Source organism: Bos grunniens, chromosome 23, assembly GCF_055505025.1.
Source record: "Bos grunniens cultivar Pamir isolate PY7600 chromosome 23, Bosgru_T2T1.0, whole genome shotgun sequence".
Lineage (NCBI taxonomy): Eukaryota > Metazoa > Chordata > Mammalia > Artiodactyla > Bovidae > Bos > Bos grunniens.
In genome coordinates, this window is record NC_141187.1 from 30474349 (window position 1) to 30616080 (window position 141732).

Sequence of the window (141732 nt, forward strand, 5' to 3'; positions counted from 1 at the left end):
CTGGCCTGGAGAATTTCATGGACTGTATAGTCCATGGGGTCCCAAAGAGTTGGACATGACTGAGCGACTTTCACTTTCACCTCTCACAAAATTAAAACATTGCCATCTATTTTGCATGGTTGTGTGAAAATTATATTAGATGCCCAGGAAAGCATCTAGAAGATCATCAATTAACTGAGGTACTTTGGAGAACGCAATGGCAGCCCACTCCAGTACTCTTGCCTGGAAAATCCCATGGACGGAGGAGCCTGGTAGGCTTCAGCTATGGGGTCGCGAAGAGTCAGACATGACTGAGCGACTTCGGTTTTACTTTTTACTTTCACATGTTGGAGAAGGAAATGGCAACCCACTCCAGTGTTCTTGCCTGGAGAATCCCAGGGACAGCAGAGCCTGTGGGGGTCTGTGGGGTCGCACAGAGTCAGACACGACTGAAGTGACTTAGCAGCTTGGTTAATATGTTTTTAGGGCTTAGGAGGTGCTAAGTTCTGGGCTTTTTCCTCTCAGGGCTGGACAGAACATGAGGCAGATGAGATGAAAGTAACTGGAAGTATGGGAAATAAAATGAACGTGGAAATTGGTCAGGTAATTGGTCATGGAAATTCTCAGTTAATCTGAGTGGGAATGCCACTGTCTCCATAAAAAAATAGTCCAAAACTGAGAAAACTGCCTTTGGTGTTGCCAAAGGCATAAAGAATACAGGAGCGATGGAAGGATGGAATCAGGTCCGAGGACTTTTCTGGAAGAGACGAGTTCTGAGCTGGATGTGGAAGAAGGAAGTGGATTGACTGTGGGGAGGAGGGGTTAGTATACTCAGCTGTGACTGGGGAAGGACCTCAGCAAATCCCTGAGGAATATGGACCAGGAAGCTGGGAAGCCATATTGGAGAGTACAAAGGTGTGAAAGGAAGACTTGCAGCTACTGGTGGAAAAAGGTGAGTGCTTTGTATAGAGAATATAATTGGAGCCTCTCTCCACACCCTCAGATGCCTCTGCCCATTGAATAACAGATATTGGTAGACTGCTTCAATATGCCTTTGAGGGTTAAAAAAAAAAACAAAAACAAGTATGATAAAGGTAATATTTGTAACATTTGAAAAAAAATTGAACCAATATGACCAAAAAAATGTATCTAATAATTTTATGGCCCGAGAGGTAATCATAGCTAATATGTGGATGTATTTTCTTTTAGCTTTTAAACACATGTATACCACAATTGTACACATTTTGTATTCTGCTTCCACCCCTCAAATTTGCTTATTTTCCCATGTAAATGTCATTAAACACTCTTTTAAACATGTTTTTTATAACTATTCCTTTGAATGAATAATATTCTAGTTTATTGAATCAACATTCTGTGATTTGGACATTAAAGTTATTTCCTTTCTGGGCTAGCATCAGCAGTGTGGTGATAAATATCACCAAGATAATTTTCAATTTCATAGAATCTTAGACTCCTCTTTTCTGAGGGGTGGGGGATTCCGTCCTTCCACCTTCCTCAATTCAGTGTAGTAAAGGACTCAGGACTTCAGGGAAACAGAGACACGTTTCCAGAGTGAGAGATTAGGGAATTCCCCAGTGCTCTCTCATTGTCTAGTTACTGGGCTCGATCCCCAGTCAGAGAACTATGATCCCACAAGCTGTGCATTCGTCAAAAAAGAAAGGGAAGACTAGATGAGGACCTTTTGGGCTTCTGGGAGAGTTCCTACTCAGATGCTCCCCTACAGGAAGGCCCTGCTGGGAGTGGGGAAGGTGTCCTCTGGGCTCTCAACCTTGCCAGGACCAAGAAAGAGCATGGAGACCAGATAGCTGACCTAGCCCATAGACACAGTAGAGTCAGGAAACTCTTCTTTCAAAGCAGTCTAGGAAAATTCTCATCCATACGATTTTTTTTTTTTTTTTTTGCTGCTGCCAATAACTTGACACCCACATTTTTGATTCTGCCTTGCTGAAAAAACAGCACGTCTTTAGAGGAGGGGTCGCTATCATTTTGAGAGGTTAGAAATCCTGCCCCTCTCTTTTCTTCTCTTTTGCCCTTTTTGTAGCTCAGCAGATCTCAACCACTCCCTAAAGGACAGTTTGAAAATTTGTGGGCTTTCTTTTTGTAAGTGATGGAGGGGGTCACCGAGGGCCCTAATGGGTATGGCAGGGGAACAAGACATCCTTCAAAGTATAGCCTGCAGAGTGAAGAGCTGTCCTTCCTCCAGATTCTCAAGTATCCCCTAGGACCTTCATGTAGGTGATAACTTGTATTTAATTATCTGAGCCTAGAATTTAATACAGTTAAAAAAGCGACTTTAATATACAATGAACTTTCTAGGAATGCAATTACAGTTCTGTGTGAATTCAGGGAAGATTGACTTTGCTACCAAGAGTTGTTCAACATTTTGTTAAGTCACTTCATTGATGGCAACACGCTGGAGGTAGTTGAGTCACCAACTCAGCACCTGTATCAACCGGCATTTGTAGCAGTTCCAGCCCTGTGATTCTATGGATAAGTGCTAGCATCTGCCTACTTCGTCATGACTTCAACACTCACACGTTAAAATACTGTTTATGTTCTTTTACTACAAATTACTTTTTTTTTTCTTTCTTATGCTACAGTCAGGGAAGCATTTTTTTTTTAAAGTTCTGTGTGTAGGTAGGTTATTTCCTTTATGAGTTTCAATTCAGCATAGTAAAGGACTTATGACAAGATGTTTGAAGGGCTGAAGGTTGAGAACTTCAGTTCTAATCAGTCTCATAGTATTTAGCTTTTCCCCACCCCTTCCCAGGACAAGTCAGAAAGAAATCCCTCCCCCCCCCCCAACGCGCCCCACAAAAGAGCCTTCTGTCTCCTCTGGCAGCCCAAACTCATCCCCATGAACCATACACACACGTGTGCGTGCACACATGCACATTTCTTCCTCCACCAGACAGACAATAGCTTGGAGCCTCTGGAACTGTCAAAAGGCCTGCACTTGCCCCGTTGTCTCTAGAGCGCCCAGTTTTTCCTTAGTCAAGAAATATTGATTGCTAGGCCCTGCTGGAGCGGAGATAATGCTGGCTTCTGCCCACTTGGAGGTTCTTTATTCTCCGGTCTTTTTTCTGTCTTTCTCCCCCCACCTACTTCAATTTCTCTCCTTGACGTTACCCTCCCCTTCTTTTGCTTCCAGTCCTCCCTCTGCGTTCCCTCCCCCGGCAGGCGAGTAGCCTCGCTGCTGGACCCGCGGAGCCGCTCTGGTCTCCAGCTTCGTCTTCTCTATCCAACAACTCCTGTCGCGCTGAGGTGGCTCCCGGCCTTCACCCCCGCCCCTCCCCGCCCCTCCGCTGTCTGACCCTGGCTTCTCCTTTCTCTCCCACCCGTCTCGTCCTGCCCCCGGTCGTCGGCTTCAGCCTCTTCCGTCTCACCCCAACCAGGGCTGCTTCTCTTTGTGCAGCCGTCTTTCTCCACCTGCATCCCAGGCTCCCTGTCTCAGCGCCAGCTCCTCGGCTTTTGGCTCGGGCCCCCTCGCCCCCTCCTCAGCTCCCAGTGGTCTGGCCCGCGGGTCCCCGCGCGCGTGTGTGTGCGGGTGCACCGGCGCCCCTCTCCCTTACCTCGGAGCCCCGCTCCCCCGCCGCCCGCCCCCCAGCGCTGTGGGCGGTCCAGGGCGGGGCCGGGATCCGGGGCGGCTCCCGGGGTTTGGGTTGTGGGAGGTGCCCTCTCCCCGGTCTCCCCCTCTTCCCCCCGCCCTGTCTCCTCCCGCACCCTCCTTCTTCCCTCCGCCCGGGAGCTTTCCCGGTCCCCGGCGCCGCCTCCTTCCCTCCCGGCTCCCCGCTCCCGCGGCCGCCGCCGCCCCGGGGAAGGAGAGACGGGGGTGGGGTTTGGGGGAGGTGAGACCGGAGGGAGAGACCCTGGCCGGGCTGGAAAGCGGATTCGCGGGGAGGAGGGTAGGGAGGAGGGGAAGGTGGAGCAAGGGAGGAGGGGGGAGCCGGGAGGAGCGGCCGGGCCTGGGGCCTTGAGGCCCGGGAGAGCCGGGGAGCCGGGCCGGCGCGCCAAGGTAAGAGCCAGGGCCCGGGGGAGGCCGGGCTTGCAGAGGGGCGCGCGGGGAGGGAACGAGCCGAGGGCTGGGGGGCCAGAGGAGCGGCGGGGAAGGGAACCGGGAGCCGCGAGGCGGCCGATCCGGGGAGCGCGGGGCAGCCGGGCTCGGGCGAGCCGCCGGGGCCCGGGGAGAGGAGGTGGTGAGAGGTGGAGTCCCGGGAGGGTGGGGGGGCCGAGGGAGGCAGGAGGAGGGTGGGGACAGGCTCTCTCTCCTCCTCTCCCCCCACCCCGCGCCGGGCTCCGCCCCCGCCTCCTCCGCGGGGCGCTCTCCCGGTCCCGGGGCTGAGCCGGGTCGGAGCCCGCGAGGCGACCGGAGGGAGGCCAGGCCGCCTCCCGGGTCCGATCCTCACTGCCGCCTCTCACTCAGATGCTGCTGTTGCTGCTGCTGGCGCCGCTCTTTCTCCGCCCCCCGGGCGCGGGCGGGGCGCAGACCCCCAACGCCACCTCTGAAGGTGCACCCTTCTCCGGCGACCTCGGGCACCCCGCCACCCCACTCCCCCTTTCCTTGCATCCCCCCTACTCTCCCGTCAGCCCTACACGGCATCGGGGCCTGGCAACCCTGTCTGCTCAGCCCCACTTTACTACTCCTGACCTCCTTTCCATCATCCTTCATTATTACCCAGCACCCCCTTTCTCTGCCCCCTATTACTACACTAGGCTACCTTTTGTGACCCGCATTGTCCCCCCTCGCCCCTCTTTCCCGGGCCCACATTGCTACCTCAGTTCCGCTTTTTCCTTGGTCCTACATTGCTGCCCAGGTGGCCTTGGAAGACACCCCTCTCCTCTCATCCTCATTCAACCAGATTCTCCTTTAGTCTTTTCTTACCAAAGTCATTTGCATATCATACCCTTTCATAATTTCTTACTTTTCTCCATTACCCCAACCAGCATCCTTCCCTTCCCACTTGTGGGCTCCCTATAGCCTTAACCCTGGCCCATTCCGCTGTGCCCTTTAGCCCAAGGCTTCCTACTCCTCCCCTCTCCCACCCTCCAGCACCTCATCCCAGCACTGTCCTCCACCTGCCCCCCCTAGACCCCGCCCTACACTCCCCTGCCTCCGGTTCCTGACTCTGCCTTTTCGTCCCCCCCCCCCCCCCCCCCACCATCCTTCTGTTTCTCTCTCCCTGTGGACTCACCCCCCAGGTTGCCAGATCATACACCCGCCCTGGGAAGGGGGCATCAGGTACAGGGGCCTGACTCGGGACCAGGTGAAGGCTATCAACTTCCTGCCTGTGGACTATGAGATTGAGTATGTGTGCCGGGGGGAGCGCGAGGTGGTGGGGCCCAAGGTGCGCAAGTGCCTGGCCAACGGCTCCTGGACAGATATGGACACGCCCAGCCGCTGTGGTGAGTAGCCTCTTAAAGCCCCTCCCCTTTTCGGGCCAATTCTTCCTGCCTCAAACTTGGCATCATTGCTGGCAAGTCAGCACTTTAAATCCAGTGTAACTAAATTCACAAGTACATTTATGGAATGACTACTATGTAAGAGGGACTTTGTTGTGTGCAATTGCAGGCAGTAAAATTAGCAGCCTGCAGGTTTCATTTCATCCTCCCGTCATTAGGCCACTGACCATCTGAGGAAATATCTTGTGAGTTAGTCTCTTTGAGGATTACCAGTGGCAGTTTATGCAAAAACGTTCTGAAATGATTTCATCCCATTTTGGAATTCCTGTCTCCAGTGGAGAGACCAGTACCCACCACCCCCCCCCCCCCCCCGCCTCCCCCCCCCCTCAGTTAAAATCCAGTTTAACTGGAGTATAAGCCAACTATAATAAGGCAAATCTGATTGTGCATCTAAAGTTACATACATCTACACATCTCAAAGCCAGACAACCGCCCACTTTGAAGAGATCCCATTTTATGTGCTTATAGCTCCATCTTGGGTTCCTATGATGGAAATGCTGTTTCTTTTCTTTTTTTTTTGTTTCTTTTCTGAATGTAGATGCTTATAGGGTTAAGGGCGGACTGGAAACTAGAGAAGTTATCTTTTTAATACCTGATTTCCCGCAGAGTAGGATGCTTGTGGACTCAAACTCAAAGCTGAGCCCCCTCCCTCTAAGGGGAAGGAGCCTTCTTCAACTCGCCTCTCTCTTTATTTTCCTGTCTCCACAGTCCGAATCTGCTCCAAGTCTTATTTGACCCTGGAAAATGGGAAGGTTTTCCTGACGGGTGGGGACCTCCCAGCTCTGGACGGAGCCCGGGTGGATTTCCGATGTGACCCCGACTTTCATCTGGTGGGCAGCTCCCGGAGCATCTGTAGTCAGGGCCAGTGGAGCATCCCCAAGCCCCACTGCCAGGGTGAGGGGAACAGCTGCCTGCATGCAGCGGATGAGGACGCTTGTCAGAGGATGGGAGCGGGGTGGGAATGGGTGGTGGGGAGAACAGGGTGCTTTGGGGAGGCAGAGGTGAATGCTCCACTCTTTCCTCCATCCGCTTGCCTCAGACTTCCTCCTGAAGTTCCCCATTTCCACTTTATGCTGAGGGCTTCCTTCTTTTACCTTTCTCTTGTTAATATCTTCCCCATGCTTTCAACCCTTGGGTCTCACATTTTCTTCTTTCCTTTATGAATCTCACCCTCCATCACCCTTCTTAAGATTCAAATACTACAGTTTCCCCCAGCCTCAGTCCCTTTCTGTAAACTTAACATTTCCTATGCATGATCCTCTTCTAGAATTGATCTCTCTCCATTCATTATATGCCTGAATTATTGTAAAGACTCAGCAATAAACCATATGTCATATTTAGAAAAATTAATAAGATTGAAAAGAATATCCAGGGTGGAAAATTATCAGGGTAAAAATTAAAAGACTTCAAAGTGGGGGCAGAATTGTCAGAACATTAAGAACAATCCAGGGATGGGGAAGGAAGAGGACAGTCTTTTTTCTATACTTCCCAGACAACCTCCATCATTCCCCAAGGGAATCTGTCTTGTGTCCATTACCTGTTTCTCCATCTGGTTCTGCAAACTTCCCACTTTCCTGGGCTCCCAGATTCTCCCTCTGCAATCTTCTCTCCTGGGATGCAGGCATACCTCACGCTTCCTCTACCTTTGTAGACCCTCTGCCTCTCGAGATGCTTGGACCTGGCTTTCTTCATTTTAATTATTCTGTTTGTGGTTTACCACTCCATTCTGGGAAGTGGGAGTCCCATCCAGGGATGAATTAACTATGACACTAACAAAATTTAAGCTCCAGGGTTTCTTATGCAGGCCTCTTCTTGTGCTCGAAAAGAAAAACATAGAGGGTTTAATAATGTGTTCACGTGGTCACAGGGTTTTGTAAAAACTGCCAGAGTAAGATATTTTAACAGCAGTAGCTTCAAGTCGATCGCATTTGTAATTTTTTTTCTCTTAAAGAGAGACCCCCAAATTTTATAATATTTAGGCTCCACAAAACCAGGATCTGCCCATGTCTTAGCTGTTGGCACTCCTGTCTCATATTCTGTTGTCCTATGAAAAATAAAAGAAGAAAACCACAAATCATGACCCACAGCCCCACTTGCTCTTATTCCCAGGCACCCTCCCCTCAGAAACGCAGGCTTCTGCTCCCCCCTGGTCTTCTTCGGCATGGACTGGTGTGGGAGGGGGCTGGGGATCAGGCCTGGGAAGCCGGGCGCCACTGGTAACTCTTCTCTGATCCCCGTCTTTCCTGCTGCCAGTGAATCGAACGCCACACTCAGGTGAGATCAGAAACCCTCATCGCGTGCACTGCAATCCTCTTACCCCTCACTCTTCACCCTCCACCTCCAGGGATTCTGCCCCTTAGGTTGTGGGTTCTCATCCTCCCCATCCCTGCCCCACCTTCCCCTACTCACCCCAGTCCCCAGTACGCGGCCGGCCCTTTCTTTCCCTACCTGTTTCCAGCCTCCAGTCCCGGTTTTCTGAGAGGCTGCGGTCCCTCCCATCTCCCTGCCTGGCTGCACCCCCCTCGGCTCCGCCTCCTCCAGACTCCGCTTCTGCCAAATGGCAGAGCCCCAGCAGGGGGCGGCAGAGTGCTGGGAGACCCGGAGCGTCCACCTCGCCTGCCCCGGTGGGGTTCCTTCCGACCTTCTCTGGAACCTTTCCTGCCTGCCCCCTTACTAGGATTTCACCTGCTGACTCCATCAGCCCGGCCCACCCATATCACCCACTGCCAGGCCTCACTCTCCCTTACCTTCAGCGCCTCCCCACATCCTTCCCTTCCCTACGCCCTTTCCCTTCTCTTTCATCTCAGTTCCTTCTCCCACCACCCTTTCTCTGTCCAGACTCTGTCCACCCAGTTCCTTGTTCTCTTGCTCTGTCCACATCATCCGCACCCCCCACTTCCACGCCTTTACCCCAGCCTTCCCCTCCCAGCTCTCTCTTTCTCTCCAAAACCGTTCCCATCGCCCTCTTCCCCACCCCTCAGCCCTTCACCCCATCTATTCACACCCCCATTAAGACGCTCAGGTGCCAGCCCCTTTTCTCTCGCGTCCCTCTCTCGTCCTCGCGTCTCCATCCCTCGCCCCTCAGAGCTTCAGCCACCCGCGGTTCCCTCCGCCCACCCCGCCCTCCTGGCACACCCCTTGCCCTCTTTCCTCCTCCCCGAACGTTCCCTTAGGTTGGGACCCTCCCCTTCCCCGTCCGTCCCTGTCACCCTGGGGGTCGCGGCCGCCCTCTCCTCCCCTCCCCTCAGACTGAGGTTCCCTCAGCCGCTCTCGCCTCGGTCCCCGCCCCCTGCCTCCCTCCCCAACTCGGTCCCCCCCACCCCCTCCCCGCCGCCGCGCGCCGCCCGTGACGTCAGAGCCCCCTCCCAGCCCTGCCTCTCTCTCCGCCTCCTCCCCTCGGTCGGTCAGTCAGTCCGCGAGGAGAGTCCGCGGTGGCGGCGGCGGTGGCGGGAGCCAGAGCCGTGGGGGCCGTAGGAGGCCAACCTTCCCTGCTTTCCCGAGACCCTATCTCCCTCCTCCGCACAAAACCAGGGATGGAGGCGCCTCCCCGAGAGCCCCTCAGCAGCCCTCCCCAGGAAAAGTGTCCCCCCTGAGCTCGTCCCCCTCCGCAAGCAGCTCCCACCCCCTCGCCCGCCCCCTGCCATGGGTCCGGGGGCCCCCTCTCCCGGGGTTGGGTGGCCATTGCTGGTCCTGGTGGTGCTGGCGGTGGGGGTGACTCTGGTGCGGGCCTCCCACTCCCCTCATCTCCCGCGGCCTCACCCGCGGGTCCCCCCGCACCCCTCCTCAGAACGGCGCGCTGTGTACATCGGGGCGCTGTTTCCCATGAGCGGGGGCTGGCCGGGGGGCCAGGCCTGCCAGCCCGCGGTGGAGATGGCGCTGGAGGACGTGAATAGCCGCAGGGACATCCTGCCGGACTATGAGCTCAAGCTCATCCACCACGACAGCAAGGTAGCCCCGGACAGGGGAGTGGGTGGGTGGGGGGGTGGAGGCTGGGTGGGGGCAGGGGGCCTGCTGCACGTGCCTTAGTCTGAGTCGCGTCTGCGATTGCCAGGCAGACCCCTCCTATGTGTGACTAGCTGGAGATAGGCGGGGGTTGTGGGAGCTTGGGGAGAGTGGCAGAGGCTGGAGGTTCAAGATGAGGGTCTAGGGGTTCGAGGTGGTTAATCACGCTGCAAGGCAGACCCTTCTGTTCTCCGAGACCCCTGGAAGTGCCCAAGTCGAGGGTAGCTGGAAAAACTGGTGATGGCTTTAGGGAACAAGCCGATCTGGTTCCTCCCGGGAGTAAACTAACCCTGGGGTGGGTTGGGGGATGGAGGGAATGGAGCTGGATCAGGGGTTTACATTTACCATGGTAACAAGGTAAATCTTGGCAGCAGGTTGGAGCGGAAGGAATAGGGACCCAATCAGGAAAATGTTGAGGGACTTGAGTGCTCTAGTTTATTTATCACAACAAACAGCACGGAAGCTTGGGTCCCCACCTGACTCTTTCTCATCCCTCCGTCTGCAACCCTGTTGTGGATTCCTAGATCGTGGAATTGTTTTGTGGTCTACTGTAGTCAGGAAGGCTAATGGTCAAGAGATGGGCAGAGGCGCTAGGAAAATGAAGGGGATTAGAGGTCTACACAGGAGCCCCCACAAGAGCATGGGGATGGCAAGAAGTCAGAATGCAGGGAGGAGAAAGAACAGGAAAGAATGGCAGTGGGGGAGGGGGGCCAGCAAGAGGAGTGGTGACAGCCTGAGACCCTGGGGTGTCTTGTGGAACTTGGCTCTTGAGTTTGTCTTCCCTGCAGCATTGTGGCCTTTTAAGATGTGAGAAGGGAAATGGAATGTAGGGTTAGGGAGAGGGGGAAGTGGGAGAGGGGAAAAGGTCCAGGGGTAATAGGGGGTAGTTCTGTAAGATTCCTTTCCCACCCCAGTCCCCCCATGAATGACTAGGAGTATGGGGGAGGACGTGGCCCAGGCAAGCAAGGTGATTTGGGAGCGCAAATCTATCATTTCTCCCAGAAGGCCCCAGAGACTTAAGGGTTTGGGGGAGAGTGAAAGAGCACAGGGGTGGGTGAGCATCTGGTGATCTTACACCTGGGGTGGACTGGGCATTTATAGTCGTTCTTTAGAACAGCAGTGTACACCTAGAAATACCTGTGTGAGGGAGGAGGGGGCAGAGGTGGGGCTGAAGATGGGATGCTTGAGTAGGAGAGGGTACAAGGACTCTTCTGGAACTTTGAATCTCTTCTGACACTTTCACAGTGATTTTCAAACTTCAGTGTACCTAAGCCTCACCAGAGAAGTTTGTTAAGAATCCAGATTCTAATTCCTCGGTCAGGGATGAGTCCCAAGGGTCTGCATTTTCACCAATAAAAATCTTATGTGGCTAACCCCAGGATGCCTATAGGAAGGGTAGCAGGACACAGGAAAAGAACTAGTTAGTGTAGGAGAGGCAGGATGAGAAAGAGGGTCAGATCCCATGGAGGAGTCAGTTTAGAAGAATGGTAATTGGCTATGGGAGTGGGAATCTGGGGAGAGGGACAGGGAGGGATGGGTGCAGGCTTTAGGATAAGGGATCGTATGGGGAGCTAGGGGAGCCCTGGGTGTGAGCTCCAACTCATCCACCATGACAGGTGATTCCCTGGAGGTGTTGGGGAGCAGATGGGGACCTGAGAGAAGGGAGATGGAGGAGAAAATAGCAGAGGCGGAGAGGGGGAGATGAAAAGGCAGACAAACTGGAATGTGTCGTTTCCTGCCTGCAAATCCGGATCCTTGCTCCTTGGGAGAGAGAGGAAAGGAGAGAGAGGAAGACAGTTCTGGTCTATTGGGGAGAGGGTGAGAATCATGTGGCCAAGGGAGTGTGCAGTGATGGATAGAGTGTGGAAGGGGGAAGGAGTGCAAGAGAATGTAGGGAAGGAAACAGGAAACAGAAGGAAAGACATTAGGGTCCTGTACATTGCCCTGTTTGTCCGTTTCTTATGTGTTCTTATATGTCCTCATGGTTCCTAATAACCTCCCCTCAGACAAGAAAGGGAGGACCACTGAGGACCCTTGGGAGAAGCTGGGGGCAGGATCTGGAGTGATAGATGCAGGAAGCTGGGACGTGAGGATGGTAAAGATACACAAAGATGCCCAAGTGAGAGGGATGCAAACCTTCAAAACATGCAGTTGAGCAGGCACTGAACACTGCCCTTAGCAGGGGTAGGCCTGGGTGGGCAGCAGGGAGTTTCTATGGGCCAGCCTCCCCTGACTCCCCCTTCTCCAACTTCCCACCGTGTCCCAAATGTCAGGCCTCAGTGGGAAGTGAGCAGGCCCTAGGGGGCCTTCTTTATTTCCTTCTACTTGCCCTGCCCTCCATCACCCTCCCCAGTCCTCCTGTCTGTCCCCTCTGCCCTGGCTCCCCACTGGCTTCCATTTCTTCCCCCCTTCCTTTGGGGCTCCAGCAGCTTCTGAAATGTCATATTTCAGCAGGAGGGGAACAGGCAGTGGGAGCCCCACGGCTGGCTGTTCCTCCCCTCACTTCCCCTCCGCCCCTCTAGCTCTCTGCATTGTTTACTTTCCCAGCTCTGTCCCTCTCTTGCAGGCACCCCTGAAAGCATCTGGTTTCTCAAGCATCCCATTCTATTTATTCTCCCCAGCTCTTCCCTCATCCTTGTTTCTCCCCACCCCCTTCTGCCCCTGAATGTCTTTTTTTCCCAATGCACCAAATGTCAGAGCCCAGCAGGAGGGCATGAATCCACTGAGCCAGGACCCACTGGGGGTCTGTCCCTGTTCTCTCCTGTTTGTGTGTCTCTAGCCCTGATAAGAGAAGAGGGAAGAAAAAAAAACTAGCAGGTGGGAGAGGGAGTTTGCAGAGGTGAGGGAGGACTTTTCATAATATGGTTTTCAAAAGGCTGTCTGGGGACTTGGGGGAAAATTTATTCATATTCCTGCAGACTCTTTTCTACTCACAGGTGTTTGGAGCATAGAAACCTAAGGAAAAGGGGAGGGGGTCGTCGAGGGAAGGTGGGCTAGGGGGTGTCTGAGGATGCACTGAGAGGAGGGAAGGCAGTGTTTGCATGCACACTGGCAGAGGGCATGCAGGAGAGGGTGTGGGTAAGGTGCCAGGTGGGAGGCAGAGAAGGGTGTTTCACGAATGAGGGGAAAGGAGACTCAGGAAAGAGAAGAAATGGGGATAATGAGAAGAGATTCAGCAGGGGGATGGGTAACTAGGCAAGTGACTAGGTTGTTGGGGAAAAGAAGAGAGTAGGAATTGCAGGGAGGGGAGGAGCCCTGGGGTAGCTTTCCATCACCCCCTCCATCCTCGCCCTCGTGCAGTGTGACCCGGGCCAAGCCACCAAGTACCTGTACGAGCTGCTCTACAACGACCCCATCAAGATCATCCTCATGCCTGGCTGCAGCTCTGTCTCCACGCTCGTGGCTGAGGCTGCCAGGATGTGGAACCTCATTGTGGTACGCGGGGCCCTGAGGGCCAGAAGGTGGGGCTGTCCCGTCTTGGGCCATTTACAAAAGAGGGGGGTGTATTGAGGACCACAGTGGCCATGCTTCCAAAATCAGAGTCATTTGGAGACCTGAGCTAGTTGGCCTGCTAGCAGCAGTGGCCTGACAGGGCTGCAGCTGGCCTGCTCACCATCAGAAGGAATGGAAGGCAGATGAGTGAAAGGGTACCCTGAGGGAGGGGGCTTTTGAGAATCACTTTTCCTTGGGCAGAAGTAGGGAGGCTTGGTGAGAGTGAGGGAGAGAAGCCCAGAGGCAGGGAAGGGTGGAAGGAGCTCTCTTAGTGAGGCTGCCAGGAACACACTGGGACAGAAGGCTGTCCCTCCTCTCGTAGCTTTCCTACGGCTCCAGCTCACCGGCCCTGTCGAACCGACAACGCTTTCCTACCTTCTTCCGAACTCACCCGTCGGCCACACTCCACAATCCCACCCGGGTGAAACTCTTCGAGAAGTGGGGCTGGAAGAAGATCGCCACCATCCAGCAGACCACTGAGGTCTTCACCTCGGTGAGGATGGATGGGGTGATGGGTGCCTGGGCTCAAATCCCAGCCCAGAGGGATGCGACACGGGATTCCTTTTGGGGGCAAAGACCTTGGTTCTTTATCAAGAGAGGACACATTCTGAGTGGGCTAAGTGCATACTCTTCCTGTAACCAGAGGAGTGAACCAGCTGGATTTTCAGGACCCTCTCCAACTTTTTGATTTTAGGATCTTTAATTTTTCCCTGCTTTGATGCCTCTATCCCCCAGACAGATAGACTCCAAGCAACCCAGTTCTATTAAAGTAGGTTCATTTTAAAGTTGAAGTAAGATGAGGGAGAGAATATGGAACTAGAACCTGGGGAGGTAGTAGATTCCAGAGGCACTCCAGGGGAGGTGGTGGGCGTGTGTGATGGGAAGAGAGGGAATAGAGAGGGAGCCAGGGAGGAGGGAGAGAAGAGAGAGGCAGACAGACACGTGCGTGCATGTGGTTTGTAATTGACTCGGAGGTGCAGACGTGCAGGGAGAGGTGGAGGGGGAAAAGGGAGACTTGAGGGGGGTAGAAAGGAAATACCTGGCTCTTTACCCGAAGAAGACAGTCTGCTCCCTCTCTTTAATTCTATTCTTTGGGTCCTCTATTCACTCTCATATTCGGTGACTCTTTAATCCTCCCCCAACCTTCTCAGTGACTCAGGACATTCTCTGATCCTTTTGTCTATCTGCCCACTTGCCTCTTGAGGTTGACATCATCCTGCCTAGACCAGACTCTGCCTTGTCTTTTCCTGGTTCTTCTGTTTTCCTTTCCCCAATTGTTGCTGTCAGGCAGGGGTGGGGTGATGGGGTGACTTCCCTGGACTCAGAGCCTCAGGAGGGATTCACCAAGTACCTTCCCAGCAGGAAGCCATGTCCTAAGACCCCAGAAGCTCTCCTTCAAACTCTTCCCACAGGGGACAGAGCGGTTGGTTCAGAACCGCTCTTCCTTTGTTCTGAGTATGTGGTCCCAGGTGACACCTCCAGGCTTTACTCCACTGTGCACCCTGTGCTTCCTCTGTTTGTTCCTCATCCCCTCCCAAGACTCTGGACGACCTGGAGGAACGGGTTAAGGAGGCTGGAATCGAGATTACCTTCCGTCAGAGTTTCTTCTCGGATCCAGCTGTGCCCGTCAAAAACCTTAAGGTGGGCTGGTGGGGGCTGGTGGGCCCAGCCTGTAAGGGTCTGGGTGGGGGGAACAGTAGTGGGTGGGAAAAGAGGCAGACAGGGACGGGTTGGATTTTTTTTTTTTTTGGTATTGAAATATAATTGACACACAATGTTGTATAAATTTAAGAAGTGTAATGTGTTGATTTGGTACATTAATCTATTGCAGTTTGATTACCATTATAGCGTTAGCTAACACCTGCATCAAGTCACATAATTTTGATTCTTTGAGGCAGAAGCATCTCCCGGGGAAGGTTAGCTTCATCCTGTAGTTGACATTTATCCACTACTCATTAAACAGAACCCTACACTGAGTGCCTTGGGACAGGAAGTCAAAGCTGTGAAAGTGCTTGCCTTGGCCCCTTCCTGCATCCCTCAGGAGCTCTATTCTTTCTCCATTCCATAGCGCCAGGATGCCCGGATCATCGTGGGACTTTTCTATGAGACTGAAGCCCGGAAAGTTTTTTGTGAGGTGGAGTTGGAATCTGAGAAAGGAGGGGTGCTGGGTGGGCTCTTTGCCTTGGGTGTCTCCTGGGCTCTCCTCTTTGCCTCTCTGAGCAAATGATCAGCAGATAAGATTAATATGAAATTCCTGTCTGTTGGCTCTGACTCCACATCTTGGCCTCTCACACACGTGACACTCTCTCCAGGTCTCATTTTCCTATCACTTTGTGTTTCCAGAGGAGCCGGAAGAATCTCATCTTTCCTGTCTGGCTGGAAATGGCCACTCAGAAATAGAGGCTGGGAGACACTTAGAAGGAGAAGTAGTTGAACCTTCCCTATTACCCCCAGACTTGTAGATTTCTCTTTTCAATGCTCTGCTTTTCTCTGAATCCAAAGAGGCTGAATAGTGTCATGTGAGATAAGACAAAGCAATGAAACGAAGACCCAGCCCCACTCCTCCTCTGCACTCAGGTGTACAAGGAGCGGCTCTTTGGGAAGAAGTATGTCTGGTTCCTCATCGGGTGGTATGCTGACAATTGGTTCAAGATCTATGACCCGTCCATCAACTGCACAGTTGACGAGATGACCGAGGCGGTGGAGGGCCACATCACCACTGAGATCGTCATGCTGAACCCGGCCAACACTCGCAGCATTTCCAACATGGTGAGTGTGTGAGGACTTAGAAGATGGCCTCTGGGCAGGAGGAAGGGACTGAGGGAGTCTCTTAGGTGGGGAGCAGGTATGGGGCTTGGAGGTTTAGGAGGGCAAGGGGCCTCTGCTCATCCTCAACTTGTGCATTGTGTTTTCTATGGATTCCATCTCTGCCATGACTTCCTTGGGCAGGAAAGAGGGACTTAAGAGAGTGGTACGTTCAGCGGGCCCCTGATGAGTTGCAGGGCTGTTACCATGGAAACAAGGAGCAGTTGGCAAGAAGTCAAATGAGGGAGAGGTATTAATGACAATATAGATGCTGCATCTGCAATCACACCTTTATAGCAGCGCTGTTCCTGGGCAAAAATTCATTTTATTTTCTTGGTGACTTCAGAGCACTTTAGAGTTGCTTAGTATTCACTCTTGATTCTCAATTAGCTTGGCTCCTGATGCTTTTTAAAAAATGATTTTCTTTTAGAATTTTAAATGCAGAAGGGATTTTTGAAATCAGTTAGCTGCAGATAGCTGGTTAGTGACAGATCTTGGGCTAAAAGACACACTGGTTGATGTGGGAATCAGCCTAGAGGTGAGGGGCATAAGTGGGTAGGGTGTGGTGTGGTGGGGAGCCTCCTTTCTGGTTCAGGACTGCACTAAAGAGTATGAGAATCTTGGCTGAGCTTGATAGGGAAACCTATGTGTCTGCTTATTATTCAGGTACAGCCCCAGATCTGGAATACCTACCTTGGAGAGCATTCTAGGAGCACGTGAATAACTGTAAAACCATATGAATATCTTATTTATTTTTTATTTTTTTGGCCACACTGCGAGGCATGTAGGATCTTAATTCCTGGATGAGGGATTGAACCCATGGCCCTTGCATCAGAAGTGTGGAATTTTAACCCCTGGACTGCCATGGAAGTCCTGAGAATATCTTATCTTTTTAAGATGCTGTAGTAATAATCACTTTTATATAGTAAACCAGGAGCTTAGACACATGATTTCAGTGACTCTCATAGTGATATTCTGATGTAGATTTTTCATTTCTATCTTATAGACCAAGAAATTGAGACTCAGAGAGGTTAAGTGATTTATCACAGGTCACCAGCTGCTGAGTGGTGAAGCTGGAATTGAATTCTAGTTGAATCTAACTCGAAACCATCTGCTCTGTAACCTCCCATGGAAAACCTTGAAGTCTCACTAAAAAGCTTGCCCTTATATCAGCTAACACTGTTTAGCAGATGACAGTTCTTGAGCAAGAGAGAGATAAGATTCAGGAAGTTTATTCTGGCAGTGGATTGTGATGGAAGGGTCAGTTGCTATGTGTACTTTAATCATGGATACTGTGCTGTGACATTTTCAAGGGATCTTGTTGAAAAATTATGATAGAAAAATTCTGCCATGTCGTTTCCATGTAGATCACCTGAGAGGTGAGTTGTCCTGAGACCCTGGGGAAGTAGAGGAGGTGGTAACTGAAGCCAGAAAAGCTGGTTGGTGCGCTGAGCCCAGGACCTGCCAATAGTGCCTTCTGCTCCTCTGCCCTGATAGGAAACAGGGATTTAGTTGGGCGTATATAGGCCCCTGGGCTTTTGAGTTGGAGGATCTCTTTCTGACTCTTGGTCTCTAGAGAAAGATGGTGCCTGCCTTTGAGGTCTAGAGGTATTGCTAGGCCTGCTTGATAGCCTAAAATGCCAGATGAAGAGGCCAAGATTTTTCAGAGTGTAGAAGCCATCTTAATAATTAACTAGACACAAGGTTATAGATGGATCAGATAGGACCAAGAGAAGTGGATTGGAATCAAGGGTGGAGCCTACGACCCAGAACCGAGGAGATTTAGAAGAAAAGCAGAGTTGTCTTCTCTCTGTAAGGAAGGCCTTGCATTTAGATCAGTAGTTCTCAAACTTTAGCCCGTATCAGAACCATGACTGGGCTCTTCCCTTGGAAGTTCTGATTCAGTGTGTCTAGAGTGGGACTGAAACTTAATACATTTCAACAAGTTCCCTGAGATGTTGATGCTACTGGTCTGGGGACCACACTTTGAGGCCTGGTAGTGCAGTGTTTTTCAATCAGAGGTTGCAATATTTAGGGAAGTTTTGGTTGTCACAACTAGTTTCTAATGAGTTGGCCAGGAATACTACTTCTTTTTTTTTAATATTTGTTTGGTTGTGTTGGGTCTTAGTTGTGGCATTCGAACTCTTAGTTGTGGCATGTGAGGTCTAGTTTCCTGACCAGGGATCGATCCCCAGCCCCCTGTATTGGGAATGTGGAGTCTTAGCTGCCGGACCACCAGGGAAGTCCCCAGGAATACTTCTAAATAACTTACAATGCAAAGGATCATCCCCACAACAAAGGATTATCCTGCTCAACATGTCAATAGTGCAGAGACTGAGAAATTCTGGTTTAGAGAAAGAGTTTTTAGGAGCCATATATGGGAGAGTGGATTAGAGTGGTTTTGGAGAAAAATAGCTCCAGGCTGGAGCTGTACTAGAGCTCAGGTATGAGGCAGTATACCTGGGGATAAGATATGGGGACTTCTTTGGCATTCCAGCAGTTAAGACTCCATGCTTCCAGTTCAGGGCAGGAGGGTTCCATCCCTGGTCAGGAAAATATCCAACATGCCACCAGGAGAGGCCAAAAAATAAAAATTAATTAAATAAATGATTTTAAAGAGTCTGGAAAATTAAAAAAAGATTGTCAGTAAATTCTGGTTGGGATAGAGGAGTTGGGTACAATAGAAAATAAAAATCTACCTCAGGATATACATTTTAGATCACCACTGGACATCTGTTCTCACATATAGAGACTGCCAACAGGACTGTTAAAAATTTAGGATCATACATTGGTACTTGGGTAATTCATTAATAATTTACTATTTTCTATGGGTTTTGTGGAATTTTTGTCATTTTCCTTAAGCCGCCTTATAACATTTCTATTTGAAAATATATAGCCATCATTGCTGACCCAAAGAGGAGAGACTTTTTGGTAATTTTAGTCATGCCTGAGGGCAGTGGTGCTCCCCGTATCCAAGTGTGTTAGTGGTGGTGACCGGAAGCCAGGGGAGTATGAGGATCGGGGCTGGGTAGAGTGACATGCAGAGCAGATGATTCCCTTCCTGTCTGAGTGATTTTTGGATGCAGGGTTTACTTTGAACTGAAGGCTGGATGGGCTTGGAGGCTGACAGGTTGCTCAGGCTAGTTGCTATCTGCTGAGCAGGTGCTATTGGAGAGAGACATTCCAGTTTACAGGGTAGTTGGAAGCGAATGGACTTTGAACGGATTGGAATCCCAGCTCAGCCATGTGCTAGCAGCATACCTTCAAGCAGGTGAAACTGTTCTGTGTCTCAGGTTCCTTGTCACTTTCTAAAATGAGCATATATAGTATTTACCTCATTGGGTTATCTGAGAATTAAATAAGTTGACATATACGAGGACAATAATAAGAACAATGTAGATATCAGCTATAATTATGATGAACATTATTCTGTATAAGAAGTGATATTAATGAAACATTTCAGCACAAAAGTATTAAGAGGACTCGGTGATTTGAAAGAGTCTAAGGTGATCCTAAGGTTTCAGTCCTATATACTGGGGAGTGTTGGAAAAATAAAGCTTATTCTTAGATATTTTTAATTTGAGATTACTGATTATATAGTTACAAATGCCTTAGAGACAGAGATTTAGGACTTGAAATATTGAGCTGGAATTACAGATTTGAACATTGGTAATAATGATGAGGTTGAAAGAGAAAATGTAACGTTATACTCAGCATTTTATAATGTTGTAATTTCATCCTTATAACAACTTTTCAAGGTAGTTAATATCACTCCCACTTTAAAGCCAAATAACTCCATGTGCTGTGCTTCATTGCTCAGTTGTGTCCGACTCTTTTTGACTCCATGGACTGCAGCCCGCCAGGCTCCTCTGTCCATGGGGATTCTCCAGGCAAGAATACTAGAGTGGGTTGCCATGCCCTCCTCTAGGGGATCTTCCCATCCCAGGGATCAAACCCAGGTCTCCTGCATTGCAGGCAAATTCTTTACTGACTGAGCCACCAGGGAAGCCCGAATAATTCCATAGTGAAATCTAATAACTTGTTTGAGATTAAATAGCAGCTTGGTGGATTATTTGGAATTAGAAGGCATCTTTCCACTTATCCATCCAATGGACATTTTTCTTAAAGATGGTTTTTTGAAAAATAATTTTATTTATTTATTTATTTTGGCTGTGCTGGGTCTTCATTGCTGTGTGGGCTTTCTCTAGTTGTAGTAAGCAGGGGCTACTCTCTAGTTGTGATGTATGGGCTTCTCATTGTGGTAGCTTCTCTTGTTGTGGAGCATGGGCTCCAAGGCATGCAGGCTTCAGTAGATGTGCTCCCAGGCTCTAGAGCACAGGCTCAATAGTTGTGGCACATGGGTTTTGTTGCTCCTCGGCATGTGGATTCTTCCTGGATCAGGGTTTGAATCCATGTCTCCAGCATTGGCAGGTAGATTCTTTACCACTGAGCCACAAGGGAAGTCCAAAGATGGTTTTTTTGGAAGCAGTTTTTAAGTTCACAGGAAAATTGAGAGGAAGACACAGAGGTTTCCTATATGCTCCCTGCCCCACTCCCTGCTTCCCCCATTATCGGCATTCCCCACCAGAGTGTTTACAGCTGATGAACCTATACTGCTACGTCATTAACACTCAATGTCCATTGTTTACAGAGGGCTCACTCTTGGTGTTGTACATTGAGTGGGTGTTGATAGATAGATAATCACATTTCATTGCCTTCATCTATAGACACTTGTTGTTTGTCCAGAATGGGTGAGGCACAGTGCTGGATGCTGAGGATTAGGAGCAGAAGAGACCCTGGTCCTGTCCTCAGGAGGAGCAGAGTGCAGCCTTCCTTGTCTTCAATCCTGGGCTGTTTCTACCTCAGCACACTGCACATCCTTTGCATTTCCCATTCCCCCGTGTCTCCAGAAAGCTGAATAGAAGGGAAAGTAGGCGGGGCATCTGGAACAGAGATTCATATTTATTCTTCATTCATCTATTCATCCCTTCATTAGAGTATGTATGTATGTTGGTCTCCCGCATTGCAGGCAGATTCTATACTGTCTGAGCCACCAGGGAAGCCCATGTATATATGTTAACACATTCCAAGTCTAAACAGAGCTGTGTGGTGCCCCTGTGTGTTAGCTGTGCCTTGTCAAGAGGTGGACACTGAGCCTTTCCTGGTATGGTTTCTGGGAGGTAAGGAAGGGCAGACATGATTTTCCCCATTATGTAGAAGACAGTTCCAAAAAAAGAAGCAATTTACTTGCAGTCATTTAGGTAAACAGTGTTACTGCCGGGTATAGAAATTCAGCTCTCTTGATCCATTTCATGACAGAGTTAAAGGAGCTCTTATTCTTTTTAGCTTTCTTGGAAAAAGAAGATGTAAGGTTGGGAGGGGTGTGGGTAGGGATTGAATAATCGACTTCAAATGTGTGAAGGGTGTTTCTGCAATCCCTAGTCTTCTGAAAACCATCCAAGAGACAGTGAACTGAAAGCACATGAGGATGGCAGGAAGTTAGCACGCTAAAGAAAAATCTTTTTGGTTGACAGGGCGAGGAAGGCTGTGGTGTCACCTTTTCTGGGCTCTTTCAGACTTGGAGGAGCTGTTAGTTCCTGCGTCAGCTCTGTTGGGAGAGTCTGAAGGCTGAGAGAACACCAATGCTGCAGCTCCTCACTGGCAGGGCCACATCTTTGCTTTGCTCTCTCTCTCTGCTTTCATTTCATTCTCTCTGCTGTTCATTATGCAGAGTATCTATTTATTAAACTTCTCTGCTTGCAGTTCTGAGCTTGCAGCTGTGCACACTAAGGCCATCGGAACCAGTTAACCCCTGCTCTAGTCTAGTAGCTTCTGATCTTTGACGCGCATGTATAGTTAAAGATGTTGAATGTACAGAGGCTCAATCTGACAAGAACACAAACCATCCATTCAAGTCAAAGTGTCAGAGCCAGACTCAGAAGCCCACCCTACTCCAATCCTTTTGACCTGTTCTTCCCTTCCTAGACGTCCCAGGAATTTGTGGAGAAACTGACCAAACGACTAAAACGACACCCCGAGGAGACGGGAGGCTTCCAGGAGGCACCCCTAGCCTATGATGCCATCTGGGCCTTAGCACTGGCCCTCAACAAGACGTCCGGAGGGGGCGGCCGTTCGGGTGTGCGCCTGGAAGACTTCAACTACAACAACCAGACCATAACTGACCAAATCTACCGGGCAATGAACTCCTCGTCCTTTGAGGGTGTTTCCGTGAGTTACAGCAACCCCTTTGCTGGCCTCAGTCCTCCCATCTGGAGACATGCCTTCTGTCTCAGTTACCTCTCTGCAATAATCAGTCTCAGACCAGGGAAGTAGGAGCCCCTAAGCCAGAAAATCCCACAGAAGTCTAGAAGAACGATGATATATTCCATTTCTTCCAACCTCTCCCCTCACTTCTCTCAGTCCCGATATTTATGAGTCAGATGAAAATTACAGGATTTTAATAGAGGAAGCAGCCTGAAAGATCCTCTCCCTATTCCTCTTAAAGTGGGGAAATCAGCATCCAGAGGGACTTGGTGACTTGCTCAGGTCACACAGCCAGAGGCCAGGTCCCCTGGTGTTCCATCTGGGGATTTTTCCCATTCAAATCTCCTAGGTGAAGCTTCTTTTCCAAAGAATAATGTTTCTAAAATCTAGGGTATGGGCATCTGGGGTATGTCCTATATGCAGGCAAATGCCATAAATAGAATTCATTCAGAAGCTCAATTACTTCAAAAACATAAGGATTCAAAGAGGCCCTGATGTTCTCGTTTCGCTCTTGCTTTTATCCCCTTTGCCTTCCTCCACATGTTTCTCCCCCTCAGGGCCATGTGGTGTTTGATGCCAGCGGCTCTCGGATGGCATGGACGCTCATCGAGCAGCTGCAGGGTGAGCATAGGGATGTGGGGGGATGGGGAGGTCAGTTAGGGGGCCAGGCTGGGGCTGGGCTAGGATACGTCTGGGAGGAGTACCCTGGGAGACATGAAGACATTGCCTTGGTGCCTCCCTACCTCCTGCCTGCTCTTCCGTGTTCCCCAAGCTTTTAAATAATGATGATGTTGATAATAAAAAGCTTAGCGATGGATGAATTTCTTTGAGTTGCAGTGGTTGTGCATGCAAATTGAAAACCACCATTCTTTTCCCCTAATGGCCCCCATTTTGATTTGAGAAATTTCCCTCTGGTGGGTGACTTGAGGGGTTCATGACTTGTCAGTGGCATATTCATGGACCCAAGGAAAGCTGAATCTAGGAAACATGCTATTTTTAAAGGGAACCTATTGCATTTCCTTGATATGTAAACAATTAGCTCTAATTTTTCTGCAGTACATCTAGTTTGGCTTTTCTAGATGGTTTATGCTTATAACTTCACACAGTGAGGTATTTGCAAAACTTGTGAATTAGTTTTTCAACTCCACTCCACTCAGACTCTTAGAGCAGGGCCAAAAGAACCATTTCTTGGCCTCCTGTGAAAAGTTTCTTTTCCTTCTCCTGACCTCCTACATCCTCTCAGATCTTTGTAACCAGGACAAGAACGAATAGACTTCAGCCACGGTCCAAGGGCTGCGAGTTGGCTTTAGAAGAAAAAGTTATGGTAACTGGGGCAGCTCTAGAAATCTTAGGAGTGGCTGAATTTTACTTTGTGGCTTTTTAAGAGGCAGATGCAACTTGTGTAAGAAATTAGAAGCCAAGTCAATGGAAGAGAAATTTCTAAAATTAAAATGAAAGCCTCTGGGAAAATAGATCTTGTGATTATATCAGGAGAGGAAGAATAAGCAGAAACATGTTTAAAGATTTTTAAGCCAGAATCACAGTGAGAGACATTTTCCTGAGGTGTGAGCCCATGGAATAGGTGGCAGACATCCTGTGCAGCGTTCTTCACTGAAGGGCTTAAAGCATATAAGATATTCTTGTTTGTTCGTGTGTGCTTCCCTGGTGGCTCAGCGGTAGAGAATGTGCCTGCCAATGCAGGAGACATGAGTTTGATCCCTGAACTGCGAAGATTCTCTGGAGAAGGAAATGGCAACCCACTCCAATATTCTTCTGGGAAATCCCATGGACAGAGAAGCCTGCAGGCTACAAGTCCATGGAGTCACAAAAGAGTCAGACATGACTGAGTGACTAAACAATAATTTCTTTGTGTTGCCTTGGAATCCACCCTATAGTGCTTTTCAATCAGATCACTGTTTCAAGTGGCCCCCAGATCCTTCCAAGTATCCTTTGGGGGCTCAGGTGAAGGGAGAATCAGATATGACCACAGAGATCTACTTTATGGAAGTGGGAGGTTGAGAATGCTTGGGATCAGCTCGTCACCTACCTGTGGTTACTCCTATCATCTGTCCAGGTGGCAGCTACAAGAAGATTGGCTATTATGACAGCACCAAGGATGACCTTTCCTGGTCCAAAACAGATAAGTGGATTGGTAAGTGGGTCTTGTTTATAATTTCCTTTAACCCTTCTGAACCGTTGATGAATACTATGTTTGAACGAGGGTGGGGTGGTTGGTACCATGGGGTTGAAATGAACCAGGGGCTGGGTTTCTGAGAAAAGGAATAAAACCTCCAAGATGTGGGTAGGAGAGACTGGTGCATTTGGAGAGGGTGTAGGTGGTGGGTAGCAACGCATTCTTAAAACTAGTACATTCCTGGGACGACTAGGGATTAGGTCCAGGGGGCGGGAAATGAAAACTCCATTTGGGTTTCCCAGATGTTCTGGTGACCTGATGTATCTGAATCAGCTACTTCAAGCCTCAAGTTGCCTCTTAGCTTTCTTAGGAAGACGGTTACTTAAACTGTAGGAGAGGACGTAAAACCTCATTTAATTGTCTTCTGTTAAAATGTGCTTTTTAAGGAGAGAAAGGAAGCAATTATATTCCTTGTGTGCTTGGTGGGCTAAATAATAGGAAATGGGAAATATACTCAAGGTAGGCAAAATGAGGACTCTATTGATCAAAAAAAGGCTTGGTGTCTTCAGGACGGGGAAGGGCACAGCCATGGAAGACAGCTGCCATCTGCCCTGCCCAGCTGAAATCGAGTAGTTCTCAGCACTGCTGGAGTTCTGAATTTTTTTTTATAATTTGAATTTAGGACAGTGTTCTGTATTGCTATAAATGCTTCATGGCCTAAATTATGCCTTTTTTTTTTTTTTAAAGCTCAGCAAATTGAAATTAGTCATTTTTTCCGCCCCGCTTTCTGTGAATTCTGTGACAACTTTGAGCTTCCCTTTAATAATAACTGAGAAACACCTTTGGGAATATCACCTAGCTAGGGTTAAAATCACAGATCAGTTTTTTTTTTTTTTTTTTTTTAAAGAAAATTCCTCCTAAGGTTAGGAGGCCAGACTCTATTTTGAGGCACTTTAGCTTCATGACTCTATGACTGTCTTTTGCAGCTTCTGATTTGAGCTGTAAGAGACCTCATAAAATTTATTTCTTAGTATCCCCCTCTTTCCCTTCCATTTTTCTTTCCTGAAAGAAAGATGAAAAAACACAAAGAACAAAAAGCAACAACAAAAAGACTACAATTGGTGATACAGCTCAGCCTCTAGCTCCATCTTCTTGTTTCATTTCTGATTGCTTCCTAAGAGCCCCAGAATCAAAGAGCATTTGGGCTGCAGCAAGCCCTGATTCAGGGCAGTTAGGGCCTCCTGTCCTCAGAGTTAAAAGACCTGGGTGCCCATCAGCAGCTTGGTCCTTCTCCCCTTTCTCCTGTCCCGCCTTCATACCTTTGTCCTTCCTCCTTTCTCTTCCCCCTCCCCTGTGCCACGCAGGAGGGTCCCCTCCAGCTGACCAGACCTTGGTCATCAAGACGTTCCGCTTCCTGTCACAGAAACTCTTTATCTCCGTCTCCGTTCTCTCCAGCCTGGGCATTGTTCTAGCTGTTGTCTGTCTGTCCTTTAACATCTATAACTCCCATGTCCGGTAAGTTTCTCTTCTGACATTTCCCTGTCCTGTCTGCTTCTCCAAGATAACTGTCATTTGCTTGAAGGGAGTGAGAAGGAACGTATGTAGCTCCTGAGGCGGTGCGTCTCTGAGGTTGCCACTCTGGATTAGTGTTTGCCCAGTGACGACTGGGAATGAAAAGGGGGAAGCCAGGTATAACTCCCATCCCTGCTCCAAAGCAGCTAATGGAAAAATAAAAAAGCTTTTGGGATCAGGTAACATAATTTAGGGTTCTAAAGAGTGTGTGTGTGGCAGGGTCCTGTGCCCGGGAAGCCGTCTGTGGGACCCCATGACCGAACTGGCTTTGTCTCCTGGTCCTGAGGTTGGGGTCAGGCTGTTGCGGGGTGTTTGGGGAGCTGAGCCTCCCTGGAGAGGAGGGTAATTCTGCTCTTCAATCTCTCCCACCCTTCCGCCTCTGCCCTAGTTATATCCAGAACTCACAGCCCAACCTGAATAATCTGACTGCTGTGGGCTGCTCACTAGCGTTAGCCGCCGTCTTCCCCCTCGGGCTGGATGGTTACCACATCGGGAGAAGTCAGTTCCCCTTCGTCTGCCAGGTGAGGAGGGGGTGGCAGGTCTCCTGCCACAGCATGGTTCTCCGGCCCGCCCCCTCAGGAATGCCTTCTGTGATGCGCCGTCCCCTGCCTGTCCTTCTTGTCTTTCCTCCTTGTCCCTAGTTCTTCTCCTGACATCGCCCTCTGATCTCTGTCTGGCTCTGTCCCTTCTTTCTGTGCCTCCAGACTTTTTCATTCTGTAGCTGGCTTGTCAGTTCCAAGGTTGCCATGGCATGCCTTGCAGAGAAGGGTAGGGAGGTATTGAAGGCACAGGAAGGGGGTCTGCACAGAGAACCCTCGGACAATGGTGGCCTGTCTGTGGCGCGGGGGCTGAGAACAAGAACTGGGGACTTCCCGTGGGAGCCTTAGTTGTGGTTGGGAAGGACGGAGGCGGGGATCTGAACCAACAGCAGGGAGAATTGGGGGGAAGGGACTGCTCTCACACAGGGAGGAGGCCCTGTGGGACTCTTGGCACATGGAAGGTTCTGGGGCTACAGAGTAAGCCTGGCTTCAGCGGCAATATTTGTTTGATTCTCTCTTATGCTGGTGGGAAATACTGCCCCTGTCTTTCCTGCTCATTCTCACTCTTCTCCTCTGCTCTGTACCTATCCTGATCACACGTCTGTACACATGGCATTTGCACATACATACACCTACAATTCTTCAGAGAGACCCAATACAGTGGGAAAGTAGATAATTAGCAGTGACACACAAGAGGTATCAGAGCAGGGATCTGCTGTGGGAGCGAAGAGAAAGCAGCTGACTGTCCGAGTGGCTGCGTGGACGTCACCAAAGGCGGCATGTAAATTGTGAAGGATGCAGGGCTTTTGTCAGCTGGAGAAATAAAAGAGGGTTACTCCAGGAGCGGAGGGAGTGTCCTCTGGGTAGCAGAGGCACAAAAGAGAGTAGATCAAGGGCAAGGGTAAGCAAGCAAGCAGTTGAGCAGGGCTGGAGCACGGGGCAGGTGAGTGTCTGGGGCAGGTAAGGGTCTGGGGGGAGAAGAGGCTGGAAAGGTGGGTGGGACCATGTTGTAAAGGGTCTCATGCCACATCTGGAGGTGTTCAGGCTGCAATCTGCAGGCCTTGGGGAACAGTCAGAAGTGATTGGCTATTAAAACCCATTTTTTAGCAAGATTATCCAGGTGGCAAAGTGCAAAGAGACTGTCTGCTGCCCAGTCACCTTCCCCACCCAGCCCTTACCGGCTGCATCCTGCCAGTCTGGTCATCCGTTCCCTCCTACAGCCCTGCCCCATCCTGGCACTGCTCACCTGCTGCCCTGCCCTATTCTCTCCTGCCCTCTCTCCTTTCCTAGGCCCGCCTTTGGCTCCTGGGTTTGGGCTTTAGCCTGGGCTATGGCTCCATGTTCACCAAGATCTGGTGGGTCCATACAGTCTTCACAAAGAAGGAGGAAAAGAAAGAGTGGAGGAAGGTGAGCTGCTCTAGATCCTTCAGCCCCTAGCACCTGGGCTCTCAGGGATTGGGAGGCCCTGTCCCCTACCCCAACATGCCTGTACTCTGTGTGTTGACTCAGACCCTGGAGCCCTGGAAGCTGTATGCCACGGTGGGCCTGCTGGTGGGCATGGACGTCCTCACCCTCGCCATCTGGCAGATTGTGGACCCCCTGCACCGGACCATTGAGGTACCCTTTGAGGAGGCGCTTGGGTCAGGAGGCCTTGCAGGACACACTGGTGGAAGGGCCTCAGGAGCTGCAGGGGGTCTTGAGGAGAAGAGCTGCCCATGGGAGGTGTGTTCCAGCCCTGGGTATCTCAGCAGCTCTCCCTGCTTCCTGGAGGGAGCCCTAGCAGACACTCTGAATTCCTGTGACGAAAGGAAGAGGTGGGGATCTGGGAGGATGGGCAGATTTTCAGACATCGTGAAAGTGAGGGAACAAGCACTTATAAAGTGTTTAGGCAAATGTTCCCAGGCCTGGAGTTGGATATGGAATGAGAACTGAGGATCTCTTCAGAAAGAGGGGGCAGAACTGGGAGTTGGGGACTGAGCAGAGGTGGGGAGGGGAGGGGAGGACGGCAACCATCTTGCCTGTGGCTCTCTCTCTTCCTTAGACTTTTGCCAAGGAGGAGCCGAAGGAAGATATTGACGTGTCTATTCTGCCCCAGCTGGAGCACTGTAGCTCCAAGAAAATGAACACGTGGCTTGGTGTGCAGGGTGTGGGGGAGGGGTGGGGGAGATGCCCATAAAGGGGGGCTAGTAGGGAGGGAGTGTGTATGCAGTGGGCAGTAGCTTTGAAGAGAGAAGGGTCTTTGGAAAAAGAGGCAGAGAGCTCATGTCAACTCAGTTTGAATCTCCTCCTGTTTGTCACTGCATTAGTCTTTTCTGAGCATGGGGAGAGTTGGTCTTTTGCCTGAAGTGCTTAGTGTCCACTGCAGGGATGAGGCAGAGCTTGTGTTCATCAGAGGGACCAGTGATGTGGCCTCACCCTCATCTCCATCTCTGTCTGGTTCACTCCCTGGAGTGAGACTGGGGCTGCGAGGGGTTAGGCCCCTTTGGCCCTTTTAATATCACTCTGACCACAAATGGCAAACCTGCCCTCAGCGTGGAAAGCCATCTTCCCACTCAGAGGGTGAGGAGGTGAGACACTGTGTGTACTGACAACCACTCATGACCATCATCGTCCTGTGTGATGGGGCTCTTGTCCCAGGAGGAAGCAATGAGGTCAGGGCGAGTTGGGTGGACCCGGGGGCAGTGGACAGGGAGGGGCATACTAGGTCAGAGGGGCTGGGTTGGAGAGGAGACCCCCATGTCACTGCCATCAGAAGGAGCACAGAGAAGTGGGGAGTGAGTGGAGGATAACCCTTCCCTGCCATCCTAGGGATCTTCTATGGTTACAAGGGGCTACTGCTGCTGCTGGGTATCTTTCTTGCTTATGAGACCAAGAGTGTGTCCACCGAGAAGATCAATGACCACCGGGCTGTGGGCATGGCCATCTACAATGTGGCGGTGAGCTCCCTGGACACCTGGCATTGACCATGGGGACTGGCCACAGCAACCCAGATGGGGGTGGCCTGGGAAGAATGAGGTGCCCGGTGTGGGGTCAGTTGGGTAGAAGTCTTAAAACGTTTTCTAATGCCTTGGGTTTGAAAAGCCCTTTATAAATGTATAAAGTGCACATCAATCTTCGTACAACCACCCAGTGATGTGGTGATTAGCATCCCCACTAGACAGATGCGGAAGCAGAAACAGGTGAAATTCCTCATCTGTGGTTCCCAAGCTGGAATCTGAATGAGATTTCCTGCCGGGGATGCTCAGGACTGGCTCTTAAGGACTCTGATGTGTGTACAGAGATCCTGGGGGCTCCTGTCTGGAGGGAGGGGCTGTCCTAGAGCTGGAGCTGGTTTGGGACAGTTTATCTGGGATTCTTACCAACCTACATTTGAGGATGAACCTGACTATTGTTGTTCAGTCGCTAAGTCATGTCCTACTCTTTGAGACCCCATGGACTTCCCTGTCCTCCTCTATCTCCCAGAGTCTGCTCAAAATCATGTCCACTGAGTCAGTGATGCCATCCAACCATCTCATCCTTGGCTGCCTCCTTCTCCTTTGCTTTCAGTCTTTCCCAGCATCAGGGTTTTCCCCAGTGAATCAGCTCTTCCCATCAGGTGGCCAAAGTATTGGAGCTTCAGCTTCAGCATCAGTACTTCCAGTGAATATTCAGGGTTGATTTCCTATAGGTTTGACTGGTTTGATGTCCTTGCTGTCCAAAGGACTCTCAAGAGTCTTCTTCAGCACCCCACAATTCAAAAGCATCAGTTCTTCAGTGCTCAGCCTTCTTTATGGTTCAACTCTCACATCCCGACTTTGGGTCTTTTTTGAATGGAAAGTTCCCCAGGAACCTGTCCCCATAGACTTTTCTGGGGGAAGAAGGCCCTGGCTCTTGTCTAAGCCAGCAGGCCTGTGACCCCACACACGCTTTGCCCCCAGGTTCTATGCCTTATCACTGCCCCGGTCACCATGATTCTGTCGAGCCAGCAGGATGCTGCCTTCGCCTTCGCCTCTCTCGCCATAGTTTTCTCCTCCTATATCACCCTGGTGGTGCTCTTTGTGCCCAAGGTATGGCTCTGGTTGTCCTCCAAGCCTCTCCAGCCCCTGTCCCCTCTGTGTCCCTACTTCCCTTCCTCCCACTTCGTCTGTTTTGGGCCCAGCTCCCTCTTGTTTTCCTTCCTTCCAATTGCAACCCACCATGAGCTAATTGCTGACAGTCCGTGCTGGCCCATCCACACCCCCAACTCCTGCTCCCAGATGCGCAGGCTGATCACCCGAGGGGAGTGGCAGTCGGAGGCACAGGACACCATGAAGACAGGGTCCTCGACCAACAACAACGAGGAGGAGAAGTCCAGGCTGTTGGAGAAGGAGAACCGCGAGCTGGAGAAGATCATCGCCGAGGTACGTGGTGAAGGCAGAGGTGGCGGCAGGTCAGGGAGGCCCACGTTTCGGGTGGGGTCAGGCTTCCAGAGGTAGAGCTTGAGATCGGGGTTCCTGTGCACGTGATTTACCAAGGGAGGGTCTCAGGAGACAAGCTGCCAGGGAGTAAGTGGAAGAGGACAGGGAAGGGGAGAAGGTGGAGTCAGTCTCAGGTAAAAATCTGGTCAAGAGCAGGCCTCAGCGGGTAGAGGGGCTCTAGAGCAGGATCTGCATTGTTGACTCCGCCTCCTGGAGGCGAGGGCGTGGCCCTGGGCTGGGCGTGGCTGGTTGTGGGGGTTGAGTATACACTCCAGTGAGAGGGGTCTGGGCAGATATACAGGGTGTTTGCAGTGCCCCCAGCGGGAGTTAGGGGCCAGTGCAATGTTAGGCTGGGGGTGTTCAAACTGGGTTGGCATTAATCTGTTGAGTGCGTTACCGGAAGCGGAAGCTATGTGCTCGGCCCTTTTTCCCCTCCCCTACCCCCTTTCTTTCGCTGATCTCAACTGCTGCCCCACTGTGTTCAGTGTGTGCTTTCGGCTCTCCCTGTTCCTGCCTGATGGTTCCTGTTCCTTTCTTCTGTCCGTCTTCCCCTCCCTCTCCCCCACATTTTTCTCTGCTTCTCCTTCCCTCCTCCTACCCTTTCCTGACTTCTCTCTCCCACTCGCCCGGTTGTGTTCTTCTTCCAGAAAGAGGAGCGGGTCTCTGAACTGCGCCATCAGCTCCAGTCTCGGCAGCAGCTCCGATCCCGGCGTCACCCTCCGACACCCCCAGACCCCTCGGGGGGCCTGCCCAGGGGGCCCCCTGAGCCCCCTGACCGGCTTAGCTGTGATGGAAGTCGAGTCCACTTGCTTTACAAGTGAGGGAGGTGTGAGGGGGGACAGGCAAGTAGGGGGAGGGAGAGGGAGAAGGAGAAGGGGGGGAGCTCGGGACGAAGCAGGGGATCCCTACCCTAGGTGGGAAGAACACCGTTCCATCCCATCTCTTGTAAATACCTGCCCCTCTTGAGTCCCAGAGTCCCAGGTTCCAGCGTCGTCTGAGTCTCCAGTGCTCTGGGAGCCGGGCCCTGTTCTCTCATTCATTCGTATCATTGTCTATCTCTACTTCATAATCGAGTTTGTACCCGGCTTGAAGCTTCTCACTCACTGGCTCCTTGGTGCCTCAGGACACACACCCCCTCTTCTTTTCCTCTGGTTGCCACGACAACCCAGCAGCCCCCTCGCCTTTGTGCTCTGCTCCCACCGGCAGGGGCCTCCCCAGAGTGCTCTCCCCGTGGCAACAGGGCCTGGCCATTTCTCTCACCATCCTCATCTCCTTCCAACCCACTTGTCCCTCCACACAGCCACACGTTTTATCCCTCTTGAATTTAGCTTTTGCAAGGCACTCACTCTTTTTGTCAAGGCTCACATGCTCCTTCCCTCTTCCAACACACATCTATCCTCCCTGTTCTCACTTTCTTGTTTGCACATGCGTTTCACATGTGCTCTCTCCACCCTTCCCGTGGCTACACGTGCCCTGCTGTATTCCCTTCGCTCATGGCTGCGTGTGCCCCCTCATGGTCATGGATATGCCCTTGGGAGAGCTGTGTGGGTGGGCGTGTGCCATTTGTACACGTCCAAGTTTACCTGTGCACTTGCCCTATGTGCCCTCGTGTACCCTCTTCTTTTTGCACCTTAAAATCATTGTGTTCTTCCAGCAGAGCCATATGCACCCACCCTGCACATTGTTGCAGACTTTCCCCCGATTCCCACCTGGTGGGGCCGTCCACGTCTGGGTCCACATCACACTCGGTTTCTGCTTGCACTCACCCTGTTCTCCTTTGTGCTCTGGAGCATCCTCGGTCCACACTCACAATCCTCCTCTACAAGAGTGTTCCCTTCGGTTTTGTATTTTTCTGAGGGAAAGAAAGGAGAAGAAATGGGGGCAGGTTGGGGGAGCTCCTTGCAGTGGGTGGTTGGTGAAAAGCCTGACCAAAGGAAGGCACCCCTGACTGTGGAGGTGGAAGATGGTCCTGTGTGGCAGGAGATGGTGTCCTTTTTGCACTGTGGTGTCTTGGGGGAAGGAGCTCCCCAAATCTCAATAAACCAGTGAATGGAGTGACTCGTCCCTTACTGTGAACCGAATGGGCTTCAGCCCAAGGAGGGAGGCTCTGGGGGGCCCCCGCATTGATGAAAAGGCACTTCAGTGGAGGGATGGACAGAGGTGTTGATCCATCGAGGGCTTAGCAGGGCAAAGCAGGACACAGTTAGGGCTGAGATTAGTGAGGGGTGACATAACAGGTTAAAAGTGTGGGCTGGAGTCAAACTCCCAGAGCTTCAGATTCTACCACACACAAAAAACATTCCCAATCTCTAGTCTCCACGTCCTCACGTGTGAACGTAATAGTCATCGTCCCCACCACCATCTTCACATCCATCCCTCTGTGGAGTGGATGCCAGGACGAGTGCTCACGATGGTTCTTGGCTCACGGAGCATGTTGGGTAAACAAGCCACTGTCACTGTTTAATGAGGTCTCTGACAGTGATGGGCATGTATTGGGAGCCTGGAGCATGTGGCTGAACAGATGTGAGGGCTATTCCTCCTAGGAATTGAGGATAATAATAAAACATGACCGCTCAGAGGTAGCAGATTAGATGGTCCCTGAGTTCTTCCAGGCTGAAAAGTCATTGAGAACTCTGAGCATCTTGGCAGGAGTTTGCTGTCCACATGAAAGAAAGTCCTCAATGGCCAATGGAAACAAAACATTGCTCGACAATTTTGTAATTTTTTGTGTCCCCTTGGAGAAGTGGTTTTTTTTTTTTCCGAAGCTCAGTTTCTCTCCTTCCCCATAGCATTGATTTTTTTAAAAGTGATTTTCATATATTTTTTCCGAAAGTGCTGCAAGGATTGGATGGGCTCTGTCATTTCACCACCCTATTTAATAGCCAATTTCTGAAGTTTCCCAAGAGCAGGGGAAGTTAAATCTTGGACCAGTACTTGAAAACCATTTCACTGTGAGTATCCGCTTTGGATCACTAGGATTTGAATCGAGTTGCCCTTCATCCCACAATGGAGCATTCTCAAGGCAAAGGAAAGAGGCCTGTGGAAGAGGTCAGCTGGTAGTGTAGAAAATGGACAGTTGGCTACAGAAGCAGTAGTGGGAGCTACCTCCCAGCCCTGGGCAGAACAGAAAAGACTAGAGTTAACCACCTTGAACTTTCCTTGTACTTGTTGTTTAGTCACTAAGTGGTGTCTGACTCTTTACAGCCCTGTGAACTATACCCTGCTGGGCTCCTCTGTCCATGGGATTTCCCAGGCAAGAATACTGGGGTGGCTTGCCATTTCCTTCTCCAGCGAAATCTTCCCGACCAGGTATTGAACCTGCGTTTCCTGCTTGGCAGGTGGGTTCTTTACTACTGAGCCACCTTGGAAGCCCTCTTTGCACTTAGCAGGGCTGCGGATTAGAGAAGATCAGTTCTACTGTGCCGTGGTTAAGCCAGACATTCTTGGCTGGCAGCACAGACAGGGGCCAGGTCAAATGGTAGGGCTAGCGGAGGCCCCTGGTGTGGGGAGGAAGTGTGTGACTACTACTCAGCAGTTCTGGGAAGAGCTCCCTTGGCCTCTCCAGCCCTGCTGGGTCAGGGTGGGCTTCACCCCTGGGCTTTCAGATCTGACTGTAGAACATCTTGAACTCTAGACTGTCTGCCAGACTTCAGTGGCCCCTGCTCTGCCTTGACTTGGGTCTTTTGCCTCCCTGCCCTGATCACTTATTAACAGGAAGTATTTTGTGAACACTTTGCTGCTACGTTAGTTTCACTATTTTTTTTTTCAGTCAATCAGGTTTTGATGGGGAAATTATGGTGGTAGGTGCTTGTCTAGGCCTTGGGGTAGAGCAGTGGGCAGGGCTTCCCTCGTAGCTCAGTCAAAAAAGAATCTACCTGCAATGCAGGAGACCCAGGTTTGATTCCTGGGTTGGGAAGATCCCCTGGAAAAAGAAATGGCAACCCATTCCAGTATTCTTGCTGAGAAATCCCATGGACAGAGGAACTTGGCAGGCTACAGTCCGTGGGGTCGCAAGAGTTGGACAGGATTTAGCAACTAAACGATACCAGAGCAGTAGGCAAGATGGGCTTTTGTGGGATGTACCTTCTCAAAGTGGAAAGTTGAAGTAAGTAGGCAGGTAAATTAAACAAGGTAGCTTGAGAGAACAGCCAGGAGTGTCGGCACCTCACAGTTGTTAGTTCTGCTGCTCGGGACTGTGCCGAGGGAAGGGGTCATGTGCTCATGTCTGTTTTCTGGCAAGGAGACTGCAACTCCAAGAGGAAGACTCTGGTCCAGGGTCACACAGTTGATGAGAGGAGACAGCATCCAGGTTGAGTGAATTAGTGTCTGTTGCTGCATAACCTGTTACCCCAAAACAGTGGCTTAAGAAAATAATCATTTATTATGGCTCATGGCTTTGTGGGTCAGGAACTCAGGGGACAGTGGAGAGATTTGAAGGTTGGGGGCTGGAATCCTCAGAAGGGCCTCAAGATGGGAGTTGGTTAAGACCTCAGCTGGGACTGTGGACTGGAACGCCTACACCTGGCCTTTGCATGCACTCTGGGATTCCTTATAACATGGTGCCTGGGTTCCAAAGGCAAGGGTTGGGCCAGCTAGGTTGAAGCCCAACTTTTTTTCTGACACCGCCTTGTACATCACCTAGCATCCATTGTCGGGGCAGTCACAAGGCCATGCCCAGATTCAAGGAGAGGGAGAACGGACCTCACTTCATGCTGGGCTAAGCATCAGTCCCGCTGTGAAAAGAACACGTGGGATGGGATAAATATGTTGCTGCAGCCTTCTTTGGAAAGAATGATCCACTGCATCTGGTCTGTCTACTCCAAAGCCAGTGTTCATGGCACCTCACACGCTGCCATGTTCCCACCCAGGCCCATCACCCAGGCGTTGCTTGCTGTTTGCTGCCTTTCAGTCTCTTTCTGGGTCTTTGGTTGCTTCTGGATGCTTCAGGGCCAGCAGTAGTCCCACTCCTAGCCCTTCCTGCCAACTGTAGTTCGTCCTACGGTCCATTGTAATTTTAGGCCACTCTGGATAGAGTTTATTCTCTCTGGTTTTTGAAACAGGAAATCCTCTTTGTTCTTCAGGTTCCATTAACCCAAGGGGAATCGGAGAGTGGGCTTCATATCAGACAGCGCTCTCCCCTACCCCACCAGCAGGGTTGATTTTCAAAATACTTAATCAATGAAGCATCCACTTACACAGCCCATGGAGCAAGGAAGGGAACCCCCAAAGATGAAAGGGCTGCCACCGAGAACCGCATGGAGGCCTCCCCGAGAGGGCGCTGTGCTGGGACCGAGTGGCAGTAAAGCTAAGCAGGACAGGAGTGTTCTTGGGGTTGAGGGGAGGAGAAATAATCTTTTTCGTCTAGAACCCATCTAGGTTCTTTATTTAGCTGGGGCCCTGGAAATGAGACCAACAAAAGACAGATTAACAGGAGAAAAACAGAAGTTTATTACCATGTGCATCGTGCATGCACGTGGGAATAGTCAGTGATGAGAAACCCAGAGAGACCATTAGAACTGGGGCTTATATACCATTTTAGGCTAAACAAAGGAAAAGGGGTTTTGAGCTTCTGGGTGGAGGCAAGTTTTGGGAAAGCGATCAGGAAAAGTGTGTGCTAAGTCAGTCGCTTCCATTGTGTCTGACTGTTTGCGACCCCATGGACTATAGCCTGCCAGGCTCCTCTGTCTGTGGGATTCTCCAGGCAAGATTATTGGAGTCGGTTGCCATTTCCTCCTCCAGGGGATCTTCCCGACCCAGGGATTGAACCTGCATCTCTTAATCTACTGTATTGGCAGGCAGGTTCTTTACCACTAGTGCCACATGGGAAGGAAAAGTGTAGTCAGTAAGTATTGTTACTAAGGTTTGTCATGCAGATTTAAGCCAGTTCCCTCTCCTTAAGAGTGTTGTTAAAACTCCTTTTCCAGGTACATGATGGGGAGACGCCTTAATAAATGCAAATTTCTTTTATAAAAAGAAAGCCTGTGCTCTGTTTTAGAGCTTTTCCCACAGCTGCAGGTTAATGGCCTTTAGCTTAAAATAATCTATATGCCAAAGAGACATGTTCTGGGGTAGCATATCCTGGAACCTTTCAGGCATGAGTGATGAATTCTGGTCAGGGCAACTGGGAAGGCTGGCTTCCGTGGGTGCTGGAGGGACACAACAGAAGCTGCGCTTATGTTTCCGGACCTATTCATGGTGCAGTGAGCCCCTCATAAGTGAACTGGAGGTTATACCCTGAGGTTCCTGAATTAGGTCCTTTAAGTGCTTCCAGGGCTTTCCAGGCAGCACTAGTGGTAAAGAATCTGCCTGCCAATGCTGGAGACTCAAGAGTTCCATCCCTGGGTTGGGAAGGTTCCCTTAGGGAAGGGCGTGGCAACACACTCCAGTATTCTTGCCTGGAGAATCCTTTGGGCAGAGGAGCCTGGGGAGCTAGTCCATGGGGTCGCAAAGAGTCTGAAATGACTGAAGTGACTGAACTCAAGTGCTTCCAACTCGTGTGTCCTACTGGATAGGGAAGTGCCCACATTCACAGGACGTAAATCTTATAGTCTTTAATTGTCTGTAAGGGTATCCCTTTTTCCACTTGTATCCAATTCAATAGCTTCTACATGTTTCTAAAATAACTTACATTTTCCTTTTTAATCATTTGGCTCACTGGTGTAACTCCTCACCTCACATCTTTCCATCTTAATGCACAACATACATTAGCTCATTTCCACACAGTGAATTGGCAAATATTTCATGTTAATATTGTTCCCTTTGCTGTGTTTCAAACCTCTGGGAAGAATTCTCTGATACCCATACCACCCACACATTCGCACACTTTATTCTTTCATTCTCTATGCCTTTGGGCTCATACTTGCCCCCAACTCAGTTGTGTGCATGCTAAGTCGCTTCAGTCTTGTTCAGTTCTTTGTGACCCTATGGACTGTAGTCCACCAGACTCCTCTGTCCATGGGATTCTCCAGGTGACAGGTGAGAATACTAGAGTGGGTTGCCATGCCCTTCTCCAGGGGACTGTCCTGACCCAGGGATTGAACCCGTGTCTCCTGCATTGGCAGGCGGGTTCTTTAGCACAGGTGCCACCTGGGGAGCCCCAACTCAGTTGTGTAGTGGTTACTTATGTTGGAATTGTGTCTCTGACCATCTCAACCTGCTTCAAACACTCTGAGGGTTGTGACTGAGTGAACTTGTGCTGGATTTTCTCCTGGAGTATCCAGTAAATAACTGTCCACACAGACTGAATGTATTTGTAATGTTAGTCTTAAAGCCTCTGTTAAACTATTTATTGAACAAATTAGGTTTCATGAAAGCAGATTATTTACACTTCTTCTTTTAATTATCTGTTGTATTTCCCCTAGAATCTCTAGAAAGGATTTTTCTGTATGAGGACATTAGAGCTTTGGACATGGGTAGCTGATAAACAGACAAAAAGAGCAGAAATTTCCAAGTCCCACTGAGAGAAAGAAGACAGAGGTGATCATGAGAAAAATGTATTACATACGTGATTTGAAAAGTAGAACTAGGGTTGACATCACTTGTAGGGTTGAGATTAGGATTATTAAATTTAAAATGGGGGTCTACATTGAGATTAAGATGCAATCTAATTAGGAGGCCAAGGAGTCAAGAACATTAGTCCATGAAGGCTAAAATGAAGATTAGGATTGAAATAGAGTTAATGCTGCTGTGTTGTGCTGATTCCAGAGTAAATATTGAATCAAAGCCTTTTTGTGTTGGGACTAGAATAAAACTAGGCTTTTCCTTTTTCTTCTTGTGTCAGCATGTGCCCAAGAGAATTTGGTATTGTCTTTGCCATGGAAAAGCGGGAGACAGCAACTGTGAGATTAGGATCCCAGAACCCTTGACACATTCTTTAGAGACATTCACTCACTCATTCATTTATAGAACTAACTAGGGGCCAACTGTCTGCAACATTATGGTCTGTACTTTTGGGAATCTGAAATCTAGTGGAGAACTGAGGAACACACCCCATTCTACTACTAAATCACTTCAGTCCAACTCTGTGCCACCCCACAGACGGCAGGTCACCAGGCTCCCTCGTCCCTGGGATTCTCCAGGCAAGAACACTGGAGTGGGTTGCCATTTCCTTCTCCAATTCATGAAAGTGAAAAGTGAACGTGAAGCTGCTCAGTCGTGTCCGACTCTTAGCGACCCCATAGACTGCAGCCCACGAGGCTCCACCATCCATGGGATTTTTCCAGGCAAGAGTACTGGAGTGGGTTGCCATTGCCTTCTCCTACACACCCCATAAGCTGTCCCAAAACTTCCTCCAGGCAGGCTATTGTTTCTTGTTCCCAGGGAACAAGAAGTTCCTTGGAGTGCCTGTAGGATGCTCTTAGGAACTCTCTCTTCCCTTCTCTCTTCCCTTCTCTCTGCTATTGTTCAGGGAAGCAAACCTCCTTCAGCTGGGGGATCAAATTATTTCTAGATGTGGGTGTTTTCCTCAAAGTTCACCGAGAGCTTGAGATTTCTCACCTGGGCTGGGGAGACACTATTTGTATCCAACCGCAGCATTGAGACCATGAGGACTTGAATCAGTCCTCCTGGGTCCACATATCTGACATGGTTCAACTGCTACTTAAACTCTGCATTTGTGAGAGGATGAGATGGTTGGATGGCATCACCGACTCAATGGACACGAGTTTGAGTGAACTCCGGGAGTTGGTGATGGACAGGGAGGCCTGGTGTGCTGCAATTCATGGGGTCGCAGAGAATCAGACACGACTGAACTGAACTGAATGATATTATCTGTTTCATAGTGTTGTACTAGGGATTAAATGTGTAGGCTACTTTGATTTACCCCTGGGATATCATACTCACTATATAAATACGTAATAATAACAATATAATAATTATCATCTTTCTGAGCAAGAGCACAGGACTGATAACCACGGTGGACCACTGCTAGGTCTTAGGTCAGGAGTCTGGGATGCCAGATGCAATATCACATTATGCCATTAGATGGCACCAAACCCACACTGTCCAAACATTGACTCCTGAATCCTTGTCTCAATCACATTAATAATGGGTTCTGCCTAATGAAGATAAACGGGAGAACTATATAAATACATTGCTGTGTTGGGGGGAAGAAGGTTCTTTCCTGAACAATAAAATTAGAAGATTATAATTTATAATTTAAGAACAGTGAATATGACTTTTAAAATGTTATCCTTATAATGATACCTATCAGGGACCATGCAGTAGAAGGATTTCTATGTGACTTTGGTCTATCACATCACTGATGATGGTTTCTATATCATTAGGAAATTTGATTCAGCATCATCCTGAGAGTTAAAAGTCTTCTGCATCCACTTTTAGTTTGTTTGAAAAATATTTATTGGGACTTCCCTGGTGGTCCAGTGGTTAAGGCCCCATGCTTCCAGTGCAGTGGTTCAGGTTCAATCCCTAGTCAGAGAACTAGGATCCCACATGCTTTGTGATGTGGTCAAAAAAATTAAATGAGAAGTATTTATTAAATTACAGCCAGGAACCTCAGAGGTCATCTAGGCTCAAAGTCTTCCTTTTACACATGAAAATATTGAGGTAGAGGGAAATGAAATGACTTCCTCATATCACGTCACTGGTCAAAGGCAGTTTTGCTAGGTGGAACCTGGGTCTCCTGACTAAGAGTGTTTCCTCTATCCAGATGACTCTGGATTTAAAGGCTGCTACAGATGTGCTCTGCAAAAAGTTGGACACATGTGCTGATCTGTGTTGCTCGTGATCATCACACTAAATGGTAAGCAGGAGTGGCATGGACTTTGGACACAGTCTGGAAGAGAGATTCACCAGATTAAAATTCAGTAGTCAGCAGTATATTGGGTTGTATTAATAGAAGTAGAGCACCTGACACAAAGAAGGTGAGAGTTGTGATCTACCCAGTGTTCTACCCAGCCTGGGACATTGCATCTGTTTTCAGGCAGAACACACTTTCAAAGAAGGGGGTTGGGAGGCTCAAAGAGAAATCTGTCTTCAAATATCTGAAGGGCTTTCATGTGAGAGGAAGATTAGATTTCTACTTTGGCCCGGAGGAGTACAATCAGAAGCAGGGAAGCAGCAGAAGAGCACTAGTTTGGAAATCAAAGAGGCTTGAGTACACAGGGCCACTCACTAGCTATGACTTTGGGATGATTTACCTTATTGAGCCCAAGTTTATTTATTTTTAGGAGGGGGATTCTATCTTCCTCATAGAATTTTCTGGTAAATACTTCAACTAGGGTATACTAATATTTGGCTGCCTTCCTAAACTAAGGGTTCAGATCTGTAAATGAGCTCCAGTGGACACATAAGCATGTGTGTGCTGCCATCTGTTCTCCTTCCCCACTCCCCATGGTCTGGGTTTTCCTTTGCTTGTAAGGGATACATCACCCTGTGTGTGTTGTCCTTCCCAACTTTCCTGGAATTTCCTGCTTTAGGGCAACCACAGCACAGAGAAGCACTGCCTCCTGCTGGGCTTCTCCAACTGACCCTCCCTGCAGCCTGTCCTTTCCGCCCTCCTCCTCTGCTACCTCCTGATTGTAATTGGCAACTTGGCGCTGGTGCTGCTGGCAGTGTGCGCCCATGTACTACTTCCTCTGCCATCTGTCCCTGGTGGATATAGGCTTCACCACGAGCCTAGTGCCACCCCTGCTGGCCAACGTGCATTGCCAGGTGCTGAGGCTGGAGCGTGGTGGCTGCCTGGCACAGCTGTGTGCATCGCTGGTGCTGGGTTCGGCTGAGTGTGTCCTCCTGGCGGTGATGGTTCTGGACCATGCGGCTGCTGGTGCGGTCTGCCGTCATCCTGGCCTACCTGCTGCCGTGGCCCATGCTGTATGGGGCATGAGGATCAGAGGCAGCCTCAGGAAAGTAGTGGGCACCTGTAGGTTTCACCTGACAACCATCTGCCTGTTCCATTGATCTGCCATCTACCCCTACCTGCAACCCACGCACAGGTACAACCAGTGTTGGACAAATTCATTTCTCTTTTCTACACTGTAGTCACATCCGCCCTCAACCCACTCCTTACCACCCTCAGGAATAAGGAAGTGAAGGGGGCACCGAAGAGGTACCTGGGGGGTGTGGGGAGAGGGCAAGACGCACAGTGAGTCAGGCAGGGAAGGAAGGAGGGGAGTGTTATCCCAGGGCCCAAGGATGGGAATGCCCACTGGAAAGTCGTCAGTTTAGCCTTCAGGCTGTTCATTTCTCCATGAGAATCTGTAAGGTTTGTCCTTAAGCAGCCGATGGTTGATGGGGGAGAGCCCTTCCTCCCATCAGGAAAGGTTCATGTGCTTCTAGGGAAGTGTCTATATCTGTACACATGCAGGTTTAGTGTTGGTGGAGATGGTCCTCAGCCTCTCTCTAAGCCAGTAAGGAGAGAACACATGATTTGAGGAAGAATTTCACCATCCTCAGGGGATGCTATAACCAACCCTCCCACCTCCCCCCGATCCAGAGATTCCATGTGCTAAAAGATGTACGACTCGATCGCGGCTGTTAGAAGAGACCATGGAAGACCCCGTGGCCTGCTATCAGAGTATCCCCAAATGACAAGAGGGTCATGGATTTTTCCCTGCAAGAGACCCCATCCAGAAGCATAAGCCCTGGTCTCTCGTCTCAGGGAATCAGTCCAACCAAATGTCCACTTGCCCACTTAAATAGTGCCCACCCCAGGACATTTGATTCATAGTCGTGATGAATAACACCTATGAGTGTGCTTTGTGCTGAGTGGGGTTAAGTTCAGAAACACTTCTGCAGGAAGTGGTTCTTGAGACAGTTATAAAGAAGGGAAGAGACTAGTAGGGGAGAGGGTGAACATATATCAGGTCAAGAGAAAAGCATACATGTGATCAGGAGGGAGACTTGAAGTGGTGACAGAGGAGGAAAAGAAGGGGATGAGATGGAGGAAGCAGAGAGGGGAACACTCCACTAGCCAGACTGTGGGCAGAGTGTTGGGGTCAACCCAGAAACCAATCTCCACCCCCCTCACTCAACCCAGAGAAGACCTGCTAGAGCCTAAGGCAGGCAGGAAAGAGACTGCTCCCCAATACCCCACCTTTCTGAAAGTGTTCCCACCTCCAGCATATCTATTCCCCAAGAGCTCCCACCAGAGGCATAAAATTTCTAGATCCCCAAGATGAATATCTTGCCATGATCACCATAATCTCCAGAAATAAGAACCATTTAAGTGGGTGTGAGAATAACAGGGGGCTTGGTACCAAGTTTCATTCATACCAAATAGCTTTTAAAGAGTCAAGAGGACTTTTGAATTGAATTTCTAAATTATTTATGAATAAATCTGCAATCATGTCAGAGTAAGTAATAACTCACTTCATAGTAAACTATTTCACTCTTCTCTGTGAGTAGAAAGTGAGTTTGGCACAATGTTTACTGATTTGACAGATGGAACACTGGGCTAAACATAGATGCAAATACAAATATGAGTAAAACATGAGACCCCCACCTAAAACTTACTATATTGTTGGATGGAAAAGAAATAGACATTTTGAGATAAATCAGAGGGAACCAAGAAAGGATTAAATTGTAAGCTTCCTTGAATGTTATCTCTAATTTGCCTTAAATTTTCATTTATTAGTTTATAGTATATTATACTTATATGAATTCTGTCATTTAGTCAATTACGTTAGAATCAGAGAATCCCTGAGCTAGAAATATTCTGCAGGTTTCCTCCCTACTCTGTCCACTCTTTGAGTTCTATTTATCTTTCTGATTAATTTTGAGAATTTTTCAAAGGATGTGATTAGTGAGTAAGAATAAAAAGGATAAATGGTCTTTTACTCTGGGTATCACTGCACTCCCAGGATGGTCATCCATCAATGCAGAAAAAGTAAATTATCTTTGCTGTACCCCACAAAAAACTGTGACATTGCAAATCAGTTATACATCAACCATAACAAATTTGGAATCATCCAAATGGACTCTGCTTCCCAGGGCAGAGGCCTACTTGTCCTACTTCATTTCTAATCCCAGCTCCTTGATGAAATAGTTATTCAGCATATCCACCAGCTGCTTCTGCAGGGTCTTACTGCCCATGACCAGCATGGTCAGCTGCTCAACACTTGTCCAGGATGGGTTTCTAAGGATGGCAATGGTATTGATAAAGAGCCTCTTCTGTTTGTCAGCTGGTAGCTCCATTATGATCTGAGGAACTGGCTTAAACTTTCCATTCATCATCCATGAACCTAACAGACCCCCGACGGCTCCTCCAATGGCTATTCCTGGTAGACCGCCCACCAAACCACCCACAGCGGCCACAGTCCCAGTAACTAGGCCACCCAACAAGGAGTACTTGAAGGCCGCCTTTATCTTCCTCTTCTCAGAGACGGAGCACAGCAGCCTCATGATGTCCTTCACTGCGTCGTCAACGCTAGGCATGTAGGCCCCATCCTCTCGGGATCCTCTGGGGGTCCTCTGGGGTTTTACGGTCTTCAAACTCCTTGGAAGGACTTTATTTTTCACAGGAACCTGGGCTTCAGATCGAGAGTGGTCACTGATGTTCTTCACTCTGTTCTGTGAGAGGGCAGTGAAGCTCTTTAATTTCCCTTGCTCAGACTGGACGTTCACCGGGACAACGAAGGACAGGAGACAATTACCTACAGTACCTGCTACCATTTGCATCCTTTATTCCCCCTTCTTATTATTCCCACCCTTCAATGCCTGCCTGATCCTCCTCATCCATTCCAACAAGCTGTATCCCTTCCTTCTTTGGAATTTTCCAGGTTATAAGGCAAGAAAAACTGTCCTATTCCTTTGTGATCATACCTGTTATCCATTCCAAAATATTTCAATGATTTCCCACCTCACTTGCCTATTTCCTATCCATACAAAGTTTGTCAGAGGTCAAAATTCACTGCAAATTGGAATTGACATAAAAATAGATACCTAATGAGAACTTACTGTATAGCACAGGGAACTTCTACTCAGTGCTTTGTGTTGAACTAAATGGGAAGAAAATCCAAAAAAACAGGTGCTATATATGCACATATACCTGATTGACTTTGCTGTACAGCAGAAAGTAACACGACGTTGTGAAGACACTGTGTGTGTGTGTGTGTGTGTGTGTGTGTGTGTGTGTATACGGGCACGTACACATGTGCTTAGTCGTGTCTGACTCTTTGCAGCCCTATGGACTGTAGTCTGCCAGGCTCTTCTGTCCATGTGATTTTCCAGACAAGAATATTGGACTGTGTTTTCATTTCCTTCTCCAGGGGATCTTCCCAACCCAGGGATGGATCCTGGATTTCTTGTGTCTCCTGCTATGGCAGGCAGTTTCTTTACCACTGAGACACCTGGGAAGCCACCTGGGAAGACATTATATTCCAATAAAATATTTTAAAAAATTAAATACAATCACAAAGTATCCAAAGATGTACACCAGATTTCCAAAAAGAGTTTCTCAGACTTGAGAACCTAATGAAATGCTCACAGGGCTTCCTCCTTGAATATGTTACAAGGAAATCCTGGTTAGAAGATGCATCCTCTGTCCTGTTAGTTTCTTTTTTAATTTCCCAGTGGTTTATAGTAATAGCTCATGTTTTATAAAGACACTATGTTCAATATAGGTGGAATCAATTTAAGAAGGAGAAACATCAACAACCTCAGGTATGCAGATGATACCACTATAATGGCAGAAAGCAAAGAGGAACTAAAGAGCCTCTTGATGAGGGTGAAGGAGGAGAGTGAAAGAGCTGGCTTAAAACTCATATTAAAAAAACTAAGACCATGGCATCCGTCCGCATTACTTCATGGCAAATAGAAGGGAAAAAGGTGGAAGTAGTGACAGATTTCCTCTTCTTGGGCTCTAAAATCACTGTGGATGGTGACGCAGCAATGAAATCAGAAGACCTCTGCTTCTTGGCAGGAAAGCTACGACAACCTAGTGTGTTGAAAGGCAGAGACATTACTGGCTGACAAAGGTCCATATAGTCAAGATTCAAGTCTATGGTCTTCCCAGTGGTTACATTCGGTTGTGGGAGCTGGACTGTAAAGGAGGCAGAGCACCAAAGAATTGATGCCTTAGAACTCTGGTGCTGGAGAAGACTCCTGAGAGGACCTTGGAGAGCAAGGAGATCAAACCAGTCAGTCTTAAAGGAAAGTCAGCCCTGAATACTTGTTGGAAGGACTAATCCTGAAGTTTAAACTCCAGTATTTCAGTCATCTGATGTGAATAGCGGACTCATTGGAAAAGTCCCTGATGCTGGGAAAGATTGAGGGCAGAAGGAGAAGAGGGCATCAGAGGATGAGATGGCTGGATGGCATCACTGATGCAATGGACATGAACTTGGGCAAACTCCAGGAGATGGTGAGGGACAGAGAGGCCTGGTGTGCTGCAGTCCATGAGGTTGCATAGAGTCAGACATGACTTGGCAACTGAACAGCAACAAAAATGTTCAATATTTGGGCTTCCCAGGTGGTACTATGGTAAAGAATCTTTCTGCTGTAATACTAGAAACTATAAAACTCTTAGAGGAGAACATAGGCAGAACACTCGATGACATAAATCAAAGCAAGATCCTCTATGACCCACCTCCTAGAGTAATGGAAATAAAAACAAAAGTAAAGATGTGCGACCTGATTAAACGTAAAAGCTTTTGGACAGCAAAGGAAACTATAAGCAAGATGAAAAGACAACCCTTGGAATGGGAGAAAATAATAGCAAATGAAACAACTGACAAAGGATTGACTTCCAAAATATACAAGCAGCTCATACAACTCAATACCAGGAAAACAAACAACCCAATCAAAAAGTGGGAAAAAGACCTAGACAGACATTTCTCCAAAGAAGACATACAGATGGCTAATAACCATGGAAAGATGCTCAACATCACTCATTATTAGAGAAATGCAAATCAAAACCACAATGAGATATCACCTCACAGCAGTCAGAATGGCCATCATCAAAAAGTTTACAAACAATAAATGCTGGAGAGGGTGTGGAGAAAAGGGAATGCCCTTGCACTGTTGGTGGGAATGTAAATTGATACAGCCACTGTTGAAGATGGTATGGAGATTCCTTAAAAAACTAGGAATAAAACCACCATATGACCCAGCAATCCCACTCCTAGGCATATACCTTGAGGAAAATAAGATTGAAAAAGACACATGTATCTCACTGTCCATTGTTGCAGTATTTGCAATAGCTAGAACATGGAAGCAATCTAGATGCCTATCGACAGATGAATGGATAAAGAAGTTGTGGTACATATACACAATGGAATATTACTCAGCCATAAAAAGGAATGCATTTGAATCAGTTCTGATGAGGTGGATGAACCTAGAACCTATTATACAGAGCGCAGTGAGTCAGAAAGAGAAAGATAAATATCGTATTCTAACACACATATACAGAATCTAGAAAAATGGTTCTGAAGAATTTATTTACAGGGCAGCAATGGAGAAACAGACATAGAGAATAGACTTATGGACATGGGGAGTGAGGAGGAGAGGGTGAGATGTATGGAAAGAGTAACATGGAAACTTACATTACCATATGTAAAATGGATAGTCAATGGGAATTTGCTGTATGGCTCAGGTAACTCAAACAGGGGCTCTGTATCAACCTAGAGCGGTGGGATGGGGAGGGAGATGGGAGGGAGTTTCAAAAGGGAGGGGCTATATGTATACCTATGGCTGATTCATGTTGAGGTTTGACAGAAAACAACAAAAGTCTGTAAAGCAATTATCCTTCAGTAAAAAAATAAATTAAAAAATAAAAGAATCCTTCTGCCAATGCAGGAGACTTAAGAGGCATGGCTTTGGTCCCTAGGTCAGGAAGATCCCCTGAAAGAGGGCATGGAAACACACTCCAGTATTCTTTCCTGGCAAATCCCATGGACAGGGGAGCCTAGTGGGCTACAGTCCATGGGGTCACAAGGAGTCAGATACGACTGAAGTGACTTAGCATGCTCATGTTCAATATCACTTGCTCCTCTGTATTTCCTGTGTTTTTAAATTTACCTGTTGCAGAAAATGATCTCTTCCTTTAATTAAATCAGGGTTCCACTTACAGAAAGTAGGAGGCATATCTTACTTCAAAATTTCGAATGTGGGAACTTTAATCCCTATCTTGTCACTGGAATACTTCAGAGGACCTCTTCCAGGCTTCATTCAAAAATATCTTCCTAATCTAGATGCAACAGACATTTCTTTCCTGAAGTCTCACTCTTCTGTGCTAAGCATTACCCTCATGCCAAGTTCCTTCCAAGTGTTTACATTCTTATGTCAGGTAACAGCTCAGGTCATAAAGAATATAGGATAACAGAGTTATGTGAACCTCTCTCTGGGGACTAAAAGGAGATTTAAGAGCCTTGGATCCCTAAACAGAATAAGGGAAAAGGGAATCAAAACAGTATTTCCATAGTTTGAAGTTTTGCCAGCCCTGCTGAGCACAAAGGCCACTCCCACTTCATACCAGGTACCCTATCAGAGGCCACGCAAGGTCTCAATACCAGAGAACTCAGGGGCCCAACAACCACGTTCTCTTCACAGAAGCTTACTCCACATTGTGTAGGTATCCATGCCTGTCTCCTCCACTTCCAGATGTCTTCCCGGCCGCCCCATCTCCCCAGCACTGTCCCTCATGCACCCCAAGAGCTCCGTCATGTCTCGGAGGTCCTCTCTCTTTCCCCTCCACAGTATCAAATCCCAACTTACACCAGGGGCGGCAGCCATGCGCTCAAGAGAGTAGAAATGGGAGAGAGAGCAAAGGAGCTGGCCTCCCGTTTATAGAAGCAGCTAAAATCCTCTGCCTGTCTGCTGTGTGTGTGTCAGGCTTTCCTGGACCTTTTCTTCTTGCAAGTGCTGGAGAATTTACTGTCACTTTCTCTACAGTGGATTCTGTAAGCAGAAATGTCATCTAATCAAGCATGTCTCCTCTCAGCCAATCCATTGCCCTCCTTGTTCCTAATGTGAGATGACCCTTTTGTGTTGGAAATTGTTCTGTGCTTAACCATCCACCACTCCCAATCCTGACTTCTATGTAGCTCTGGACCCTCAGTGGCTTGAAGACTTTGAACATTTGGTGGTCCTTTCCAGCTGTTATCAGCTGAAATCCTGATAACTTGGGCCTATTATTTAATCTCAATTATCTTCCTTTTTTACTGTATAAAATAGAAGTAGCAATCAATTTTCAGATGACTAAGATTAGAATTAATATATGAAAAGCAGTACAAATTTATATTCCTATCTGTCTTTACCTTGTGTAGAACCCTCAAAAAATCTCTTTTCTGATGTGAAATAAGGATAATAGTTATAGTTAATAAGCATAGTTAATAAGGATAAATGCATGAATGAATTATTAAATGAATGAATAAGGAAGTGAATAAAAAGTGAGAAATAACATTTACCAGGTACTTACTATATTTCAGAAGCTGCACAAGATATTATTAAATGGTAACTCATTAAAATTTAGCATTCTAATGAGGTAGGTATTAGTATTTTTGTTGATAAGCACACATCCTATTAGTAGTAGCTGGTAAGCAAGTGTTCAGATGTGAACCTTTATTTCTGCATTCCTTGTCTTCTCCTGTTGTGTCTCAGTGGAAAGAAAAATGAGGCATGTGTACACGTGTATGTTTTTTTATTACAGCACAGGTACAAGTTGAAAGAAGGAAAAGAGAGAAAGGAAAGTGGAGGATGCATGGAGCCTTAGGATGATTAAAGCAAGAAGCGTTTGGGAGGTCTCTGTGTGGGCAGGAGCATCCCTGGGTGGTGGGCCCTGCCCGGAAAAATCTGTAAGTCTCCACTGGGTGGTGGGGAACAAAGAGTCCATGAGTGCAGGACTCAGAGCCTGGAGGAAGACTGCACCCTGGTGCAAAGGTAGAGAAGAACTGCTCTCCCAAACCATGAGTGACAAAAGATAACACTGTGAGGCAATTCCACAGCGTAGTAGAGAAACTGCTGCTAGAGCTGGGCATCTCCAGCTTACACAGGATCTGGATTCCAAGAAATGGTGCCTCTTCAAGGAATGAGAATAACAGATCTGGACTTTGATCTCTCTTTCCCCTCCTCCCTTCTTATGTGAAATTACCTCCCAGCCCAAGTCCAGGAGAAGGGAGTTCTAAACGCCCCAATGTCGCTTGCTGACCACAGGTTCTTCCTGGGATCTGACTCTTCTTTATTTTTAACTACAGTGTCCATCTGACATTTTCCCATCAATGTCACAAGAAACTTTTTCAGAGGCAAAAAGATCTCTTTTCCTTTGCCCCTCTAACAAATCCGGAAAATCAGCCAAGGTCAAAGATCATGCTGTGGAGATCTTGGCAGATTTTAAAATAAATGCCTTGGATATTCACAGCCTCCCAGCTCGGCCCTAGCTGATGGGGTGGTCTAGGGCTCGTCACTGTCCCCTCTGGGACTCCCTGCAGCAGACGTCTCTTTCCCATCTCTTTCATAAATGCCCATGAAAGAGGTTGTAAAACTGCTTTGGGATCAGAAATATTGCTTCAGAAATGCCAAGCAAACTCAATCAAAATGCACCTGGGAATTCTTATATAATGATGGTTAGGGGAAAAGTCTCTGCAGCACTGTCCCTCAGGCACCCTGAGAGCTCCGTCATGTCTCGGAGGTCCTCTCTCTTTCCCCTCCACAGTATCAAATCCCAACTTATACCAGGGGAGGCAGCCATCTCTGTGATCAAGAGAGTAGATATGGGAGAGAGAGCAAAGGAGCTGGCCTCCTGTTTATAGAAGCAGCTAAGTTGGAATTCCCCTATCTGCCTGCTGTGTGTGTCAGGCTTTCCTGGACCCTTTGTTCTTGCAAGTGCTGGAGAATTTACTGTCACTTTCTCTACAGTGGATTCCGTAAGCAGAAATGTCATCTAATCAAGCATGTCTCCTCTCAGCCAATCCACTGACCTCCTTGTTCCTAAAGTGAGATGACCCTTTTGTGTTGGAAATTGTTGTGTGCTTAACCACATCCTTAACCACTCCCAATCCTGACTTCTATGTAGCCCTGGACCCTGAGTGTCTTGAAGACTTTGAACACTTGGTGGTCTTTTCCAGGTCTTTCCATCCTGGAGAACAGGGTTTACAGAAGTGTCCATGTAATGAATGGGAGCCGATAACTCATTTCAATATTTTGAAAACCTTAATCAGATGTCATGTTCTCCTCTCTGAAGCTCTCACTGGAGAGTGAATCATGTTGGATAACCTAATACTTGTTTGAGTGTATTTTTGGGGGGAAGACATACATTCTGAAACACATGAGTGTGAAGGGGGAAGAATGCCGGATGGAATCGAGTGGAAACCTTGACCTGCCTTTTCTCCCTTCAGACAGCTCTCCAGGTCTTACTCTCCCTGTGTTTAGAAAACACGATTGTGAGCTTTGACTGAGGCATAGCAGTAAAGGGCTATCCCAAGTCCGCTGTCCGGTAGGATCTGGGGATTCTGAAACCTCACCAGTGGCTAGGCAGAAAAGCTCAGTTTGGGTTGAGGGTGATCTGGAAAGAGAAAGTCCTACGGCAGGACAGGGATGGAGGATGGGCCTGGAAAGAGTAAGGAAGACTGAACAAGGCAGCCTGTTTTCAAACTTTACTTGCACTCATTTAATTTCTTAAATCTCCACACCACTTCTGGAAAGAGAAGAGGAAGTATGGATGCTTAAAACGGCTAAAATGAAATCATGTCTTCTCAAGCCTTTCTGTCTTGCCCTTCTGGCTCCAGGGGCCTGTGCCATGTTGGTGCCTATGTCTGCATTCTCAGGGGAAGCAGGCAACCTTGGTCAGAATATCCAGGATGCTGAGCCCAGAAATGTCATTTACCAGGAATATTATCTGTGTGCCAATACCTCTGAGATCTCTACCCACAGCCCCCACCCTGAGCTGCAGATCAATGTATCTAGCCGCTTCCATGCATCATTCTGTGGACTTCCCTGTGCATCCTTGAACTTGCCTGGCTCTCTGCCACCTGGGCACTGAGCACCCCTTTCCCTCCAACTCCACCCTCAACACCTTGGATTTATTAGAATATGCAATGTAAGCAGCATCTCCTCTAGGAAGTCCTCTCTGACTCTCTTCCACCCTCTCCCGGGTTATATGCTCATCTCCTGTCCCTTTCCAGACCCTCTGCAAGCCTTCTAGAGCATGTTCTCCAGCGATAAGGTCATCTGCTTACTTGTTCTTTACCTTTAGTCAACAGTGGAAATCTTGAGGGTCATGACTGTGTCTGAATTACCCTATACGTTCAGCACTTCCCAGGCGTGTTGACGGACACAGGATGTACTTACTAACTGGGTACCAAATGCATGGATAAGTTAATAAATGAATGAATAACTGAGTAGAAAAGGAAACATTTCTTGAGTATTGATACCTCAAACTATAGGCGCGGCTATACTGTTGATAGTAGTTTGGTACTTGGATAAAAACAGACATATAGACCAGTGGAACAGAAACAAGAGGCCAAATGTAAGCCCGTGCATATGTGGTCAACGCCTATTTCACAAGGGAGCCAGGAATGCTCAATGGGGAGAAGATAGACCTTTTAATAAATAGTGTTGGGAAAACAGGATGTCTGCATGATGAAAAACTGAAACAGATCTCAGTCCCACTCCCCCTCACAATGTCGAATGGAGTAAAGATTAAAATGTAAGACGTTTAAGCATAGAGCTCCTAGAATGAAATACAGAGGAAAAGGTCCTTGATGGAGGGACAGAGGGTTTCAGGAAATGCGGAGGTGGATGTTCTAAAGGTACAAAGTCTCAGTTATGAAATGATAAGGTCTGGGAATCTAATGTTCAGTGTGTTGACCAGTGGTCCCCAACCCCAGGCAATGAACAGGAACCAAACCGTGGCCTGTTAGGAGATGGGTTGCCCAGAGAAAGTGAATGGCAGGAGAAATGAAAACCATCCCCACCTTTCCCAGCTCCCTGGCCGAGGTCCCTGGAAAAATTCTCTTCCACGAAACTAGTCCCTGGTGTCAAAAAGGTTGAGGAGTGCTGGTGTTGATCATAGTTAATATTATTGTATTGGATACTTAAAAGTTGCTATGAGAGTAGAATTTTAATTTCTCACCACCATCACAATACAAAATGTTGATTATGAGATGAAGAATGTGCCAACCTTGTGGTAAACACTTTGCCATGTATAGGTATATAAGTCATAATATTATATGCTTTAAATTGACAAGCTGTTAAGTGAAAATCACTTCTCAATAAAGCTGCAAAAATATAAAAATGAAGTTAGTGGTCATGAATGCTATGTGAAACTTCTCAACACAACTATGGCCTTTTCTTCATCCACAATCAACTGAACAGATGCAGGGAAAGGCTAGGATTTTAGCTGGATTTCAACACAAACCTCGATAGAATGTGTGAAAAAAAACAGTAGTTATAATGACTGCCTAGGCAATCTAAACTGGAGAGAGAGATGTAAAGATATGAGGGAGATGAAGCACAGTGATAAATGTCTAGGTGCGTACTGAGGAAGAAACTGAAAGGAGATGGTATAGAAGTACATTCTCCGTGGATACTGAGTTCTCATGAATCACGGAGGTAGCTGTGGAGAGAGTGAGAGTGAGTCAGGAGAAAAGCCTTCAAGGGAAAAAGGGAGCCAAGGGGGTGAGTGCGGGGAGCGAGCTCCGCCCCTGGCAAAGGTCATGAGGAAGGAGGCTTGGCATACCCAAAGGCGGGATCAAGCCTCAGGAGTCTCCCTGGAAATTCTTGAGCAATCTACCCCCCAAACCAGAGTCTGCCTACTTTCTGCTTTATGCTTTCACCTACCCCTCTGACTTTACGGGGGGCTGTCCCCCACTACCTCTCTCTGAAAAAAGAGTTAGCTTACAGCTCCAGTTAATAATTCCTGGGTGTGACAGTGTTTCAACCTACAAACTCCCTTGGAAGTCCTCTAGCCTGTCTGAATAGGTTTTTCTGGCCACATGTGATTGCTCAGAGCCTCCAAACTGTGAGAGGCATGAGATGTTCTAAACTGTCTAAATACAGATTCCTTTGAGTAGTTAAAAGATTGATTAGAAATTGTATTGGTGAAGGGATTTTCACTTGTTGGGCCAATGTTTGCTGCTAAGTCTCCATATCCCTTACCTGCTGTGTCCCTGGCAGTGTATTGATTAATATAATTGATGCAAATAGTAGCTTTAATGTTTGTAACCTGGGACCCTTGAGTTAATTCTTTTTCTTGTTATAGCCCACCACACCTTTGCCCTGTAGGAATGCAACTTTATCTAATGCTTTTGGAGGGTGGCGCTTGACTTATCACCTTTAGAGAAAAATAAGTTTTCTGAAGAAAGGGTCTTAAAGTGTTAACAAGCCTCCGGGCCAGAAGATGATGCAAATTACCTAAGCTTTTGCATATGATAAGTTTGCAGGAAGAAAGCCTGGCTTGCTGCATGACTCTACCCCTTCCCCCATTATCCTTTATGCATAACTTAAGGTATAAAAACTACTTTGGAAAATAAAGTGCGGGCCTTGTTCACCGAAACTTGGTCTCACCATGTCGTTCTTTCTCTTACCTTCTGGCTGAATTATTCAGCCTCTTTTCTCCACTGAATTTCCTCACTGAGCTATCCTTATTTCAGCCTCTTTTCTCCACTGAATTTCCTCACTGAGCTATCCTTATTCTATTACTCTTTATATCCTTAATTAACGTTTAATTAAGCAGTTGTTTCCTGATCCTCGCCGACGCCGTCCCCGCTTCGAATTCCCTGGATCCACCGGGGCTGGACCCCGGCAGGTGAGGTGGGGATGACAGCAGCTAGGAGGGTTAGGGGGCAAAGCTGCAGTCAAAACTGAGGATGATGTCATTTAATCTACAACATCTCCCACAGGGAAGGTTTTTTTTTTTTTTTTTTTAAGATTTATTTAGTTTTGGCTGCCCTGGGTCTACGTTGCTGTGCACGGGCTTTCTCTTGTTGTGGTACACAGTTTTCTCATTGCTGTGGCTTCTCTTGTTGCTGAGCACGGGTTCTAGAGCACAGGCACAGTAGTTGTGGGCACTGGCTTTGTTGTTCAGAGGGAATGTGTGAACTTGCTAGATCAGGGATGGTACCTGTGTCTCCTGCATTGGCTGGTGGACTCTTAGCCACCAGACCAACAAAAATCCCCCATGGATGAGGGTTGCAACACATGCATTACAGATGATGACACCAAGCAGTATGAGGCTAAACAGCTGGCCAAGGTCTCTCAGCAGAGATTGAAATCTTAAGCCAGTTAAAAATTAAGAGTAGCAATGATGTGAGAAGGAATTGTTCTGCCTTTGGCTTCCACACACTGCCAGGGACAGTCTACCCAAAAGGGCCTTTCTCGCTAATGTTTTCCCTTCGCTACACTGGGGGAGCTCACTCTGAATATTCCATACAAAGGACTAATTAAGGGCAAGGGTTGTAGAGTCTCCAGAGCTCCATCTTCTCTCCTAAACACCAGGCGTAGTTGATTCCCTGGTTTCCTCTCCAGTAAGAGGCTCATCAACACCCTTTCTCATTCTCTACAACTGCTCTGCCCTTTATAACCAGGGAGGACGTTTCTGCTGCCACCACCAGCTCATCCTGATTTGCCATTGCCACAAGGGTCAGGCCCTTGCCTTGTCTACACCTTATTACAGGGTTCTCCAGGAACCCACATCCTCACCTCTGCTTTCCAGGACTTGGGGAGGATTTCAGTGCTTCCCAGGACTTAAGGAGCTTCATACTCCCAAGACATTCTATTCATTCTCCGGCTAAACAGCAGGAAGCATTCACCCCAGTTCTTCTGCCCTATGGTAATGGCTCTGATCGCAAGCACCCATTTCAGAAATCAACAGTCGTGTCACCTGGCCTTTCTTCCATCCCTGCCATGGCCACTTCAAACCTGGAGAATCCAGAGCAGGAGCAAGAAACCAACTTCTCACCTGGAAACTGAAGGTCTAAATATACTTGCCACAGAATAAGACACAAAGGCGGGCATAGTACACACCACACTTTAAAAAAAATGGTCCTACAGATGAGGAGCACATTCTGGAATACCAAATCATGTGTAGGGACACATTATAGAACACTATTTCAGAGTTGTGTTCCGGATCTTGAGAGTAATTTTGGCGTTCGTCTTTGTATATGTGTCTAAGTATGTCTGAGCTATGTGTTTGGAAATTCATGTGTACCTGCGGTAAAGATGTCTGTGCAGTTTTATCCTTCTGTGCCTGTTTTCAGAGTTTGGCATCTTTGGCTTGCCTGTCTGAACTATTGTGTGGGTATGAAATCACAGAATTAGATGATTTGAATTTTATAACTCTACATCTCTAGAACCAGTGGTCTATACACCTGAATGTTATCTCTTGTATTTATTTATCTCCAGTATGACTATAAAATTATTTAGACTTAAAGGTCAGTCTTTGCTTTGTCTTTGTCTTTTATCTTTCACTATCCCTAGCATATTAGAGCCTGGTTCACGAAAAAAGGAAGGACCTTTCAATTAGTCAGATTTGTGTTGAAATCCTGATAAGCATTTACAAACCATGTGACCCTGGGCCTATTATTTAATCTCAATTACCTTCTTTTTTTGCTGTATAAAATAGAAGTAGTAACCAATTTTCAGATGACTAAGATTAGGATTAATATATGAAAAGTGATATAAATTTATACCTCAGTCTGCCTTTACCTTGCGTAGTACCCTCAAAAAATCTGTTTTCTGATGTGAAATAAGGATAATAGTTACCATGTATTAAAATCCTATTATGCTGTCAGGCTGCAGTGCTGGGGACCCTGGGTTCAGTCCTTGGGTCGGGAAGATCGCCTGGAGAAAGGAATGGCCCCCCAGTCCAGTATTCTCACCTGGACGACTGAATCGAGAGAGGAGTCTTCTGGGTAACACAGGGGTGCGTCATTAGTCTGACTCATGCTGTCTTTCCATGAGTTAGCGGAGGTCTTTGTAGTGGTTGCATAAGCATCCTATAACGGTCAGATATAAAAACATAAGAAATACATATGGCCAAATAATATTGAAAATAGGGTCACTATAATAAATGAATTAATACTATAAAATAAAAGTAAAAACACTATGAGAAGATATTTTCTAAACAGGGTTTCCTGCTCATTCCATATTCCAATTGGTCAGTGAAGGTCTCTGTAATGGGTCAGTTCAGTCGCTCAGTCGTGGCCGACTCTTTGCAACCCCATGAATCACAGCATGCCAGGCCTCCCTGTCCATCACCAAAACCAGAGTTTACCCACTCATGTCCATCGAGTTGGTGATGCCATCCAGCCATCTCATCCTCTGTCGTCCCCTTCTCCTGCCCCCAATCCCTCCCAGCATCAGGGTCTTTTCCAATGAGTCAACTCTTCCATGAGTTGGCCAAAGTACTGGAGTTTCAGCTTCAGCATCAGTCCTTCCAATGAACACCCAGGACTGATCTCCTTTAGGATGGACTGGTTGGATCTCCTTGTAGTCCAAGGGACTCTCAAGAGTCTTCTCCAACACCACAGTTCAAAAGCATCAATTCTTCGGTGCTGAGCACAAACCCCACTCCTACTTCCTACCAAGTACCCCTACCAGTGACCAGTGTAAGCTCTCGATGCAAGAGAACTCAGGAGCCAACAACCTGGTCCTCTTCATGGAAACTTTCTTCACATTGAGTAGGTATCAATGCCCATCTCCTCCCCTTCCAGATGCATTTCCAGCATCCACCCTTCACCTCCTAGCACTGTCCTTCATCCATTCCTGAGACTCTCTCAAGTCTCAGAGGTCCTCTCACTTCCCCCAACCCGGTATCAAATCCCAACTCACAGGGGCGGTGCAGGTGGTGGCCATGTCTGCCATCACAGGAGCAGAATCAAGAGACAGAGCAAAACACCTGGCCTCCAGTTTAAATAAGCTGGTTAGAAGGAAATGTCCTGCCCACCTGCTGTGTTTATCAAGCTTCCTTGTACTCTTGGCTCTTGCATGGTCTCCTGAATTTACTTTCACTATTGCTATTGGAGAGTCAATATTAACACTGGGAGGCAATTCCACAGCGCAGTAGAGAAACTGCCCCATGGGGCTGGGAATCTCCAGCTTACACAGGATCTGGATTCCGAGAAATGGTGTCTCTTCAAGGAATGAGAATAACGGATCTGGACTTTTATCTCTCTTTTCCCTCCTCCCTTCTTATGTGAAATTACCTTCCAGCCCAAGTCCGGGAGAAGGGGAGTTCTAAATGCCCCAATGGCGCTTGCTGACCACAGGTTCTTCCTGGGATCTGACTCTTCTTTGTTTTTAACAGTGTCCATCTGACATTTTTCCATCAATGTCACAAGAAACTTTTTCAGAGGCAAAAAGATCCCTTTTCCTTTGCCCGTCTAACAAATCCGGAGAATCAGCCAAGGTCAAAGATCATGCTGTGGAGATTTTGGCAGGTTTTAAAGCAAATGTCTCAGATATCAACAGCCTCCCAGCTCGGCCCTAGCTGATGGGGTGGTCTAGGGCTCGTCACTGTCCCCTCTGGGACTCCCTGCAGCAGACGTCTCTTTCCCATCTCTTTCATAAATGCCCATGAAAGAGGTTGTAAAACTGCTTTGGGATCAGAAATATTGCTTCAGAAATGCCAAGCAAACTCAATCAAAATGCACCTGGGAATTCTTATATAATGATGGTTAGGGGAAAAGTCTCTGCAGCACTGTCCCTCAGGCACCCCTGAGAGCTCCGTTATGTCTCGGAGGTCCTCTCTCTTTCCCCTCCACAGTATCAAATCCCACCTTACACTAGGGGAGGCAGCCATCTCTGTGATCAAGAGAGTAGATATGGGAGAGAGAGCAAAGGAGCTGGCCTCCCGTTTATAGAAGCAGCTAAGTTGGAAATCTCCTATCTGCCTGCTGTGTGTGTCAGGCTTTCCTGGACCCGTTGTTCTTGCAAGTGCTGGAGAATTTACTGTCACTTTCTCTACAGTGGATTCCGTAAGCAGAAATGTCATCTAATCAAGCATGTCTCCTCTCAGCCAATCCATTGTCCTCCTTGTTCCTAACATGAGAGACCCTTTTGTGTAGGAAATTGTTCTGTGCTTAACCACCCACCACTCCCAATCCTGACTTCTATGTAGCCCTGGGCCCTGAATGTCTTGAAGACTTTGAACACTTGGTGATTCTTTCCAGGTCTTTCCATCCTGGAGAACATGGTTTTACAGAAGTGTCGGTGTAATGAAAGGAATGGGAGCCAAGAACTCATTTCAATATTTTGAAAACCTTAATCAGATGTCATGTTCTCCTCTTTGAAGCTCTCACTAGAGAGTGAATCATGTTAGAAAACCTAATACTTATTTGAATGCATTTTGTTGGGGGACACATATATTCTGAAATACGTGGAATGAGTGTGAAGGGGGAAGAATGCTTGATGGAATTGAATGGAGATCTTAACCTTCCTTTTCTCTCTTCAGATAGATCTCCAGGGTCATACTGTCCTTGTGTTTAAAAAACAAGATTGTGACCTTTGGTTGAAGTACAGCCACAAAATGGTGCCCCGAGTGCACTGTCCAATAGGATCGAGGGATTCTGAAACCTCACCAGTGGCCAGGCAGAAAAGCTCAGATCAGATTGGGAGTGATCTGTAAAGAGTAAACCCTGCAGCAGGACAAGGATAGGGGATGGGCCAGGAAAGATTAAGGAAGACTGAACAGGGCAGCCTGGAGTAAAGTGTTTTCAACTGAGCCTTCCATTCAGTTCAGTCGCTCAGTTGTGTCTGAATCTTTGCGACCCCATGAATCACAACATGCCAGGCCTCCCTGTTCATCACCAACTTCTGGGGTTTACCCAAACTCATGTCCATTGAGTCGGTGATGCCATCCAGGCATCCCATCCTCTGTTGTCCCCTTCTCCTCCTACCCCCATTCCCTCCCAGCATAAGGGTCTTTTCCAATGAGTCAACTCTTCACATGAGGTGGCCAAAATATTGGAGTTTCAGCTTCAGGATTAGTCCTTCCAATGAACACCCAGGACTGATCTCCTTTAGAAAGGACTGGTTGGATGTCCTTGCAGTCCAAGGGACTCTCAAGAGCCTTCTCCAACACCACACTTCAAAAGCATCAATTCTTTGGTGCTCAGCTTTCTCCACAGTCCAGCTCTCACATCCATACATGACCACTGGAAAAACCATAGCCTTGACTAGACGGACCTTTGTTGGCAAAGTAATGTCTCTGCTTTTTAATATGCTGTCTAGATTGGTCATAACTTTCCTTCCAAGGAGTAAGCGTCTTTTAATTTCATGGCTGTAATCACCATCTGCAGTCATTTTTAAGCCCCCCCACCCAAATACAGTCTGACACTGTTTGCACTGTTTCCCCATGTATTTCAAACTTTACTTGCATCCACTTAATTTCTTAACTCTTCATGACACTTCTGGAAAGAGCAGAGGCAGTGTGGATGGTTGCTGCTGCTGCTAAGTCGCTTGAGTCGTGTCGGATTCTGTGCGACCCCATAGATGGAAGCCAATCAGGCTCCCCCGTCCCTGGGATTCTCTAGGCAAGAACACTGGTGTGGATTGCCATTTCCTTCTCCAATGCATGAAGGTGAAAAGTAAAATTGAAGTCGCTCAGTCTTGTCCGACTTTTAGCGACTCCATGGGCTGCAGCCTACCTGGCTCCTCTGTCCATGGGATTTTCCAGGCAGGAGTACTGGAGTGGGGTGCCATTGCTGCTTAAAAGTTAATCACGTCTTCTCAGAGGCTTTCTGTCTTGCCCTTCTGGCTCCAGGGACCTATGCCATGTTGGTGCCTATGTCTTCATTCTCAGGGGAAGCAGGGAACCTTGGTCAGAATCTCCAGGATGCTGAGCCCAGAAATGTCATTTGACAGTGATGATATCTGTGTGCCAATATCCCTGAGATCTCTATCCACAGCCCCGCCGTGAGCTGCAGATCTGTGGATCTAGCTGCTTCCATGCATGGTTCCATGACCTTCCCTGTGTGTCCTTGAACTTTCCTGACACTCTGCCACCTGGAAACCAAGCACACCTTTCCCAACGACTCTACCCTCAACACCTTGGATTTATTAGAATATGCAATGTGAGCAGCATCTCCTCCTGGAAGTCCTCCCTGACACTCCTCCACCCTCTCTTGGGTTATATCCTCATCTCTTGTCCTTTTCCAGCCCCTCTGCAATGCTCTCCAAGCCTGTTCTCCAGTGATAAGTTCATCTGCTTACTTGTCCTTTACATTTAGTCAACAATGGAAATCTTGAGGGTCATGACTGTGTCTGCATCACCCTATACCTTCAGCACTTTCTTGGCATGTTTTCGGGCACAGGATGTATTTACTAACTAGACTAGTTACCAAATGCATGAATGAATGAATTAATGAATGAATAATTGAGTAAAAATAGGAAGCAAAATTTCTTGAGTACTTCAGTTCAGTTCAGTTCAGTTCAGTCGCTCAGTCATGTCTGACTCTTCGTGACCCCATGGACTACAGTGTGCCAGGCTTCCCTGTCCATCACCAACTCTCGGAGCCTGCTCAAATTCATGTCCATCAAGTCGATGATGCCATCCAACCATCTCATCCTCTGTCATCCCCTTCTCCTCCTGCTTTCAATCTTTCCCAGCATCAGGGTCTTCTCCAATGAGTCAGTTCTTCGCATCAGGTGGCCAAAATATTGGAGTTTCAGCTTCAGCATCAGTCCTTCCAATGAATATTCAGGGATGATTTCCTTTAGGATGGACTGGTTGGATCTCCTTGCAGTCCAAGGGACTCTCAAGAGTCTTCTCCAACACCACACTTCAAAAGCATCAATTCTTCAACACTCAGCTTTCTTCACAGTCCAACTCTCACATCCATACAAGAACACTGGAAAAACCATAGCCTTGACTAGATGGACCTTTGTTGGCAAAGTAGTATCTCTGCTTTTGAATATGCTATCTAGGTTGGTCATAACTTTCCTTCCAAAGAGTAAACGTCTTTTAATTTCATGGCTGCAATCACCATCTGCAGTGATTTTGGAGCTCCCCAAAATAAAGTCTGACACTGTTTCCACTATTTGCCATGAAGTGATGGGACTGGATGCCAGGATCTTAGTTTTCTGAATGTTGAGCTTTAAGCCAACTTTTTCACTCACCTCTTTCACTTTCATCAATATATCAAACTATGAGACAAAGCTATCCTATTGAAAAAAGTTTGGTACTTGGATGAAAAACAGACATATAGACCAGTGGACCAGAACTGAGAGGTCAGATTTAAGCCCATGCTGCTGCTGCTGCTGCTGCTAAGTCGCTTCAGTCGTGTCCGACTCTGTGTGACCCCCTAGACGGCAGCCCATCAGGCTCCTCTGTCCCTGGGATTCTCTAGGCAAGATCACTGGAGTTGGTTGCCATTTCCTTCTCCATAAGCCCATGCAAATGGAGTTAACTCATATTTCCCAAGGGAGCCAAGAATGCTCAATGGGGAAAGATAGAATTTTTAGTAAATCTTGTTGGGAAAACTAGGTATCTGCATGCTGAAAAATGAAAAAGGATCTCTATCTCATTCCCATTCACAACAATTCACATGGAGTTGAGTAAAGATTCTCTTGTAATGCGTTTATGCATAGAGCTCTTAGAATGAAACATGGGCAAAAAGTCCCTTGACATGGGTGCAGGCACGAGTCTTGGTACTGCGCTTCAAGTTCAATCAATAAAACCCATTTTCAACAAGCCACAATCAGTTTCTTAGGCGTTACAGCTCTCCGAGTCTGAAACGCCTGTCTCACCTGGGCCACTGAGCTGGACCTTCGTACCTGGAGGTCGTGCCTCTGCTCCTCATCACCAGGCTCCACCAAAACCAAGGGCAGCTGCTCATCAGTGGGCTTCACCACCTTCAGGGTGAAGTGGATCGTTGTCTCCTTGTCGATGCCATACAGTGACAGAGTTCTCTGGGACTTCAGGGTCTTTGAGCCCAGTTGGAGGACCTGGTCCTGCATGGGAACCTTGGTCTTATGCCACACTTGTTCAGTGATCTCCTTTGCTCTTTGTCTCAAGTTGACTTTGAAGGTCATGCATCCTACTGTCTCACAAAGGACATTCACCTAGACAGCAAAGGCCAGGAGACTGGTACTTAGAATGCCTGCCCCCTTTTACATCCTTTGTGCCACTGCCTTAATTGCTCCCACCTTTCACTGCCAGTCTGGTTCTCCACTTTCTTTACAACAATCTCTGTCCCTTCCATCTGTGGTGCTGCTTTTTCTGAATTTTCAAAGTTATAATGTCAGAAAAGCGGTGATATTCCTTTATTACCATATCTCTTACCCATCTTAAAATGTTATTAATGATTTCCTACCTTATTTCCCTGTTTCTTGTTTAGATAAACTTTGTCAACTGTCAAAAGTATATACAGCTACCAAGCATCCAAAGATGTTCTTGACATTCCAAACAACTCCCAAAGAGAGTTTCCAGCACTTGACAGCCTAGTGTAATACTGATAGGGCTGTCTTCCATGATTATGTGAGGAGGCGATCCTGGTTAGGACACATATTCTCTGTGCTGTAAGTTTCCTTTTAATGTCCCACTGCTATCCTACATGTTCTGGTGATGGTATGTTCAATATCTCTCATTCACCTTTATTTTCTATGTTTTTTTTTAAATTTTAAATTTATTTATTTTAATTGGAGGCTAATTACTTTACAATATTGTACTGGTTTTGCCATACATCAACATGAATCCACCATGGGTGCACACGTGTTCCCCATCCTGAACCCCCCATCCCACCTCCCTCCCCATACCATCCCTCTGGGTCATCCCAGTGCACCAGCCCCAAGCATCCTGTATCCTGCATCAAACCTGGAGTGGCAATTCATTTCTTATATGATATTATACATGTTTCAATGCCATTCTCCCAAATCATCCCACCCTCTCCCTCTCCCACAGAGTCCAAAAGACTGTTCTATACATCAGTGTCTCTTTTGCTGTCTCGTATACAGGGTTATTGTTACCATCTTTCTAAATTCCATATATATATATGCGTAAGTATACTGTATTGGTATTTTTATTTCTGGCTTAGTTTACTGTGTATAATAGGCTCCAGTTTCATCCACCTCATTAGAACTTGTTCAAATGTATTCTTTTTAACATTTCCTATGTTTTAATATCAGAGAAGGCAATGGCACCCCACTCCAGTACTCTTGCCTGGAAAATCCATGGACAGAGGAGCCTGGTGGGCTGCAATCCACGGGGTTGCTAAGAGTTGGACATGACTGAACGACTTCACTTTCACTTTTCTCTTTCATGCATTGGAGAAGGAAATGGAAACCCACTCCAGTATTCTTGCCTGGAGAATCCCAGGGACGGTGGAGCCTGGTGGGCTGCCGTCTATGGGGTCGCACAGAGTCGGACACGACTGAAGCGACTTAACATGTTTTAATATCACCTAGTATAGAATATAGTCTCCTCCTAGTCAAATAAAGGTTCCACTCACAGAAAGTAGGGAGTATATCTAAGTCTTACTTCAATATTCTGAACATAGGGATGCTCACTCCTGTGTTGCATGAATATGGACAATTATATGCCAACAAATTTATAACTTAGTAGAAATGGATAAATTGCTAGCAATATAATATAACCTACCATGTCTGAAATCATGATGAATTGGAAAATCTGAGCAGACCAATAACAAGGAAGGCAATTGAATCAGTAATCAAAAGCCTCCCAATAAGGAAAAGCTCGGGACTACATTGTTTTGAAATGAATGCCACCAAAATTTTAAAGACGAATTAAAACCAATTCTTCTCAAAACCTTCCCTCAAATTGAAGAGGGCAGAACACTTCTAAACTCTTTTTATGAGGCAGCAGTACCTTGATGGTGGGCCTTAGGAAGCATCACTATGAACAAAGCTAGTGGAGGTGATGGAATTCCAGTTGAGCTTTTTCAAATCCTAAAAGATGACATTGTGAATGTGCTGCACTCAATATGCCAGCAAATTTGGAAAACACAGCAGTGGCCACAAAACTGGAAAAGGTCAGTTTGCATTCCAATCCCAAAGAAAAGCAATGCCAGAGAATGTTCAAACTACTGCACAATTGCACTCATGTCACACAGTAACAAAGTAAGGTAAAATCCTCCAAGCCAGGCTTCAACAGTACATGAACTGTGAACTTCCAGATGTTCAAGCTGGATTTAGAAAAGGCAGAGGAACTAGAGATCAAATTGCCAACATCCACTGGATGATCAAAAACGCAAATGAGTTCCTGAAAAACATCTACTTCTGCTTTATTGACTATGCCAAAGCCTTTGACTGTGTGGATCACAACAAACTGTGGAAAATTCTGAAAGAGATGGGAATACCAGACCACCTGACCTGCCTCCTGAGAAATCTGTATGCAGGTCAAGAAACAACAGGCAGAACTGGACATGGAACAACAGACTGGATCCAAATAGGAAAAGGAGTACGTCAAGGCTGTACATTGTCACCCTGCTTATTTAACTTATATGCAGAGTACATCATGCAAAATGCTGGGCTTGATGAAGCATAAGCTGGAATCAAGATTGCTGGAAGAAATATCAATAACCTCAGATATGCAGATGACACCACCCTTATGGCAGAAAGTGAAGAGGAACTCAAAAGCGTCCTGTTAAAAGTGAAAGAGGAGAGTGAAAAAGTTGGCTTAAAGCTCAACATTCAGAAAACTAAGATCATGGCATCTGGTCCAGTCACTACCTGGCAAGTAGATGGGGAAACAATGGAAACAGTGAGGAAGTTTATTTTGGGGGGCTCCAAACTCACTGCAGATGGTGACTGCCGCCATGAAATTAAAAGACCCTTGCTCTTTGGAAGAAAAGCTATGACCAACCTACACAGCATATTAAAAAGCAGAGACATTACTTTGCCAATAAAGGTGCATCTAGTGAAAGCTATGGTTTTTCCAGTAGTCATGTATGGATGTGAGATCTGGACTATAAAGAAAGTTGAGCACCAAAGAATTGATGCTTTTGAACTGTGGTGTTGGAGAAGACTCTTGAGAGTCCCTTGGACTGCACAGACATCCAACCAGTCCATCCTAAAGGAAATCATCCCTGAATATTCATTGGAAGGACTGAGGTTGAAGCTGAAACTCCAAAATTTTGGCCACCTGATGCGAGGAAGTGACTCATTGGAAAATACCCTGATGCTGGGAAAGATTGAGGCAGGAGGAGAAGGGGACCACAGAGGATGAGATGGTTGAACGGCACCACCGACTCAATGGACATGAGTTTGAGTAGGCTCCAGCAGTTGGTGATGGACAGGGAGGCCTGGTGTGCTGCAGTCCATGGGGTTGCAAAGAGTTGGACAGGACTGAGCGACTGAACTGAACTGAAGTATCCCTATCTTGTCACTGGAATGCCTCAGAGGACCTCTTTCAGTCTTCATTCAAAAATATCTTCCTAATCTAGATGCAACAGACACTTCTTTCTTGAAGTCTCACTCTTCTGTGCTAAGCATTGCCCTCATGCCAAGTTCCTTCCGAGTGTTTATATTCTTACGTCAGTTAACAGCTCAGGTCATAAAGAATATAGGATAACAGAGTTATGTGAACCTCTCTCTGGGGACTAGAAGGAGGTTTAAGAGCCCTGGACCCCTAAACAAGATAAGGGAAATAGGAATCTAAACAGTATTTCCATGGTTTGAAGTTTTGCCAGCCCTGCTGAGCACAAAGGCCACTCCCACCTCATACCACGTACCCTATCAGAGGCCACGGCCAGGTCTCAATACCAGAGAACTTAAGGGCCCGATAACCGGGTCCTCTTCACAGAAGCTTACTCCACATTGTGTAGGTATCCATGCCTGTCTGCTCCACTTCCAGATGTCTTCCCAGTGGCCCCATCTCAGCACTGTCCCTCATGCACCCCGAGAGCTCTGTCATGTCTCGGAGGTCCTCTCTCTTTCCCCTCCACAGTATCAGATCCCAACTTACACCAGGGGCAGCAGCCATCTCTGCGTTCAAGGGAGTAGAAACAGTAGAGAGAGCAAAGGAGCTGCCCTCCCGTTTACAGAAGCAGCTAAGTTGGAAATCTCCTATCTGCCTGCTGTGTGTGTCAGGATTTCCTGCACCCTTTGTTCTTGCAAGTGCTAGAGAATTTTCTGTCACTTTCTGTACAGTGGATTCCCTAAACAGAAATGTCATCTAATCATGCATGTCTCGTCTCAGCCAATCCATTGTCCTCCTTATTCCTAACGTGAGAGACCCTTTTGTGTAGGAAATTGTTCTGTGCTTAACCACGCACCAGTCCCAATCCTGACTTCTATGTAGCCCTGGACCCTCAGTGGCTTGACTTTGAACACTTGGTGGTCCTTTCCAGGTCTTTCCATCCTGGAGAACATGGTTTTACAGAAGTGTCCGTGTAATGAAAGGAATGGGAGCAGAGAACTCATTTCAATATTTTTGAAACCTTAATCAGATGTTATGTTCTCCTCTTTGAAGCTCTCACCAGAGAATGAATCATGTTGGAAAACCTAATACTTGTTTGAGTGTATTTTGTGTAGGGAGACATACATTCTGAAACACATAGAATGAGTGTGAAGGGGGAAGAATACCTGATGGGATAGATTGGAAACCTTGACCTGCCTTTTCTCCCTTCAGACAGCTGTCCGGGGTCTTACTGCCCCTGTGTTTAGAAAACACGATTGTGAGCTTTGACTGACGCACAGCCGTAAAGGGCTATCCCAAGTCCACTGTCCAGTAGGATCCAGGGATTCTGAAACTTCACCAGTGGGCAGGCAGAAAAGCTCAGATTAGCTTGAGGGTGATCTGGAAAGAGAAAGTCCTGCTGCAGGACAGGGATGGGGGAGGGGCCTGGAAAGAGTAAGGAAGACTGGACAAGGCAGCCTGGAGTAAACTGTTTTCAATTTCCAAACTTTACTGGCACTCATTTAATTTCTTAAATCTCCACGCCACTTCTGGAAAGAGAAGAGGAAGTGTGGATGGTTAAAGCACCTCAAAATTAAATCACATCTTCTCAGAGCTTTTCTGTCTTGCCCTTCTGGCTCCAGGGGCCTATGCCATGTTGGTGCCTAAGTCTGCATTCTCAGGGGAAGCAGGGAACCTTGGTCAGAATGTCCAGGATGCTGAGCCCAGAAATGTCATTGGCCAGCAATGATATCTGTGTGCCAATACCCCTGAGATCTCTACCCATAGCCCGACCCTGAGCTGCAGATCTGTGGATCTAGCTCCTTCCAAGCATGGTTTTGTGGTTCTTTCCTGGGAAATACCCTGTATAGAAGAGCCTGGAAAGCTATACACAGTCCATGGGGTCACAAAGGGTTGGACTGGACTGAGAGACTAACATACACACACACACACACACACAAATGTTGTCAGGCACAATTTTAAGAGCTCTGAATGTTTGACTAGTTAACAAATATTATTTTCAAGTCAAGAAACAGGTGTGGAAGGTTAAGCAACATTGCCTAAGGATGCTCATCTAGGAATTGGCAGAGCAACACTGAATCTCTGAAGGCTGACTTCCAAACATGTATTCTTAATCACAATATTAATATTTGGTCTACCTATTGGGACTAGAGAACCATGTATACATACAGGGATGAAAAGAGTTCCTTACTGAAAAATTAATAAAAAAATTGCAAGATTATTATTTCAAATGAAGAACAGTAAAAATGATGTTGAAAATAGGTTATCTATAAAAGATACCCATTGGCAAAATTGCAGTAGAAAGGTTCCATTAACTTTATTCATCACATCAACTATGATGGTTTCCATACCACTGATTCAGCATCACAGTCAAGAGTTAAAGACTTTGAATCCACATTCATTTGTTTGAAAAATACTGATCAATCTGAGATCCAGGAAAGTAGTACAGGAATCTCAGCAGTCATCTAGTCATCTAGATGACCATTTATACATGAAAATATTGAGATGAAGGGAAATGAGGTGACTTCCTCATATCAAATCGCTGGACCAAGAGGGTTCTGTTAGGTGGAACCCAGGTCTCCTGACTAATGAGTTTTCCTCTACCCAGAAGACTCTGTGTTTAAAGGCTGTTACATGTGCCCATCTGTGTTGCTCATGATCATTGCACTAGATGGTAAGCAGGAGTGGCATGGACATTGGACAGAGCCTAGAAAAGAAATTCACCACAGATTAAAATTCAGCATTCAGCAGTATATTGGCTGTATTAATGGAGATAGAGCACCTGAAACAAAGAAGGTGACAGTTCTGATCTACCCAGTGTTAGTTATACTAACCTGGCCTACTGTACCCATTTTCAGTTCAGTTCAGTCGCTCAGTCATGTCTGACTCTTTGTGACCCCATGAACCACAGCACGCCAGGCCGCCCTGTCCATAACTAACTGCCAGAGCCTACTCAAACTCATGTCCATTGAGTTGGTGAAGACATCCAACCATCTCATCCTCTGTCGTCCCCTTCTCCTCCTGCCCTCAACCTTTCCCAGCATCAGGGTCTTTTCAAATGAGTTAGCTCATCACATCAGGTGGCCAAAGTGTTGGAGTTTCAGCTTCAGCATCAGTTCTTCCAATGAATATTCAGGGATGATTTCCTTTAGGATGGACTGGTTGGATCTCCTTGCAGTCCAAGGGACTCTCAAGAGTTTCCTCCAACACCGCAGTTCAGCACTCAGCTTTCTTTATAGTCCAACTCTCCCATCCGGATATGACTACTGGAAAAACCATAGCCTTGACTAGACGGACCTTTGTTGACAAAGTAATATTTCCCCTTTTTAATATGCTGTCTAGGTTGGTCATAACTTTCCTTCCAAGGAGTAAGTGTCTTTTAATTTCATGGCTACAGTCACCATCTGCAGTGATTTTGGAGCCCCCCAAAATAAAGTCAGCCACTGTTTCCCCATCTATTTGCCATCAAGTGATAGGGCCAGATGCCATGATCTTAGTTTTCTGAATTTGAGCTTTAAGCCAACATTCTCACTCTCCTCTTTCACTTTCATCAAGAGGCTCTTTAGTTCTTCTTCACTTTCTGCCATAAGGGTGGTATCATCTGGATATCTGAGGTTATTGATATTTCTCCTGGCAATCTTGATTCTAGCTTGTGCTTCATGCAATCCAGCGTTTCTCATGATGTACTCTGCATATAAGTTTAATAAGCAAGGTGACAATATATAGCCTTGGTGAACTCCTTTTCCTATTTGGAACCAGTCTGTTGTTCTATGTTCAGTTCTAACTGTTGCTTCTTGACCTGCATATAGGTTTCTTAGGAGGCAGGTCAGGTGGACTGGTAGCACCTATTTTTAGACACTACATATTTTCAAAGAAGGGGATTGGGAGGCTCAAAGAGAGATCGGACTTCAAATATCTGAAGGGCTATCATGTGAGAGGAAGGTTAGATTTCTACTTTGGCTTCTATAAGTTTAACCAGAAGCAGGGAAGCCACAAAAGGGCACTTGTTTGGAAATCAAACAGGCCTGAGTACACGTCCACAGGGTCACTCACTAGCTATGACCTTGGGATGACTTACTCCATTAAGACCAGATGTGTTCATCTCTAGGATAGAGATTTCTCTTTCATAGAATTTTGTGGAAATACATCATTAGGGTATACTTAAACATGGCTGCTTTCCTAAACTAAAGGTTCGGAAGTGTAAATGAGCTCCAATGGACATTAAGCATGTGTGTGCTGCCATCCATTCCCTCACCCACCACCAACCATGGTCCTGATTTTTCTTTGCTTGCAAGGGATACATCACCCTCTGTGGGTCATCCTCCCAACCTTCTGCAACTTTCCCCTTTTAGGGCACCCAGAGCACAGAGAAGCACTTCCTCCTGCTGGGTTTCTTCAACTGGCCTTCCCTGCAGTCTGTCCTCTTCGTCCTCGTCCTCCTGTGCTACCTCCTGACTCTGATGGGCAACTTAGCACTGGCTGCTGGCAGTGCTAGCCTTCACATGCGCCTGCACACACCCATGTACTGCTTCCTCTGCCATCTGACTCTGATGGACGTGGGCTTCACCACAAGTATGGTGCCACCCCTGCTGGCCAACCTGTGCAGCTGGACGCTGGGGTTGGAGTGCAGTGGCTGCCTGGAACAGCGGTGTGCATCGCTGGCGCTGGGCTCTGCTGAGTGCGTCCTCCCAGTGATGATGGCTCTGGACTGCATTTTCATCCTGTTACTTCCACCCGCCATCATCCTGATCTCCTATGGCACCGTGTCCCATGCTGTATTCGGCATGAGGACCGGAGGCTGTCTCAGGAAAGCGGTGGGCACCTGAGGGTCTCACTTGAGAGTCGTCTGCATGTTCCATTCATCCACCATCTACCCCTACCTACAACCCACTCACAGCTACGACCAACATTGGGCAAGTTCATTTCTCTTTTCTACACTGTAGTCACACCTACTCTCAACCCACTCCTCTCCACCCTAAGGAATAATGAAGTGAAGGGGGGCAGTGAGGAATTCCTGAGGGGTCAGGCGAGAGGGCAAGATGCACAGTGAGTCAATCAGGGAGGGAAGGAGAGGAGTGTTACCCCAGAGCCCAAGGATGGGAATGTCCTTTGGAAAGTCAGTCAGTTTAGCCTTCAGGCTGTTCATTTCTCTATGAGAATCTGCAGGATCTGTCCTTAAAGAGCCCATGGTTAATGGGGAGGTCCTTTCCTCTCATCAGGAAAGGGTCATGTGTTATAAGTAAAAAACCACACATCCTTTATCTGTGCAGGTTTAGTGAGGGGGAAATGGCCCTTGGGCTTTCTCCTAAGCTGATTAAAAAAAAAGATTTTTGGAGGACTTTTGGGGGGATAACGTATCCCTCAGTCAAGAGACCAAATTCTGGTAAAAGATGCATGACGATCCCAGTCTGATGGAAAACACCATGGAAGATGCCATGGTGTCTGATATCAGAAAAATCCCAAGTGACAATAAAATAGACTCTACCCTGAAGGAGACTCCATTCAAAAAAAAAAAATCAGTGCAACTGAATGTCTACCTTTCCAGTTAAATAGTACCCACCCCAGAGTACACCACTCATAACTGTAATGAGCAAAACCTATGAGTGTGCCTTGTGCTGAGTGGGGTTACGTTCAGAAACACTTCTGCAGGAAGTGGTTCTTGAGACAGTTATAAAGAAGGGAAGAGACTAGTGTGGGAGAGGGTGGACATATTTCAGGCTGAGAGAAAAACATAATGTTATCAGAAGGGAGACATGAGGTGGTGACATGGAGAAGGAAAGGAAGGGAATGAGACGGAGGAGGCCTAGAGGAAAAAGTTCCACTAGGCAGACTTTGGACAGAGTGTTGGGGTCAACCCAGAAACCGATCCCCACCCCCTTAACTCAACCCAGAGAAGGCCTGCTAGAGCCTAAGGCAGGCAGGACAGAGACTGCCCAATACCCCACCTTTCTGAAAGTGTTCCCACCTATAGCACATCTATTCCCAAAGACCCCCATGAGAGGCATAAAATCTCTAGATCCCTAAGGTGAGTATCTTGCCATGATTGCCATCATCCCCAGAAATAGGAACCATTTACATGGATGTGACCTAAGAAATGCTTGGTCAGGAGGTATTTTTATTGACTCTCCAATAGCAAAAGTGAAAGTAAATTCAGGAGACCATGCAAGGGCCAGGACTTGTACTTGGACTCTCCATTGCCTAAAAGAATATGCTAATTATCTCTGTAACAGAACAAAGTTGTAAATTCCATTATGTTTATCGGGATATGATCACAGTCCTATTGATAAATGTCCACTGTTTATCTAGTCTTGTGACACATGAATCATGGGTTAACTTTGATCGTATCTCTCTTTTACCTCATCCAGAGTAGTTTCAAGGAATCTGGGGAGCTGGGTTTCAGCAAGTACACTTAGGGTATATAAGGTTTTCACAAAAGCTGGTCGGGGTCCTTGGCTAAGAGGAGACTCTGCCTTGGGTCTGCCAGTGTAATAAACTGCACTCCAGTATCTGCATTGTCCTTCTGAGTGAGTTTGTTTCCCAGAATGTGTGGCTACAACAGTCCCACAGACCCTACCAGTGGACCCTGCAAGGTCTCAATGCAAGAGGACTCAGGAGCCCAATGACCAGGTCCTCTTCACAGAAACTTTCTTCACATTGGGTAGGTATCTATGCCCATCTCCTTCCCTTCCAGATGTCTTCCTTGCCACCCCATCTCCCCAGCACTGTCCCTCATGTACCCCTGAGAGTTCCACCATGTCTCAGAGGTTCTCTCTCTTTCCCCTCTGCAGTATCGAATCCTAACTTATGAAACTGGTGGCAGCTATCTCTGTGCTCAAGATAGTAGAAACAGGAGAGAGAGCAAAGGAGCTGGCCTCCCATTTATAGAAGCAGCTAAGTTGGAAATCCCCTGCCTGCCTGCTGTTTGTATAAGGCTTTCCTGGACCCTTTGTTCTTGCAAGTGCTTTCACTTTCTCTACAGAGGATTCTGTAAGCAGAAATGTCACCTAATCAAGCATGTCTCCTTTCAGCCAATCCATTGCCCTTCTTGTTCTTAATGTGACATGACCCTTTTGTGTTGGAAATTGTTGTGTGCTTAACCACCCACTACTCCCAATCCTGACTTCTATGTAGTCCTGGACCCTCAGGGGCTGGAAGAATCTGAACACTTGGTGATCCTCTCCAGTGCTTTTAAGAACCCTAGATAGCATATTGAAAAGCAGAGACATTACTTTGCCAACAAAGGTTCGTCTAGTCAAGGCTATGGTTTTTCCTGTGGTCATGTATGGATGTGAGAGTTGGACTGTGAAGAAGGCTGAGCACAGAAGAATTGATGCTTTTGAACTGTGGTGTTGGAGAAGACTCTTGAGAGTCCCTTGGATTGCAAGGAGATCCAACAAGTCCATTCTGAAGGAGGTCAGCTCTGGGATTTCTTTGGAAGGAATGATGCTAAAGCTGAAACTCCAGTACTTTGGCCACCTCATGCGAAGAGTTGACTCATTGGAAAAGACTCTGATGCTGGGAGGGATTGGGGGCAAGAGGAGAAGGGGACGACAGAGGATGAGATGGCTGGATGGCATCACTGACTTGATGCATATGAGTTTGGGTGAACTCCAGGAGTTGGTGATGGACAGGGAGGCCTGGTGTGCTGCGATTCATGGGGTCGCAAAGAGTCAGACACAACTGAGTGACTGATCTGATCTGATCTGACTGGCCCATGACCCCTCCTTCTCCTGACAGTATTTAGGGGTCTTTCTGAGAGGAAGAGTGCCCTGGACATGACAGTGAGAGTTGCTGTGGGTGATGTGACCAGGAGCAGCCTGTTCACACCAGCCTGACAGAATGTGTGAAATACACCAGGAGAAGCAGACATAAGACACATAAACCTGCACTGAGAAGAGACATGATTCCAGTCCAGGGAAGCCACTTGCTGAATTAACTTGGGCAAATCTGTTCATCTCCCGAGATGTTGGTTTTCTGGTCTATAAATGACATGATTGGAGAGAAGTCCTAAGGGTCTTCAGGCTCAAGAAACTTTCTTTATATACTGTCCCTTACAAAGAATTTTAGATTCCCGATTCTTGAGCTTCCTAGCACTCTTCCTCTCCTGTGGGAGAACCTGCAAACCAAATCCAGTACCTGAGAACTATCTGGAACTGCCAGTCAAACGCTGACTCTCACCTTCTAGATGTCAAAACAATCACACATCCACTCTCACACCATAGTTCCTCTACTTCTTGGCCTTTCCTCCTGGAGACTCACTAGTGTCATCTCACACGTTCCTAAGGTGCTTCTTACTCTGTGCCTCTTTGGATTTGGATCAGGATGACAAGGGAGTACATAAGCTCTGTGTTCTCCTGGAATTTTTTTCCTTACCCCGATCTCCTAACTTCCCAGATTAATCTCTGCCCTTTTCCTAAGGCTCAGGATGTTTCTACACCCTCCTCTCCCCTTTTCTGAGAGTGATTACTAAAAGTTCCTCCTAAAGTTCAATGTAAAAAGTCTTCAGAAATGCCAGGTATTCATCTTTGTTTGCTGTGTTTCAGTGACCCTTTAGTGTACCTTCACTCCCTGACAGGTTTCGAATGATCCCATTTTACTTCTAGCTCTTTCCATCCTGGAGAATATGATTTTACAGAAGTGTCCGTGTAATGAAAGTAATGGGAGCTGAGAACTCATTCCAATACTTTAAAAACCTTAACATAAATCATGTTCTCCTCTTTGAAGCTCTCACTAGAGAGAGAATCAAGTTGGAAAACCTAATACATATTTAAGCATATTTCATGCATGTGTGGGGAAAGACATATATTCTGAAATACACAGAATAAGTATGAAGGGGGAAGAATGCCTGATGGAATCAAGTGCAGGGTTAAAGTTGCAGGATATAAAATTAACACACAGAAAGCCCTTGCATTCCTATACACTAACAATGAGAAAACAGAGAAATTAAGGAAACAATACCATTCACCATTGCAATGAAAAGAATAAAATACATACGAATATATCTACCTAAAGAAACAAAAAACATATATATAGAAAACTATAAAACACTGATGAAAGAAATCAAAGAGGACACAAATAGATGGAGAAATATACCATGTTCATGGATTGGAAATATCAATATAGTGAAAATGAGTATACTACCCAGTAATCCATAGATTCAATGCAATCCCTATCAAGCTACCAATGGTATTTTTCAGAGAACTAGAACAAATAATTTCACAATTTGTATGGAAGTACAAAACACCTCAAATAGCCAAAGCAATCTTGAGAAAGAAGAATGGAACTGGAGGAATCAACCTGCCTGACTTCAGGCTGTACTACAAAACTACAGTCATCAAGACAGTATGGTACGGGCACAAAGACAGAAACATAGATCAATGGAACAAAATAGAAAGCTCAGAGATAAATCCACACACCTATGGACACCTTATCTTTGCCAAATAAGGCAAGAATATACAATGGAGAAAAGACAATGCCTTTAACAAGTGGTGCTGGGAAAACTGGTCAACCACTTGTAAAAGAATGAAACGAGAACACTTTTTAACACCATACACAAAAATAAAATCAAAATGGATTATAGATCTAAATGTAAGACCAGAAACTATAAAACTCCTAGAGGAAAACATAGGCAAAACACTCTCCAACATAGATCATGGCAGGATCCTCTATAACCCACCTCCCAGAGTAATGGAAATAAAATAAAAAATAAACAAATGAGACCTAATTAAACTTAAAAGTTTTTGCACAACGAAGGAAACCATAAGCAAGGTGAAAAGCCATCCTTCAGAATGGGAGAAAAAAATAGCAACTGAAGCAACTGACAAAGAATTAATCTCAAAAATATACAAGCAACTCCTGCAGCTCAATTCCAGAAAAATAAATGACACAATCAAAAAATGGGCCGAAGAACTAAACAGGCATTTCTCCAAAGAAGACATACAGATGGCTAACAAACACATGAAAAGATGCTCAACATCACTCATTATCAGAGAAATGCAAATCAAAACCACAGTGAGGTACCATCTCACAGTGGCCAGAATGGCTGCTATCCAAAAGTCTACAAACAATAAATGTTGGAGAGGGTGTGGAGAAAAGGGAACCCGCTTACACTGTTGGTAGGAATGCAAACTAGTACTGCTACTATGGAGAACAGTGTGGAGATTCCTTAAAAAACTGGAAATAGAACTGCCATATGACCCAGCAATCCCACTGCTGGGCATACACACCGAGGAAACCAGAATTGAAACAGACACATGTACTGCAATGTTCATCGCAGCACTGTTTATAACAGCCAGGACATGGAAGCAACCTGGATATCCATCAGCAGATGAATGCATAAGAAAGCAGTGGTACATATACACAATGGGATATTACTCAGCCATTAAAAAGAATACATTTGAATCAGTTCTAATGAGGTGGATGAAACTGGAGCCTATTATACAGAGTGAAGTAAGTCAGAAAAAAATACACCAATACAGTATACTAACGCATGTATATGGAATTTAGAAAGATGGTAACTATAACCCTATATGTGAGACAGCAAAGAGACACAGATGTAAAGAACAGTCTTTTGGACTCAGCGGGAGAAGGTGAGGGTGGGATGATTTGACAGAATAGCATTGAAACATGTATATTATCAGATGTGAAACAGATTGCCATACCAGGTTCGCTGCATGGGACAGAGTGCTCAGGGCTGATGTACTGGGATGACCCAGAGGGATGAGATGGGGAGGGAAGTGGGAGGGAGGTTCAGGATGGGGAACACATGTACACCCATGGCTGATTCATGGCAATGTATGGCAAAACCAATACAAAACAACAACAACAACAAAGTACTGGGAGTCGAGAACTCATTCGAGTACTTTAAAAACCTTACCATAAATCATGTTCTCCTCTTTGAAGCTCTCACGAGAGAGAGAATCAAGTTTGAAAACCTAATACTTATTTAAGTGTATTTCATGTGTGTGTGGAAAGACATACATTCTGAAACACACAGAATAAGTACGAAGGGGGAAGAATATCTGATGGAATCGAGTGGAAACCTTACCTGCCTTTCCTCCCTTCAGATAGTTCTCCAGGTTCCTATTGTCCCTGAGTTTAGAAGACAAGATTATGACCTTGGGCTGAAGCACAGCAGCAAAGGGCTTCCCCTGACCCTCCCTGAGTTCACTGTTCAATAGGATCGGGGAATTCTGAATCCTCACCGGTGTCCAGGCAGAAAAACTCAGATCAGGTTGAGGTTGATCTGGAAAGAGAAAGTCCTGCAGCAGGACAGGGACTAGGAATGGGCCCGGAGAGATTTAAAGTTTATCTGTCTGAACTAGTGTGTGTCTGTGTAATCACAGAATTAGGTGATTTGACTTTTTATAACTCTACATCTCTAGAACCATGGGTCTATAAGCCTGAATGTCATCTCTTGCATTTATTCATCTCCAGTATGACTATAAAATCATCAAATCACTGGACCAAGGTGGTTCTGTTAGGTGGAACCCAGGTCTGCTGACTTATGTTTTTTCCTGTTACACATGTGCCCATCTGTGTTGCTCATGATTGTCATACTAGATGGTAAACAGGAGTGGCATGGACATTGGACACAGCCTGGAAGAGAGACTCACCACAGATTAAAATTCAGCATTCAGCAGTATATTGGCTGTATTAATGGAGGTAGAGCACATCAAACAAAAGGGTGACAGTTCTGATCTACCCATTTTTAGTTATACTAACCTGGAGCATTGCATCTATTTTTAGGCATTTTTTTACATGCTTCCAAAGAAGGGGGTCAGGAGGCTCAAAAAAGAAATTTGTCTTCAAATATCTGAAGGGCTATCATGTGAGAGGAAGTTTAGGTTTCTACTTTCTACTTTGGCTCCTAGGAATACACCAGAAACAGGGAAGCAGCACAAGTGTATTGGTTCGGAAATCAAACAGGTCTGAGTACATGTCCAAAGGACCACTCAGTGGCTATGACCTTTGGACGCTTTATCTTATAGAGCTCAAGTATGTTCATCTTTAGGAGGGAGATTCTATCTTCCTCATCGAATTTTATGGTAAATACATCAACTAGGGTATCCTTATACATGGTTGTTTCCTAAACTAAGGATTCAGATCTGTAAATGAGCTCCCATGGACACCTAAACATGTGTATGCTGCCATCCATTTCCCCTCTGCACTCCCCATCCCTTTGCTTGTAAGGGATACATCACCCTTGTGTGTCATCCTTCCAAACCTTCTGCGAGTTTGCCCTTTAGGGCAACCACAGCACAGAGAAGCTCTTCCTCCTGTTGGGCTGTTCCGACGGGCCCTGCCTGCAGCCTGTCCTCTTTGCCCTCATCCTCCTCTGCTACCTCCTGACTCTAAGGGGCAACTTGGCGCTGGTGCTGCTGGCAGTGCATGACCATGTACTGCTTCCTCTGCCACCTGGCCCTGGTGGATGTGGGCTTCACCACGAGTGTGGTGCCTCTCCTGCTGGCCATCCTGCACAATCCGGTGCTGAGTCTGGAGCCGGTGGGTGCCTGGTGCAGCTGTGCGCATCGCTGGCTCTGGGCTCGGCTGAGTGTGTCCCCCAGGCAGTGATGGCTCTGGATCATGTGGCTGCTCGTGCCCTCTGCCGTGATCCTGGCCTACCTGGCAGCACGGCCCATGCTGTTGTGGCATGAGGGCCAGAGGCAGCCTCAGGAAAGTGGTGGGCACCTGTGGGTCCCACCTGAAAGCCATCTGACTGTTCTGTGGATCCCTCCTCTACAGCTACCTGCAACCCATGCACAGCTACAACCAGTGGCAGGCAAGTTCATTTCTCTTTTCTACACTGTCACACATCCACCCTCATCCCACTCCTCTCCACCCTCAGGAATAAGGAAGAGAAGGAGGCAGCGAGGCGGTTCCTGAGGGATTTGGGGAGAGGGCAAGAGCACAGTGAGTCAGTCAGGGAAGGAAGGAGGGGAATGTTACCCAGGGCCCAAGGATGGGAATGTCCGGTGTAAAGACTAGACTTCAGGCTGTTCATTTCTCTATGAGGATCTGCAAGATTTGTCCCTAAGGAGCCCATGGTTAATGGGGAGGTCTCTTCCTCCCATCAGGAAAGGTTCACGTGCTGTAGGTAAAACCCCCATGTCCTTTATCTGTGCAAGTTTAGTGAGGGAGCATTGGCCCTTGAGCTTTCTCCTAATCTGATGAAAAAAAAACTTTGATTTTGGGAGGATCTTTCCCATCTTCGGGGGTATTATATCTCCCAGTTAATAGCTCATTTGCTGGTAAGAGATGATGAATATCCCAGTCTAGTGGAAGAGACCATGGAAGACCCCATGGTGTCTGACATCAGACATCCCTAAGTGACAATCAGATCATACTCAGCCCTGTAGGAGATTCCATCCAAAAAAAAGAAAAGCTCTGGTCTCTCATCGCAGGGCATCAGTACAACCAAATGCCCTCCTACCAAGTTAAGTAGTGCCCAGCCCAGAGCACTTGACTCATCGTTGTAATGAGCAACATGTATAAGTGTGCTTTGTGCTGAGTGGGGTTACGTTCATAAACGCTTCTACCAGAGGTGGTTCTTGAGACAGTTATAAAGAAGAGGAGACTAGTGGGAAAGAGGGTGGACATGTTTCAGGCTGTGAGAAAACATACAGGTGATCACGAGGGAGAAATGAGATGGAGGAAGAAAGGAAGGGAAGGAGATGGAGGACACGGAGAGGGACAAGCTCCACTAGCCAGACTGTGGGCAGAGTGTCGGGGTCAACCCAGAAATCAACCCCTACCCCCAGCACAGAAGTCCTGACAGAGCCTCAGGCAGGCAGGCCAGAGACTGCTCTCTCACTCACTCACTTTTCTGGAAGTTTGTTCCCACCTAAAGTATATCTATTCCCAAGGAGCCCCCACTGGAGGCATAAAATTTCTAGATCCCCAAGGTGAATATCTTGCCATGACCACCATCATCCCCAGAAATAAGAGTGGTTTAATTGGGTGTGGGAAACAGAGTAAGAAGGGCCATGGTGCCAAGTTTCACTTCATAACAAACAGCTTTAAATAAGGAGAGGGGAAGTAATTTAATTTTTCTAAATTATTTACTAACATTATGTCACAGTAAATAAATCACTTCATAATAAGTCATTTCACTATTGTCTACAGGCAGAGTGTCAGTTTGACTCAATGATTATTGAGTCACATGAGAGAAGAAACACTGAGCTAAATATAGATGAAACACAGTAATTAGAAGAACATCGATCACAATCTATCTTGTTGACTGGGAAAGGAAATAGGAGTTTTTCTATGAATCGGACAGAACCAAGACAGGATGCAGCTGCAACTGTCTTTGAATGTCATCTCTAATAGGCCTTCAAATTCTAATATGTTCTAACATATCAAATATATGCAATTTTGCCAATTATTCAATCACACTAGAATTAAAGAATCAATTGGTTATAAATATTCTAGTCTTCCACCTCAATTCACCCCAAATCTTTTGCTTCTCCTATCACTCCATCTGCAGGATGGTCACCCACCAATGCAGGGGTATGCCATGAAGAGTAAATGGCCCTTTTTGATGCCATAATCTCCCATGATCTTCCCGTCTTCCAGTTTCTTTCCATTGCAGTTCACAATCTGATTCTTAGGGGGTATAGCGGTCCTCATCTTGATCATCTCCTTCACCTGGGTCACTGAGGTGGACCTTCGCACCTGGAGGTTGTGCCTCTGCCCCTCACCAGGCTCCACCAAAACCAAGGGCAGCTCCTCATCACTGGGCTTCACCACCTTCAGGGTGAGGTGGATGGACTTCTCCTTGTCGATGCCATACGATGACAGAGTTCTCTTTGGCTTTAGGGTCTTCGAGCCCAGCTGCAGGACCTGATCCGGCACAGGAACCTTGGTCCTAGAGCGGACACGTTCATTGATCTTATTCACTCTGTCTCCCAGATGGGCAGTGAAGGTCATTGGTTTCCATTTCTCAGAATGGACAGTCACCTGGACAAAAAAAGGCCAAGAGACAGTTGCCTAGATTTCCTGCCCTCTTCTACACCCCTTGTTCCCCCTCCTTTATTGCTCCCACCCTTCACCGCCAGTCTGGTGCTCCAGATCCTTTACAACAAGCTGTGTCCTTCCCTTGTTTCAAACGTCTCTTTTGAAATTATCAGGTTCTAATGCAAGAAAACCAGTCTGATTCTTTTGTAACCACACTTCTTATCCTTCCCCAAAATGTTATCAATGACTTCCCACCTAATTTACCTGTCTCCTATCCAGGTAAAAGTTGTCAGATGTTAAAAACAAAACATCTAAAAATGTACGCCAGAGTTTATAAACACCTTTCAAAGAGAATTTCGCAGACTTCACATTCTCATGGAATACTCATAGGGCTGTCCTCCATGACGTGACTATTTTAGATAAAAACCCTGTTTAGGAAACATCTTCTCTGTACTATTTGTACTTTTTTTTGGTAACAATAATTCATTTTTTATAGTGTCCCTATTTTCAGTATCACTTGGTCAAATGTATTTCCTATGTTTTCCTATCCATCCATTATAGAATATGATCTCTTCCTTTTATCAAATTGGGGCTCCACTCACAGAAAGTAGGGACTACATCTGAGTCTTACTTCAGTAATCTCAACAAAGGGAATCTCATTCCTGCGCTCTTGCTGGAAAGTCTCAGAGGACTTCTTTCAGGCTTCATTCAAAAATATCTTTCCAGTCCAGATGCCACAGAGATTTCTTCACTGAACTCTCACTCTTCTGTGCTAAGCATTGCCCTCATTCCAGGTCCTCTTTGTAGAGAATATAGTCTCACATAAGGTAATGTAACAGGGCATTAACAACTTAAAATAAGTGAATTCTGTCAACCTCTCTTTTAAGAAAAGAAGAAAGCTTAAGTTTAATTGCCCTGGAGGCCTAAACAGGGTAAAAGAGAAAGGGATCAAGACAATATTTTCAGTTTCAAGCTTGCCAGCCCTGCTGAGCACAAAGCCCACTCCTGCTTCCTACCAAGTATCCCTAAGTGTGAACAGTGCAAGGTCTCGATGTAAGAGAACTCAGGAGCCCAAGAACTCTTATAGAAACTTTCTTCACATTCAGTAGGTATTGATGCCCATCTCCTCCCCTTCCAGATGTCTTCCCAGCAACACTCATCCCCCTCTTCATCTCCCAGAACTGTCCCTCATCTATTCCTGAGTCTCTCCCATGATTCAGAGGTCTTCTCCCTTCCCCCACCCCTGGTATCAAATCTCAACTCACAAGGAGGGTGGCAGGCATGTCTTCAATCAGAGGTGCAGAATCAGGAGACAGAGCAAAGGACCGGGCCTCCAGTTTAAATAAGCAGCCGAACGGGAAATACCCTGCCTGACTGCTGTATTTATTAAGCTTCCCCGTACCCTTTGCTCTTGCATGGTATGCTGAATTTACTTTCACTTTTGCTACTGGGGAGTCAATAAACAAAAATACCTCCCGACCAAGCACTTCTCAGGTCAGCCAATCCATTTGCCCTCCTTGTTCCAAACATGGGATGGTCTTTCTCTGTTGAGAATTTTTCCCTGATTAATCACCCACCACTCCCAATCCTGACTTGTGACTTCCAGCCTGCAGCTCTGACCCTCACTGGCTTGAAGATCTTTAACACTGGTGATCCTCCCCTTAGCTTTTAAGAGCCCCCTTGCCATTAGTCAGAGAACTTCCTTAGAACAGGGGTACCCGGGAGAGAACAGTGAGAGTTGCCATGTGTGATGTGACCAGGAGCAGCCTGTTAACCCCAGCTTAGCAGAATGTGAGAAGCTGGCCTACAGAAAACATGGGATAAATAACCCTGGACTGAGAAGAGCCATGAGTTCCAGTCCCAGGGCTGACACTCAATTAACCTGGGCAAATCTGTTCACCTCCCTGGATGCTGGCTTTCTGGTCTATAAAATGAGATGATTGGAGAGAATTTCTAAGTGTATTCCAGGCTCAGAAAATTTTGTTTATAAATATCCTTTACAAAGAACTTTAGATTGCTGGGTCTTGAGCTTTCTAGCACTTCCTACGGTGTCTACAAACCAAACCTACTACTTGAGAGCAACCCAAATCCAGCAGTCAAAAGCTGACTACTGCCTTCCACATGGAAAACAATCACACATCCCTTTCACACAAAGTGCCTCTATTTCCTCACCTTTACTCCTGGATACTCACTAGAAGCTATTTGCTTCCCGGCTCTTCAGATTTGGATTAGGATAAAAAGGGAATACATAACTGTGTGTGCTCAGGGAATTTTCTTGATATCTCCTCCTAACATTCCAAATTAATTGCTGTCTTTGTGCAAAGTCTCAGGTCCATGCCTGCTAAGTCACTTCAGTTGTGTCTGACTCATTGCGACCTCATGGATTGCAGGCTGCTCTGTCCATGGGATTCTCCAGGCAAGAATATTGGAGTGGTTTGCTGTGCCCTCCTCCAAGGGATCTTCCTGACCAGGCATCAAACCCGCATCTCTTGTGTCCCTGCATTGGCAGGCGGGTTCTTTACCACTAGCGCCTCCTGGGAATCCCCCAAACCCACTTTAAGAAAAACATTTATTGAAAGTGCTTTAAATGTTTTCAGAATGAACGATCTATAAAAAGGCCAAGTTGTCATCTTTGTTTACTGTGCTTTCAGTGATCGTTTACCATACCTTCACTCACTGAGAAATATCAAATGATCCCATTTATCCCAGGGATTTCCATCCTGGAGAACTTGGCTTTACACAAGTGCCTACACAGAGTAATGGGATCCAAGAGCTCACTCCAATATATCAATAAGTTTAACACAAATTATGTTTTCCTATTTGAAGCTCTTATCAGACAGTTAATAAAATTGGAAAAACGAATTGCTATTTAAATTATTTTGTGGGATAGACATACTTTTCTAAACTCATAGGGAGTGTTTGAAGGGGAAAGAACGCCTGATGGAATAACTTGGAGACCTTGATCTTCTATTCTCCCTTCAGATATCTCACTATGTTTTCTATTTAGAAAACATTATTAAGACCTCTAACTCCTCCACTGTCCAATAGGATATGGGGACTCTGAAACATCACCAGTGGCCAGGCAGAAAATGTCTGAGAGTGATAGAGAAAGTGAAACCCCTGCAGTAGGACAAGGGTGGAGGATGGGTCTGGAGAGAGAAAGGGAAAGCTGCACAAAGCAGACTTGAGGGAAGTGTTTTCAGTTTTCAAATTTTATTTGTACCTTAGGTCTTCATGTCATTTCTGGAAAGGGAACAGGGGGAGTAGATGGTTAAAACTTCTCATAATTAAATCTCTCTCTTCTCATAACCTTTCTCTCACCCTGAGGCATACAGGATCTTAGTTCTCTGGACCAGGGATTGAACCCATGCCCCCTGCAGTGGGAGAGTGGAGTCTTAGCCATTGGACCTCCAGGGAAGTCTAGCCTACACCATCTTGGTGCCAAATCTGCATTCTCTGGGGAGGCAGGGAACTTTAGTCAGAATCTCCTGGTGGGAGAGCCCAGGAATGACATTTCCCAGGGATGATATTTGTTTGTTGATACCCCTTGGATCTGTGCCCGCAGCTGGCCCTGAGCTGCAGATCTGTAGGTCTAGCTGCTTCCATGCATGGTTCCCTGGACTCCCTGCATGTTTTGAACATGCCAAGGTCTCTCTGTCACCGGGTCACTGAGCATGACTTTCTGTCCACTGTATTCCCAACACTGTGAATTTACAATAATATGCAAGGTAAGCAGCATCTCCTCCAGGAAAACCTTCTTGACTCTCTTCCATCCTGTTCTGGGTTACATGCCCATTTCTGTTCTTTTATACTTCCTCTGCAAACCTCTCAGAGGCCATTTCTCCAGCCATAAGTTCACCTGCTTACTTGTGCTTTACCCTCACTCAACAGTAGGAGTCTCAGATCAGATCAGATTAGATCAGTAGCTCAGTCGTGTCCGACTCTTCGTGACCCCATGAATTGCAGCACGCCAGTCCTCCCTGTCCATCACCAACTCCTCATGAGTTCACTGAGACTCATGTCCATCGAGTCAGTGATGCCATCCAGCCATCTCATCCTCTGTCGTCCCCTTCTCCTCCTGCCCCTAATCCCTCCCAGCATCAGAGTCTTTTCCAATGAGTCAACTCTTCGCATGAGGTGGCCAAAGTACTGGAGTTTCAGCTTTAGCATCATTCCTTCCAAAGAACACGCAGGGCTGATCTCCTTCTGAATGGACTGGTTGGATCTCCTTGCAGTCCAAGGGACTCTCAAGAGTCTTCTCCAACACCACAATTCAAAAGCATCAATTCTTCAGCACTCAGCTTTCTTCACAGTCCAACTCTCACATCCATACATGACCACTGGAAAAACCATAGCCTTGACTAGACGAACCTTTGTTGGCAAAGTAATGTCTCTGCTTTTAAATATGCTGTCTAGGTTGGTCATAACTCTCCTTCCAAGGAGTAAGCGTCTTTTAATTTCATGGCTGTAGTCACCATCTGCAGTGATTTTGGAACCCAGAAAAATAAAGTCTGACACTGTTTCCACTGTTTCCCCATCTAGTTCCCATGAAGTGATGGGACCGGATGCCATGATCTTCGTTTTCTGAATGTTGAGCTTTAAGCCAACTTTTTCACTCTCCTTTTTCACTTTCATCAAGAGGCTTTTGAGTTCCTCTTCACATTCTGCCATAAGGGTGGTGTCATCTGCATATCTGAGGTTATTGATATTTCTCCCGGCAATCTTGATGCCAGCTTGTGTTTCTTCCAATCCAGCGTTTCTCATGATGTACTCTGCATATAAGTTAAATGAACAGGGTGACAATATACAGCCTTGATGTACTCCTTTTCCTATTTGGAACCAGTCTGCTGTTCCATGTCCAGTTCTAACTGGCGCTTCCTGACCCGAATACAAATTTCTCAAGAGGCAGGTCAGGTGGTCTGGTGTTCCCATCTCTTTCAGAATTTCCCACAGTTTATTGTGATCCACACAGTCAAAGGCTTTGGCATAGTCAATAAAGCAGAAATAGATGTTTTTCTGGAACTCTCTTGCTTTTTCCATGATCCAGCGGATGTTGGCAATTTGATCTCTGGTTCCTCTGCCTTTTCTAAAACCAGCTTGAACATCAGGAAGTTCATGGTTCACATATTGCTGAAGCCTGGCTTGGAGAATTTTGAGCATTATTTTACTAGCATGTGAGATGAGTGCAATTGTGCGGTAGTTTGAGCATTCTTTGGCATTGCCTTTCTTTGGGATTGGAATGAAAACTGACCTTTTCCAGTCCTGTGGCCACTGCTGAGTTTTCCACATTTGCTGGCATATTGAGTGCAGCACTTTCACAGCATCATCTTTCAGGATTTGGAATAGCTCAACTGGAATTCTATCACCTCCACTAGCTTTGTTTGTAGTGATGCTTCCTAAGGCCCACTTGACTTCACATTCCATGATGTCTGGCTCTAGGTCAGTGATCACACCATCATGATTATCTGGGTTGTGAAGATCTTTTTTGTACAGTTCTTCTGTGTATTCTTGCCATCTCTTCTTAATGTCTTCTGCTTCTGTTAGGTCCATACCATTTCTGTCCTTTATCAAGCTCATCTTTGCATAAAATGTTCCTTTGGTATCTCTGATTTTCTTGAAGAGATCTCTAGTCTTTCCCATTTTGTTGTTTTCCTCTATTTCTTTGCATTGATCGCTGAAGAAGGCTTTCTTATCTCTTCTTGCTATTCTTTGGAACTCTGCATTCAGATGTTTGTATCTTTCCTTTTCTCCTTTGCTTTTTTCTTCTCTTCTTTTCACAGCTATTTGTAAGGCCTCCCCAGTAGGAGTCTAGGAGGTCATAATTGTGTCTCATTTTTGGCTGTGCCATGCAGCTTATGAGATCATAGTTCCCTGACCAGGGATCAAACCTGTGCCCCCCTGCATTGGAAACAGCGCATTTTAATGTCTGGACCACCAGGGAAGTCCTTCATAAATTGTGTCTTAATTGTCTTGTGTTTTTAGCACTCCTCAGGCATGCTGTCTGGCACTTTAAACAATAAATATTTAGTAAGTGCATGAATGAATTATTAAATGAATAAATAAGAATAAAAAGTGAGAAATAACATTTTGTGAGTATTATTATATTTCAGAAACTGCACAAGGTATTATTAAATGGTACCTCATTAAGATTTTAGCATTCTAGTGAGGTAAGTGTTAGTAATTTTGTTGGTAAGCAGGAGTCCTATTAGTAGTAGCTGGTAAGCAAGGGTCAAATACAAACCTCTATTTCTACACTCCTTGTCTTCTCCTGTTTCCTCTTTCAGTGGAAAGAAAAGAGGCGTGTGTACACGTGTGTGCTTTTTTATTATAGCAAAGATACAAGTTGAGGGAAGGAATAGAGAGATAAAGGAAAGCTGAGGATGCAAGGAGCCTTAGGATGAATGAGAGCAAGAAGGGTTTGGTGGAGTGGGGTCTATACATAGGCAGGAGCATCCCTGAGTGGTGCGCCCTGCCTGGAAGAACATATATGCCTCCACTGGGCAGAAGGGACCAAAGAGTTCATGAGTGCAGGACTCAGAGCCTGCAGGAAGACAGCACCCTGGTGCAAAGGTAGAGGAGAATTGCTTCTCAGGACTATAAGTGGAAAAAGACAACACTGCGAAACAATTCCACAGAGCAGTAAAGAAACTGCCCGCTGGAGCTGGGGATTTCCTGCTTAGACAGGATCTGGATTCTGAGAAACTGTCCTTTCAAGGAAGGAAAATAACAAATCTGGACTTGGATCTCTCTTTCCCTCTTCCCTTCTTATATGAAATTTCCTCCCAGCCCAAGTCCAGGGGGAGGGCTCTCCTAAGTGCCCCAGTGTCCTTTTGCTGACCACAGGTTTTTCTTGGGAACTGATTCCTCTTTGCTTTTTACTGCAGTGTCCATCTGACATTTTCCCATCTGTCACAATAAACTTTTTCAGAGGCAAATAAAAATCTCTTTTCTTTTGCTCCTCTAACAAATCTGGAAAACCAGTCAAGGTCAAATATCATGCTGTGGAGATTTTGGCAGGTTTTAAAACAAATGTCTCAGATATCCAGAGCCGCCCAGCATGGTCCTAGCTGGCCGGGTGATCTAGGGCTCATCACTTCCCCACTGGGACTCCCTGGAGAAGATGCCTCTTTCCCATCTCTTTCATAAATGCCCATGAAAGAAGTTGTAAAACTGGGATCAGCAATATTGCTTCAGAAATGCCAAGCAAACTCAACAAAAATGCACCTGTGAGTTCTTATATAATGATGGTTAGGGGGAAAGTCTGTCCACTTTCAAGAAGGACCATTTGGAAAATATCTGCCAAATTCCAAAATGGACATGCCAAACTAAAACAACCCAAATATTTTTCAGTAATGGGGAAATAGATAACTGAACTGTAGAACAGCATCAGCAATAAACATGGATGGATGATACCTGCAAGCAACGATATGGATGGACATGCCACATACCAATTGAATGAAAGAAAACAAGGTCAAGGAGACTACAGAAAGTATGATACTATTCATAACTCTTCAAACCAAGCAAAACTACACAGAGAGACAGAGAACGGGATAAGCTACTTTGAAATTCAGAGTGTATTTGTTTTTTAAATAAATAAAGCCCAATCTAAATGCTGATAGGAGTTACTTAAAGAGTTTCAACAGGGAATGAGGCATTTAAGAGCCCTCTGATAGCTCATCCTGTTATATTTGGAGTCTAAAGTTTGACTTTGGGAACTTAATGTTTGGTGACACAATGTATTGAATGTAACTAATGTATGTTTTGTGTTAGTCGCTCAGTTGTATTCAACTCTTTGTGACCCCATGGACTGTAGCCCGCCAGACTCCTCTGTTCATGAGATTCTCCAGGCATGATTACTGGAGTGGGCTGCCATTTCCTTCTCCATAATGTGTGTTCTCTTATTAATTAATTAAGAGATTAACATATATTCACTCTCTTAAAGGTACAATAATGTTATGACCTGGGCTTCCCTGGTGGCTCAGTTGGTGAAGAAATCTGCCAGCAATGTAGGAGACCTGGGTTTGATCCTGGGGTTGGGAAGATCCCCTGGAGAAGGGATCTTCTCTCCAGTATTCACCTGGAGAATTCCATTGAGTGTATAGTCCATGGGATTGCAAAGAGTCGGACACTATTGAGTGACTTTCACTTACTCAGTCACTCAGTATTATGACTTAAAACATAAATGGTTCTAAAAGGAAATAAATATAAACAAAACTGAACAATCAGTGTTTAGGACCATATATGTATGCTTTTAAGCTGTCATAAAAATTTGAAAACCATGTTGATTATGACAAAATTATGCTTTAGAGTTTACATATATTACATTTATTCATTTGTGGTACCAAATTTGGTGACAAAAATATAATTTTTTAAAAAACTCATATACATATCCTAAATCCAACAATTCCACTTTAGGAATTTATTCTATTAATATACTCATATATGTATTAAATAAGATATATACCAATGCAAGTATATAGTCATGTGGTATTATTTGTAATTAAAAATAGAAACAACATTTATCAATAAGGAACTAAAAAAAAAATAAATGGGAAAAAATGACCTCAGATGATTCAAAAAATGATGAGTTATAAGGGGATTTTGTTGCATCAGATGAAGATTAAACAATGTCCTAAATGGCTCTTCAAAACTTCAGATTCTAGAATTTGTGCTTCTTACCCTGTAGTCCAACACAGAGAATAAAATAAAAGAATCTGAAAATTTACAACAAAGAGAATAGTCTGCATTAGATTGCTTCTCCTGTCAATAATAATTATAAATTCTCTGAAAATAAAAAATATTAAAAAAACAGCACATAAAGTCAGAGGGAGTGATCAAAAGCAAGGAGAAACTAGAGGACATTTGACCCTTGAAAAAAGAGAGTTATTCTGCATGAAATTAAGGAGAAATCCCAGGAAAGAGGAAACTGCAAAAGGACAACCCCCCCGCTATCCCCAAACTACATACTTATGAAAGAGAAATTCAGTCAAAAGTATTCCTTTGTTAATACTTTCTGGATACATAACAGAATATTGAGAAATACTGCAATAGTCCAAACAAAATAGGCTCTCAATAACTGATTGCTGAATTAATGAAAACTAATTAATTAATCCATATTTCACATTAGTTTCTTTTGTCTTCACTTGGTAAGTCTGAGATTCCAGTGTGAGTCTCCATCTGTCTTCTGCACATTCACGCCTTCCCCCCTCCCACTGGACCACATTTGACCAGGAAGAGCAGGGGAAGAGAAGGAGCTGCTGGGTGGTGATGTGCTGGGAAAGAGGCTGAGTGAGTGACGAATCATCCACCTGGTATGACCTGACAAGCACCCAGGGTGAGTTATTATAAAACAGGTGAGAACACATGTTCAGACAGCCCTCTAGGTCTGGACAGGAATTGGCTGTAGTTACCACAGCTCCCCAGTGAACTTACTCCTTCTGGGCTCCTCTGAACACTCAGGGCTTCAAAGAAGTCAGGACCTATTCATGGTTCAGTGAGCCTTTCAGAAGTGAACTGGTGATCATATCCTGAGATTTTTGAATCATGTCCCTTAAGTACTGCCAACTTATGTGTCTTATTGAATACACTCATAGGCTGTAGATCTTCTGATTTTTAATTATCTGTACAAATGTTTCCATTTGTATCCAATTCAGTAGCTTCTATATGTTTCTGTCTGCTCTGCTAAGTGATGTCCAACTCTTTGTGACCCTGTGGACTCTAAGCTCCTCTGTCCATGGGATTTTCTAGGCAAGAGGTACTGGAGTGTGTTGGCATTTCCTCCTCCAGGGGATCTTCCCAACCCAGGGATTGAACCTGTATTTCCTTCATTGCAGGCAGATTCTTTACCTGCTGAACCATCAGGGAAGCCCCTCTATGTTTCTAAAATAACCTCCATTTTTCTCTTTAATCATTTGGTTCCCTGGTGTAACTCTTCCTATCTTAATGCACAACATACATTAGCTCATTTCCACATAGTAAATTGGCAAATATTTCATATTAATATTGTTCTCTCTGCCGTGTTTCAAACCTCTTGGAAGAATTCTCTGATACCCACACCACCCACACACTCATACACTTTATTCTTTCATTCTCTATGCCTTTGGCCTCGTACTTGCCCCAAACTCAGTTGTGCAGTGGCTACTTATGTTGAAATTGTGTCTCTGACCATCTTGATCTGCTTCAGACACTTTGAGGTTGTGATTGAGTGATCTCATGCTGGAGTTTGTCCTCGAGTATCTAATAGATAACTGTCCACACAGACTGAGTACATTCGGAATGTTAGTCCTAAGTGAAGTGAAAGTGAAATTGCTCAGTTGTGTCCGACTCTTTGCGACCCCATGGACAGTAGCCTGCACCAGGCTTCTCCGTCCATGGGATTTTCTAGGCAAGAGTACTGGAGTGGGTTGCCATTTCCTTCTCCAGGGAGAAGAGGCTTTAGTCCTAAAGTCTCTGTTAAACCATTTATTCAACAAATCAGGTTTCATGAAAACATATTGTTTACACAGCTTCATTTAATTCTCTATTGTATTTCCCCTACAGTCTGTCTAGAAAGGATTTTCTTATATGGGAACATTAGGGCCTCTGAGCAGAGGGAGTTGATAAACAGGCAAGAAGAGTAGAGGTTTTTTGGTTCCACTAAGAGAAAGAAGATGAAGGTGGTGTATGGTTAGGCCACTCAAGATGGGTGCTCTCTTGCTCTATCTGTTCACTCCTGCTGACCAGTTCCTGCCTTACCTCACCCTACTCACAGGACTGACCTTCCCCCTCTTAGTCATAGAGCTTAATCAGTAACTATCTCCATGCTGGCCCCAGGCTCCAGCAGTCATTGTTCTTATCTTTGGGTCAGGTCAAAACAGTTTCACTATGCTAGTTTATCAGAGAAAAACATCTGATCCTTGACAGGCTTAATGGAGGGGTTAACCTGCCTCCTGAGAAATCTGTATGCAGGTCAAGAAGCAACAGTTAGAACTGGACATGGAATAACAGAATGGTTCCAAACAGGGGAAGGAATATGTCAAGGTTGTATATTGTCACCCTGTTTATTTAACTTATATGCATGAGAAACACTGGGCTGGAAGAAGCACAAGCTGGAATCAAGATTGTCAGGAGAAATATAAAAAACCTCAGATATGCAGATGACACCACTCTTATGGCAGAAAGTGAAGAGGAACTAAAAAGCCTCTTGATGAAAGTGAAAGAGGAGAGTGAAAAAGTTGGCTTAAAACTCAACATTTAGAAAACTAATCACATGGCATCTGGTCCCATCACTTCATGGCAAATAGATGGGGAAACAGTGGAAACAGTGACAGCCTTTATTTTGGGGGGCTCTAAACTCAGTGCAGATGGTAACTGCAGCCATGAAATTAAAAGACACTTGCTCCTTGGAAGAAAAGTTATGACCAACCTAGACAGCATATTAAAAAGCAGAGACATGACTTTGCCAACAAAGGTCCATCTAGTCAAAGTTATGGTTTTTCCAGTAGTCATGTATGGATGTGAAAGTTGGACTATAAGAAAGCTGAGAGCCAAAGAATTGATGCTTTTGAACTGTGGTGTTGGAGAAGACTCTTGAGAGTCTCTTGAACAGCAAGGAGATCCAACCAGTCCATCCTAAAGGAAATCAGCCTTGAATATTCATTGGAAGGACTGATGCAAAGAACTGACTCATTGGAAAAGACCCTGATGCTGAGAAAGATCGAAGACGGGAGGAGAAGGGGGTGACAGAGGATGAGATGGTTGGATGGCATCACCAACTCCATGGACATGAGTTTGAGTAAACTCCAGGAGTTGGTGATGGACAGGGAGGTCTGCATGCTGCAGTCCATGGGGTCACAAAGAGCTGGACATGACTGAGCGACTGAACTAAACTGACCTGATGAGAGGTGTGCTCCTCTGCTTGTTTCCCTGGTAACAGATGGGCCAACCAGAAGTCAATTCCCCCTTTAACTGGTAACCTTCCCTCATTCCTACCCCCACAGCTAATGTCTGCTCTCTGCCTTATGCTCTGTGGGGGTCACTCCAGGACCTTTCTCTATCCAATAAACTGATATTCAGTAAATCATTGATGTCTCTGTCACTGTTCTGGGCTCTTTCTTCAGACTTAAGGCTGGGTGATTACAGGGCTTGAGAAACTTCATGGTGTAGCCTAATAGGTAATCATGAAAAACATGTATTACAAATGTTTGAAAAGTGGAATTAGGCTTAGCATTCATTGTAGGGCAAGATTAGAATTATTAAATAAAATGGGAGATCTACATTGAAATTATGATAAGGCTGGTAAAGGAGGCCAAGAAGACAAGAAGATTGGACTAATAGATGGCTGAAATCAAGATTAGGATTAAAATAGAGTTAATGCTGCTGTTCTTTGCTGATGCCAGAGTAAATGTTGAATCCAAGCCATTTTGTGTTGGGACTGGAATGGAAGTGGAAGTGTTAGTCAGTAAGTCGTGTCCAACTCTTTGTGACCCCATGGACTGTAGCCTGCCAGGCTCCTCTGTCCATGAAATTCTCCAGGCAAGAATACTGGAGTGCCATTCCCTTCTTCAGGGGATTTTCCTGACCTAGCGATTGAACCTGGGCTCCACATTGCAGGTGGATTCTTTACCATCTGAGCCACCAAACCTAGGCTTTTCCTTTTTCTTATTTTATCAGCACATACCTGAGAGAATTTGGTATTGTTGCCATTGCCATGGGAAAGCTGGGAGACGGTATCTGTGAGATTAGGACCCCAAAACCCTTTACATATTCTTCGGAGACATTCACTCACTCATTCTTTTATAGAACTAATTAGGGGCCAACTTAGCGCAACTTCCTGGTCCTTGCTTCTAGGACTCTGAAGTCCAGTGCAGGAACTGAGGAGCATACACCATGTACCAAAACTTCCTCCAGGAGGCTATTGTTTCTTGTTTCCATGGGATGCTTTGGAGCATATTGTAAACTCTTATTCAAGGGGAGCAAACCAACTAAACACTTTTTTTAGATTGGGATGACTTCCTCAAAGTTAAAAAAAACTTATTTGGTTGCACTGGGTCTCAGTTGAAGCATACAAGATCTTTTAGTTGTAGCATGTGAACACTTAAGGCATGGGCATGTGGGGTCTAGTTCTCTAATCAGGCATGGAACCCAGGCGTGGAAGCATGGTCAGAGAAGTCCCCAATTTCCTCAAAGTTTACTGAGAGCTTGAGAATTCTCACCTGGGCTAGGGAGACACTATTTGTATCCAACTGTAGGATGAAGATCATGAAAACTTAACCCAGTCCTCTTGGGTCCAAAGCTCTGACATTGTTAAGCTATTACTAAATTCTGGGTCTTAGTTTCTGCATCTGATAAAGGATATTACATGTTTCATAGTATTGTAATAGCGATTAAAAGAGCCAATGTGTGTGAACTACTTTAAATGGTACCTGGGATATCATCAGATCAGATCAGTCGCTCAGTCGTGTCCGACTCTTTGCGACCCCATGAATCGCAGCATGCCAGGCCTCCCTGTCCATCACCAACTCCTGGAGTTCACTCAGACTCACGTCCATCGAGTCAGTGATGCCATCCAGCCATCTCATCCTCTGTCGTCCCCTTCTCCTCCTGCCCCCAATCCCTCCCAGAATCAGAGTCTTTTCCAATGAGTCAACTCTTTGCATGAGGTGGCCAAAGTACTGGAGTTTCAGCTTTAGCATCATTCCTTCCAAAGAAATCCCAGGGCTGATCTCCTTCAGAATGGACTGGTTGGATTTCCTTGCAGTCCAAGGGACTCTCAAGAGTCTTCTCCAACACCACAGTTCAAAAGCATCAATTCTTTGGTGCTCAGCCTTCTTCACAACTTCACCAACTCTCACATCCATACATGACCACAGGAAAAACCATAGCCTTGACTAGACGAACACCCACTATTTAATACGTAATAATAACAATACGATCATTATCATCTTTCTGAGCAAGAGTAAAGGACTGATGACCCTGGACAGGTCTTAGGTCAGGAGTCTGAGATGCCAGATGTAATACCACATATTGCCATTAGTAGTGTTAGTCACTCAGTCGTGTCCGACTGACTCTTTGCGACTCCATGAATTGTAGCCCTCCAGGCTTTTCTTTCCATAGGATTCTCCAGGCAAGAATACTGGAGTGGTTTGCCATTCCCTTCTCCAGAGAATCTTCCCAACCCAAGGATAGAACCCCGGTCTCCTGCTTTGTAGGCAGATTCTTTACCATCCGAACTACAGGGAAGATCCATTAGATGGCACCAATCCCTCCTTGTCAAAACTGTTCACCAGCATAAACATTTTGATGTCTCCCTCTCTGTCTTAGTGGTTGGTCTGTCATCTGTGGGTGCCAGAGAAGAGGAGGCAGTAGAACTGAAGAAATTAAGGTTTCTCCTAAGCCTCTGTTCTGACTTCCAGCCCAAGTATATGGAAAACAACTGCCTGTAATTGTGAAGCTGCCAGATGGAAGTCATAGGGCCTGGGATTTAGTCCTAACACTGTGTGTCCTTGGGTGCATCTTGGAACCCCCTGGGCTTCACCTCCCTGTCTCCTTGATGTAAAATAGAATGAGATAGCAAAATAGACACATAGGGAAGTGGAAAAACCTTAAGGGAGAACTAAAGAAACTACAGTAGAAATTAGAAGTGGAGGTGAAGAAATAGTGACAATGTGACAAGGAGGTGAGCTAAAATAGAAATGATAAAGTTGGGGAGATCAACATTTTGTGTGAAGCACAAAATATTAAATTTGATTCATATGTTTCATATAGGGCTACATAAGTCCACTTAACACATTTTCAATTTTTGTTTCTCTTTGTGTGTGTCTCTCTGTGTCACACACACACTTGCATGCACACACACATAGGGGCTGTCATCCATTTCTGAGGCATCTCTCTGTGTCACACACCCACACTCACACTTGCATGAACACAGAGGGGGCTGCCATTCATTTCTGTGGTATGATGGATGTGAGGAGAGCAGAGTTGTGTGGACACAGACTTCCTGGCAAAACCACTGAGAAGCTGTTCTTGCTTTTCCAGCACATCAGGCAGCATTCCCTTGGCTCTCTCTGGAGTCCACAGCCTTTCCCAGTAACCTCCTGAGCGCGCTCTTTACCTCCTTGTTCCTCAGGGTGTATATGAGAGGATTAAGTAAAGGAGTGCCCACTGCATAGAAGAGACCAAAGAACTTGCCTCTCTTCTGGGCGTAGGGATTTTTGGGCTGGAGGTAGACAGCAATGCCCGAGCTGTAGAAAAGAGTGACCACAATGAGGTGGGAGGAGCAAGTCCCCAGAGCCTTCCTCCATGCTACCGCCGAGTTAATCCTCAGCACTGCCTGGGCAATGGCACCGTAAGAAACCAGGATGAGGCTGAGTGGCACAACCAAGATGAAGACACTGGCAACAGCCATCTGGATCTCACTGTAGGTGGTGTCTCCACAGGAGAGGTGAATTAGAGCTGGGACCTCACACACAAAATCATCCACTCGCCGGTGGCGGCAGAAAGGCAGACGGAGGGTCGGTGGTGTCTGGACCACTGACTCCACCAGCCCAATGACCCAGGCCATGGCCGCCAGCTGCCAGCACAGGTGGGGGTGGATGATGGTGGCATAGTGGAGGGGCTGGCAGACAGCCACGTAGCGGTCAAAGGCCATCACGGTCAGGAGGACACACTCCGTGGTCCCCAGGAACAGGAAGATGAAGAGCTGGACAGAGCAGCCAAGGAAGCTGATGGTCTTCCTTGGGCCCCAGAGGTGGACCAGCATCTGCGGGACACAGCTTGTGGTGAAGCAGAGGTCCAGGAAGGAGAGGTTGGAGAGGAAAAAGTACATCGGGGAGTGGAGCCTGGGGTCCAGCATGGACAGCAGGATGATGAGTGTGTTGCCCACCAGAGTCAGGAGGTAAGAGATTGAGACAACCATGAAGAGGATTCTTTCAAGCCCTGGGTGTTCAGAGAAGCCCAGAAGGAGGAAGTCCACTGGGAAGCTGTGGTTGACCATGGCCTGTTCTTGTCCAGACCTAGAGGGATGAGGGCTGTCTGAGCTGTGTGTTCCCACCTGTCTTATAATAACTCACCTTGGGCACTTGTCAGGTCATACCAGGTGGGCGTTTTTCTTCTGTCGTCACTCACTCAGCCTCTTTCCCAGCACATCACCATCCAGCAGCTCCTTCTCTTCTCCTGCTCCTCCTGGTCAAATGTGGTCCAGTGAGAGTGAGGAAGCTGTGAATGTGCAGAAGACAGACGGAGACTCACACTGGTCTCAGATTCACTGGTTCAGTTTAAAGGGGGCTGGTGTAAAGCATGGATTAATTAGTTCACCCAACATGCATTTACGGAGTGCTGCTATTTTCAGAGCACTATTCTAAGTGTTGTCTTTTTCCTTATATATTTGTTGGAAGAAATAGCAAGGTATATACTTTGAATACATTTTCTGATTGTAAATGATGTCTGTAGATTTGATCATTTCTCTATTGTTCTGATGAATTTTTAGAGCTACTTATTTATACTCCCTGGATTTTATGCTTGTTTATTTGCAAAGCAGCTTATCAGAGATGGAATGTTTATCTATGAGACAGGTTTTCCCTTTGTGTCTAATGACAGATCAGTTTGCTTGCCTGAGTCACAGAACCAACATTCCTGCTTGGCAAGCTGGTCCACATGCTCAGTCTCTGCCTTGGGAAGCCTACAGGCAGGAGGTGAGGTGGTCCCGTGCACACTAAAATCATGGAGGAGATCTCAGGAACACTGTCAAAGACTCCAAGATAAAAGTCAGGAATACCAACACACTGAGTGAATTAGAGAAAAAGTCAGAAAGATGAAGGACCAACACACTGAGTGAATTAGAGAAAAAGTCAGAAAGATGAAGGACCAACTTGGGTAGGTGTAACAGGGAAAGCTTCCTAGAGGAGGTAACTGGATTAAAAAAAATAAATAGGGAAGTACTGGGGTATAGAAGATCAGCTCAGGAATGGGGTGGAGGCTGCAGCCACTCTGGCAGTTGAGAGACAAGGACTCAGGGTTCTCTGGTCTTACAAGACCTTCAGAAGGCGGCTGGGGGATGGTGGCAGGCGGCAAAAGTGCCCTGCAGCTCTAGGGCGGCCTGAACATCTCCCATCACAAGATCTCCATCCGTGTTTAAGCTCTATTGCATCCCCCTTTTGCCAGAAAGTTCTGCTTTTGCATCTTTCTTGGTTTGTTCTTTCTTTTTCTCCTGTAGTTCTTTTCTCCTTTATAGGATATATTTAAAAGTACTTTCAGATTGTTATACTCAAATGAAAGTGTAAACAAAGCATATCTCTATAGTCTAATGAGTAATAAAGTCAACCCTGGTATATGTGCCAACCTGGACGGAATCAATGTCTCAAGTATCTTAGAAGCTCCTAGGGGCCCCTCCCTGACTGCTCAATTGCCCATTCCTGAAAGTGTAACCACCGTTTTGAATTTGTTTTTAACATTTTGAATTTTAAATTGTGACTTTGTTTTATTTTTTGAAGATATATTTTACACACCATAAATTCACCCTTTTAAAGGGTATAACCTAATGGTTTTTAGTATATTCATAAATTGTGCAGCCAGCATTATCAATTCCAGAATGTTTCATCTCCAGAAAAAGAAACCCCAGGCCCCTTGAGCAGTCATCACCTCCTTTATTTTCTTTACTATAAAAGTCCTTGTACCCTTAATCAAAAACCAACTATTTTTTAAGATTAATTCACCATCATCCTAATCTTTTTTTTTTTCATTTCTAACTTTCTCATTCTTTTGCCATTTCATTCCCTTGCTTCCTCTGCTTTATTCCTGAGTCTCTTTAAATGAGATCTTTCTTAGTGAGTTTCTCCTTTTTCTCTCCTTTGATCTGTCTTTTCGACTTTTATTTTCATTTAGCATCTTTCTCCTAGTCCTTTTCCCTCTGACACATTCATTCTTTAGCTTATACATTGATTCAGTTTTTGCACCCCCAAAGTACCAGCCTTGTGCTAGGAGCCAGGGCAGGGGTTGGCGGGTCCACTAAAAGGAGTTTTACATAATCCAGTGATCGGTACCAGCTCTTGCTATTAGCCATAACATTTGTTAAATGCTCCCTATGAGTCAAGCTTGGTGCCAATCAACTCTTTGAACACCCAGTTCTCATAGTAACGCTGCAATATTATGTTATTATCCCACATTTACCAAGAAGGGAACAGTTTTGGAGAGGTTAAGTAACTTGGCTAAGGTCAACCAGCCAGTTAGTTTCTGGGTTGGGATTCTAGTCCCTGTTTTAGTTTGAAGCTGTTGAGGACATGTGAAATGTGAAAACTCCTGCCTCAAAGGAGGAGAACAAACTTTTCACTTACCTTCAGTTAGATAAAAATCTCTTTTGCTGCCAATGATGACAAAACTCTTAACTGGTGCCTAGCCTTCTTTTCAAGGGGAAAACCTAAAGTAAAGAGGAATGGACATCCTTGAATGGGCAGTAGGTGTCTGATCACAATACAGATTGTTAATACTTACTGCTAGGCACTTTTCTAAGCATATGCACATGTCATATGTTGCAGTTGACTCATACTAGCTCTTGATTGTTCGGAGAGGGAGATGGCACCCCACTCCAGTACTCTTGCCTGGAAAATCCCATGGACGGAGGAGCCTGGTAGGCTGCAGTCCATGGGGTCGCTAAGAGTTGGACACGACTGAGCGACTTCACTTTCACTTTTCACTTTCATGCATTGGAGAAGGAAATGGCAACCCACTCCAGTGTTCTTGCCTGGAGAATCCCAGGGACGGCAGAGCCTGGGGGGCTGCCATCTATGGGGTTACACAGAATTGGACACGACTGAAGCGACTTAGCAGCAGCAGCAGCTCTTGATTGTTAAATTTTCAGGAATTTTGTGAGACACATGCTAAACTATTGGTAGCTTGAGTCAGCCGTGGCAGCCATATTTACATAATGGAAACTGGCAACACTTCAATTTAGGGCTCTGTCTCTCCACAGCCCAGCTGGTTGTTAAACCTTTGCCAGCACATCTCTGATTGTCCTTACCACAGTTCTGTGTGTTATTTTCCTTTTGGTGGTGGTGGTGGTTTAGTCACTGAGTAAGATGAGAAAATTGAAACTAAGAATATTTAAATAGCTTGTGCTCCCTCTGGGCAGCACATATACTAAAATTAAAATGATACAGAGAAGATTAGCATGGCCCCTGCTCAAGAATGTTTAAATAACTTTACTCAGACAATGTAGTTAGTAAGCTGATATTTGAATCTAAGTAGTGGGTTGTAGAACCCACTCCAGTATTCTTGCCTGGAGAATCCCCGTGGATAGATCAGCCTAGGGGGCTACCATCCATGGGGTAGTAAAAAGTTGAACATGACTGAGCGACTAAGCACAGCATAGTGGGTTGTAGGGGCTCCCCTGCTGGTGCTAGTGGTAAAGAACCAGATGAGGGTTCGATTCTTGGGTTGGGAAGATCCCCTGGAGGAGGGGATGGCAACCCACTCCAGTATTTTTGCCTGGAGAATCCCATGGACAGAGGAGCCTGACAGGCTACAGTCCATAGGGTCACAAAAAGTCAGATAAGACTGAAGTGACTTAGCACACACTCATGCAGTGGGTTGCAGAGACTGCGCCCCAACCACAGCCCTGAGCATCTCTGGAGGGAAGGTGAGGTCAATGGAGTGGAGGTCAGAGTTACCTATGCTGTGGAGCTCCTTGGGAGTGAAATGGCAAAAGAATCTTCTCCCTCTGTCTGCAGGAGCTGTTAACCTGTTTTTGTGGGAAGGGAGGTTAAGGATTGACACTGGTGTGGTGGTGGAGGGAGGAGTCCCAGGACGCCCATCCCATGGAGAGGTAGCACTCATTACTGTGCTAAGACCCTGGGGCTCACAGTTTACACGCAACTAGCTAGATATTCCTTCGGGGGAATATCTAGAGGAGATGCTTCAGCAATAGTCATCCCTGTGGGAGGTAAAAAGGTTACCAACCGATTCTGTCAATAGGGAGAACTAAGTGATCTCTCCTTTTCTCCACCTCCAGAGAGTCCCCCCAGGCTTCCAGATAGTCCTTTCAAGCCTCTGATTCATCAATTCAGGATCCCATTTTTATTTTTTTGGCTCTACCTGAGGTCTTAGTTGCTGTGGGCAGGCTTTTCTCTAGTTGTGATGTCAGGGTTTCATAGCATGTGGGTTCTTAACTCCCTGAACAGAGATTGAACCAGCATCCCCTGCATTGGAAGGTGGATTCTCAACCTCGGGACCATCAGGGAAGTCCCAGGATGCCATGTTTATTTTATTTTTAAAAATTAATCGGTTAATTTTATTTTTGGGTGGCTATGCTAGGGCTTTTTCTGGTTGCAGCCAGTGGGAGTTACTCTCTGGTTGTGGTGCTTGGGCATGTGGGATCTTCCAGGACCAGGGATCAGACCCCCGTCTCCTGCATTGGCACGTGGTTTCTTAACCACTGAACCATGAGGGAAGTCCTTGCCTGCTTTTTAAAGTTCTCTACTTCTTCCTTTTCCATTTCAGTCTTTTTGAGTCAGAGCACACTGTGACACAGAATTATAAAAGCCTAGGGTTGGAAGAGCACTAAGCGTTCAGTCTAACCCTCATATGATGTAGCTGCATCATTATCACGCCCCTCCCCCATCAGAGCAGGGCTTATGGAGTTCTCTAATAAATGGCATCCTGGCCCAGTCCAGATCTCAATGGATCTGTTAGGTGCATGGACCTACCCGGTAGTCATCATTGAAGACCCTGAATATATAACTGGAATGTACGTACTTGGTAGAATCTCTACAACTGCCCTTTGGTCTTTGGAGTAAGAGAGGTGGGAGTGGATGGGAGATGTGGAGTGTGGGGCACCCACGTTGGAAGGGCTGTGAGAAGGCAACCATCAGGCTGGGTTAGGGCTGTGGGACTGCTGAGGGCTCGTGTCTTCTGGGCACACAGCTGGGACAGGGCAACACCGGATGTCCTCATACCTTCTCCCTGGACCAGTGCAACCACTGGACCCAGAGAGAGAAGCCCTTTCTCCTGCAGTTCCTCCCGAACCCTCTGAAGAAGCTTAATGTCCTCCTCACTGTAAAGGAGAAATCTTGAAAGGAATTCTGTCCATTAATGCATAACAGTTACTGAAGCTGAATTTGGAGCTGAGTCAATATATTGGTAACTGGTATGCATCTACAAATAAAATAAATATAAGTGTGCAATGTCCTTACTTTAAAAAAAATTTAATATTTTTATACTTTTGACTGGGCTGTGTGGCTTGTGGGATCTTACTTCCCAGAACAGGGATTGGCCCTGCATCCTCAGCAGTGAAAGCACAGAGTCCTAACTACTGGGCCACGAGGGAATTCCCTACTGTCCTTCCTTTTAAAAATACTGCCAGCATAGGGACCTCCTTGGTGGTCCAGACTTTGCCTTCCAATGCAAGGGGTGTGAGTTGAAAACATCAATCAGAAGCAATATTGTAACAAATTCAATAAAAGCCTTAAAAACAAACAAGAATAAAGACATCAATCAAAATGTTTTTAAAGGGTACTGCCAGCACATTATTTATACATTGCACACCTCATTTTGTTCATTTGCTAAATGATCTTCTTAGTTTCTTATGTGGCCTTTGGTTAACTCCTAGAGGTTCTGAAATGGTTGTTTCTATTTTGTCCAAATTTATTAATTTGTTTTGAGAAGAAGATTTGCTAGAACCTCTCATCTATGCATTCTGCCTCCAATGAATTTCTATTCTAACCATCAGTAAATAAAAATCCAAAGTAGGTTTGGGTTTGGGTTTGGTTTGCATTTCTAAAGCATTATTTTTTCTATTCTATTAATAGTGTGTTTTCAAAGCACTTTCTCACATTCTCTCATGAGACTTTACTTCTAGAAGGAAAGGAAGCATCTTCCCCAGGGAGGACTCGATGGGTGGATTGATTTGGTCAAGGCCACTCCATCATCCTGGGGCCAGATGGGAGGTTCATGGGCTGATGTGCTACTTACTTCATCTCCTTAACCTGTTAGAATTCCCACAGTCTAATTCTACTCCTTGTCTGATTTATTTTTATATTGCTAGAGAATAAACAGGGTCTTCTCAGGTGGCTCAGTAGTAAAGAACCAATGCAGGAGATGTGGGTTCGATCCCTGGGTAGGGAAGATCCCCTGGAGAAGGAAATGACAACCCACTCCAGTATTCTTGCCTGGAAATCCCATGGACAGAGGAGCCTGGCAGGCTACAGTCCATAGGGTCACAAAAGAGTCAGGCATGACTTAGCAACTAAGCAACAAAAACTACAGAGAATATATAAGCTGAGAATATTCTGTCTTTAAGAGAATTTTACTTTTTTAGGACACAGAGCAAGAGAATCCATTCTGATGCTGCATTCGTAGCCAAGCACGTGTGAAAACTCCTGAGGAAAAAAAATGTTTTTGATCAGGAATGAAGGCAGCTGGGGAGTCCGGGTCTGTTCTGTCTCTGGGAGGGAGGTCATATCACACAGGAAGGGAGGAGCAAAGGGGGGTGACCAGGATCCTAGGCTTTTTTTTCACATTTCTTTAAAGGGCAGCATTTCCCTGAACTCTGGCCCTCACTGGGTAGGAAATCCCCTGGGTTAGTCTTTCTCGGAAGAAGCCCATGTTTCCCCCTGTAACAGCTGCAGGCTGTAAATCCCCAGCTCCAGTGGGCAGGTTCTCTGTTGTCACTAGGGTCTGGCCAGTCAGGAGCCACATGACACTCAGTGAGGTTGGAGGTGAGGATTTCTATTTGTGAAATCTGTAAGGGGAGGGGAACTTACTTTAACTGACAGGAAGAGGTAACTGACACACCTCTAAAACTGTCTTAAAGTATAGTGTATCGGTTATGTACTCGGTTATGTCAACAGTTTCGAAAATGATGGCCTCTGAAGAGACGGTTTATTACTCATAGATTTCAAGAGGAGGTGGCCGTGCAGGGCCATGTTAGAAAGCAGCAAAGTTGGTCACAGGAAGAGAGAGGAGCAGAGAACTATGGACAGGAGGCTTTCATGTGGTTTCAGCAGAAAGGAATGGACAAGACAGAAGAAGGAGGTTGAGAACTAGCTAGTTTGTATAATGTCAGTGGACTCTGACAAAGGGGCTATTTCTAGTTGTCTGGAACCCGCCTGGCGAGATTTGGGCAGGTGGATGGTGGCCTGGAGTGTGAGGGCTTGATGAAGGAGGTGGTTGGGGACTGAGCTCTGAGTTGGTTGATTTGCATTTGAAAAGCCGTTCTCAGGGTGATCTGTTTACTGTGCAACTGTTGTGCCAGGGCTTTCTCTAGTTGTGGCAGGGGCTGCTCTCTAGTTCCGGTGCACAGGCTTCACATGTGGTGGCTTCTCTTATTGCAGAGCACAGGCTCTAGGTGCCTGGGCTTCAATAGTTGCAGCACTCAGGGTCAGTAATTGTGGCTTGCTGGCTCTAGGGCATGCAGGTTTCAGAAGCTGCAGCATTGGGGTTCACTAGTTTTGGCTCAAGGACTCTAGAGCCAGCAGGCTTCATTAGTTGCGATTCTCAGGCTCTAGAGCAGGGGCTTGCTAGTTGGGGCACCATTGCTCCGTGGCATGCAGAATCTTCCAGGACAAGGGGTTGAATCTGTGTCCCCTGCACTGGCAGGCGAATCCTTATCCACTGTGCCACCAGGGAGGTCCAGGAATGAGCTAGTCTTGGGGCAAGTCCCTCCAGGGCCAACAAAACCCCAGATGTCAAAGCATCAGTTCAGTTCAGTTCAGTCTCTCAGTCGTGTCCGACTCTTTGTGACCCCATGAATCACAGCACGCCAGGCCTCCCTGTCCATCACCATCTCCGAGAGTTCACTCAAACTCACTCGAGTTCACTCGAGTTGGTGATGCCATCCAGCCATCTCATCCTCTGTCGTCCCCTTCTCCTCCTGCCCCCAATCCCTCCCAGCATCAGAGTCTTTTCCAATGAGTCAACTCTTCGCATGAGGTGATCAAAGTACTGGAGTTTCAGCGTTAGCATAAGGAGCAATGGCTGCGCTTTGCTACAGCAGCCGTGAAGAGATACCCCACGCCCGAGGTAAGAGAAACCCAAGTAAGTAACCCAAGTAAGATGGTAGGTGTTGCAAGAGGGCATCAGAGGGCAGACACACTGAAACCATAATCACAGAAAACTAGTCAATCTAATCACACTAGGACCACAGCCTTGTCTAACTCAATGAAACTAAGCCATGCCCGTGGGGCAACCCAAGATGGGTGGGTCATGGTGGAGAGATCTGACAGAATGTGGTCCACTGGAGAAGGGAATGGCAAACCACTTCAGTATTCTTACCTTGAGAACCCCATGAACAGTATGAAAAGGCAAAATGATAGGATACTGAAAGAGAAACTCCCAATATGCTATTGGAGATCAGTGGAGAAATAACTCCAGAAAGAATGAAGGGATGGAGCCAAAGCAAAAAGAATACCCAGCTGTGGATGTGTCTGGTGATAGAAGCAAGGTCTGATGCTGTAAAGAGCAATATTGCATAGGAACCTGGAATGTCAGGTCCATGAATCAAGGCAAATTGGAAGTGGTCAAACAGGAGATGGCAAGAGTGAATGTCGACATTCTAGGAATCAGCGAACTGAAGTGGACTGGAATGGATGAATTTAACTCAGATGACCATTATATCTACTACTGCAGGCAGGAATCCCTCAGAAGAAATGGAGTAGCCATCATGGTCAACAAAAGAGTCCGAAATGCAGTACTTGGATGCAATCTCAAAAACGACAGAATGATCTCTGTTCGTTTCCAAGGCAAACCATTCAATATCACAGTAATCCAAGTCTATGCCCCAACCAGTAACACTGAAGAAGCTGACGTTGAACGGTTCTATGAAGACCTACAAGACCTTTTAGAACTAACACCCCAAAAAGATGTCCTTTTCATTATAGGGGACTGGAATGCAAAAGTAGGAAGTCAAGAAACACCTGGAGTATCAGGAAAATTTGGCCTTGGAGTACGGAATGAAGCAGGGCAAAGACTGATAGAGTTTTGCCAAGAAAATGCACTGGTCATAACAAACACCCTCTTCCAACAATACAAGAGAAGACTCTATACATGGACATCACCAGATGGTCAACACTGAAATGAGATTGATTATATTCTTTGCAGCCAAAGATGGAGAAGCTCTACAGAGTCAGCAAAAACAAGACCAGGAGCTGACTGTGGCTCAGACCATGAACTCCTTATTGCCAAATTCAGACTGAAATTGAAGAAAGTAGGGAAAACCACTAGACCATTCAGGTATGACCTAAATCAAATCCCTTATGATTATACAGTGGAAGTGAGAAATAGATTTAAGGGCCTAGATCTGATAGATAGAGTGCATGATGAACTATGGGATGAGGTTCGTGACATTGTACAGGAGACAGGGATCAAGACCATCCCCATGGAAAAGAAATGCAAAAGAGCAAAATGGCTGTCTGGGGAGGCCTTACAAATAGCTGTGAAAAGAAGAGAAGCGAAAAGCAAAGGAGAAAAGGAAAGATATAAGCATCTGAATGCAGAGTTCCAAAGAATAGCAAGAAGAGATAAGAAAGCCTTCTTCAGCGATCACTGCAAAGAAATAGAGGAAAACAACAGAATGGGAAAGACTAGAGATCTCTTCAAGAAAATCAGCGATAGCAAAGGAACATTTCATGCAAAGATGAGCTCGATAAAGGACAGAAATGGTATGGACCTAACAGAAGCAGAAGATATGAAGAAGAGGTGGCAAGAATACACAGAAGAACTGTACAAAAAAGATCTTCATGACCCAGATAATCACGATGGTGTGATCACTGACCTAGAGCCAGACATCCTGGAATGTGAAGTCAAGTGGGCCTTAGGAAGCATCACTATGAACAAAGCTAGTGGAGGTGATAGAATTCCAGTTGAGCTATTCCAAACCCTGAAAGATGATGCTGTGAAAGTGCTGCACTCAATATGCCAGCAAATGTGGAAAACTCAGCAGTGGCCACAGGGCTGGAAAAGGTCAGTTTTCATTCCAATTCCAAAGAAAGGCAATGCCAAAGAATGCTCAAACTACCACACAATTGCACTCATCTCACACGCTAGTAAAGTAATGCTCAAAATTCTCCAGGCCAGGCTTCAGCAAAACATGAACCGTGAACTTCCTGATGTTCATGCTGGTTTTAGAAAAGGCAGAAGAACCAGAGACCAAATTGCCAACATCCACTGGATCATGGAAAAAGCAAGAGAGTTCCAGAAAAACATCTATTTCTGCTTTATTGACTATGCCAAAGCCTTTGACTGTGTGGATCACAATAAACTGTGGAAAATTCTGAAAGAGATGGGAATACCAGACCACCTGACCTGCCTATTGAGAAATTTGTATGCAGGTCAGGAAGCAACAGTTAGAACTGGACATGGAAGAACAGACGAGTTCCAAATAGGAAAAGGAGTTCGTCAGGGCTGTATATTGTCACCCTGTTTATTTAACTTATATGCAGAGTACATCATGAGAAACACTGGACTGGAAGAAGCACAAGCTGGCATCAAGACTGCCGGGAGAAATATCAATAACCTCAGATATGCAGATGACACCACCCTTATGGCAGAAAGTGAAGAGGAACTAAAAAGCCTCCTGATGAAAGTGAAAGAGTAGAGTGAAAAAGTTGGCTTAAAGCTCAACATTCAGAAAATGAAGATCATGGCATCCGGTCCCATCACTTCATGGGAAATAGATGGGGAAACAGGGGAAACAGTGTCAGATTTTTTTTTCTGAGCTCCAAAATCACTGCAGATGGTGACTGCAGCCATGAAATTAAAAGACGCTTACTCCTTGGAAGGAGAGTTATGACCAACCTAGATAGCATATTGAAAAGCAGAGACATTAGTTAGCCAACAAAGGTTTGTCTAGTCAAGGCTATGGTTTTTCCAATGGTCATGTATGGATGTGAGAGTTGGACTGTGAAGAAGGCTGAGCGCCAAAGAATTGATGCTTTTGAAGTGTGGTGTTGGAGAAGACTCTTGAGAGTCCCTTGGACTGCAAGGAGATCCAACCAGTCCATTCTGAAGGAGATCAGCCCTGCGTGTTCTTTGGAAGGAATGATGCTAAAGCTGAAACTCCAGTACTTTGGCCACATCATGGGAAGAGTTGACTCATTGGAAAAGACTCTGATGCTGGGAAGGATTGGGGGCAAGAGGAGAAGGGGACGACAGAGGATGAGACGGCTGGATGGCATCACTGACTCAATGGACGTGAGTCTGAGTGAACTCTGGGTGTTGGTGATGGACAGGGAGGCCTGGCGTGCTGCGATTCATGGGGTTGCAAAGAGTCAGACACAACTGAGCCACTGATCTGATCTGATCTTCCAAAGAAATCCCAGGACTGATCTCCTTTAGAATGGACTGGTTGGATCTCCTTGCAGTCCAAGGGACTCTCAAGAGTCTTCTCCAACACCACACTTCAAAAGCATCAATTCTTTGGTGCTCAGCCTTATTGACAGTCCAACTCTCATATCCGTACATGACCACTGGAAAAACCATAGCCTTGACTAGATGGACCTTTGTTGGCAAAGTAATGTCTCTGCTTTTCAATATGCTATCTAGGTTGGTCATAACTTTTCTTCCAAGGAGTAAGCGTCTTTTAATTTCATGGCTGCAGTCACCATCTGCAGTGATTTTGAAGCCCCCCAAAAATAAAATCTGACACTGTTTCCCCTGTTTCCCCATCTATTTTCCATGAAGTGATGGGACCGGATGCCATGATCTTCGTTTTCTGAATGTTGAGCTTTAAGCCAACTTTTTCACTCTCCTCTTTCACTTTCAAGAGGCTTTTTAGTTCCTCTTCACTTTCTGCCGTAAGAGTGGTGTCCTCTGCATATCTGAGGTTATTGATATTTCTCCTGGCAATCTTGATTCCAGCTTGTGCTTCTTCCAGCCCAGCATTTCTCATGATGTACTCTGCATATAAGTTAAATAAGCAGGGTGACAATATACAGCCTTGATGTACTCCTTTTCCTATTTGGAACCTGTCTGTTGTTCCATGTCCAGTTCTAGCTGTTGCTTCCTGACCTGCATATAGGTTTCTCAAGAGGCAGGTCAGGTGGCCTGGTATTCCCATCTCTTTCAGAATTTTCCACAGTTTATTGTGATCAAAGGCTTTGGCATAGTCAATAAAGCAGAAACAGATGTTTTTCTGTCAAAGCATCAAGATATAACAAATGAAAGACATGATTAATATATTCTGCCTGGGAGTGGAGACCTCAGGGGTTTAGTCTTTGCTTTGCTCAACTGTTGAGGCCCTGGCAACCCTGCAGAAGCCTGCAGGCCATGTGGCATCAGCTGATGGGCGCGAGTGTCACCTGGAGGACAGGCTGGTGGGGCCCTGAACACTCATAGTCCTGGGAGAACAGCTCTTGTCTACCTGTCCTCCAGGCTGCATGCTTCCTCCAGGCCCTGTTCCCTGCATTCAGGGGCTGTTCTCTTCCTTCTAGAAAGTATGGGAAAAGTACATGGTGGGGCGGGTCCCAGGGAAGGCCTGCCATCAGGGAAGGCCTAAGCATCATGATGCTTACTCCTGCCTACACGTAGACCCCAAACTTCTCCTTGTTTTCACTCATACCAAAGCTCTTTGAAGTTCTGTCTATTCTTTTTTTTTAAACTCTGTTTCCCCTTTCCAACATACATGTCTCCTGTAACACACACACACACAGACACACACACAGACACACACACACGCATACACTGTGACTCACCGTAGTGGATTGGATAGGTATAGGGAAGGCTGTAGACTGGAGAGGTCAAACTTGTCCAAAAAAGAATAAAGAATATCCTTTCAATGAAAGCACATCAAACAGCTTACCTTTAGTTCTCCCTGGAGTCCTTGTCTTTCCCCAGCAACCTCCTGAGCGCCCCCTTTACCTCCTTGTTCCTCAGGCTGTATATGAGGGGATTAAGTAAAGGAGTGCCCACTGCATAGAAGAGACCAAAGAACTTGCCTCTCTTCTGGGCATAAGGATTTTTGGGCTGGAGGTAGACAGCAATGACTAAACTGTAGAAGAGGGTGATCACAATGAGATGGGAAGAGCAGGTCCCCAGAGCCTTCCTCCATGCTATGGCCGAGTTAATCCTCAGCACTGCCCAGGCAATGGAACCGTAAGAGATAAGGATGAGGGTAAGTGGCATGACCAGGAAGATGAAACTGGACACAGCTAACTGGATTTCATTGTAGGTGGTGTCTCCACAGGACAGTTGAATTAGAGAAGGGACCTCACACACAAAGTCATCTATCTGCCGATGTGGGCAGAAGGGCAGGCGGAGGGTCGGTGGTGTCTGGACTACCGATTGGACCAGACCCATTACCCAGGCCACGGCCGCCAGCTGCCAGCACAGGCGGGGGTGGATGATGGTGGCATAGTGGAGGGGCTGGCAGACAGCCACGTAGCGGTCAAAGGCCATCACGGTCAGGAGGACACACTCCGTGGTCCCCAGGAACAGGAAGATGAAGAGCTGGACAGAGCAGCCAAGGAAGCTGATGGTCTTACTTGGGCCCCAGAGGTGGACCAGCATCTGCGGGACACAGCTTGTGGTGAAGCAGAGGTCCAGGAAGGAGAGGTTGGAGAGGAAAAAGTACATCGGGGAGTGGAGCCTGGGGTCCAGCATGGACAGCAGGATGATGAGTGTGTTGCCCACCAGAGTCAGGAGGTAAGAGATTGAGACAACCATGAAGAGGATTCTTTCAAGCCCTGGGTGTTCAGAGAAGCCCAGAAGGAGGAAGTCCACTGGGAAGCTGTGGTTGACCATGGCCTGTTCTTGTCCAGACCTAGAGGGATGAGGGCTGTCTGAGCTGTGTGTTCCCACCTGTCTTATAATAACTCACCTTGGGCACTTGTCAGGTCATACCAGGTGGGCATTTCTCTTCTGTCGTCACTCACTCAGCCTCTTTCCCAGCACATCGCCATCCAGCAGCTCCTTCTCTTCTGCTCCTCCTGGTCAAATGTGGTCCAGTGAGAGTGAGGAAGCTGTGAATGTGCAGAAGACAGACGGAGACTCACACTGGTATCTCAGACTTACTGAGTGAAGGCAAAAGAAACTGATGTGAAATATGGAATAATTAATTAGTTTTCCTTAATTCACCAATCATTTATTGAATGCCTATTTTGTTCTGAGGACGGTGGTAGTTTTCGATATTCCCTTATGTCAGAAATCATTACCAAAGGAATCATTTTTACTGAGTTTCCTTCCTGAGAGTATCTATGCAGTACTTCCTACTTTGGATGATAAATTTTCTGGATCACTCATGTTTTATCCGCTTTACTTTCATTTGTAGGAGAGCCACCAGAGGCAGAATGTATGAATTAAGGACATTTCTTCTCTGTATGAAGTGACCCCACTATAGAGATATTAACTAAGTTATCTTGTCCCATGAAAAAATTGTGATTGGGAATTCCCTGGTGGTCCCGTGGCTAAGACTCCGAGCTCCCAATACAGGGGGCTAGGGTTCGATCCCTGATCAGGGAACCAGATCCCACATACATATCAGACCTGGCACAGACAAATAAATATTTAAAAAAATTGTGATTTATTAAACTAAGTACAAGAGCATTTTCTATAACTAAAAAACCTGAGGACTTCCCTGGTGGTCAGTGGCTAAGATTTCGAGCTCCTAATGCAGGAGGCCCAGGTTTGATCTCTGGTCAGGGAATTAGATCCCACATGTCACAACTAAAGATCCCACGTGCCACACTAAGACCTCATGCATCCAAATAAATAAATAAATAAATAAATATTTTTTTTAATAAAGCCCTAAGCTCAACTTAACATTACATGCATGTCACAAAATAAGACCAAACAGGCTGCCAGTTGTCTTGCTTTGGAAGTAGAAACATCTATACTAATTGGACCTTGAAATAAGGAAGATGATGTAATTAAAAAAATACTTTCCCTTTCAGATAAGATTACATCAAAAGCAAAATATGCTGAGTTGCTATTGAGATATTTAAGTAGAATATAGAATTTGTTGAATGCTTTCTTAATTCTACTCAGTATTTGAGATTTTAAAACTTTCTATATCCAACTCTGAAACTTGCAGAAAATTTCCAAGTCTAAAAATTCTTGTTTATTCTTGATCAATGAATTGTTAGTATTTGCCACTTTTAAGTCATTCTATCTTTTCTTTATATACACAGTTATATTTATTCAGAGCTATTGGCGAGTAGGTTGCATACATAATGCTTCTTCACACCTTTATATGTTAACATGTAGTTTCTAATCAAAAGGAAATTCTTTTATGTAAACACAGTACAGCTACTCAATATAGAAAATCCACCATTGGCAAAACATTGACTGTAGCTCATACTCATAATTTTGTTCATACTCATAGTAATGTTTTTTTATAGCAAATTTCCCCATAAAAGATCTGGTGCCTATCACTTATGTGTGACCTTGGTCGTATAGTAGCCTTTCCTTAGCTACTGAAATGAAAACGTCTTCAGGTATAAGGTGATGAGAGAGTCATTTCCTAGGCAGGTTGATAAGGAGTCTAGGGGTCCCCAAGGAGAGAGGGGTCTGGAATTCTCAAGGAGGAAGAAAGGACAAACTTTTTTTCTTTCTCTACATTCCTTAGGATTATATAACAATAATGTATCCTGCCTAAGGACAGTGTCTGGATCAAACCTTCTGGCTGTTATCTTAAAATGTAAATTATGGGAGTAGGTCTGATGAGGTCTTTACAATCTCTAGACATTCTTTGGATTATATAACTTCATTGTTAACACTAGCAAGCGGGTACTCTTTCTGCCCCCTTCTGATGCCTATGTCAGAAGCTTTCTCTATCTCCTTTATACTTTAATAAAACTTTATTACACAAAAGCTCTGAGCGATCAAGCCTCGTCTCTGGCCCGGATTGAATTCTTCTCCTCCAGGGGCCAAGAATCCTGGTGTCTTCACGTGATTCAACAACAACTTTTCAGTGATGGGTTCAAGTTTCACCAGAAGAAGCAGAGATTGGTGTACAGCTGGCCTCATGCAGTAGTTCAAAAGGGAGGAAAGGCATAGAAAATGTTGAGATCGCCAAGAAATTGAAGGCAAATAAAGCAAAGATGATGGGTGTGTGGGAGAAGGAAGTCTGAACAGTAAGGAGGATTCTGGGCAAGTAAGTCAAGAAAACATCCTGGAGAAGGTGACCCAAATCTTTGCTGTGAAAGACAGTTTGGGTCACAGGTGAGCTCACAAACAATCCTAAAGGAAATGAGTCCTGAATATTCATTGGAAGGACTGATGCTGAAGCTGAAACTCCAATACTTTAGCCACCTGATGCGAAGAACTGACTCATTGGAAAAGACCCTGATGCCGGGAAAGATTGAAGGCAGGAGGAGAAGGGGATGACAGAAGATGAGATGGTTGGATGGTATCACCGACTGGATGGACCTGAGTTTGAGTAAGCTCCAGGAGTTGGTGATGGACAGGGAAGCCTGGCGTGCTGCAGTCAATGGGGTTTCAAAGAGTTGGACATGACTAAGTGACTGAACTGAACTGAGCCCACAGATGGTTGCAAGATGTGGAACCACTCTGGCAGTCAAGGGGCAGAATTGGGGGTCTTCTGAGAAGAGACAATCGTAGGAAACCATTGAGGGGATGTGGTGGCAAGCATGTGGGTAGCTTTGATGGCAGAAAATGTCCCAGAAGCTTTTGGAATGGGATAGGCTTCCATGTTGGCTCAGTGGTAAAGAATCTGTCTGCCAGTGCAGGGGATGCAGGAGATGTGTGTCTGACCCCTGGGTTGGGAAGATCCCCTGGAGGAGGAAATGGCAGCCCACTCCAGTATTCTTGCCTGGAAGATTCCAGAGGAGCCTGGCAGGCTACAGTCCATGGGGTCACCAAAGAGTCAACACGGCTTTGCTACTAAACAACAACAACAACAAAGCATTTCTTCATCACAAAGTCACCATTTTGTGTTAGAAGCTGCATTTCTTCCCCTTTTTGTTAGGACTCCTTTTTATCTTCTTCTCTAGTTCTTCTTCCATCATTACTTTCCCTTTGAGGATAAGATTTGTTCCCTTTAATAACTTTTTTTTTTTTTTTTTTTGGTAGCTTGTGGGATATTAGTTCCCTGACCAGGCATTGAATCCATGCAGTGAAAATGTGGAGTCCTAACCACTGGACCACCAGGGAATTCCCAACAATTTGAGTAATAAAGAGTGTATAAAATATGTCTATAAGCTTTACAGGATAATAAAATAAACACATGGCATACCTGCCCCCGACTCAATTTAAGAGCAGAACAAATGTTACCCATAGCTCTGGGTACCTCTCTGATCACATCTGATCACAAAGAGACATCTTCTCTTTGCCCTTTAGGAAGTAATTGGTATTCGGCTTATTTTAAATTTCTTTTGAACTTTATAGTGGTCCTATTGCTTGTATCTCAGCAATTACCCACCAAGTTTTATTTATCCATCAGCTGTAGAATTTCCCATATTCTTATTTTCTTGGCAATGTGTTTCCTTACTCTGTATGTTATTTCTGGATATCTTTAGGTTCTATCTTCCTTTGACTCTCCGTTCCTTCTTTTTGTCTGTTTTTCGTAACAGGTCTTTTCCTCATCCTCTTTCTCTAGGTTCTTCTTTTCTCTTACACCAAGAAAAGCAAACACTACTTCCAGTTCCCATTGATTCCAATATTCATGTGCATGTTTAATCTTTTATCGGTCACCAAAGAGTCAGTCATTTCTAAGAGCTACAAGGTCATGAGATGCAAATTCCACATCCAGTAATGATAATCTCATATTATTTTCATAGTTATCATTTCTTGAGTGTTTCCTAAGCACCAGGCACTATGTTAAAAAAAATTCTCAATACCTGTATTTCACAAAAACCATGAAAAAACTTGTTGATACTATCCCTCATTTATAGAAGAAACAGCTTCAGAAAGGATGAGTAAGTCACCCAAGATGATCCAGCTAGTAAGTGCCAGGGCCAGACTTCTAGACCCTGTTTCATTCATAATATTAATGATGATATATAGTAATGGATGGGCTATAGGAGAAGAATAAATATGTGACTTACCCACAATCAAGTCAGTCTCCTCATTGTCTTGCTGCCAGAGCATCCCCAGGATATGGAGCTTTGGACTGGTTTGAGCCTTCACTTGATCCTCATACTGAAAACTAAAAGCAAATTATGAGAAATACTACATCCTTGAAATTGATTAAAGCTCAGATTTCAGGTAAGGGTAATGATTGCTATGGGTTCCTTCCCCAGTCACTTTGCAAAGCACATCACAGTAGATTGCTCTTTATGACAACTTCAAGAGATGGGCACAATTATTATCTTCTTTTTCGGACACAGAAATGAGAATGAACAGAGGATGAATCACTTGTTCTGAAAGTGTAGCTAGCAAGCACCACCGCTGAGATTTGAACCCAGGGTGGTGGCTGAGGAGGTCATGTAATAACCACATCCCACCATCACTTTGCTGAGCCTGTGAGGCCAGAGGCAGCCTTTTACTGTGGAGCTTTTTGATAACAAGTTCTCCTCCTCAATCCAGGAAGTTAACTTCTCTTTTAGTGGTACTGGAGGTAAAAAGGGAAGAGTGGTGAGGTGATGAAGGGAGTGATCCCAGGACTCTTATCCCATGAGAGAAACACCTCCTCAATTCTGCCAAGACTGGGGGCCTCGCAATTCACAGCTAATTAGCGACTGCCACTAATCATGGTTAAGAAAAGACAGGAGGATCTAGAGTAAATGTGCCAGAAACGTTGCTCCCTTTGGTAAATAGAAAGGTCTCCCTCTGCTCCCCTGTGTCACAAGGGAGTACAAGGGTATTGTTTTCTTTTTACTACCACCTCCTGAGTGTCATGGGCTTCCCTCAGTGGTAAAGAGTCTGCCTGCCAGTGCACGAGCTGCAGGGGATATGGGTTAAATCTCTGGGTTGGGAAAATCCCCTGGAGAAGGAAATGACAACCTACTCCAGTATTCTTGCCTGGAAAATCCCATGGACAGAGGAGCCTGGTGGGCCCCAGGCCATGGGGTCACAAAAGAGTTGGACATGACTTAGCAACCAAACAGCAACAACAAGGGGAACAACAGCATGCCTACTTAAGGACTATTTCACAGCCTCCCTTTCAATTTCATGTGGTTGTAAGATGCTAGGCAATAGGATGTAGGAGAAATCTCTTCTGGCCATTTCATGGAGCCTTTTAAAAAATACCACTGAAGCTCTCTGTTCCTGGAATAATGATGTAATGGCCGGAGCACTAGATACCATTTTGGACCACAACAATGTGGACCGTGTCCTAAAAGGTCAGACCCCCTTCAAAGGAAGGGGGTCCTGAGTTGCTTTTTTTTGAACAGAACTACCACATTGGCTCTGAATCTTCTACTTCTGAATTTTGAAGCCACTTATATCTTTACAAAGCCAAATATTTTTAGGTATCTGTTAATAATAACAGAGCTTAATCCTAAGTGAAATCTCCAGCTGACATAAGAAAGTACTAAGCTTGAGGATAGTTAAAGAGCTTGCATAAAAGTAGGAAGCAGAGTCTGAATTTATTCTAGGAAGGCCTGAGAGCTGCAAAGTGGATGTGGGCCACTGGCCCACAGGCCATCCCACACCTCCTAGTGCATTAACTACTCCGGGTATTTTGTCCATTTAGTCAATTTTCACATGTTGCCATCAGACTAAGATCATGGCTCAGTGATAGTTTTGAGTTGTATATATATATACATTACATATATTTGGTTTATTCGATTAGATTTGACCAAAAATCTAACCAAAGATTAGATTTGACCTCTGATTTTAGCTAATATTAAATTCTCTTGATTTCAGATAATATTATAGAGTATATTATTGATTTTTCCAAGTTTGGGATTATGTAAAATATTAGTGGATGTTGCATGTTTGGGAGTAGGGAAGGCACAGGATCATGACAATTAACCTACTATCAGTTCAGTTCAGTCACTCAGTCCTGTCGGACTGTTTGCGACCCCATGAACCGCAGCACGCCAGGCCTCCCTGTCCATCACCAACTTCCGGAGCTTACCCAAACCCATGCCCATTGAGTCGGTGATGCCATCCAACCATCTCATCCTCTGTCGTTCCCTTCTCCTCCTTCCCTTAGTCTTTCCCAGCATCAGGGTCTTTTCCAAATGAGTCAGCTCTTCGCATCAGGTGGCCAAAGTATTGGAGTTTCAGTTTCAACATCAGTCCTTCCAATGAACACTCAGGACTGATCTCCTTTAGGATGGACTGGTTGGATCTCCTCACAGTCTGAGGGACTCTCAAGAGTCTTCTCCAACACCACAGTTCAAAAGCATCAAATTTTCAGCACTCAGCTTTCTTTATAGCCCAACTCTCACATCCATACATGACTACTGGAAAAACCATAGTCTTGAGTAGATGGACCTTTGTTGGCAAAGTAATGTCTCTGCTTTTTGATATGCTGTCTAGGTTGGTTATAACTTTCCTTCCAAGGGGTAAGTGTCTTTTAATTTCATGGCTGCAGTCACCATCTGCAGTGATTTGGGAGCCCAAGAAAATAAAGGCAGCTGCCGTTTCCACTGTTTCCCCATCTGTTTGCCATAAAGTGATGGGACTGGATGTCATGATCTTTGTTTTCTGAAGGTTGAGCTTTAAGCCAACTTTTTAACTCTCTTCTTTCACTTTCATTAAGAGGCTCTTTAGGTTCTTCTTCACTTTCTGCCATAAGGGTGGTGCATATCTGAGGTTATTGATATTTCTCCCGGCAATCTTGATTCCAGCTTGTGCTTCTTCCAGCCCAGCATTTTGCATGATGTATTCTGCATATAAGTTAAATAAGCAGAGTGACAATATACAGCCTTGACAGACTCCTTTTCCTATTTGGAACCCGTCTGTTGTTCCATGTCCAGTTCTAACTGTTGCTCCCTGACCTGCATACAGATTTCTCAAGAGGCAGGTCAGGTGCTCTGGTATGCCCATCTCTTTCAGAATTTTCCACAGTTTATTGTGATCCACACAGTCAAAGGCTTTGGCATAGTCAATAAAGCAGAAATAGATGTTTTTCTGGAACTGTCTTGCTTTTTTGAAGATCCAGCAGATGTTGGCAATTTGATCTCTGGTTCCTCTGCCTTTTCTAAAACCAGCTTGAAATCTGGCAGTTCATGGTTCATGTATTGCTGAAGCCTGACTTGGAGAATTTTGAGCATTACTTTATTAGCGTGTGGGATGACCTACTATAGTGCTAGCTTTTCATGGCCATCTGCTTAGCAGCAAGTGATTGAGCACAGAAACTGGTTCCCATCAGTGCATGGTGCATAGCTTGTAGCCAGTTCTATCTTGAGCTAGTGACGGCATAAAAAAGTTGCATACCCCTTCCTCCACCCCTTTCTCTGTTCCCTCCTCTCTTTTGCTATTGAATAGGTAATACATACACTGGAGGCGGAGAAATGGAATATTGCCGGCTGTATCAGAAAACAGTCACAGTCATCAGCGATTGCAGCACAGGTGAGCTGGTGAGCCCTGAGGGAACTCAGCATGAGAAAACACAGGATACTGGCCCCAGAGAGCTGAGACGCATATCAAAGGGAGGATTTCAAAGAGCCCAGACTCTTACATCTTCCCATAGGTAGAAAAGCACTAAATTCCTTAAGACACCTAGTTTTCTTTTACTAACAGTAATCTTTTATTTCTAGTACCTGCCTTTTGTTGCAAAACTCCTATATATCCTAGCTTCCATTTCACCTTCTTGAAGCAGTTTTCTCAGCGTTACTTGAGGTGCTGCTCTGGAGCTCTAATTTGTTGGCCTGTCCTCGGAAGAAAACACAATGCTTAACTTTTAGGTTAAGATCATGGCATCCGGTCCCACCACTTCATGGCAAATAGATGGGGAAACAGTGGAAACAGAGTCAGATTTTATTTTTTTGGGCTCCAAAATCACTGCAGATGGTGATTGCAGCCATGAAATTAAAAGACGCTTACTCCTTGGAAGGAAAGTTATGACCAACCTAGACAGCATATTAAAAAGCAAAGGCATTACTTTGCCAACAAAGATCTGTCTAGTCAAGGCTATGGTTTTTCCAGTGGTCATATATTGATGTGAAAGTTGGACTATAAAGAAAGCTGAGCACCGAAGAATTGATACTTTTGAACTGTGGTGTTGGAGAAGACTCTTGAGAGTCCCTTGGACTGCAAGGAGATCCAACCAGTCCATCCTAAAGGAGATCAGTTCTGGGTGTTCATTGGAAAGACTAATGTTGAAACTGAAACTCCAATACTTTGGCCACCTCGTGCAAAGAGCTGACTCATTGGAAAAGACCCTGATGCTGGGAAAGATTGAGGGCAGGAGGAGAAGGGGACAACAGAGGATAAGGTGGTTGGATGGCATCACCGACTCAATGGACATGGGTTTGGGTAAGCTCCGGGAGTTGGTGATGGACAGGGAGGCCTGGCGTGCTGCGATACATGGGGTTGCAAAGAATCGGACACGACTGAGCGACTGAACTGAACTGAACTTTTAGGTGGTGAATATATTTTTTTAGTCGACAATACAAAACTAAAAACAGTAACAGTACAAGGCACATATTAAGTAAATCTCCCTCCCATTCCAGTTTCTTAGGCAATACAGTTTGTTTCCTCTCAGAGATATTGCATGCATGCATATTTCAGCATATGTGTGTATATATTATTCTTTTTTAAATATCAGAAAATTATACATTTTGTAACTTGATTCTTTCAGTTAATTCCTCTGTATACACTTTCATTTATTTAATTCCTTGTTGATAAATGTTGTTTCCATTTTTTGGATGACAAGTAATACGACATGAATATGCTTGTATTGATACATATCTTATTTCATACATATATGAGTATACTGAAGAATAAATTCCTAAAGTGAAATTGCTGGGTTTAGGATAGATAGATGAAAAAAAAGAATTAGTTATAGCTTTGGTACCACAAAAGAATTATGTAACATATATAAACTCTAAAGCGTAATTGTGTCATAATCAACACTTATGATTTTTACGTTTTTATGACAGCTTGATGACACACTATATGGTCTTAAACACTAATTGTTGTTTTGCTTGTATTTATTTTCCTTTAGAACATTTATCCTTTAGGTTATAACATTATTTTATTTTTAATTGACTGAATATGTGTTTTCTCTTAATTAATTAATAAGGCAACATATATTAGTTACATTCAATACATTGCTTCACCAAACATTAAGTTCCCAAAGTTAAACTTTAAACTATAAATGCAGGATGGGGCTTCCCTAGTAGCTTAGCTGGTAAAGAATATGCCTGCAATGCGGGAGACCTGGGTTGGATCCCTGGGTTGGGAAGATCCCCTGAAGAAGGAAATGGCAACCCACTCCAGTATTCTTGCCTGCAGAATCCCCATGGACAGAGGAGCCTGGCGGGCTACAGTCCATGGGGTCACCAAGAGTCAGACACGACTGAGCACAGCACAGCATGCGACAGGATGAGCTATCAGAGGGCTCTCAAATGTCTTATTTGCTGTTGAAAATCTTCAAGTGACCCCTTGCAGCACGTAGATTGGGCTTCATTTATTTAGAAAACAAATATACTCTGAATTTCAAAGTAGCTAATCTCTTTCTCTGCTTCTCTGTGTACTTTTGCTTGTTTTGAAGAATTATGAATAGTAGCATACCCTCTGTAGTCTCCCTGGCCTTGTTTTCTTTCGCTCAGCTGGTATGTGGCATGTCCATCCATATCGTTGCTTGCAGGTATAATTCAACCATGTTTATTGCTGATGCTGTTCTACAGTTTAGTTATCTATGTCCCTATTACTGAAAGGTATTTGGGTTGTTTTAGTTTGGCATGTCCATTTTTCATTTTGACAAATATTTTCCAAATGGTCATTCTTTGAGATTAGACAGACTTTCCCTATAGCCATTATTAAACAAGAATTTATTAAACAAAAGATGTATTTTGATTGAGTTTGGTTGGCATTTCTTTTTATTTATGGCTATCTGAGTCTTCCTTGCTGCATGGACTTATCTCTAGTTTCTGCTAGTGGGGACTTCTCTCTTAGTTGCAGTACACGGGCTTCTCATTGCAGTGGCTTCTCTTGTTGCAGAACAGAGGCTATAGGGCCAGCAGGCTTTGGTAGCTGTGGCATATAGGTCCAGTAGCTGTGTCTCCCGGGCTCTAGAGCACAGGTTCAATAGTTGGGGCAAACGGGCTTAGCTGCTCCGCGGCATGTGGGATCTTCTCGGACCAGGGATTGAACCATGTCTCCTGCATTGGCAGGCAGATTTTTCATCACTGAGCCACCAGAGAAGCCTTCTGATTGGAATTTCTGAAGCAATATTCCTGATCTCAAGGCAGTTTTACAAACTGTTTCATGAGTGTTTTGAAAGAGATGGGAAAGAGGCTTCTGCTCCAAGGAGTCCCAGTAGGGACAGTGACATGCAATAGACCACCCAGGCAGCTAGGGCCAAGCTGGGAGGCTATGGATGTCAGAGACATTTGTTTTAAAACCTGCCAAAGTTTCCACAGCATGATCTTTGAACTTGGCTAGTTTTCTGAATTTGTTAGAGGGGCAAAGGAAAAAAGATCTTTTTGCCTCTGAAAAAGTGCATTGTGACACAGAGGGAAAAAACAAGTCAGATGGACACTGTGGTGAGAAGCAAGGAGGAGTCAGTTCCCAAGAAGAACCTATAGACAGCAAGGGACACCAGGGTGTTTGGGACAGCCCCTCCCCCAGACTTAGGCTAGGAGGGAATTTCACATAAGAAGGGAGGAGGGCAAAGAGAGATCAGAGTCCAGATTTGTTATTCTCGTTCCTTGAAAGGACTGAATTTCTCGGAATCCAGATCCTATCTGGGGAGGGAATCACTTGAACTAGTTTTTCCTGGGAAAATCTGTGGCTTGCCCTAGAGTAACTCAAGGCTGTAAAATCCCCAGCTCCAGTGGGCAGTTTTTCTACCGCTCTGGGGAATTGCCTCGCAGTGCTGTCTTTTATTACTCACAGTCCTGGGAGAGCAGCTCTCTCCCAAGGTGCAGTCTTCCTCCAGGCTCTGAGTCCTGCACTCTCCACTGCTCTTTGTTTACCTCTGCCCAGGCAGGGGCTGCCACATGCATCCAAAGGCTCCTTGCATCCTCTGCTTTCCTTTATCTATTTATTCCCTCAACTCGTACTTTTCCTGTAATAAAAAGGTATGCAAGGGCATATACTCCCCGCCCTTCTTTCCACTGAAGCACAACGTGAGACGATGAGGACTGTAGAAATAGAGGTTTGCATTTGAACCCTTACTTGTTGTTGTTTAGTCTCTCAATTGTGTTCCGCTCTTTGCGACCCTATGGACTGTACCCGCCAGGCTCCTCTGTCCATGGGATTTCCCAGGCAAGAATACTGGAGTGGGTTGCCATTCCCTTCTCCAGGGGATCTTGTGGATCCATGGATCGAACCCGTTTCTCCTTCATTGGCAGGTGAATTCTTTACTGCTGAGCCACCAGGGAAGCCTGTGGAACCCTTACTTACCAGCTAGCACTAATATGACTGTGGGTAAGTTAGCATCCTGTTTATCCATAAAGGTACTACTACTTCAGAATCCTAAATTACTTAATGAGGTACCATTTAATAAAACCTTGTGCAGTTCCTGTAATGTAATTGGTACTCACTAAGTGTTATTTTCCTATTAATATTCACTTACTTATTCATTCATTTATTGATTTACTCATACATTTGGCAAATATTTAGTAAGAATGGAGTGTCAGACAGCCTGGGAAGTGTTGAAGATACAAGTTAAGACTTAGCCATGGCCCTCAAGAGTCTCATTGATTACTGAGGGGGGAAGGACAAGTACACCGATGACATTATTTCTAGAGAAACATGCTCTGGGAAGTTTGCTGAAGGCGTATAGAAGGACAGAAAATGGGCATGTAACCCAGCATAGGATGGAAGAGAGTCAGGGAGGTCTTCCTGGAGGGGACGCTGCTTCTGTTGTATATTCTTATAAATCCATGGTGTTGGGGGGTAGAGTTAAAGGGAAAGCCATGTTAATGATCTGGTGGTGGAGAGCCTGGCATGTTCAAAAATACACAGGGAATTCAGGACCCTGTGCATGGAAAGAAGTGGCTAGACATACAGATCTGCAGCTCAGGGTGGGACTATGGATACAGATGTGAAGTGTGTCAGCAGACAAATAACACCCCTGGGAAATATTCCTGGGATCCTCCTCCCCCTGAGAATGTAAACATTGGCACCAAGGTGGTATAGGTGCCAATATTTACACTCCCAGGGCAGAAAGGCAAAGCAGAAAGGGTATGAAAAAAGAATGATTTAATTTAAAGGAGCTTAACCATCTATTCTCCCACTTCTCTTTCCAATAATGATGTGGAGACCTAAGAAATTGAGGGATGCAAACAAAATGTGAAAACTGAAAGCTGTTTCCTCAAGTCTGCTTTGTACAGCTTTTTCTTTCTCTCTCCAGACCCAACAGCCATCCTTGTCCTGCTAGAGGAGTTTCACTTTTTCTATCACTCTCAACTTCATCTGATGTTTTTTGCCTGGCCACTGATGATGTTTCAGAGTTCTCAAATCTTATTGGACAGTGGGTGCAGGGTACTCCTTTTCTACTGTAGGGTAGCCAGGAGGTCACAATCATGTTTTCTAAACAGAGAGATTCTTGGAACCTGCAGAAATATCTAAAGGGAGAAGAGCAGGTCAGGGCTTTCAGTCTGTTCCATCAGGTTGCATTCTTCCCTTTCCATATTCATTCTGTTTATAAAAAAGTTTGTCCGCCTCACAAAGTATATTTAAATAATAATTAGTTTTACCAACTTTATTAACTATCTAATAAGAGCTTCAGTTAAAAGAACATTATTTATGTTAAGCCTATTGAAATATTGGAATGAGTTCTTGGGTCCCATTACTTGTGTAGACACTTCTGCAAAGCCAAGTTCTCTAGGCTGGAAACTCCTGAAATAAAATGCGATCATGTGAAATTTATCAGTGAATGAAGGGACAGTAAATTTTCACTGAAAACACAGTAAAGAAATTAACTTGGCTTTTTTTTTTTTACAGACTTTTTACTTTGAAATTATTTGGAGCACTTTAAATACATGTTTTGTTAGAAAAAAATGGGTTTTATGGAGATGTCCTGAGACTTTCAGAGAGAGCAGGGATTAACTTGAAATGTTAGGAGATCAGAGTGATCAAGAAAATCCTCTGAGCATGCACAGTTTATGTTCTCTCTCTCTTTTTTAAAAAAATTGTTCATTTACTTGGCTGTGCCAGGTCATAGCTGCAGCAGGTGGGATGGCGTGGGCATCTTTAGTGGAGGCATGTGGGATACATTTCCCTGGCCAGGCTGAACCCGGGTCCCCTGGATTGGGAGCTTGAAGTCCTAGTCACTGGACCACCAGGAAAGTCCCCTCTCTTTTTGTCCCCAGTCAAAATTTGAAGATCCAGCGGGTAAACAGCTCCTTAGGCATTTGTGAGGTCACGTTAGTGAGGGTCCGGGGTAAGGGTGAGAAAATAGAGGCACTGTAGTGAGACAAGGATATGTGGTTGTTTTGCATGTGGAAGGTGGGAGTCAGTGTTTGATTGTTGGCTTCAGATTGTTCTCAAGTAGTAGATTTGGTTTCCAGGTTCTCAGACAGCATGAGAAGAATGTTAGAAAACTCAAGACCCAGGAATCTAAAGTTCTTTGTAAAGGACATTTATAAACAACATTTTATGAGTCTGGAAGACACTTAGGAATTCTCTCCAATCATCCTTTTGTAGACCAGAAAGCCAATATCCAGGGAGGTGAACAGACTTGCCCAGGTTAATTGAGTGTCAGCCCTGGGACTGGAACTCATGGCTCTTCTCAGTCCAGGGTTATTTATGTGTTTTCTCCAGGTCAGCTTCACACATTCTGCTAGGCTAGGGTTAACAGGCTCACATCACTCATGGCAACTCTCACGGTCCTCTCCCGGGCACCTCTGTTCTCAGGAAGTTCTCTGACTAATGGCGAGGGGGCTCTTAAAAGCTAAGGGAAGGACCACAGGAGTTAAAGGTCTTTAAGCTAGTGAAGGTCAGAGCTGCGGGCTAGGAAGTCACAAGTCAGGATTGGGAGTGGTGGGTTGTAAATCAGGGGAAAATTCTCAACAGAGAAAGACCATCCCATGTTTGGAACAGGGAGGACAAATGGGTTGATTGTGGGGCCAAGTGCCTAATCATAAGGTACTTTTGTTTACTGACTCCCCAGTAGCAAAAGTGAAAGTAACTTGAGGAGGTTTGATAACAAAGGGTAGAGAAAAACTTGAAAACCACCGTACCTTGAAAACCAGGCAGGGGATTTCCAATTTAGCTGCTTATATAAACTGGAGGCGAGGTCCTTTGCTCTGTCTTCTGATTCTGCTCCTCTGATTGCAGACATGGCCACTGTGGTCGATGTGAGTTGGGATTTGATACTGAGGGTGGAGAAAGGGAGAGGACCTCTGAGTCATGGGAGAGAATCGGGAATGGATGAGGGACAGTGCTGGGAAGTGAAGGGGGCGCTGCTGGAAAGGCATCTGGAAGGGGAGGAGATAGGCATTGTTACTTACTGAACGTGAAGAAAGTTTCCATGAAGAGAACCAGGTCGCTTGGCTCCTGAGTTCTCTTGCATTGAGACCTTGCACTGGTCACACTTAGGGGTACGTGGTAGGAAGTGGGAGTGGGCTTTGTGCTCAGCAGGGCTGGCAAGACTTGAAACTATGGGAATATTTTCTTGATCCTTTTCTGTCTTACCCTGTTTAGGCCTCCAGGGCTCTTAAACTTGAGCTTTCTTCTTTTACCAAAAGAGAGGTCTACAGAATTCATTTATTCTAAGTTGTTAATGCCTGTGTAAGACTATATGCTCTACAAAAGGAACTTGGAATGAGGCTAATGCTTAGCATAGAAGCGTGTGAATTCAGTGAAGAAATGTCTGTGGCATCTAGTTTGGGAAGATATTTTGAATGAAGCCTGAAAGAGGTCCTCCAAGACTTTCAGGTGATAGCACAGGAGTGAGATTCCTTGTGTTCATATTATTGAAATAAGACTCAGATGTAGTCCCTACTTTCTGTGAGTGGGACCCCGATTCAATTAAAGGAGGGATCATATTCTACAACAGGTGGATATAAGAACACAGGAAACAGATGAGCAGGTGATATTGAACATAGCTTCACTACAATGTGTGAGTTATTATTTAAAGCATTAAGAAAGAAACTAACAATACAGAAAAGATGTGTCATAAACAGAATTTCCTTCTAAAGAAGTCATAGTCACAGAGGACATGTGAGTATTCCATTAGGCTGTCAGGTCTTGGGAATTCTGTTTGAGAGCTGTTTTTCAAATCTGGTGTACATCTTTGGATGCTTTCTAGGTGTATTTAGTTTTTGACATTTGACAACATTTATCTGGAGAGGAGACAGGTAAAAAAGATAGGAAATTATCAATAACATTTTGCAATGGATAAGAGGACAAAGGGATAAAACTGGTTTTCTTGCATTATAACCTGGAAATTTCAAAAACAAGTTTCAAACAAGGGAGGGGCACAGCTTGTAAAGGATCTGGAGGACCAGATAGGCAGAGAGGGGTGGGAGCAATGGAGGAGGGGGTACAAAGGGTATAGATGAGTGCAGTCATAGGCAACTCTCTCTTGGCCACTTTTGTCCAGGTGACTGTCTATTCTGAGAAATGGAAACCGATGACCTTCCCTGCCCATCCGGGAGACAGAGTGAATAAGATCAAGGAACATGTGCGCTCTAAGACCAGGGTTCCCGTGCAGGACCAGGTCCTCCAGCTGGGCTCGAAGACCCTAAAGCCGCAGAGAACTCTGTCATCGTATGGCATCGACAAGGAGACGACCATCCACCTCACCCTGAAGGTGGTGAAGCCCAGTGATGAGGAGCTGCCCTTGGTTTTGGTGGAGCCTGGTGAGGGGGGGCAGAGGCATGAGCTCCAGGTGCGAAGGTCCAGCTTAGTGACCCAGGTGAAGGAGATGATCAAGATGAAGACCGCTATACCCCCTAAGAATCAGATTGTGAACTGCAATGGAAAGAAACTGGAAGATGGGAAGATCATGGGAGATTATGGCATCAAAAAGGGCCATTTACTCTTCCTGACATATCCCTGCATTGGCGGATGATGACCCTGCAGATGGAATGATAGCAGAAACGAAAGAGCTCATTTCCTTTTACTTCTTACTCACTAATCACACCCTCTGAAAATCTCCCAAAATTAATGTGAAAGATAAATAGAAAGAGAAGATTTAGGTTGGGCTGGTGAAGAATGTTGTAGAACATTTCTAATTCATTGATTCTTTCATTTTCACATGATTGAATAATTGCAAAATTGCATATAATACATTATATGTTGATATGTTAGAATATATTGGAATTTGAACACCTCTTAGAGGTAACATTCAAAGCCAGCTTGCAGTTTAATCCTGAATTGGTTCTGACTCATAGAAAAACTCCTATTTCCTTTCCCAATCAACAAAAGTACATTTTAGGTTGTGATCCATATTCTTCTAATTACTGTGTTTGCATCTATTGTTAGTGCAGTGCTTCTTCTATCATATCACTCAAAAATTGTTGAGCTACATTTACTTTCTACTTATAGAGAATAGTGAAATGCTTTATTATTGAACTATTTACTGTGATGATTCCAATCTTATTAATAAATAATTTAGAAATTCAATCAAACAACTTCCCCTAGCCTTATTTAAAGCTATTTGTTATGAAGTGAAACTTGGTACCATGCCCCTTTCTACTCTCTGTTTCTCACACTCTTATTAAACCATTCTTATTTCTGGGGATGATGGTGGTCATGGCAAGATATTCATGGTGGGATCTAGAGATTTTATGCCTCTAGTGGGGGCTCCTTGGGAGTAGATGTACTTTAGGTGGGAACAGATTTTCAGAAAATTGAGTGATTGTGGAGCAGTCTCTGTCCTGACTGCCTAGGGCTCTAGCAGGTCTTCTCTGGGTTGGATGGGGGCTGAGGATTGGTTTCTGGGTTGACCCCAACATTCTGCCCACATTCTGGCTAGTGGAGTGTTCCCCTCTCTGCTTCCTCCATCTCTCTCCCTTCCTTTACTCCTATGTCTCACCACCTTAGGTCTCCTTCCCAATCACCTATATGTTTTCTTGCAGCCTGAAACATGTCCACCCTCTTCCCCACTAGTCTCTTCTCTTGTTTATAACTGTCTCAAGAACCACTTCCTGCAGAAGCCTTTCTGAACTTAATGCACTCAGCACAAACCGCACTTACGTGTTGCTCAGTATAATTATGGGTCAAGTTCTCTGGGGTGGGCACTATTTAACTGGGTAGGAGGGCATTTGTTTGCACTGATTCCCTGCAATGAGAGACCTGTCTTCTTTTTTTGGATGGAATCTCCCGCAGGGCTGAGTCTATGATTTTATTGTCACTTAGGGATATGTCTGATGACAGACACCATGGGGTCTTCCATGGCCTCCTCCACTAGACTGGGATCTTCATACATCTTCTTACCAGCATACGGACTCTTGACTTGGGGATATGGTAAGCCTGAAGATGGGAAAGGTCTTCCCCAAATCTCACTTTCTTATTTTCATCAGCTTTGGAGAAAGCCCAAGGGCCATTTTCCCCTCACTAAACCTGCACAGTTAAAGGACATGGGGGGTTTTCCCTATAGCACAAGAACATTTCCTGATGGGAGGAAGGGACCTCCCCATTAATCATGGGCTTCTTAAGGACAAGTCTTACGGATTCATGTAGAGAAATGAACAGCCTGAAGGCTAAACCCTTTCTTTCCACTGGGCATTCCCATCCTTGGGCCTTGGGGTAACACTCCCCTCCTTCCCTCCCCAATTGACTCACTGTGCATCTTGTCCTCTCCCCACAGCCCCCAGGAGCCTCCTCGCTGCCCCCTTCACTTCCTTATTCCTGAGGGTGTAGATGAGTGGGTTGAGGGCGGGTGTGACTACAGTGTAGAAAAGAGAAATGAACTTGCCCCGCCGTTGGTTGTAGTTGTGCGTGGGTTGCAGGTAGGTGTAGATGGCTGAACCATAGAACAGGCAGACGGCTGTCAGGTGAGACCCACAGGTGCCCACCGCTTTCCTGCGGCTGCCTCTGGTCCTCATGCCCCATACAGCACGGGCCACGCCGCCATAAGAGGCCAGGATGACGGCGGACGGCACCAGAAGGATGCACACGCGGGCAGCAAACATCTGGCGCTCGGTGGAGTCCTGGCCGCCGCCGTCGCAGGCCAGCTGGAGCAGCGCGGGCAGCTCGCAGATGAAGTGGTCCACCCGACCGGGCGCGCACAGCGGCCGAGCGGCCAGCAGCGCGGTTTGCGCGGCAGAGTTGGTGAGGCCCCCGAGCCAGGCGGCAGCGGCCAGAGTGTGGCAGAGGCGGGGGGAGGCGAGGCCGGCGTAGCGCAGCGGACTGCATACGGCGGCTGCGCGGTCCAGAGCCATCACCGCCAGGAGGACGCACTCGGCCGAGCCCAGCGCCAGCGATGCGCACAGCTGCGCCAGGCAGCCGCCGCGTTCCAGCCTCAGGGCCCGGCCGCGCAGGTTGGCCAGCAGGGGTGGCACCACGCTCGTGGTGAAGCCCGTATCCACCAGGGCCAGGTGGCAGAGGAAGTAGTACATGGGCGTGTGTAGTCGCGGCTCGCGCACCGCCAGCAGCACCAGCGCCTAGTTGCCCATCAGAGTCAGGAGGTAGCAGAGGAGGACGAGGACGAAGAGGACAGGCTGCAGGGAGGGCCAGTCGGAGAAGCCCAGCAGGAGGAAGCGCTCCTCTGTGCTGTGGTTGCCCTGAAGAGGGAAACTCGCAGGTTTGGAAGGACGATACACAGGGCGATGTGTCCCTTACAAGCAAAGGAAAACCCGGACCATGGGAGTGGGGAGGGGGAACAGATGGCAGGCAGCACACACATACTTAGGTGTCCACTGGAGCTCATTTACAGATCTGAACCTTTAGTTTAGGAAGGCAGCCATATATTAGTATGCTCTAGTTATATATTTACCAGAAAATTCTATGAGGAAATAGAATCTCCCTCCTAGAGATGAACAGACTTGGGGCTCAGTAAGGTAAAGCATCCCAAGGTCATAGATAAGTGAGTGCCCCTGTGGAAGTGTATTCAGGACTGTTTGATTTCCAAAATCAGTGTTTTATCAGTGGCTTTCCTGCCAGAAGGAGAAACTTTAATTTGTGGTGAATCTCTCTTCTAGGCTGTGTGCAATGTACATGTCACTCCTGCTTACCAGCTACTGTGATGAGCGTGAACAACACAGATGGACACATATGTACCAGCCTTTAAATCCAGAGTCATCTGGGTAGAGAAAGACCACTAGCCAGGAGACCTGGGTTTCACCTAGTAGAACTCCCTTTTGTTAATGATTTGATATGGGGACGTCATTTCATTTCTTTCCACCTCAATTTTTTTTCATGTGTGAACCATTGAGTAAGAACTAAATGACATCTGAAGTTCCTGTACTACCTTCCTGGCTCTCATTTTAATAAATATTTTTTTCACTTTAATAACTATTTTTCAAGCAAAGTAAAAGTGGATGCAAAAGTCTTAATCCTTGAGGTAATGCCGAATCAAATTTCTAACAGTACAGAAACCATCATGGTTGATGTGATGGATAAAAGTCACATAGAAAGCTTCCTACTGCATGGTCTCTGACAGGTTATCATTGTAAGGATAACTTATTTTAAAAATCATATTTGCCGTTCTTAAATTATAATCCTGTATTTTTAATTGTTCAGAAAAGAACCTTCTTTCCCCTAATACAACATTGTATTTGTATGGTTCTCTCATTTATCTTCATTAAAGCAGAACAAGTATTAATGTTTTGATTAACAATAAGGGTTTGGGGGACTTCCCTGGTGGTCCAGGGGCTAAGATTCCACGCTCCCAATGCAGAGACGCTTTGTTCAATCCCTTGTCAGGGAACCAGATCCCACGTGCCACACCTAACAGTTCCCAGGACACAACGAAAGAGTCCTGCATGCCGCAGTGAAGATGCTTTATGCTACAACCAAGACCCGGCACAGCCAAATACTGATAAATAAATAAAAATAATTAAAAAAAAAACCACAAGGATTTGGGAGTCAGACTGCCCCTGTTCCATTCTTGCTTCTCTCATTTCTTACCCGAGCAACCTTGGCCACTGTTGTTTAACCTCTCTGTGCCTCAGTTTCCTGATGTGAAAGTAGAATTGGTTAAGTAGGTCAAACATGTCAAGCTCTTAGATCAGTTTCTGACAATGTAGTAGATGGTGAATGAATGTTAACTATCAAACCCTATTTCATATCAGGGAATAGGCTTCTAGAGGGTTCTTACACTAGGTCAGGACAAAGCTGGTGTGTGAATTTATATCCCTTTTCATATATTCACTCTGACCTTATGTGAAAAATTAGATAATATCCTTACTTTATATAATAAGAGAGGAGGGCAAATGAGGTTAAATAACATGCTCAAAGTCACATAGTTTGTAAATGCCTCTCAGGATTTCAACTCAAATCTGATTAATTCGGGGACCCTTGCTTTTTTTAAAGGAACCAGGCTCTAATATGTTAAGGACTGTGATGGATAAAATTCCATACAAAGATTTACCTTTATTTCTGGATAATATTATAGTCATATCAAAGATGAAAAAAGTATGAAAGCTGACAATGGCGTTAGGGACGTTGAGTTATAAAAAGTCAAATTTTCTAATTCTGTGGCTACATAAATACACAACAGTTCAGCCAGGCAAGCCTTAAGACATTCTTCTGCAAACACACCAAACTCTGAAAACAGGCACACAGTGGTAAAATTGCACAGACATCTTTACTGCAGGTACACACAAATTCCCAAACAAGTAGCTCAGACACGTTTGTACACACATACAAACACCCCATAATCCCCCTCAAGCATCCAGAACACAAAATATGTTGTAAAAAATATTCTAATCTGTCCTCACACATCATTTGGTGTTCTAGAATGCACCCCTCATCCATAAGACCATTTTTGAAAAGTGGGATGTGGTAATAAACCTACCTTCATGTCTTATTCTTTGGCACTGGTGTTTAGGCCTTCAGCTAACAGATGAGAGGCTGGTCTTGTGCTCCTGCTCTGGATTCTCTGGGTTTGAAGTGGCCGGGGGAGGGATGAAAGAAAGGCCAAGTCACATGACTGTTATTTCTGGAATGGGTGCCTGAGATCAGAGCAGCTACCTTAGGGAAGAAGACTTAGGGTGGATGCTTCTTGCTGGTCAGCAGAGGAATGAATAGAATGACCTGGGGCAAGAAGCCCCGTAAGTCCTGGGATACACTGAGACCCAGGTACAGGTGGTGATATGGGTTCCCGGAGAACCCTGTAATAAGGTTTAGACAAGGCGAGGACCTGATCCTTGTGGTGATAGCAAATCAGTATTGTTGGTAGTGGCAGCAAAGATGTCTTTCCTTAAAAATGTTTTTTAAAAAATGAAAAAAAGCCCACATCTCATTTTATTAGATTTGATTCTTATGTGTCCAAAACAAAAAAAAGAAGCATAAAAATGTTTTTTAAAAAATAGAAAAAGTCCATATCCCATTTTACTAGATTTGATTCTTTATGTATTTAAAACAAACCAACAAAAAGCATAAAAATATTTTTAAAAAAATAGAAAAAAAAATGTTCTTCCTGATTCTTAAGGACAGAGCAGTTGTAGAGAATGAAGAAGGAGCCGGGGAATTAACCGATTCCTGTTATTTAGAGAGAGGGTGGAGCTCTGGGGACTCTTTGACCCTCTCCCATAATTAGTCCTTCGTATGGAGGTATCCGGAGAGAGAGCTCTCCCAGGGTAGGCAAGGGAAGATACTAGAGGGAATGGTCCTTTTGGGTAGAGTGTCCCTGGCAGTATGTGGAAGCCAGAGGCAGCGCGATTCCTTCTCACATTGTTGCTACTCTTAATTTTTAACTGGTTTAGGATTTCATTCTCTGTAGGGTGACCTTCAGCCAGCTGTTCAACCTAGTGATTCTTGGTGTCACCATCTGTAAAACGTAGGTAGCAACCCTGACCTGTGGGAGATATTATAGATTTGATGAGGTCATCTTCAGTTTTGAACGCAGCTTCGGCTCTCACTTCAGCTTTACCCTCGACACTCCTCATTGCTGTCATTTCCCACCTCACCCACTTTGCTTTCCTTTGAAACACACACATATGTGTGTATCACTTTACATCCCACCAACAGCACACCAGGGTTCTCTTCCCCACATCCTCACTGACACTTATCTCTCTTGTCTTTTTGATGATAGCTGTTGTAATAAGTGTAAGGTGATGTCTCATTGTGCTCTTTTTGGGGGGACGGGGGACGTCTGTGATGGGTCTTAGCTGTGGTGTGCTGGTTCTCTATTTGTGGCACTCGAGGTTAGTTTCTCCGGGGCATGTGGGATCTTAGTTTCCAGACCAGGGATTGAACCCGTGTTTCCTGCATTGAAAGGCAGATTCTTAACCACTGGACCACCAGGGAAGTCCAGCCCCCTCTCATTGTGGTTCTGAGTTGCATTTCCCTGATGGCTAGTGATGTCAAGCATGTTTTCATGTTCCTGGTAGCCCTTTTTTATGACTTTGGAAAAAACATCTATTCAGATCCTTTGTCCACTTTTTGATCAGATTTTTTTTCCTGAAAAATATCTGTTCAAGTCCTTTGACAATTATTTAATTGAATTTATTTTGCTAGTGAGTTGTATATGTTTTTTTCTTTTTGGAATATTAACCCCTTATCAGATAATATGGTTTACAAATATTTCCTCCCATTCTGTAAGCTGCCTCTTTCAGGGGCCAAGTGAAGACACTTGAACCCAGAAACCTTCACCATGGTCCCTTTGATCTTCTTTCCATGTCTCTCAGGATCTTTCAGAATCCTTGTATTCATCTTGAAATTAACTTAAATGATTCCTGCCTCAATAAGAGTGTTGGAAGGTTGGAGAAATATGTGACTTTCTCCAGTGCCCCCTCTCCCCAGATAGAGCCAGTAGTCTGAAGTCTGGCATTCAAGGCTTCTAAGAATCCAGCCTCAAGTTTCCAGGCCTGGCACGTGTTCTGCTTTTTCTCACATAAACTTGTTGCCCTGGTGGGGTTGGGTGACTCTTTGCGCATCCCCACCTCTGTATCTTTGCTTGAAGGAATGCCCTCCTTGTCCCTTTACACCGACCTCATTCCTCCCTACCCCTCCAGCTTCAAAACAAGCATCACCTCCTCCAGGAAGCCTTTCTAAGCCTCTTCTCACTTCCCACAGCCTTTAGAATTTGCAAAACAAACAATCTTTTTTCACCTTCTGCTTTTCATTTCATTATAGGGCTTCCCTGGTAGTTCAATGGGTCAGAATCTGCCTGCCAATTCAGGGGACTTGGGTTCAATCCCTGGTCCAATATCTCTGGAGGACCCAGCGCTTCTGTTTCTCAGCCCCATGGCACCTGAGTTTCTCCCACTTTCCTTGCCTCTTCCCTGGTTGACCCTGACAGTGACAGTACATACCCTAGAGAGACAAAGAGGGTGCCAGTGAACAGAGTGAGCACCCACTCATGTTTTCTGGACTGAGCTGAAACCTTTGTCTCTATTCCTCAGCCACTCCTGCTTTCTACATCTCTTTTCTGGCTCCCAAGGGAGATCCTCTCCTGCCAGGCTCTCCAGTCCCTCCCTGGGACCCTGATCTGTGAATGTGAGAGAGCCTGGGGAGGAGGTGAAGCAGGGGGATCCGAGAGTGCAGGCTGGGGAGGTGAGATCCATGGGTGAGTGTGCTGCTCCTTAGCTCCTAAAAGAGGCTGGCCCAGGGAGCCCAGACACCAATTTCCCTGTGAGCTAGTGAGTTTTCCTCTGGGCTTTTGTGGTGGTCCTTCTTTTTCTCCACCAGCGGGTCACCCTGCCTGCACCCCTCCTATTCCCATCCCAGTCACCTCCCACTTCAATTCTGCAGAGTGAGGGGAGGAGGCCACTTCCGGAGCAGATGTCTAGGGGTGGGGCACACTTTAGAGGGTGGGTCCTCTGAGGATGGGAAAGTTATGGGAAAGTTTGGGGAGAGAGGTGGGGAAGAGGAAGCCTGACAGAAAGGGCAGTGGGAGGTGAAGAGGAGGACCAGTGGTTGTTGTGGGCAAGGGCAGGATCCAAGAATAGAGCAGGATGTGAATAGGGGTAATAGCTTCTAGGTGTCAGGTTCAGGGAGGCAGAATGGAGTGGGGGGTGATACCCTCAAGCATGAAATCTCTCAATGGCCTCCCCAGCTTAACTTTCCCCTATCTTCATCCTCCACAGACTAACTGTGACATCCATGCACTTTGCAACTGGGGTTCAGGGGAGAATGTGGCCTCTTGACTTCCCCCTTGTCTTTTCTTCTACCTCTTCCTCTTTCCTACTTTTATGGTGACTCTGTGTTCCTTTTCCTTTTTGCTCTTTGGGCTAGTACTCAGCCATCTCTTTCCTTTTACTCCATCTCACAAGCCTGACTGTTTCAGTTTTCTCTGAACCAAAAGCTCTGACTTGTCTTATGATGAAACCAGGTGGGTGGGATTCATTCATTTGTTCATTCAGCATGTATGTAGAGGCAAGATCACAATGGCCAGAGAACTTGGTTGGGCCAAAGGAAACCTAGGATTCTGGTTCTGCACTAGGTAGCTTTGTGACCATGGACACATTTAAGTCTATCTATGTCTTTGTTTTCTCATCTTCCAAATGATGGGATTAGACCAGATAAGCCCACTTTTCTGCTCAAATGCCCTATTGACTCCTTGATGCTGGAGTTATGTTTATTAAGCAGTGCTGGCCACCTAATTCATTCGGTCCCATTGGTTCAGGTCACTCTGCCTTTATCTGCTCCTTATGCCATCTCTTCTCTGTGTCTTTGAATCTTGCTTCCTCTTCATATTTGAATGTCCTTTCTTGTCTATCAGCCCTTATGGGGCTCATCCTTGGGCTCACATGCTATTCCAGGGTTGCTGACATTTGAGAAGTTGGCTTTGAGTTTCTTCTGGGAAGAGTGAGGGTATCTGGACTGTTTTCCTTGTAGAACTCCTCATCCTGGAATGGTCATTCTGCATGTCTCCCCCAGCCCCCACCCCAACTTTTAAGAGAGTTTCATTTGTCAGTACTTCACAGTCCTAACACCCAGATCTCATTGTATCTTAATCCTTCCTTTGTTCAGTTGGGTGGGTGAAAGGAGAAACTCCAGCCTAAGAGGGTTCTTGCTAAAGTTTAGGAAAGTATTCTTGAATAAACACTTCTCAAATTGTTGGATGTGAGAAATGGAACATTTCCTGCCATATTAGTGAACAATGATGTCACAGTCCACAGTCGTCAGCAATTCCAGACCTCCAATCTGAGCATAAAGGCACTCAGGAAGTAGAAGAATATCTGAGATCTAATAGCCATCAGGTTGCAGCCACTCCCTACAGTGAGCCCAAGGGAGCTTAGGATGTGAAAAACATAAGATGCTGGCCCCGGATAGCTGAGACGGATATGAAAGGAATGATTTCAGTTAGCCCAGATTCTTTCTTGCATCCTCCCATACATAGAAAAGTGCTAAATTTCTTAACTTGAGATATCTGATTTTCTTTAATTAACAATAATCTTTTGCTCAATCTGATTTCGGTGTTGACCATCTGGTGATGTCCATGTGTAGAGTCTTCTCTTGTGTTGTTGGAAGAGGGTGTTTGCTATGACCAGTGCGTTCTCTTGGCAAAACTCTATTAGCCTTTGCCCTGCTTCATTCCGTACTCCAAGGCCAAAATTGCCTGTTAATTCAGCTGTTTCTTGACTTCCTACTTCTGCATTCCAGTCCCCTATAATGAAAAGGACATCTTTTTTGGGTGTTAGTTCTAAAAGGTCTTGTAGGTCTTCATAGAACTGTTCAACTTCAGCTTCTTCAGTGTTACTGGTTGGGGCATAGGCTTGGATTACTGTGATATTGAATGGTTTGCCTTGGAAACGAACAGAGATCATTCTGTCATTTTTGAGATTGCATCCAAGTACTGCATTTCGGACTCTTTTGTTGACCATGATGGCTACTCCATTTCTCCTGAGGGATTCCTGCTCACAGGAGTAGATACAGTGGTCATCTGAGTTAAATTCACCCATTCCAGTCCATTTTAGTTCGCTGATTCCTAGAATGTTGACGTTCACTCTTGCCATCTCCTGTTTGACCACTTCCAATTTGCCTTGATTCATGGACCTGACATTCCAGGTTCCTATGAAATATTGTTCTTTACAGCATTAGACCTTGCTTCTATCACCAGTCATATCCACAACTGGGTATTGTTTTTGTTTTGGCTCCATCCCTTCATTCTTTCTGGAATTATTTCTCCACTGATCTCCAGTAGTATATTGGGCACCTACCAACGTGGGGAGTTCCTCTTTCAGTGTCCTATCATTTTGCCTTTCATACTATTCATGGGGTTCTCAAGGCAAGAATACTGAAGTGGTTTGCCATTCCCTTCTCCAGTAGACCACATTCTGTCAGACCTCTCCACCATGACCTGCCCGTCTTTGGTGGCCCCACACGGCATGGCTTAGTTTCATTGAGTTAGACAAGGCTGTGGTCCATGTGATCAGATTGGCTAGTTTTCTGTGATTATGGTTTCAGTATGTCTGTCCTCTGATGCCCTCTCATAACACCTACCATCTTACTTGGGTTTCTCTTATCTTGGACATGGGGTATCTCTTCACAGCTGCTCCAGCAAGTGCAACCGCTGCTCCTTACCTTGGATGAGGGGTATCTCCTCATGGCCGCACCTCTTGACCTTTAACGTGGAGTAGCTTCTCTCAGCCCTCCTGCACCAGCGCAGCCAGCGCTCCTTGGACTCTACACATACACAAGAGAATACTCTACACATGGACATCACCAGATGGTCAACACCGAAATCAGATTGATTATATTCTTTGCAGCCAAAGATGGAGAAGCTCTATACAGTCAGCAAAAACAAGACCGGGAGCTGACTGTGGCTCAGAACATGAACTCCTTATTGCCAAATTCAGACTTAAATTGAAGAAAGTAGGGAAAACCACTTGACCATTCAGGTATGACCTAAATCAAATCTCTTATGATTATACAGTGGAAGTGAGAAATAGATTTAAGGGACTAGATCTGATAGATAGTGTACCTGATGAGCTATGGATGGAGGTTCATGACCTTGTACAGGAGACAGAGATCAAGACCATTCCCATGGAAAAGAAATGCAAAAAAGCAAAATGGCTGTCTGAGGAGGCCTTACAAATAGCTGTTGAAAGAAGAGAAGCAAAAAGCAAAGGAGAGAAGGAAAGATATAAACATCTGAATGCAGAGTTCCAAAGAATAGCAAGAAGAGATAAGAAAGCCTTCCTCAGCGATCAATGCAAAGAAATAGAGGAAAACAACAGAATGGGAAAGACTAGAGATCTCTTCAAGAAAAGTAGAGATACCAAGGGAATATTTCATGCAAAGATGGGCTCGATAAAGGACAGAAATGGTATGGACCTAACAGAAGCAGAAGATATTAAGAAGAGGTGGCAAGCATACACAGAAGAACTGTACAAAAAAGATCTTCATGACCAAGATAATCATGATGGTGTGATCACTCACCTAGAGCCAGACATCCTGGAATGTAAAGTCAAATGGGCCTTAGGAAGCATCACTATGAACAAAGCTAGTGGAGGTGATGGCATTCCAGTTGAGCGATTTCAAATCCTGAAAGATGATGCTGTGAAAGTGCTGCACTCAATATGCCACCAAATTTGGAAAACTCAGCAGTGGCCACAGGACTGGAAAAGGTCCGTTTTCATTCCAATCCCAAGGAAAGGCAATGCCAAAGAATGCTCAAACTACTGCACAATTGCACTCATCTCACACGCTAGTAAAGTAATGCTCAAAATTCTCCAAGCCAGGCTTCAACAATACATGAATCGTGAACTTACAGATGTTCAAGCTGGTTTTAGAAAAGGCAGAGGAACCAGAGATCAAATTGCCAACATCCACTGGATCATGGAAAAAGCAAGAGAGTTCCAGAAAAGGATCTACTTCTGCTTTATTGACTATGCCAAAGCCTTTGACTGTGTGGATCTCAACAAACTGTGGAAAATTCTGAAAGAGATGGGAATTCCAGACCACCTGACCTGCCTCTTGAGAAATCTGTATGCAGGTCAGGAAGCAACAGTTAGAACTGGACATGGAACAACAGACTGGTTCCAAATGGGAAAAGGAGTATGTCAAGGCTGTATATTGTCACCCTATTTATTTAACTTATATGCAGAGTACATCATGAGAAACGCTGGGCTGGAAGAAGCACAAGCTGGCATCAAGATTGCCAGGAGAAATATCAAGAACCTCAGATATGCAGATGACACCACCCTTATGGCAGAAAGTGAAGAGGAACTAAAAAGCCTCTTGAAAGTGAAAGAGGAGAGTGAAAAAGTTGGCTTAAAGCTCAACATTCAGAAAACGAAGATCATGGCATCTGGTCCCATCACTTCACGGGAAATAGATGGGGAAACAGTGGAAACAGTGTCAGACTTTATTTTTTTAGGCTCCAAAATCACTGCAGATGGTGACTACAGCCATGAAATTAAAAGACGCTTACTCCTTGGAAGGAAAGTTATGACCAACCTAGACAGTATATTCAAAAGCAGAGACATTACTTAGCCAACAAAGGTCTGTCTAGTCAAGGCTATGGTTTTTCCAGTAGTCATGTATGGATGTGAAAGTTGGACTGTGAAGAAAGCTGAGCTCAGAAGAATCGATGCTTTTGAACTGTGGTGTTGGAGAAGACTCTTGAGAGTCCCTTGGACTGCAAGGAGGTCCAACCAGTCCATTCTAAAGGAGATCAGTCCTGGGTGTTCATTGGAAGGACTGATGCTAAAGCTGAAACTCCAATACTTTGGCCACCTCATGCGAAGAGTTGACTCATTGGAAAAGACTCTGATGCTGGGAGGGATTGGGGGCAGGAGGAGAAGGGGACGACAGAGGATGAGATGGCTGGATGGCATCACGGACTCAATGGATGTGAGTTTGGGTGAACTCCGAGAGTTGGTGATGGACAGGGAGTCCTGGTGTGCTGCGATTCGTGGGGTCGCAAAGAGTCGGACACAACTGAGCAACTGAACTGAACTGAACTGAACTGTATCTTTTGATATTAGACTATCTGCTCTTTGTTGTAAGACTTCTATAAAACCTGGCTTCTTCCCATCAGCTCCTCAGAGCGGTTCTCTTAGGTTCACTTGAGATGCTCTCTCCTGGGCTTAAGTCCTAAAAATTCCCATTGAGTAAAACAAAGCTGAAGTTTTAGGTTGTTTAAAGTCAATATTTTTTAAGTCGATAGATGCCTTTGGTCAATTCCTAGAGCCCTTCCATTATCGTTTTTGACAAATCTGTACAGTTATTTTGTTTTTGTTGTTGGTGGTGAGAGTATTTGCTGAGTGCCTGCCTCACTCAGATATTTTAAAAGTTCCCCTCCACCTTAACCTCCTTAACCCCTAAATAATGGTAAGTCAAGTAGAATCAGGAAATTAAATCTACTAAGACCAAGTAGAAACAACCTTTTATTTGCTTTCTTTTTGAAATGTCTGAGTTTCTTGCGAGTATGGAGACCATGGAGTCTGAAGTAACCCTTGACACCTTCCCCTTTCCCTTTCCAAGTGCTCCATTCAGCACATATTTATTAAACAGCTTTATAACCATACAAACTTGTTAAGTATGTCTTATTTCCCCCATTTTACAGATGAGGAAGAAGGCTTAGAGATCCTGAGTGATTTGCCCCACAGGTCAATATTAGCCTCAGTACTAAGGCTGGAATCTGCCAGTTTGCACTGCACTTCATTTCCACCCATCTCAAACCCTGGCTTCTGCTTTCCCCTGCAGGAGACATCATGAAATCCTTACCGAACCCAGGAGGTCTGTGAGGCAGGGACTCCTTTCCCCAGCCCTGCCCAGTGGGGATGAGGTCTCCGAGGAGCATTCTGACAAGGTTCTCTACTGATGCCCCTCGAGGGCAAGGAACTGACCCTTTGCACTGCCATCGACTCTCCCTGATGACCCTTTTCTGCTCCAGATCCACGCAAGCCTTACCAGTGCCCGCTGCGGGGCAAGGGCGTCAGCCACCCCTCCAAAAGGAACCGCCAACAGCGCATCCCCAGCGAGAAGAAGCTTTTCCAGTGTCCACAGCTCAATGAGAGCCTGAGCTGGAGCTCAGATCCGACTTGCCACTGCTGCAGGCACCGCGGGGAGGCTCCTTTAAGCTGCGCGCCGTCCGCGGAGCGCTTTGGCCTCAAATCTTTAGAGTTGCTGAGGACACGGGACACCAGCAGTGCACGCACGCCGCTGAGCTGCCCTGCCCGCAGTGCACCCGCAGCTTTGGCCGCATCTCGTCATGCTCGCGCACCAGCGAATCCACAGGGGCCAGCAGCCCTACCGCGGCAGTGAGTTTCGACAAGTGCTTTCACCTTGGCCAAGACCCGGCACCGGCGCATCCACGGTGGCAAGAGACCCCACAAGTGCGCGGATTGTACCAAGTGTTTCAGCCACCGCGCCAACCTCATTCCGCACAGGCGGGTCCCCGCCGGCGGGAAGCCCGGCAAGACAAGTGGCGGGGTGGCACGGAGCTCGCACCTCATCCCGTACCTGTGGCTAGGGATGGCTAAGACCAGGGCTTCAGCAGATGGTCGCGCACCACAGGGTCCATATGCGCAAGAAACCCTAAGGCTGCGCGGCAGACCGGGGTTGGGGGGCGGGGTGGGGGCGGCAGGAGCTTCAGTCCTAAAACCAACCTCATCATATCCAGAAGCTGCAAGCCTTTGGCCTCCTGATGGGAACAATGGACACACTGGAAAAGACCCTGATGCTGGGGAAGGATTGAAGGCAGGAGGAGAAGGGATGATAGAGGATGTGATGGTTGGATGGCAGCACCGACTCAACAGACATGAGTTTGAGCAAGCTCTGGGAGATTTTGAAGGACAGGGAAGCCTGGCGTGC

The 141732-nt window shown here is 45.8% G+C and overlaps 7 protein-coding genes, 1 long non-coding RNA gene and 1 other non-coding gene across 23 annotated transcripts; 3 read left to right on the forward strand and 6 right to left on the reverse strand.

Annotated features, from left to right (window-relative positions):
• The first annotated feature begins 3748 nt into the window (after nucleotides 1–3748).
• On the forward strand, nucleotides 3749–32759 carry GABBR1 (gamma-aminobutyric acid type B receptor subunit 1). 5 transcript variants are annotated; one of them, XM_086369644.1, is made up of 23 exons: nucleotides 3749–4015; nucleotides 4424–4508; nucleotides 5200–5403; nucleotides 6169–6354; nucleotides 7714–7734; nucleotides 9248–9408; nucleotides 12763–12897; nucleotides 13277–13447; nucleotides 14494–14595; nucleotides 15023–15088; nucleotides 15532–15723; nucleotides 21745–21987; nucleotides 22581–22644; nucleotides 24098–24175; nucleotides 25522–25672; nucleotides 26118–26250; nucleotides 27559–27675; nucleotides 27778–27885; nucleotides 28310–28403; nucleotides 29077–29204; nucleotides 30186–30314; nucleotides 30504–30647; nucleotides 31352–32759. In XM_086369644.1, exons 2-23 carry the CDS (start codon nucleotides 4424–4426, stop codon nucleotides 31523–31525), a joined length of 2886 nt encoding a protein of 961 aa, XP_086225770.1. In that variant the 5' UTR covers nucleotides 3749–4015; the 3' UTR covers nucleotides 31526–32759. The 5 variants fall into 5 exon arrangements, 3 of the variants coding, with proteins under 3 accessions (XP_086225770.1, XP_086225771.1, XP_086225772.1); XM_086369645.1 differs by having other exon boundaries at nucleotides 3750–3848; XM_086369646.1 differs by having other exon boundaries at nucleotides 3766–4015; nucleotides 7570–7734.
• A 10312-nt stretch (nucleotides 32760–43071) lies between these two features.
• On the reverse strand, nucleotides 43072–77140 carry LOC147347185 (protein C19orf12 homolog). 10 transcript variants are annotated; one of them, XM_086369666.1, is made up of 4 exons: nucleotides 77018–77140; nucleotides 62370–62657; nucleotides 56474–56590; nucleotides 43072–44186 (listed from the first exon to the last, which is right to left on the reverse strand). In XM_086369666.1, the coding sequence occupies exons 2-4, from the start codon at nucleotides 62625–62627 to the stop codon at nucleotides 43671–43673; spliced, it is 891 nt and encodes a 296-aa protein (XP_086225792.1). In that variant the 5' UTR covers nucleotides 62628–62657; nucleotides 77018–77140; the 3' UTR covers nucleotides 43072–43670. The 10 variants fall into 10 exon arrangements, with proteins under 10 accessions (XP_086225792.1, XP_086225789.1, XP_086225791.1 ...); XM_086369663.1 differs by having other exon boundaries at nucleotides 43072–44231; XM_086369665.1 differs by having other exon boundaries at nucleotides 62343–62657.
• A 2871-nt stretch (nucleotides 77141–80011) lies between these two features.
• LOC147347186 (ubiquitin D-like) lies at nucleotides 80012–82366 on the reverse strand. Its single transcript, XM_086369691.1, has 2 exons — nucleotides 82191–82366; nucleotides 80012–80928 (listed from the first exon to the last, which is right to left on the reverse strand). The coding sequence occupies exons 1-2, from the start codon at nucleotides 82206–82208 to the stop codon at nucleotides 80461–80463; spliced, it is 486 nt and encodes a 161-aa protein (XP_086225817.1). The 5' UTR covers nucleotides 82209–82366; the 3' UTR covers nucleotides 80012–80460.
• A 13448-nt stretch (nucleotides 82367–95814) lies between these two features.
• On the reverse strand, nucleotides 95815–96966 carry LOC147347187 (olfactory receptor 2H1-like). Its single transcript, XM_086369672.1, has one exon. It carries the CDS (start codon nucleotides 96896–96898, stop codon nucleotides 95945–95947), a length of 954 nt encoding a protein of 317 aa, XP_086225798.1. The 5' UTR covers nucleotides 96899–96966; the 3' UTR covers nucleotides 95815–95944.
• Nucleotides 96967–96974: 8 nt separating this feature from the next.
• Nucleotides 96975–110832, reverse strand: LOC147347188 (uncharacterized). Of its 2 annotated transcripts, none has more exons than XR_015152200.1 (3): nucleotides 110705–110832; nucleotides 99234–99316; nucleotides 96975–97119 (listed from the first exon to the last, which is right to left on the reverse strand). It is a non-coding gene; the product is annotated as an uncharacterized LOC147347188 (long non-coding RNA). The 2 variants fall into 2 exon arrangements; XR_015152201.1 differs by having other exon boundaries at nucleotides 97055–97188.
• Nucleotides 100011–100116, forward strand: LOC147347189 (U6 spliceosomal RNA). The gene has a single exon (XR_015153330.1). It is a non-coding gene; the product is annotated as a U6 spliceosomal RNA (small nuclear RNA).
• Nucleotides 108898–110707, reverse strand: LOC147347190 (olfactory receptor 2H1). The gene has a single exon (XM_086369673.1). The coding sequence runs from the start codon at nucleotides 110626–110628 to the stop codon at nucleotides 109690–109692; it is 939 nt and encodes a 312-aa protein (XP_086225799.1). The 5' UTR covers nucleotides 110629–110707; the 3' UTR covers nucleotides 108898–109689.
• Nucleotides 110833–125161: 14329 nt separating the features above from the next.
• On the forward strand, nucleotides 125162–127482 carry LOC147347191 (ubiquitin D-like). The gene is made up of 2 exons (XM_086369688.1): nucleotides 125162–125210; nucleotides 126458–127482. The coding sequence occupies exons 1-2, from the start codon at nucleotides 125193–125195 to the stop codon at nucleotides 126926–126928; spliced, it is 489 nt and encodes a 162-aa protein (XP_086225814.1). The 5' UTR covers nucleotides 125162–125192; the 3' UTR covers nucleotides 126929–127482.
• A 1028-nt stretch (nucleotides 127483–128510) lies between these two features.
• On the reverse strand, nucleotides 128511–129419 carry OR2I1 (olfactory receptor family 2 subfamily I member 1). Its single transcript, XM_086369674.1, has one exon. The coding sequence runs from the start codon at nucleotides 129417–129419 to the stop codon at nucleotides 128640–128642; it is 780 nt and encodes a 259-aa protein (XP_086225800.1). The 3' UTR covers nucleotides 128511–128639.
• Nucleotides 129420–141732: the final 12313 nt, after the last annotated feature.

Excerpts from the sequence above, each read along its gene's own strand:
- GABBR1 (XM_086369644.1), top strand. The coding sequence starts at position 4,424 with ATGCTGCTGTTGCTGCTGCTGGCGCCGCTCTTTCTCCGCCCCCCGGGC. Across the intron at positions 15,724-21,744 it reads CTCGCAGCATTTCCAACATG|ACGTCCCAGGAATTTGTGGA; the intron begins GTGAGTGTGTGA and ends TTCCCTTCCTAG. Across the intron at positions 27,886-28,309 it reads CCCTGCACCGGACCATTGAG|ACTTTTGCCAAGGAGGAGCC; the intron begins GTACCCTTTGAG and ends TCTCTTCCTTAG.
- LOC147347185 (XM_086369662.1), bottom strand. The coding sequence starts at position 62,627 with ATGACCTTCAAAGTCAACTTGAGACAAAGAGCAAAGGAGATCACTGAA. Across the intron at positions 56,591-62,342 it reads GGTCCAGCTCAGTGGCCCAG|GATGCTTATGCAACCACTAC; the intron begins GTGAGACAGGCG and ends TGACCGTTATAG. Across the intron at positions 44,232-56,473 it reads CTCTCGATTCAGTCGTCCAG|AACAGAGTGAAGAACATCAG; the intron begins GTGAGAATACTG and ends GCCCTCTCACAG.
- LOC147347187 (XM_086369672.1), bottom strand. The coding sequence starts at position 96,898 with ATGGTCAACCACAGCTTCCCAGTGGACTTCCTCCTTCTGGGCTTCTCT.
- LOC147347190 (XM_086369673.1), bottom strand. The coding sequence starts at position 110,628 with ATGGTCAACCACAGCTTCCCAGTGGACTTCCTCCTTCTGGGCTTCTCT.
- OR2I1 (XM_086369674.1), bottom strand. The coding sequence starts at position 129,419 with ATGTACTACTTCCTCTGCCACCTGGCCCTGGTGGATACGGGCTTCACC.